Source organism: Dipodomys spectabilis, unplaced genomic scaffold, assembly GCF_019054845.1.
Source record: "Dipodomys spectabilis isolate Male_0828 unplaced genomic scaffold, ASM1905484v1 ptg000302l, whole genome shotgun sequence".
Taxonomy (NCBI): domain Eukaryota; kingdom Metazoa; phylum Chordata; class Mammalia; order Rodentia; family Heteromyidae; genus Dipodomys; species Dipodomys spectabilis.
Window position 1 is genome coordinate 2,124,798 of NW_024870979.1, and position 144,179 is coordinate 2,268,976.

A 144,179-nucleotide genomic window follows, 5' to 3' on the forward strand; every position below is an offset into this window, starting at 1 on the left:
TTTTTTTTAAGATATGACTCCTCATGTGTAAATCAATTGAAAAAATTGATGAATAATGATGAACTGTGTAATTATAGTTCAGAGAAGGAGATGAATGTCTCAAATATATAGCCATGTACAGAGCTCAGGAGAGGTGAAAAAAATAACGAGAGACTAGACTGTAATCCAATCTTAAGAATAGTAAATTCATTAAGGATACACATTACCGTAAGAAAGTTTGGGGGTAAAGAAAAGAGTAAGGGTCATCAGAAAGAATAAAAAACTCATTTTTTTAAGGCTCAATTTCCAACCTTAGTGAAAGAAAGGGAATCATTGAATACATTCCAAATGCTAGTTATTCCATAGCAAAACAAAACAAAACAACAAAAAAAAAAAAACTCAAGGAATTGTTAGCATACAGGGACTTTAGTCTGGCTTGTCAAAAAAAAAAGTGGGTAAATAAGATTATGTTCCTGACACAAAATAATTACTAAAACATTTAGGGAATTATTTCCAAGATTATGAAACAAGCCATTGAATCAAAGATGGAAATCTTCAATAAAATGAATATGATAAAAATTGTGAAAGAGGCCTGGATAGAAATATTGATTATGATAGCAACACATAGTTGCTTTTTTTTTACCTTCCTGAAATTGCATATTGTGAAAATTAAATATGTTTCCAAAGACAAATAGTCTGTGGCCAAGTAACAATAAGTAAAAAATCAATTTTAATATGAATTTAAATGTTTTACAGAGCCCCACTCTATTTTATGATTCACACATTTCACTTTAATGGAACAATTTTTTTTTCTAAAAAGTAACCCTGTAGTAAACAATATCAAGACACCTTCACAATTCTATAAATCCTTTCATTTGTATAAACATCAGATTTAAGAGATGAGCCGAGTATGCTTTTTTAGTCTCTGCATTATATTCCTTTAAAAAAATATGTGCCTGGCAGTCACTTCAGTTCTTCTGAGTTGTGTCTTGTGGTTCATTATGAGTACATGCTCTCCTTGGACTGGAGTGGGAGCATGCTGGGAAATAACTCACGCACCATTTGCTTTTCCCTTACACAGCATCTGGATATTGGTAGGAGTTCTCAGATCCCAGTACAGAAGGCTAGACCAAGTGAAAACAGTAGAGGAAGACATAAGATAATGATTTACATGGTACCTGCCACAGAGAAATCCTATAATAGTTACCTTTGTATCAGATCTTTCTCTGAGGAAGTCCTGCTAGTATCTACCGTCTTCTACAATCATGAGTGTTCTGAATAGAAGTTCTCTGTTACAAGCAACATACCAGCCACTGCCTATGGCTTCTCACTTTATCCATGGAGACAGAACAGATTTGTATAGTTTCCAGTACAATCCAAGGACAGAGTTCACATTGTAAAACACTATCCCCTGATGAAAAACGATGTGTTGTCTGTCCTTATGTCTTACAACTATGACTATTTATTTGTAAGTAGCCTAGTGTGCTTTGAAATATTAAATAAAACAACCTGTTGTACTTTTCTGATGATAAGTAATTTAAGATGAACTCTGAATTTTAATCTCCTCTGTAGCCAAGTATATAAATAAAAATCTGATTTATGATCCCACATTATGCAGATATAAAAGGTATTCAATTTGGTAATGTGCATCTAATCCAAATTGATTGTGTTCAGCCCCAGCATTCCAACCACTAAATTATCATTTATGTTTGCCTGTTAATAAAATCACAGATTCTCTCATTGTGTTTTTAATCTTTTGAGATGACTGTTGTCATCCTGGTACATCTCCAAATGATAACACTGGGCAAAGAACACGACTTCTTAATGGTAATGTTGCCAGCCTGCTTCTGATAGCACTTGAGAGCTTTGTCCGTTTATTACATTGGTGATGATGTATGGAACGGGAAGTAATGCCGTTAGATATTCAGGATTCCATTTGAAAGTAGCATGGAGGGAGGCACCTCAGGAAAAAAAAATGAAGATCTTCCAATATAACACTATCATCTAGAAGAATCACTATCAATTCATAAAGAATCCAAGGAAATTGCATTAGTAACAAAATGTTTGGTCTAATAGAGGTCAATCATTATAGTAGAGCTACACAAGGAATTGTCAACCAGTAGGAATGAGAACATGGGTGACTTGCTTTAATTGGATTAAGTTAAAAACTTAAGGAGCAAAAAGTACATCAGTGTGAAAGAAAAATCTGATGACATTTTGTAAAAATGAAATATTTAGAGCTATAGCTAAGTAGTAAAGTGCTTGCCTGGTGTGCATTACATCCTGAGTTCAATCCCTAGTGCTTAAAAAAAGGAAGAAAGTTAAGGGGGTGGGAAGGAGGAAGGAGGGAGGGAAGGAGGAAGGGAATGAGGAAGGGAAGGGAAGGGAAGAGAAAGGAAGGAAAGGGAAGGACTAAAATCCTAGAACAAGTACGAACTAATATATGATCTCAAAAGTGAGATTTATAATGGAAACAAAGTACATATTAGCAACAAAATAGTAAGGATCTGGAAGAATTTCAGAGAGAAAACAATTTTAATGCATCTATTTTTGAACTCAGAGAAACTCACCATGGAGTTATAGATATTCTCTGACTCTGGGCACATGTTTAGTGTTGCCCTGCTGAACAAAGCTCAAAATCTAGGGAATGAACCTAGAAAACACAAAAGAGAAGGAGAAACTGAACAGTGAACACGAACTGCATTGTTGTTGCAAATGGTAAATGCTATGATGTGCAACCAAAAATAGAGGATACAATGGCATGCATCTGGCAAAGATAGCATACATGTGTCCTGCAAAGATGGGTTCATAAAATTGAACCTGTGCCTCAGGTAAACACTAGATGCAGAGTCTGGTCTAGAGACCCTGGAGCTGGGGACAATTAGGCCAATGGCACTAACTCTTCCCTAAAACAATGAACACTGCTCTAGCTAACCAAGAATATTCTTGGTTCTCTAAGGAAAGCAATAGAGCTTGGAACAAATAGAATCTGTATTGTGAAACATGAGTTGAAACAATAAGATTAATAAGATTTAAAAGATGCATACATATGAATAAAAGAAGAGAATGAAAGATGGACATGTATAAAAGAGAAGAAAAATAGGAGGAACTCAGAAAAATAAATATATGTATAAGGGAGTCTTTGTTCAGTGAGAAATCCCTCCTCTCCTTAACAGATTACCTATGCAACAAAGGACTAAGAAAGAGAAGCAGTAACTTGTGTATTCACATGCCACATGAAAAATAGAGACAAAGCTTTCTTTGCTTTTCGGGATGCAGGCAAAAAGACAAAATATCCTGGTGATAAGAGAACTGGGCTACTGGGAAAACTGTTGGAAAATCCGTCTGTCCTCTCCCGGGGACAGAATGAATCAAGGCTGCAGTGCACAGCAGATCTAACAGGCCCTGGAGCAAGGGCAATCATATAATTTATCATCCACACCAAGGAACTCTGGAGCAGCGAAGGAGATGTCTAAAAATTATACATTCATAAGCCAACTATCTGCAGCAAACAGGAGCATAAGATAACCTGTCCCGCGAGGCCCCGCCTGCCCTGTGAATCCCTGGGGAGGGGCCCATGCCACAGGAAGTCAGCTTCTGAAGCTCAGCTGAGAGGCTGACGTGTGGGCTCCAAGTATTTCAGCAGTGACAAATCACCGTGCACACAAATCTTCCGCACAGAGATATCCAGGTCATCGTGAATGTGAAAGACAGAAAAAGGGACCACACGTTAGTGTCAGTCATCAGATCATCCTTGAAAGTTGGAATCCCACCCAACTTGCTTCAACATCAAGAAGTGCAAAGTGCAAAAAAGACAGGGTCTAGACCCTCTGTGGGTGGACGTGGACCATCCATGCCATATGCACAGGGAGAGGGCCATGGAGTGGGAGAGAAAGTGGGAGCCCAGGTACACAAACTGGGGCTCAGGTGAGGAAGGTGCATGATTCAGAACAGCCATCGAGGGAACGCCTGGGGAGGAAGCCAGAGGAGCTGCTCTGTGGACGGGAAGTCAGGATGGGACCGAGATCTCACGCAGGGATGAGAGGGGAGGGAGCTACAAGGGAATAGCTGGCATTGGTAATTCAAAGTGGAAATCCAACCCGCTGACGATTGCTTCTCTGAGAACAACACTCTGCCACAGGAGCACCAGCTGACAAGCTTCCTAAAAAAGTCCCAGTGGTAACAATGAGATGTACAAGACACTTTGTTGAAAACGAGCTTTACAACTTGGGTTGGAGGGAGGAGTTGGGGAGGTGGGAGGGAACGAATGGTAGGGGAAAAACAAAGGAGAGGTAACCATGCTCGGTAGGAAATGTACTCATGACCTTACTCATGTAACTGTAACCCCTCTGTACACTATTTTTACAATAAAAAACATTCAAAGAAAACAAAAAACTCCTAATGGCTGGCCCCCACCAATGCTGAGGAAACAGAAGCTCTGCAGGTGGAATCTGGACACTGCTGACTAGAAATATCCTAGGAACACTTAGGATATTTTTAGGTAGTTCTAGAAATGCTGGAGGAGGAAGACAGCAAGATTCAGGACACAAACCACTCCTTTGGGTTAAATGTAGGCCCGAGGAGGAGGCAGTTAATGCGGTGGAGGTCTAGAAGCCATGACAACCGGCTGATAGTCACTCGGCAGCTCAGGAGGCAATGCCCCCCATGATGGGAATCTGACCCCTCACAGCCCCCGAATTCTGCACATGCCATTCCCAAGAAAGACGCAAATGGAGCACTAGCCGTATCTGCCAGGCTCACCATCCAGATACTACCAGGAAGACACCTGTGGTCAGACAAAGCTGGGTGTGCACACCAACACCCTAGAGAACAGGAATCTGAGGGGTCAGAGGCCCAGGCTCCCGTATGGTCTTTGGGAAGTCTAAGGGAGCAGGAAGGAGTGCATTGGGGGGAGGGGTGCATACAGTCAGGGGTTGGGTGTCATATATAATTGGGTAGGTAAATGATTTTTACTTAGGAAGGAGGAAGAATGGAGCTAGTTTTACATTTGAGAAGTGAGCAGCAAACACCCACTTGAGTTCTAAAGGGGTTGGGAGGTGGTCATTTAGGTGGTTCGTTCTGATCTCTGTTCAGGTGTGATAGCTGAAGGTCTTGTTTTTGTTTTGTTTGCCTCGCTCCATGGTGTTCATCTGGTTGTGGTGTGAAGGAAATGGTTTAGTCCAGGGCTGTGATGAGTTAGCTGTACCTGCCCAGCCACCAGCGGATTGCATGAAGGCTATTTTTTACTTCCTTATCAGTGACTTCGCGGCATGCATCCTGTGATCCTTCCAAGGACAGAGGAGAGTGAGACGCCTCAAGACAGTAAAGGATCTTCCCTGAGCTTTTCCTGGCCTGGTTAAATGTAAGAATGCCCACAGGCTTATGAAAGAGGAAGTTTTTGCGCAGAGGGACCTTCAAGCTCTTCTAGTGCAATCGACTTGTTTTTAAAATGAGGACATTGTATTTTCGTGGGGTTTTTGCGCCCACTAGCTAGAGCAATTGGCTATCCTTGGGGTCCGAGAATGCCAATACTCAGTTCCAAAGTGAGTGACACAAACGCATCATTTATTTATTTACTTATTTGTTTTTTCTGGCCACAACCCTGGTAGAATACTGATCTTAGAACCCCTGAAAGTCACCCTGTGGAGGCAGCCAGCCTGGGCTTTAGGCCCGTACAAGTGAAGTAAAACCGAAAGATACAAAATGAAAAAAATGCCAAGTACTTTCACACCATACAAGAGCCAACCATACTCAGCATGAATCCCTTGAATATTTGGTGACATAACAAGAGAAATTACATTTTGTTTTGGTTCCTGTTGGTTTAAGCTGGTTTGGGTTGTGTTGCTAGGTCAAAGGAAGCCGCCAAATAAAAGAGAAACAAATTTGAAATGAAAGGGTAGGGTGGACATTTTCAAGAGTGAGCTTGTCTTCTCTTCTCGATAAAGACTTAGCAGTTCGTATTTAGCGCTGGTCTCACTGCAAAGGTACATTTATTAAAGGTCTTTAGGAAAGGGACATAAAAATACATCTTTGACTATACATTGACTGTCTTAAAGGCAAAAAGGTTATCTTAAGTATAACTGTTCTCTGATAGTTGGGGAAAATAAACGGAATCCAGTTCCCCTGGGGTATGTTCATAAGGCAAGCTGTATCTCTTAAAGGAAAAACGCTTCCATTTTGAACCTGTTAGAGAAGGAAAGGCTTTTATACTCCTGGGGCAGAAGGACAGGGTGTCTGCCCTCCAGGAGGAGTGACATCTGCCTTCTCTAGACTGATCATGAGAGTGGAAATGAAGTACAAGTGACATCGGCACTGGCTCCTTGTAGAGGCTTCGCTCCTCGGTGGTGCCCTGCTGGCTGAACGGCCACCTAAGTGTCCGCGGCTGCTCCTGGGATTTCCCGTCTTCTTTATTCACTTCTTGTTTTACTAGGGTATCTGGAGCCTCAGCCACAGAACCACCTTGGACTGGCTCCCATCTAGACTTTGATCATGACTTCTAGGTGATGCCTCTGTCCATCCGAGACAAGGACATCCTGAGGGCCAGAAATAAAAGGCCTCCATTTGCCTGACCACAAAACTACATGGCTGCACCTGTCTGTGCTCTGCCTAGGTCTAGGTCGGTCTGAAAGTTGGTCTTCTCTCAGCATCTCAGATGAGAAGAGACAGATCTCCTGCCGCCTAAGGGTTTATTTTATTCAAATCTTCTCAACTCTTCTCACAAAGAAGGGAGTATCTGACTGGCTGCCTATTCTGCTTTCACTCCTCATAAACACTAGGACAGGAAAGAGGGCAAGGTTTAGCATTTGTTTCAACCTATGCCATAATTTCCTCTCTAATCCCCCATAATCCCTAATGGTGGACTTCTTCTTACAGTAAAGGAAGTGTTCTAGTTTGGGTCTTCTCATTGACTAAATGATTTACACGATCAAATCATTTTCTCAAGGCCATTGCCCTCCTGGGAAAAATTACTGCCTTGCCACATAATCTCATTTTCATTGGCTTTTCTTTCTGCCTTTCAGCTTCCACAGATCCCAGAATCACTTTGGGCAGACGGGAGCTGAAGCCCATCGGGGTCCAGGTCTCACTCCTGCTGAAACACAAAACGTAAGTGCACTAAACATTTAAAACTCCACCATGGCTCTGCCACAGAGCTGCTCCTGTAGAGGTGTTTTCACATAAGTATTCTCCCATGTTTTGGGAAATGGCAGACAATCCCACAAGATATTCATGAGAAGGTGAGTCTTAGAAAGGACAAGAAATTTGAACAAGGCCACACTGTCAGAAACAGAGCCAAATAGGAATTTGAGTTGATTTGAACCAATGTCTACACTAATAGTCATCATCTATGACTCAAGATTGGGAGAGAAATGGATATGTTTTATGAATCAGATTTACAGTTTGCAATAAGAACATGTCCAAGATTTAACTCAAATAAGATAAAATATAACAGGCACACGGATACAGTGAGAATTTAGGTTTAAAAGAAATAAGCAAGTTGTATATGAATCAGATAAACAATTCCAGTGTGTTTAGTAAACTGTAAATGTGGTATAAACTATCAACCTGACATGGGTGCCAAAGTAAATAAATAAGGATTAGGGGAAAAATAATCATGTGAGAGTGTCTCTTAGGTTTTTTAGTTGTTGTTTTGAAGGCGTTGTACAAACAGGTGACAATTCCGTAAGTCAGGTAATGAGTACAGACATTTCTTCAGCAATTGCACTTCCGTCATTCTTACTGTTCCCCCCCTGCCATCACTACCAGCAAGTTACACAGTTCATTTTTTACATACAGCATATTGAATACAACAACGGCATCTGCTTGCCCTTCTTTACTCCATTTCTGTCCCTCCTCCTTTTTCTCCCTGCCCCCAAAAAGAAAAATCAAAACTAGACAATCATGTTTGCGTGTCTTAAAATTTTGATAAACAGCATTTTAGATAGTCAGAGCAGTTACACCTTTGGATTTCCCCCTTACATACACCCTCCTTTATTCAGTTTGTGTGTGTATAAATGTATAGAGTCTCACACATACTATCATGTCTAGTTGTATCTAGAACTAGCTTCTATCTATGATAGAAAACATGTACCATTTGTCTTTCTGAGCCTGGCTACCTCATTTAGCATGATTAGTCCTAGGTTCATCCATTTCCCTGCAAATGACATAGTATTATTCTTTCTAATGGTTGTGTAAAATTCTGTTGTGAATAGGTACCACAGTTTAATGATCCACTCATCTATTGTATGGCATCTGGACTTTCCCATAACTTGGCTATTGTGAATAGTGCAGCAATGAACATAGATATGCAAGTATCTTTACCATATCCTGACTTGTAATGTTCTGGGTAGATGCCCAAGGGTGATATAGTTGGACTGTAGGGAAGTCCTGTGTTTCGTTTTTTGAGGATTCTCCAGACTGCCTTCCGGAGTAGGTGTACTCATTTACATCCCCACCAGCAGTGCATTAGAGCCCCTTTTCTCCCACATCCCCACCAGCATGTGTTACTGTTCGAATTCTTGATGTCGCTGAGATTTTTAAAGGGAACTAGCTATTTGGGGAATGCAAAATTTGATTCTCCATAAACCAAAAACCTGATTGATTCGATTCAGGACTCCAGGACTCTCCTCCTATTAAAGGAATGACCTATAAGCCTGTAAACCAACCTACGAAAATATACTCAACACCACATACGAAATGGATACCTTGGGAAGCAATGAGGGTCTCGGGTGGAACTAGACTAGCCAGAGGCTGGAAATATCTGTATTCATAAACCACCCACAGATGACTAAGATTAGCTCAGCCAGTCCAGTGGTAATCACCTGGCCTGAGGGGCTTTCCATGTGCCCCTCCGGATCCATTCTCTTTCCTTTATCTTTCTCTCCCAGGGCCTGAGTGGACCATCAAACAGGGACCTGGATCCCCATGTTCTCTGGGGGTTCACACAGGCTGAACTTGCAGATGAGCTGACTGGGAGGGAAGAGACTGAGGTCAGACTTTATCCCCCACCTTCCCACCTCTGTCTTCTTTCCTCATTGGAAGCCAGCTACAACCTCCATAGCTCATGTAACCTTCTAAATTCTTTCCCCAGAAAAGAGTCCAGTTGCTTCTCCCCATCTTCATACTTCAGGCCTTAGGGTAAAACTAGAAACAGCACTAGTACCTACTTTGGGGTTTTGCCCACCCATAGCTTTAAATATAATCTTTTTGTTCAGATCCCCAGTTGCTCACTATGAGTATCTACTTGTCTCCTTCTGAAATCCCTACCTTTTCCATTCATGATTTAAGGAGGGCCCTAACTTTGGAAAAAACCCATGCATTACATTGGCAGAACTTAAACACTTGATGTTAACAAGGTTTTGGCAAGATCCTAGTCTAGTAGAATGCTTGCAAACTAGTGGTAGGAGTGTAAGTTGATGCACTATCTCAGAAAATAATTGGTTACTTCCTAGGAAAGCCAAAAGTTCATACCTTAGGTTCCAATAAACCCACTTTCAGGGATAAGCAAGAATGTGCATCCTAGCCATGCCGTAAGAGAAACAAATCCTGGAAACAAATATCCATGGGCAGAAGAGTGAATTAATAAACCATGGGCTGTTCACAAGATGAAGTGCTTTCTAGCAATGAAAAATAAACAAATGCATGAAAGCCACAGACACACACATAGTTGAAGTTCAAAACACGATGTTGAACAAGAAAAGCAATTTTCAAAACATCTGCAATATGATTCTGTTTTATAAAGTCAAAAGGCGTGCAAAAACAGATGAGATCTTATTTAAAGGCTACATATATATGTGGTAAATCTATAAAGACAAGCAAGGGAGTGATAAATTTTAAAAATGCAGGAACTGTTTACTTCCAGTGTGTGATGTATTATGAACCATATAGCCAAGAACCTTATTGAGGCTGGGAAATTCTCTCTTAAGCTGGGAGGCAGTTGAATTATGGCTTACTTTCTATACTTCGCCTGTTTTAAATGTTCTTTTGTATATATTCAAATTTGTAACAAAAATATCAAAGGAAAAATGTTTGAGCCTACCTTAAAAATGTACATAGGATCGTTTTTTAGCAGATTATAAGGAAACTATATTATTGTAGTAATTTTATACTATTTCCTAACAAATGTCCACCCACTTTGTGGCTTACAACATGCACCTGCATTCACATTTTCTATGGCATCTGAGCACCTCCAAGTTTGTTGATTTCAACTCAAACTTCACTGGTCTCTATCTACTGTTTTCTATTTCTGCTTACCTGCTTCATTGTACCTGTCACTGTTGCAATTACTTACTTTTCTGTTTGTTATTATCATTTTCCCCTCCCCTGCACAGACTAAAAGGTGGTAAAGCTCTTATAGGTGGTACCAGGAAATGGTTATGGCCACAGAACAAACCAGCAGGAACTTGGGACATGTTTGGGACAGTTAGGAGCCACACAGCCAGTTTCTGAGTTGGAGATAAAGATCAAGGTGTCAAGTGCTAGCAGATCCAACTTCCTCTACCCAATTCTTACCCTGCCATCATGACTTTTTGTTTTAGTCCTGAGACTTGAAGTCGGGGCCTACACAGTTTCTATGAGCTTTTGTGCTCAAAGCCAGCATTCTTCCACTTGAACCAAAGTATGACGCTGGCTTGTTGGTGGTTAATTGAGATGAGAGTCTCTCAGACTTTCCTACGTGGGCTGGTTTTGAGCAGCAATCCTCAGATCTCAGCTTCCTGTATATCTGAGATTATAGGCATGAGCCACTGGCACTGGCATCTGTGACTCCTCCCTACCATGCCACTGGACTCCACATCATACTTACAGCGCAAGGTGCTGTATCACCTGGGCCACACAGCCTACCCCACACCAGATTCTTCACTTTTCATTTGTTTTTCAGATAGGGCCTCCTTCTTTTGTCTGAGCTAACTCAAACCTCAAATGCTCCTCGTGTCTATCTCTTAAATATCTGGGATTACAGGCATATGTCACCACATTTGGCCCCATCAAGACTTTCCGGGTGACGTGGCCACAACTGTGAGGAGGGCCTCCAACCTACGTCAGACTTCCATGCAAGGAGTCAACTTCCGTAATGTTATGTCACTTTGCAGAACTGAGCTCAGACTGAATTTCCAGTATGCCATGCCCTAGATCTTCAGAAAGCCTTCAGATGTAAGTCTAGGACATTTGTGCAAGAAAAGAAATGTGGGGAGAATTTGGGAAGGCAGGAAGGAGGGGGGAAAGAAAGGAAGGAGGAAGGAAAAAAAGAGGACAGAAATAAAGAAAAGGGAGAGAGAAGAGGGCAAGGGAAGAAGGGAGGGAGATGAGGTGGGGTGGAGAGAAGAGGGCAAGGGAAGAAGGGAGGGAGGGACAAGAAGAAGTTATCACTAAGTCACTTACATTCAAGGAGGTGCTCGTGCTTATAGAGGGGCTGCTCAGTCACCATGTGCACGCTGATCTACCAGCCACGCTCCTCCCTTGCTGTGGAGCCATTGGACCTGAAGCCTAGCACTACTATTGCCTAGACATGTGGCCTTGGGAAAGTCACACCCCTTTCCAGTTCTCCTAGCTGGTAAAATAAAGATAATAACGGGTTTTTTTCATATGTTATTATCTTTAAGTAGTTGTACAGAGGAGCTGCCATTTAACAAAGAAGTTTAGGAATATATCTTATTCCATTTCACACCTTCCAACATTCTCACCCATTCCTTCCCTACCCATCCCTTTCTTCACACTTCTTAATTTTGTAGGGTACTCATTGAATTCTTGATTACATTTCCCCTCTCTTCTCTGAAATTGTCTACCCCTCTCCCCCTCACCCCACCTCCAACCCTTTCAATTAGCGATCATAACATTTGTCTTGCCAACTTAGCATGGTCATTGTGACTTTATTGCAAAATTCTGCAAATGCTTTACAAACTGTAAATTAATATGCAAATGGGAAGTATTATTATGTTTCACTTCCTCAGGCTTTACTTTGAGATAAACCTACCAGACAAGAAAGTTACAAAATCACATTAGTGAGTAAATAAAGGAATGGGGAGGGAAGAAGAGCTACATAAACAGTGAGTCAATTTTATTTCTAGGTAGAAAGATATGCATGGTATAATCAAAACTACATCATATTGTTTACTAATAATGGAATATAGGTTTTTTATTATCTAGAGTATTAATGGAGAGTTTATACATATTTCCCCACAGGCCTTGTGCTCTTATTACTGGATAGGTGGTAGAGGTTGGAGCAATGAAGTGTAGAATACTGGCCTAAATAAGCCCAATGGAAGGGTAAGGAAGGAAAATCAAGACCATACCAATGGGATTGTTGTATTTCTCCTCAGATTATCAGGTTTAGAGTCATACCCTGGGAAGAGCAGAGAAAACTTTTCCAGTTTAAAAACATTTATATAAAAAGGGTAATTGTGCCAGCAAATGTCATCAAGGCCCACCGGAGAGTGTCCAAGAAATAATGTTAGTTCTTAATATTAGACTGTCTGACACTTGTGAAATCACTCTTTCCATTCACAAATCCCCCTCTGTATCTCTTATGTGCCCAGTCTACTGGCGTAGTCGTAGACTACGTTCTATGTTCTAAATGAACATCCTCAGTTGGGAGATGATGAACATGAAGAGAAGTAACCACATATATGTAGTAATTAGGGCCCCCTATTCAAGATCTTATTCCATACATATTTATTCTGTACTCGTGGATGAACATATTAGCCTCAAATCACGCACATCAACAGGCATCATGAGTCTACACACACCAAGCTTCATTGTTCATGGGAGGAATCACTGCTTAAGCCTGGGCCTGAGCAGATACTCCTGGAAGACAAGCAGTTTCTCTTTCTATAGCATGGCCATATGCACACATATTTGGTGGGTTTCCAGTAAGTGGGCCTCTTCATGTTCTGTCTCTCTAAGGTTTTTGATCAAGTACTAGAGTACTGAATTTTTCAACAAAAAGACCTCTGTTGTATGTTTGTTGTTGTTGTTGTTTGGGGGGCATTTTTACACATTTTTATAAGCATCTATCTAGTTGTATGACAGGTTTTATTTGGACATATCCATATTTCTTTACCATGTACCCTGATCAGATTCACCCCTTACATTGGTCTTCCTCCTGTCTTTTTAAAATAATTTTATTGGGTTTTGATGCTTCTATTTTCATATATGTGCCCAGTGTGTTGGACTTTGACAATACCAGTCCTCTTTTACCCTTTCTTTTCTCCCTCCCTTCTCTTACTACCCCCTTAGAGGACCTATTTTACATTCTGGGTCATTCATTTTTTTAGGTGTTTAGAAGTTATTCAAAGAGACCTCACTGTGATATTCCACACATGCATCTATTATATTTATCAGATTAACTCCTTGATTAACTTTTTCCCTTCCTCCCTAACCTTGTCATTCAATTTTTCAGTTACTTTCATCATGGCCATCTTGATACATTGATGTACTATATTTCAATATCATTTGCCTTCTGATATTCATTCTTTTCTCTCCCCCATATCACTAATCCCCTCATACAGTCTCACAATTATAAACATATTCTTTCTGCATATGTACATGTGATTCTGAATGTATGTATGTATATGCATGTGTGTATATATACATATGTGTATGTTTGTATACATAGCATAAAACCCTTGTCCTTCTAACCCTGACTTATTTCACTTCGCACGATAATCTTTAGTTCTGTCCACTTTCCTGCAAGTGACATGATTGACCTTTCTTTGTGCAGAATGAAATTCTACTCTTCTATTATGTATATGTGACACATTTCTTCAATCCGCTATCAGTTGTGGGGCCCTGAACTGTTTCCCTAGCATGGCTATTGTGAATAATGCTTCAGTGAACATGGACGTGTAGATAACTCTCTCTAGTTTGTCCTGTCTTACACTCCTTTAGATAGCTTTCTTTTCAGTTTTCTGAGGAACCTCCACACTGATTTCCACAGTTTTGTACTATTTGCGTTCCTATCACTGGTGTCTAGGGGTTCTTTTGTTCTCTGCTATCTTGCCAGCATTTGTTACTGTTTGCATTTTTGAAAATAGCCATTCTGAGAAAGAAATCAGAAAAATAATTTCATTCACAATAGCCTCAACATTAAAAAAAAGTAATCCCTAAGTGTAAACTTAATGAAGGAGGTGAAAAATCTCCTCAATGAAAACTGTGTAGCCTTGAAAGACTAATTGGAGAAGACACCAGAAGATGGAAAGGCCTTCCTATGTACATGGATCAGCATAATTAATATCAAGAAAATGACCATACTGCCTAAAGCAATCAATAGATTCAATTCAAACCCTGCCAAAATCCTAAGGTCCTGAACAACCAAAGCAATCTTGAGGAAAAACCCCACAATGCTGGTGGTATCATGATATCAGACTTCAAAATATACTATAGGGCCATCGTAACAAAATACCTTCTTTTTATGTACCTGCTGCATAGAATGTCCCACAAAGGCTAGGAGTTAAATTGATCCCCAGCTTGATTCTCTTGAGAGGTCATGAAATACTTAAAAGATGGAATGCACTCAGAGGTCTATATGTCATGGAAGTGTGACCTTGAAGTAGACAGTGGGATCTCAGCCCTTTTGTTCTTCCTCCTCTTCCTCTTCCTCCTCTTATTCTTCATCTTCTTATATCCTTTTGATGGTACTGAGTTTTGAACTCAGGGACCTACATAATTTACTTGGGGATCTTGCATTTTAAATCACCCTGACTCTGCAACCAAAGAGAGCAAATTCAGTGGTTTTGAGCTTGAAATGTGGGAGATCAGTTCTTTCCATTTCTGAATGGAAACAATAAGAGCAATAAACAGGATGAGAATACTGAGATCTTCACACTACCACATTCAGTTTATTTGATGGTAAAGTGGAGTCTTCATTCATGATATAAACTCAACTCGAGAATTAGGTCACATAGGAATAAGAACACTGAAGTCCCATCGATACAACTCCTTGTTGCCACTCGTTAGTCTAAGCTGACACTGACATCTGCACTCGCCAAGGCTTGGATGACCTTGAGTTCAGGGATGCTGCTTCCCCTGGGGCATGTCTTCATTACAATACTTCCCCAATATCCAAAAATAGCTCTGCATCTTTTCTGGAATCAGAGGTCACATATTCTTCTGGCCATCCACTCAAGCCCAGTTTTCTACCTGTGAAACTTTTCCAGCTCTCAGCTCATTTGCAGACGCAAGGTAGGTGAGAGGTCAGAGATGAGCTCATTAAGCCTTTCCACGTTCAGATGAACTCTTCTCTCTTTCCTGGGACTACCTTTGATACTTCAGCTTTTAGGTGCCCATAGGGAAGTTGCCTTCCAGAATCCTATTACTGAATTTTTTTAAATCAAAAAGGAGATATGTGTGTGTGTGTGTGTGTGTGTGTGTGTGTGTGTGTGTGTGTGTGTGTGTGTGTGTGTGTGTGTGTGTGTGTGTTAATTTCTACCTAGGGAGAAGAAGCCATCAAGTTGCTTGGAAATTTTATTGATGTCGAGTTATTGTAGCAATAACTTTAAAATACAATAGCCTTTATTAACATTTTTGTTATATTTACAGAGTTATCTGAGTAGTAATAAAAGAGTATCTTAAACTTTAGAGTTTAATAAGTGACTCCACTTCTTCCAGTAGACAGAATATGTACAGCCAACTAGGTGTTTTCATTGGTCATGGGCTTCGTCACTGGATGGAGTAAAGCCTGCCAAAGGGCACTTTTATGGACCTGTGGGGTGGGGTGGGCCAGGGAGGGAGTGAAGCCCCATGCAACTAAAGGGAAAGTCCTACTACCTTCCTACACATTCAGCCTTGAACTGAAGAACTGCTGTCATTCGGGGAGAAATATGAATAGTTCTGGGTTTGAAAAAAATCACAAAACTGGGTCTGTGTAGCACATGATGACAGACTCCTTCAGTAATTGCTTGGACTGTAGAAAACATACAAATTATCCAACCAAATTATCAGGACTTCAGATTAACCAATCCATTTTACACACCATAGCCTCAAATACTCAAGAATAAACCTAAGGGGGGGCTGGGAAGGTGGCTCAGAGGTAGAGCGCTTGCCTTGCATGCATGAGGCCCTGGGTTCGATTCCTCAGCACCACATAAGAAAAAAGCCAGAAGTGGTGCTGTGGCTCAAGTGGTAGAGCGCTAGCCTTGAGCTGAAGAGCTGAGGGACAGCACCCAGGCCCAGAGTTCAGGCCCCACGACCGGACCCCCCCCCCCAAAAAAAGAATAAACCTAAGGGTACAGCAGAGAATCCTTAACATCTTTGGCTTTAATCTATACCGTTCTCAAACTGAGTGAAAGCCTAACTTGCTGAATTGAGAAAATACCTGTGTGCCTTTTTGTCTTAATAACTATTCATTGAATCAATGAAACCTCAGTGCTAGCTCACAGTTTGTGTTTGTGGCCATGGAAATTTAAACATATGGGCTCAGGGACCACACTATATTAACACTTTGATAGACTCTAATTCATCTAATGGGTTAGGAAACCCATTAATATGACTAGGAATGTTCTGGGTAGGAAATCTTTAGGCTGCTAAGAAGAGAAAATCTGTATAAGAATACTACATAACTGGGTGCCAGTAGCTCTTACCTGAAATCGTAGCTTCTTGGGAGGCTGAGATCCAGAGGATTATAGTTCGAGGACAGAATGAGCAGAATGGCTTGCAAGACTCCCGCTTCTCAACTCACATCTGTACTCAGTGGCTCCTGTTGGTCATCCTTAGCAATGTGAGAAGCTGGGATTGGGAGAATGATAGCTCCAGGCCAGCTGGGGCAGAAGAGTTCACAAGACTCCATTTCTATGGAGAAAAGCTGGCTACAATGGTACACACGTTATTCCAACATCTCTAGGAAGCCTGAAAGTGGGTGTATCATGGTCCAAGTGCTTATCTCAGCAGGAAGGGAGAAGTTGTCTTAAAAAAAAACCAACTAGAGAAGTATGGCTTCATGGTAGAGCATCAGCCTAGCAAGTGCCAGACTTTGAGTACAAACTCGACTACTACTAAAATCATCACCATCAAGACCTACAAATGTTTAAGATGAATATGAAATGTCCTCCAGCTTACCTGGTCTTTCACGTGATTCCCTACAATAACACATTCTTGGTTTCGAACACTACAAGGGTAAAGTGCAGACGCTGCACAAAGCTATATACCATGTGGTTTTCATTCTATCTTGGTAGAAAACTCCACCATGCTTGATATTCCATTCCTCCTAGCCTGTCGGTACCGGGGCCACCTTCTTAATGCTATATGGAAGGTTATTTTATTTTATTTATTTTTTATTGTAAAAATACCATACAGAGGGGTTACAATTACATGGGCAAGGTAATGAGTACATTTCTTATCAAGCATTGTTGCCTCCTCCTTTGTTTCCCCTTCCCACCCCTTCCCATCTCCCCCCCCCCCAACCAAAGTTGTAAAGTTCACTTTTCGACATAATGACTTGTGCATCTCATTGTTGCAATGGGTCCACCTGTATCCCTATTTAAACCGTTTGTTTTTGGAAGGTTATTTTAAAGTCTACACAGTAGTATAAACTCTCATACTAAGTTTCACGACTTATGATTTAGAGTAAGCAAAATTACCCTTGCTTCTGTTTCAGGTCTCCTTTCCCCCTGGATTGTCAGGCAGATGATGGCTGGAAAGGGAAATCAGCCTTCTGTTGTCAATTATTTACTATGAAACACTTACCACCCATGTCAGGAAAAGGTTTATGTTCTCCACGTAAATCTCTGTAATTTTTCATGCCACCTATCATAAAATATTAGGCCAATTATTTTACCTTCATAAAGTGGCTCATTTCCCATATTTCTTTAGTGCTTGGAACTGGTATGGGTAGTTCCTTTAGTTCCTTTAACTCAAGGCTCAATTTGTTTCTATAAGTTATATAAAAACTGGCAAAGGTAAGGCAAAATCTCAGCATGAGGGGGTCATCAGATTCTTCTCCTTTCCATCTGTATGGCTCAACTTGTCTGTGTCTGGTCTTCGGCATCCTTGGTAGGTTTCCTATATTTGGGGGCCTATTTTTGTGAATAGGAAGCAGCTCTAGCACCCGGGTTCCTTGAAACACCAATGTAGGCTTGTGACGCGGTGTGTAAATCATGTCCACCTGGGCAGGTGCACAGTACAGACTGCTGAGGACACTGCTGCCTGTGGACACACATCACAGGGCAGACACAGCCCTTCCACACCTTTGCTTTGCTTTGACATACATGGGATAGTAGGGCTAATGAGGGCCGATTCCAACAGCACTAAAATGAGATAAAAACCGCATCCTCTCACCGGTGTGGTCTGTGCACAAGTGGGCTGTATTTTATTCTCTAGAATTCAAAGCTTTGTTTTAAATTCTGCACATCACAGCCATACTAAATATCCCCTTAGACAAGACACGGAGCTGCTGAGTAAGACCCCTGCAAATCAGCAATGCTTTTTCATAATACCAACATCCATAATTTATATCTGCATACAATTAGCCTGTTTACATTTATACATTCTCTGCTTCATTTTATGTGAAATATTCCACAGGATACTTGGTAATGCATTCAGAATAACCTTTTTAAAAATAAAGACTCCAGGACCAAACTGTTTATAAAATCCAATACCTAATAAATACTTTATATGAATAAAAAAGTGTTTTATTCATCAGAAACCGTCTATGTGTGCTTGAACTAGCCTCCCTTGCCTCCCAGGCCAATGGCCTAGGATTATATGGATCTTTATTTTTAAAATGTATTCAGGAAAAAAATTACTACTGTGTTTCCTGGTGGTTATTCACACAAAAACATCACATCCTTCCTTTCACCCATCATTAGATCACCGTAAGGATAATTTTTATGACTATACTGATTGACCTTGGCTGAGTCAACCCCTTTTATTAACATGATAAAGAAAGAAGAAATTCACTGGGGCATGCAGAAATTTAGGGTATGCATGAAATGAAAATTCTGAATTTCCTCAGTATATTTAGCTCAGTCAGTAAGTAGATTTCACTACTGGGGATGCATGCAATGGAGAGAGAGAGAGAAAAAGAGAGAGAGAGAAGAGAGAGAGAGGAGAGAAAGAGAGAGAAAAGAGGGAGAGAGAGTGTGTTATAAATATGCATAAGCAAGGCAGTTTGCCAGCAGTGATCTGGATGCGAGAGGGCTTCCACGTTGGCATCCCAGGTGCGCAACAATGAGCAAATCCTTCCCACCTTCCTTCTCACCAGTGAGTTCTTCTCTCCCAATGACACAGACCTGGGATGAGAACCCACATGAAGAGAGGCTGGAACTTTCAGCTGTAGCTCCTACATAATTCTGGGATGGCGTTAGATGCTAACAGAGAGAAGCTTGCTCTGAATCTTGCGTGAGCCCTAAGATCCTGGAAGATAGGAAAGGTGCCAAGGACCCTTCATCCTTTGTGATCTGGAAAAGGGCTTACTGCCAACAACTGGACTTACGAGATTTACTGGCATCTGTTTCCTTGATTCCTAGAACAAGACCACCAAATTCCAGATTTCCTGTTTCTTACTCATGAATGTCTTGGACTACTTACCCTATGAATTGCTTGAAATACACTTTGGTCCAGGTCCTGTCCTTCTCAAGTGGACTTTGGCCAAGGCCAAGCCTGTGCCCTCACACGCCTCTTTCTGAGATTACACGAATTTAATTAAAACACACACCTATCGACTGTCTGATCAAGCCACTATTTCAACTCATGTCCCCTTACTAGCTTTGTATTGTCCTCAATAATCTCTCTCTGCCTGACTTTTATCTTGAGGCAGGATCTCACCGTGTATACCAGGTTGGCCTCCAACCTCCATACCTCCTGCCTCAGCCTCACAGTGTTGGAAACTTGAGAATGTGTGCACCACCACTGCTGGCTTCTTTGCCTGCGTCTTGATGCTGGCACTTCCAACTGTCAGTGGATGGCTGAGTCTCTCCTCTGTCACGGTAGAACCCCTGTCTGTTCAAGGAGCGTTCGACTTGCAATGATCCTCTTGAATGTGTATCTCCTGACGTGTTATTTTTTTTCTTTTTCTTTGGCAAGTCCTTACCTGAATTTCAACTGGGGAGAAACCAAAAAGAAAGAGCTTTCATGAGGTAGCATTGGGCTACACACAGAGACCTGCTCTTGGTGTGAATGACAGCTCTGAGAACTATTTTTTAAAGATGAGTGAGAAATCCTTATTGTGAGTTTCTTAATGGATGAAGCCGGTCAATCCATCTCAAACCTCAGTGCTACCTTCTACCCACAGAGAAGCTGTTCACACATAGCGCAGAACTCAGGCTGCGATCCTTTGCCCTTCTACATAGCGCAGGACATCAGCCATCTAGAGTTGGCCTCCATTTCGTAAGCATCAGGGAGCAGGTGTCAGGTAAGTCTTGAATCTCTTCTTGGTGTCATGTGCTCTTTCCCCAAACAGTGGCCTGCCACTAGATCTGGCTTAGCAATATGGGTTGAAATAGAGACAAATGTCCTCTCCTGAGGTCAGCCTCCATCTGGTAGCATCTCCCGTAGGCCCTGGCCCAGAAATCACAGCAACATCACCTGCTTGGTTTTGAGCATCCCAGTCTGCCTCCATTCATGCTACAAAGAACCAGTTTGTCACACTGGTTTCTGTCTCCACACAAAGCCTGAGTTCCTCAAGGGCCCTGGGACAAATTTGTTGTTAACAGAATAAAAAAGGTTTCCCCCCAAGCCCTCATCCCTGCCTCCCTCTGGCTTTCTCAGTCACACTGGTAATTGAAGATTGCACAGATGACATACTATGCTAAGCAAGCCTAAATTATCTGGGAACATTTTAGTCCTTGTACATCTAAATAAAAACATAAAATGTATTTTTTTAAAAAAGCGATAGTGCACAAAAATCTTTAGTTGGTTGCAGCTATTCACAAAACTGCGAAGAAAAATAGCCTCTCTAACAAAATCATCCTTAGAGTATCTGTGAGTCTTGAGAACATACTATCATAAAAATGTATGTGTTTATACAACATAGAAGTCTTAACTAGCTCTATCTCTGGGTATCTTCAGTAATTAGCGTGCGCAATCATTTAGTTATTCAATCAAGTAATTACTATGAAGGTATGTACAAATGCCAAGCACTGAACTAGCATTTGGAACAGTGAACAGGGCAGACCAAACACCTGCCCTCATAGAGTTTGAGCCAGGGAGTATTTAAAGTGAGTTTCAAAGATGAATCAACAATTTGATATGCGCATAGATTATCATCTGAGTTGCATCTGTCCATGCAAGAAGCGCTAGTTATTAACATAATGGGCTAGAAAATACAATTAGTCAGCAGGCTTCTAGCCTGAGCTCTTGAGACTTTTCCTTCCTTGTCACTAAATCCACGCTTCTATAAGTTTTCTTTCTTTAATTTAAAATCAAGAGCTCTCCTCTCTTCAAGTTAGGGAAGAGAAACCGATGCCAACATTGAGTATCAGAAAGGCAACTGGATAGGCATGCCCCATAGGGCAGGAAGGCATAGAAATGTGCTGCTTTGGCATGTGGTGATGCCAATGTACTATAGAAAGGCAATTTCCATTTCTTGACCAATGGGGGAGAGTTTTCCATCCAGATATTGGAAAACTCACCTTGAGGGTGTCAATGAAGTACAAGACCCTGCAAAAATAAATAAATATATTTTCCTTTGGGAGAAAATGAGTGAAAAGGAGAGGGGTACATTTGTTTTTCCTAAGGAATGTGTGTACATGAAGAAATCAAATTATTTGCTATGCCACCCAAAGATGGGCTTTTTCTTTTGACTATTGTTTGTTTGCGTGTGCTGGTTTGTGTTTATCCTTGTAAGATGTAAGGCAGCTGCCTTTCGTTCTCATGCCTTCCAACATGCACACACGTTATTTGTTTGGGGATTGGTAATTACAGCTACAGCATTCCGGGCTACAGTATAGAATGCTGTCGTCACTTTTAGTCCTGTCCCATGGTGCTCCACACCTGATGATACACAGCTCTGTCAGCTATGACGGTCACATAAAGAGCATCCAGCCCCCTCATTCCCACCCATGTCACGGAATTGAAGGAGAAGGCACTGAGTATCATCACATCTAATTGTTCTCTGGATTCTTAGCCCTACTTCTGAGTTTGTGGATTTTTGAGACTGCCACTCATTTATTATACATGCAAATTCATTATATAAGATTTTATCACTTTTTAATATTTATTATGAAGGTGATGAACAGGGGGGCTACAGTTACATAAGGTAATGAACATAGTTCATTTTGAACAGAAAACAAAATAGTTGCACACTACTTTAAGGGGCCTTCAAATCCTTCCTTGGGCCAAAGGTTCAGAAATAAAGAAGCCTAGGTCGTTTCTTAACAGACAAAAACAGAAGCATAGATAGATGGCAGAAAAGAAATTCTGCCAATATAACCCAGCCATGGGCTCCATGATTTAAATGGTTCTGTCATCTATACTACTCCTCTCAGATGGGAGCATGATCCCACTCTCTTCATGGGAAGAATAGAGATGAGTTTTTAATCACAAGGCAGAAAATGCAGATTCCCAGATAAAAAATTGATAGATAGATGGATGGATGGAGGGATGGATAGATAGATAGACAGATGATAGATGGACAGACAGACAGATGATGGACAAATAGATGTTAGGTAGGTAGGTAGGTAGGTAGATAGATAGATAGATAGATAGATAGATAGATAGATAGATAGATAGATAGATACATAGATACATAGATACATAGATACATAGATACATAGATACATAGATAGACAGACAGACAGACAGACAGACAGACAGACAGACGGACAGATGGACAGATGGACAGATGGGGAACAGATACATGATAGATAGATGTTAGACAGATGGACAAGGAGATTGATTGATTTTTCTGTCTTCTACAGCTACTTTTCCCCCTTCCTCGTGGCACTGTAATCACAATATGAAATTTTTTTACTCTGCATTTCTTTTCTGCTTACAAGCTGTTTCTTTCCACCAGAATGTAAGTTCTTCGTGGACAGGCAACTTTTCTCTTCTTCACTGTTGTGCCCAGGCGTGTTTATAGACAATCTGTAACTACCCTTCACCATCAGGGAGGAGTGAGAACCAAAAGAACTTGTGGACAAATTGTTCACAGGGAACAAGGTCTTCCAACACCCAACAGAAACTCTTCCTTCAATTCATACAGAATATGACCAGAAAAGCTAATGTAAAGACCCAACTTGTGGACATAAAAGCTCACTTCATGTCGAAACAAATCATGGAATGCCTGAAGTTTGTGTTTTCTCCTTCCTGGGCAACATGGTGTTTTGTGCATAATCAATGGTGTTTTATGCATAATCAGGTTGATGTGCCTTACCCGCCCAGAGTCATGCATCTTACTCACTTTTATTAGCACTCTATCTTCCTCTTTGTTCTACTCTAAATTGTGTTTTAATGATTTGATGGCAAATGTGGTTTTTCTGTGAGTTGCTCAGGACTGCCTCTGGTCTGTATCAGAGCTTTCTTTTGTCTTCTTTGTGAGAATCAGGATGCAAAAGGCCAAAGCCACTCTGAGGAGAGAAATATTAATAGAGTTGCTAATGTAAGATATTTAATAATGAAACAGTGGATATTTTGATATTTACTATATAAACAGTATATCTTCTTCTAAGATGCCTTTTCTTTTTTTGTGCCAGTCCAAGGGCCTGGGCACTGTCCTTGAGAATTTCTGCTCAAGAATAGCACTCTACTACTTGAATTACAGCTCTACTTTCAGTATTTTTGTAGTAGTTTTGTTTTGTTTTGGGTGGTTAATTGGAGAGAAGAGTCTCAGGGACTTTCCTGCCCAGCCTGGCTTTCAACTGTGATCTTCAGGTCTCAGCCTCTTGAGTAGCTAGGATTATAGGCATGAGCCACCTATGCCCAGCTAAGATGTCTGTTCTTATTCCTATAGATAGATAATTCCCAGTGTAGCACATTGGTCTGAAAATACTATGTTTAATAAGCGTTTACATTTATTTGCAGAAACATAAGAAAATTGACACCATAACAACTAGGACTGTTGCACAATATAAGGTTGTTTTTTTTTTCAAATTCCACTTGCATTTCCAACTAAAACTAACCCATGCTTACTTTGCAAATGTAAGAAGCCAATATTAAAGGGTTATTTTTGAGATGAGATGAAACCATGATTCTAACAGATATTTAATTAGCCTACTAATTAAAGGAAACAGAAAGATGCCATAATCACTGCAAAGAAGTCCAAAAAGCACAAATACGTGAAGTAAAGGAAAACTAAAATGAGTTATGAATGGACACAAAATGAGTTCTGACCACAGAAAGGAGGCTCAGGAAGGAGATTGGCTGAATGAATGAATTTGCATGTCTTGCAATGACTAAAGCTTTTGTATACCTCTCAGGTATATAGTTTACAGAGTTGTACAATAACTCCAGAGCAATAATCAGAGAGAAGAAAGGTACATTCTAAATAATGCATGATTGTCCACTAAAGATTCCTTTGGTGATCATTTTTGCTTATTCCACAATTTTTTTTATAAGAAAGAAGAGTCAGAGGAAAGCGTGAAAGAGGGAAGGAAGGCAAAGAAGAAAGAAAATTTAAAAAATAAAGTAAAATTGGAGTGAAAATGGAGTCTTCAGACACTCACTACACAAATTAAATCCTGGGGAATATTTTTTCTTGCAAAAATAAATCTAACTAGATTTGGGCATCATTGCCCCATGTAGAAAATCCCACACACTTCTTTATTTCAATTAACAATGTTGTCTAAGAGTGTTTTCTCTTGCCAGACACTCTTTCACTGCATAATATTTTCAGTCAAGCGAATCTTAATAGTTGCCTTCCTTAAACAGCATTGTCTGACCCTCCACAGAGCTTTGCTATGTATGACAGACATTTTTTCTTATTATCCTTAAGTAGTTGTACAAATGGGTTTCAACTTATTATGTCAGTCTGTGTGTGTAGTGGGTCTTGATTAGTGTCACTCCTTTGGACATCTTTCTCCCCTTCTCTCCCAACCTCATCTATCCCTTCAGTTGTTTGCATAATACAAGTGCACCATGTTAATTAATGTAGCATTACTGAACTGTGTGTGTGTGTGTGTGTGTGTGTGTGTGTGTGTGCGTGCGCGCACGTGCATGCATGCATATGTGGAAGAGCTGTCAGTCCTGGAGGTAGGTCTCAGGGCCTGGACACTTTCCCTGAGCTTCTTTTGCTCAAAGCTAGTGCTCTACCACTTGAGCCAGAGCTACCCTTTGGCTTTTGGGGAAGTGAGTAGTTTATTGGAGATAAGAGTCTCATGGACTTTCCTTCCTGGACTGGCTTCCGATCATGATCCTCAGATCTCAGCCTCCTGAGAAGGTAGGACTATAAGCGTGAGTCACTGGCACCTGGCCAATTACTGAATTTTTTTAAATTTTTCTTTATAAATACTGCCTAAGAAAAACATTAGGCCAAACACCTTTATCCATATCTAGCACTTGCCTCAGTAATTGCTAGAAATGGGGCTACTGGGTCAATTCTAGATGTATTTTAATATTCTCTATCAGATGTTACTATGATGCTCTGCAGGTATGCTGTACCCATGTAAAATCCTACTGGTTCTATAAAATTATGCTCATTTTCTTACATTTTTAACCATCACAGAGCATTAATGTTGTTCTTAAACTTAGCTAATTTGATTATCTAAAATTGGTATTTTCTTCCTATTTTAAACCAGTAATTTTCAAACTACTGAGATATTTGTTTGTTTGTGTATCTGCAATACTGGGGTCTGAACTTACTGGTTGTCAGCAAAGTACTTTACCTCTTGAGTCACACTGCCAGCCCATTTTGCATTAGGGTTTATTGTTGTTGTTGTTGTCTGTTTGTTTTGAAATTTTTCCCAGGCTGGCTTAGACCATGATCTTCCTATATTTTCTTCCCCCTATAACTTGGATGACAGACACATACTACCATACCCAGATTTTTCTATTGAGATGAGGGTCACTAAATGCTGCTGCTGTGCTCTCCTTTCCTCCTCCTCCTCCTCCTCCTCCTCCTCCTCCTCCTCCTCCTCCTCCTCCTCCTCCTCCTCCTCCTCCTCCTCCTCCTCCTCCTCCTCCTCCTCCTCCTCCTCCTCCTCCTCTTCTTCTTCTTCTTCTTCTTCTTCTTCCTCTTCTTCCTCTTCTTCCTCTTCTTCCTCTTCTTCCTCTTCTCCTTCTCCTTCTCCTTCTTCCTTCTCCTTCCTTCTTCTTCTTCTTCTTATTATTATTATTACATATTAGGTAAAATTAACATGTCATGAAACTTCATCAGAATGTGAAGGCAATAAGAAAACAATTTTTACATAGTTAGAAATAGTTAAGAACTATTCACAACAATATGCTCAGATGTTTCATTCCAAAAAGATAGGACCAAGCTGGGAAGGTGGCTCAGTGGTAGAGCACTTGCCTTGCATGCATGAGGCCCTGGGTTCAATTCCTCAGCACCACATAAATAAAAAGAAAAAAGCTTGAAGTGGGCTGTGGCTCAAGTGGTAGAGTGCTTGCCTTGAGCTGAAGAGCTGAGGGACAGCGCCCAGGTCCAGAGTTCAGGCCCCACAACCAGAAAAAAATATATAGGACCAAAGGTATGTATGGTGGTTCATACTTGTAAGTCCAGCTATTCATGAGCTCAAGATAGGAGAGTCATGATCCAAGACCCGCCAGGACAAAAGTAGTCTAAAACCCTAGCTGACAAAAAAAAAAAAAAAGACCATAAACAAAATACCATTAAAAATCAATGAGAAAATGTGGCCAAAGTAGGCATGAAGTGCTTAAATGAAACCGTAATACCTCCCCCCATTCACACACATACATACATGCACACATTTTTGCACACACACAAAGATAGGACCAGCCTCCAAGTATCATCTGATATGTGCATACAACAGAAGTGTGAGTTACAGAAGCATGCAAGAAAAAACAAAAACATCTAAGGTACTCTTGAAAATGTCTAAATTATCAAATTGAAATATAACATAAGGATTATATTGGTATGACATTTGTTAATAATGAAACTATAGCACTTATGATTTGGTGAGATAAAAAGTGGGTGTGTACTGAAATATGCATAAAGAGAGCGGTCTGTGGCTTCCTCTTGCCTGGGTCTACTCGAGTGTGCTGCGTGCTGTATTTGGGCTGTGATGGGGTTGGACGTCTTTTTCCTTTCTCACTCATGGACTGGGTGATTACATAACTCCTTAGTAGTATTACCTAACTCCTCCATTTTATTTACAAGTGTAAACTGGGAGATGGAGGCTCCAGTTTTGTGCCTGAAAGAAAAACACTGACATCTACTCCAGTTACCTTTGACATCCTTCAATAGTATCCACTACGATGATGAAAAGGAATGATTTGAAAAAAATGTTATCTTGTTTGAAAAAAAACAAAATAAAATGTTAAAAAAGAGTCAATCCAAAAGAAACAGAGGTTTGGGTTTAAGAAAACTGACTTTATTTGTATTACTTGTCCAGCAGTCTGGATTTCCTTCCATTCTATTGAGCCAGGACCCCAGTAAGAGACAAACCTTTATGAGCTGTTACTTGGCCTCTGTTCTGACAGGAGAGGAAGGGAGAGAACTGGATGTGTTGGGGAGAAAGTATGTCAGATCAAGGCTCCCCAAGCCACCCAGAATTCATTTTGCTGGTCTGGTGTTTATTGGTGACATTACACAATGCACTTCACTAGTTATGGGCATCTTCTTTTTCTCTGTAAAATATAACACATAGCTCTTATTAAAAGACCCCCATAAGAAATATACAAGACTTGATTCATTTGATACACCAATGAGTTCAGAGTAGAGCAAAGTCCTCCTGAGCTTGTTGGAGACACAGTAATTTCTCTGTTAAAACAAGAATGAAGTATAGGCCTACACATGTTCTTAATTTGAAAACAAAAGGCCTAATATTTAAGAATTGATTGCTGCTGGGTGCTGGTGGCTCCTGCCTGTAATCCTACCTACTCAGAAAGCTGAGATCTGAGGATCAAGGTTCAAAGCCAGCCTGGGCAGGAAATTCCATAAGACTTATCTCCAATTAACTACCAGAAAACCAGAACTGGCACTGTGGCTCATGTGGTAGAGCACTTGCCTTGACCTGAAGAGCTCAGGTACAGCGGCTAGGCCCAGAGTTCAAGTCCCACAACTGACCAAAAAAAAAAAAAAAAGAATTGATTGAAACTGACTACTTTGACTTGAAATGAAAATTATATGTTTGTTTCAAAAGGTGATATTAGAATCTAAATAAATCTAAAATGAAGAGAAACAGAAAAACATATCAACGGCTGTTGAAAGGGTAAATCTCTCTCACTGTACCAATATCATTAATTTTATGTTAATAGAGTTTGTGAGCTCAAGTGTCTACTGTTCCCTGTGCTTTGTAGAATTTTGAATGAAAGGATTTGCTCTGGCCTATGGCCCCTAATTGGATATTGTCTAATTATTAATATTCATTTTTCCAGAGAGATTGGTTTCATAGAATTTAAAAAGTTGATGAGTCGGCTAGGGCTTCTATTCCCCTCTGGTTCGTGAGCATGAAGGAATATATAATTCAAACACAACCCCTATAAACAACCCCAATATTATTATTATAAAACAAAATTCAAGATTCCCCTCCCATTTCCTGCCTTTCTTAACTTCCAGTAAAACAGGAATAATGAATTTAGAAAATCTCGTGAATCCTCTTAACAATTTTTTTTTACTTACTGTGGATTCCGTAGATTTATTCTATCAATAAATCGATGCTAAAGTTCTTTAATATTAAACTTTGAGTAGGAAGAAAGAGTTATGTTTTCTCCTCTTGACGAGAAAGACAAGCCTATTGAAGACAAATTATCTTTCATAACCCAAATATAGATGGCCTGTCCTCAGCCTTTAAAGAAGAGATACTGAAAAATAAAAATAAAAACAGCTCTGAGGAAATTCACTGCACATTTCTTGGAATGGGTAGCCTAAGTAGAAACCTTCATAAATGAGCTGAGAAAAATCATTCCTGAATGATGGACAAAATGTGAGCAAGAATCATAGCTGGGAAAGGCAAACGTGTGTGCTTGTCCCTATACAACTGTATATCTCATTGTCCACAATCAAGCACATGAAAGGAGAGCAAAGAAAGATGTCTCTCATGACAGAAATACCGTGCTTTCTTCTTATTTCCACATGGCTTAAGGAAAAGTGTGTGGATTTCCTGTATCAGTCACTTAGAGAACGCAGAAGCTCACATCATAAATTCTAGCCCATAAGATGAAAAGATGGTAAGTCTTTACAACTTTCTTTTGCGATTGGTTTTAAAATGTTTTTTAGACATGGCTTTCAAAAGCTAGAAATAATCTTATCATAGTGAGAAGTTGACTTTAGGCCGGTTCCTAGGGAAATATATTGATGAGACTTTGTATTAATATACATGGTAAAGATTGACTTTCCCTAGGAAGGGCTTTAATTTCTGCACATTATCACTTCCCTCTAGGAGCCTCCTAGGTGTCAAGTCCCGGTGGATCTGTGTTCCTTCTTCCGTTGTGAGCCTAGAAGTAGGACTGTTAACAAGTGACAGGACTGGAGCTCAGCCTCATCTTCTAACACGAGGATCTGACGTTTGTCCAAAGACCTTAGAGAGCCATTGGGAGACTTTCAAGAACATGTTGAGTTTGTAAGATAAGAAGATAGAGATTAGGGAGGTACCAGTCAATGCACGAGGCAATGGAGTCTAAAGTCTGCCTGACTCCAATCCCAAGTCCCCCCCACATCTACCTCAGAACCCTCTTTCCCAAAGCCCACTTTCACTGCATATTACAGACACCAGTCACCCCATCACCCCTCTCCTCTTTCTCACCCGACAGCTGTGATGTCTCCTGCTCTGTGTTAAGATCTGACTGCATCCAGGAGACAAGACCAGCAGGTTAGAAAATCCAGCTTAATTGAAATTGTGAACCTTGTCAGATTCTACTAACAGAGCTAAGCAGAAATGCTAGCCTCCCTTCACCCAGCAAAATAAACCAGGGTTAAATAATTAAGCTAAAATGGATTTTTGCAAAACTGCAATAGAGAGGAAGGAGAAGAAAATATTTATTGAAATACTGCTCAGCAGAGAAACAAGAACCGGCATCTCGCTTTCATGAGCATCCAACGAGCAGCAGGCATAAAATCATGCAGTTCAATCGTGGAATTCCAATACTTTAAATCATGCATACATACATACAAACAAGATGTTTAAAAAATAAATGTAACCTTATTTCAAATCGTCAATGCTTCCCTCCAGAATAAATTTAGAAATTTAGTCCTTACAACCTCGACACAGTTTCTGTAAAAGTATAAGCAATTTGAGTCTCAATTGTCAGATACTAAATATATAAACTATATTTTAAATGTCTATATTTTAAACATTAAAGGGTTTCTGACTCCCACAAATCAAATAAATGTGAAATTACAGCTCAAAAGAGGCTATTTTCAGCCCATTGGTCATGCTTGTGTTAGTGTGGCCATATTTAAATTTCTCATAGATCCACTTTATGAAATGAAGGTTTAAAAAATATGCAGAAAACATGAAATTATCTGCAACAACCTGGCCAATTGAGCATACAAACTAAGTTTTGCCCAATTTTCAATTAGGTTTAAAAAAAAAACTTTTGGGGCTGGGAAGGTGGCTCAGTGGTAGAGTGCTTGCCTTGCATGCATAAGGCCCTGGGTTCGATTCCTCAGCACCACATAAACAGAAAAAGCCAAAAGTGGCACTGTGGCTCAAGTAGTAGAGTGCTAGCCTTGAGCTGAAGAGCTGAGGGATAGTGCCCATGCCCAAAGTTCAAGCCCTATGAACAACAAGCAAGCAAGCAAGCAAGCAGGCAGGCAGGCAGGCAGGCAGGCAGGTAGGCAAGAAGGAAAGAAAGAGCGAGCGAGCAAAAAAAAAAAAAAACAATTTTGCCAGTGTTAGGGTTTGAACTCAGGCCCTCAGCTTGCTTGGCTGGTTAACTCATAATTTTGCTGGTGCCCTACCACTTGAGCCACATCTTCAACCAGCTTTTTGCTGGTTATTTTGAAGATGGAGTTTCATAGAGTTTTCAGACCAGGCTAGTTTAGGATTTCAGCTTACTGAGTAGCTAGAATTGCAGGCACGAGCCACTGTGTCTCTGTGTTTTATACAAACTTTTATTCTTGTCCCAGGCTACCAGAGGATTTTTGCTCTAAGTTTTTGGTACTAATGTAGCTGCACACAGCAGGATAAGCAACTGGTGGTTAAGAACGGAATGATGATTAACAGTTAAAGATGAAGTTCAAACCGATTATAACTCTCTTAACAATAATTAATTGAAATAGCTTAAAGAGACATTAACATAGAAAAGGAAATGGATTTGGGAGCATGTATTAAAAATATAGATTATTGACTCAGCAAACCATAATGGCTTTTTCATTATCGTCAGGGACTTTTGTATGAAAACACTTTTTAAAATGAGTATTATTGACCTGATAGACCACAATAGTTCCAAAGAGGGCATTAGTGTCCATCTTCAAGCAAGTATTTATATTGTTTAAAACCATCATTGGCTTTTGTGCATAAAATCTCCTTCAACTCTCATGCAGAGGTCAAGTGTGGAAAATGGTCCAGTTATATCTATTTTCAGAAGAGTCAAACTCTTCCTCATTTCCCCAAAGTAATAAAAATATATCTGCTTTGATGGATTTATTTCTCATTAAATTGTATTGAATGCATTGTTTCTTTTGACTTAAGGTTTTTTTTAAAGTGTAATTGAATAACATAAAGTAGGTCTTGGTAAGGAAATTCAATCGATGTCTGAATTAACATGGAGAGTGATTCGTGTCCATCTCATCCTAGCATATTTCCTTAGCTGTCTCTGGTGCCTGCCTGCCCACCACTACTCTGCATGTGGTCTCTATGCTTTCTCAGTCTTGGTCTTCTCAACTAATCTCTGTTGTTTGTAAATAGCCAGTCAATACTATTCTGCTACCACAGTGTAAAACAGATTGAGATAAGCGAGATAAAGGGAATTTGCAGGATTTGTGCTCACTGGTGGTATAGTCCCTTGAAAACACAGACATCTAAATTCTCATTTTATAAATCTTTGGATCCATCCACTCACCATCACATACATGCATGTAGAAAATAAAAGAATTCAAACAGTTACAATCAAACAGACCAAAATTCTTACTATTTTGGCAGCATAAGGAACATTTCTGTATTTGTATTAAATGGTATCTGAATACTTGGCGCCCATGTTGTAAGGGTTTTGATGGTAACTTTAAGAAAGCAACTTGAAAGCTGAGAATTTATTCCTTTAGTGGAAAATCTGGGTTTTGGTCTTTTTTTTTTTTTTACTTCTAAATCAACAAGCTTTTAAAAAACCAACAGAGAAGGTAATTTCTGAGAAATCTCACTGAACTTTCTGAGCTATATGCAAAAAAGGAACAAAAAAGCATCTGACAGATCTATTTGGGTCTCAGAAGGTATAACAGCAACTCTTTGCTCATCTGAAATGTTAAAAGTCCAAAATGCCAGAACTCTCTTCCCTGGTGAATAAGTATATGCAGATTCACAGATTTTCAGCTTTCTCCTAATAAAACTGTTGGAGAATTGGAAACAAGTTTCTTACTTGTTTGGAATTAATTGTTCACACTAGATTAAGGCTAATTTGCATGAATTTCTTTTTATTTTGGGCAAATGTAGTTATTGTTTATTTCTTTAAAAAATAATATTTCCCTATGATGAAAATAGGCAAACAATTCAATCAGAAATTTTAATTTTTAAAACAATCAAAATCTTCATTAAATCATCTCTCTAGAACTGAGAAAAACAGTTTAATGTTTGCTGTCAAGGCAGCAGAATGTGGATTTTGATTGGACATAGCGGAGACTGTTCTGTTTCAAGATCTCATTAAAAGCCACCTGCTGCCTTAATAATGATAGCATAATTAAAATGCAAGTCCCAGATTTGGTATAACTTAGACATTTGTGGACCGAAAGAGAAAGCTGATTAAAACTATCTAAATTGAGACTAAGGTTGCAATTTGCAGAAAGACTGTCCTGAATGAGTTTGACAAGTACAGTGGGAAAATGCCAATGATACTTTTGATTTGGAAAGGAAATAAGTCCAGTTACCCCCAGCCCATGAGACCCAAACCCAGGTGTCACCAGCCAAACAGACTTCTTCCCGTAATGTGACAAGAGACCATCTTTCATTTCATTTTAGACTAAACCAACTAATGATTTTCTAAAAATGATTTTTGGGGAGGGAAGAACTGAGCTGGCTGTATTCCAAGATAATCATTTCAATAACAAAGATAGGGAGTGGTGGCATAGGAATAAATTAGGAGCTAAGTAGGGGAATCATGGGAGAACTTGCTGTCCCAAATGAACAATTACACTCAAACTTCAGTGAAGCCAACATCCCTTCTATATTAAAGTGTCGGACCTTATAAATAACACAGGAGCAATAATCAATGGATTACCAAATCAGCTAATGAAATATTTATTAAGTGGAAAGCACTGCTTTCAATGCTGTGAGTAGTGTGGAGATCATTCTTTCCCTTCTATCTTAGTGGCTAATTTCCTTTCCAGGTGATGTCTGCAGCAGCTCAGCACCATAGCTTGGTGGCCTCTCGGACCTCGTTCTGGGCTGGTTAATTCGGCTCCTCTGCGCGCCCTCTGGGATATGTGCACCCTGATCACTTTCCCTCCCAGGCAGGCATAGCAGTCTTCTCCTTCCCCACGCCCTTCCGCTTACACTGTCTGTATGGTCTTTGTGAATTTGAACCCATTGTCCTCCTCTGGGCATCTAGAGACTCCATCCAGCTTAGAAAATCCTGGGTGCTCTGTGCACCTTTCCTAAGTCCACCCAGAGTCTTCCCACTGTACTAATATGGCAACTAGCATTTATTGAGGGCTAAACACTGACCTCAGTGCTTTGCCCATGTTCATCCATTTACTTCTTGCAACAGACCTATCATGTCAGAGATCCTTTTTTTAGGGAGGAGGTAACTAAGGTTTTAAAGAGGGTGATTTGCCCAAGGCCACCTGGAGAGGCTCCCCTCAAGCTCTTTCTGGTCATTACCAAGCTACAAAAATCTCACACCATGGCCAAAGATGCCCTAGGAATAGGGAACTGGTTTGTTCATGCTCTGTCTTCCATACTACTACTTTAGGAGGGCCATGGCTATAAACGAAGCTACTAGGAGATTGTAATAAGGAGAACTGCAGTCCAAGGCCAGCCCAGGCAGAAAAGTTTTCAAGTCTCTATTTCAAAAATAACCAGCCCAAAACAAAACTGGATGTATAGCTCAAGCAGTAGAGCTCTGATCTTGCAAGCAAAAGGCCCTGAGTTCAAACCCCAATTCCACCACAGAACAAAATGAAAATCTTCTTTAGGGCAGAGGTCATATTACAGCTTTGTGTCTGAGAAATTATAATGTAATATAAATTCATAATATGCACTTAATAAATATTTCTTGGAACAACAGAAAACGAGGTCCCTCAGCCTCAAGCAAAAGAGAGAATGTACATCAATGAAAACTGAGAGTGACAGTGCTATTTCTTTTCTTTCTTTTTTTTTGTCGGTCGTGGGGCTTGAACTCTGGGCCTGGGCGCTGTCCCTCAGCTCTTCAGCTCAACACTAGCGCTCTACCACTTGAGCCACAGCACCACTTCCAGCTTTTTCTGCTTATGTGGTGCTGAGAAATCGAATCCATGCATACAAGGCAAGCACTCTACCACTGAGCCACCTTCCCAGCCCTAACAGTGTTATTTCTAATTTTCAGTCTAGCCTTCCTTTCCTCTTGTATGACATTCTTATACATTTGTTAACAAGCTATGATCCAAACCACATCCGAGGAGGGCAGAGGCCAAATTGACTCACCTTTTGTATTCCTGGAAGCTAGCTGCACTTGGCTTTGATCATCTCTAGTCATTTTTTAGGTGACTGATGGCAAGTGGGAATGGGTTGGAGTAGGGGTGGTCTTTGCCGTTTCCATCACTGTCAGAAGTGAAACTCGAGGCAAGTAACAGATATACACCTCTTGTCTTCTACTGGGGCTGGGAAAATTGATCTCTGAAATGCTTTGACTACAGGCAAAAGGAGCTGTATTTCATAAGCTCAGCCTTGCAAATACCCTTTCACTCCAAGTAGGTAACTGTTTTCGATGGGCAACTAGGTAGAAAAAAAAAAAAAAAACCCTAATCTTTATTTTATGACCCTCCTCTATCAGATACAGTGCAAGCTGGGAAAGCAGTTTTGTTTATGCTTGCAATCACTTACTCGTCTGGATTACTTCTTTCTCTCATACATATTTCTGTAATTTCATGCATCTTCTCTTTATTCTCTCATTCTTTAATAGGAAGATCCCTAGAGACACCCCTGGCATGCAGCAGGTATTTAATACATTCCAGAAACTTTGGAAACAAGTATATCTCCCCTCAAGGTTCTCCCTTGGAGAGTAGTCTGATACTCAGCATTAGCTGAAGGGTAGGGCTGGAGAGAGGCCCATTTTCCTGCTGTTGGGCTGAGCACCAGTAAATTGTGCCTGTCATCGTAGATACTCAGGAGGCTGAGATCTGAGGATTGTGGTTCAAAGCCAGCCTGGGCAGGAAGGTCCAGGAGACTCTTATCTCCAGTTATCCACCAGAAAACTGAAAGTGATATTGTGGTTCAAACTAGTAGAGCCCTAGCCTTCAGCAAAAGATCTCAGAGACAGCTCTCAGGCCCCAAATTCAAGCCCCAGGACTAACCCTTCCCCCAAAAAAGCTGATATTAGAAGAAAAAACTAGAGTGTTGATAACAAATTTGTCCCTTGAAGAAACTTGTACAAATTCACAGGCTTGTATCTTGGCATTCATTCTCAGCTGATTCTAGAAGGAGCTAGAGCCACGTTTAATTAGTACCCATCACAAGTTAAACCCTAGTGTTGAGTGCCAGGTTCCAAACAAGAGGACCCTATCTTGGAATCACAGCTGGTACTGGAGTCCAGCAAATCAGGTACCATCGTTGAGTACAAATTTAACAGCATACCAACAAGTTTTCTCACATTGAAGTTAGTAATAATTTAGTGTGATAGTTTCAAAAAAATTAATTCAAAACTCAGTGCTAAGCAAAACATCAACATTTTAGATTAGAGATAGAATCAGTCATTTGGCTGGGCCAAGCCATATTGGAGCCTGAGGGGGGAAAAACCTGTAAGATCCTGTCTTCTTTTAAAATGTGACTATTTAGCTCATCCTGAAAGATTGTGGCAATCATTTTGATTTCTTAAAAAAATTCTACATTAGAATATAATTTCTGCCAGGCATGGTGGCTCATACCTGTCATCCCAGCCACTTGAATGGGAAGATGGCAAAGTCAGGGCCAGTGGGGTCAACTTAGCAGTAGATGTACATAGAGCTTATGAAAATGAGCTGTATTCGTAGAGGCTCCCTGGGAATTGGTCCCAGAGCTCAGAGCATCATCAGGATTCAGGAGGAACATGAAGACTTGGACCAGCCCCAGGACTGGGGTGTTAGAGCAGACTAGGCCAGGCATGTCCATGGACAGAAGATGCCGAGGAGAGGGGAAGGTCAGCCTGAGGGTATCCCAGAGTGAAACAGAGCAGCAAGGAGGCCTCCGGGGTCGATGGGGCCATACTGGAAGGCAAAGCGACCTCCTACCTGGCTACATCATACCATGGCTCAGACGGCTCTTCCGCTCATGTCTCCGCATGCCTGGCTCTCTCACTGCTATGCTGTCGTATAGGAGCTCTGGTCTAGAACTCGTCGGGATGTGTTTTCCTGACAAATGGCTCCATCAGGCGGCCTGGCCACATGCTCTTCCTTTCCACAGGAGGATTTACAAACATGTCAATCCAGAACTGTGATTCCAGAAGTGTGCTTGCTGTAGCAAACCCAAGGATAGCTGGAATTCAATGTATCTACCACAGGACTCTTCTCAGACTTCCCATGCTAAGGACATGTGTCCCAGAGACAATGGCAAATTCGTTCTTTAAATCTAGCTATTGAATGAGGGGTGCGTATGTGTGACTGGTGCCTGGTTTAAAGGTAAAAGAAAATAAGTAGGGAACTTTTAGTGGTGGAGATGGAAGTTACACTAACAGGACAAGATGATCCTAAGTGACAGTATTCTATAGATAAGGGCTCTGGGCTGGAATAATGGCTAAGACAATCAGTGACAGTGCTCAAATTATATTTCTAGAATTCAGCGTTACTTGTTCACGGCCTGTAATGTAACCATGTGTTCCCTTCTTCTTCTATTGAACACTCCCTGGCCCCAGAAATAGCCGTTATGGTGCTCGTGGCATTCCTCCCGCAGAAGGACCTTCTCTGTTCCCCACCGAGGCAATCTCATCCATCTCTGACACAGACCTTGGGCCTTCCACTGAGGCCCTTTCTGCCGCGCCGCCCCCCAACCGTGCTGCAGAACTGATGGAGTGCACTAGAGCATGATTTCACTTCCTTTTTCATTTCAGGAGCTTAACAGTTCCCCATCATCAGAATCAAGACTTCTTGGTTCTATGATGGTGCGAAAGTAAGGCTTATGCTGTAGGAATGGTCCTTGGAATTTTAGATTTCAAATGTTTGGGGAGGCTTGCGTCACTGAGTAGCAGTGCCAAGCAGCAGCAGCAACCCATCTCAGAATTTACAAGGGAATAATCAAGACTCTACAGTGCACTATCATCCATCATCCCTAGGTATCCTCAAGGGCCAGCTCCAGAATGCGCCATCTACCAAATGGGAAGGTCACTTACCCCTCATATAAACAGGTCTAATACGTGCATATAGCCTGCACCCCTCCCCTGACTGATGCCTTAAATCTCCCCTTGATCCCTTATAGTAATAACACTATGTACATTGTAAAGTTACATACAATGTGAAATGTTATGTGAGCGATTAGCATACTACTTGGGGGAATAAAAAGATAAATCATGGAATCAGCACATGCCAGGCACAATACTATATATTATACAATATATAATGTGAGTGTACATGTATGTGAACGTGTCTCCCTAGGGATTGAATCCAGAATTTAATTATTTACTTACCAAATACTTTTGTGGTATCTGAGTTTGCTTGGCTCCATGGACACAGAGTCCTTCCCAGTGGCGTGGACTGTGTTATCAGAAGGTCAGGGTAGTTCATCAGCCTTGGTCTTTGTGGCTGTCAAGAGACCGACTGGGGCAGCACTAGCAGTGGCGGGCGTGGAAGGGATCAGATAGCTTCTTAAGAGACAAATATGGCAGAGAAAGGATCACTGGGCTGCCTGGGAGCTGTGACTTACTGTACCTCCCAGCATGGGGACAGAGAGAGGGAGGGATGGGGAATGATAGTACTACAGAGCTGCGAGCCAGGCAAAAGATGTAAATTTAAAATTCATCCTGGGGTTTCTTCTAAGTAGATTGCTTTTGTGCTATTGTGAAGTTAAAAAAAATCAGGACTGGGAAGGTGGCTCAGTAGTAAAGTGCTTGCCTAGCATGCATAAGGCCCTGGATTCAATTCCTCAGCACCACATAAGCAGAAAAAGCCAGAAGTGGCACTGTGGCTTAAGTGGTAGAATGCTAGCCTTGAGCTGAAGAGCTGAGGGATAGTGCCCAGGCCCAGAGTTCACGCCCCATGACCAAAAAGTAATAATAATTAAAAAAAATCAGAAGTCAGCTGAGCACTGACCCTAACTTTTCTAAAAGTTTTGTATTTAAATCTAACCTATAGGTTTTGGCAAAGAAAATTTAAAATCTTCATACAGTTACACAGTTAAAAGGATCAGAAGGGATTAAATTAATTAGAATGGTTTTTATTTTTTCTTTCTTTCTTTTCTTTTTATCCTAACAAGGCAAGCTAATTTTCTAGTAACTATTTTCAGAACATGGAGTAGAAAAACGGATTGGTTTGGAGTCCTTCAGTGAGTCAGATAACTCTTCATAAATAGTGTCACTGTCACAGACAGGTACAAGAGTGGTTCATTAAAAAATTGTGTTGATACATGTATCGTAAAATGTATTTCCATCCATCTCCCTCAGATTATGAGAAAGCTGCCAATGGCCAAACAGGTCATTACAAGAGTCAAGACTTTTGAGATAACACATCTTGGGTCTTGTCTTTCTTCCTCCCAGATGTGGGAGGAAGGGCAGAATGTGAGTCTTCATGTGAGATTTTCAGCCACACTGCTTTATTCCAATCTTAGCATTGTTTAAAACACCTAAGATTTTTTTTTCTTTCTCTTTTTTGGCCATGAAAATGGATGGACTGGAGCAGAAAGACCATGCATATGATTAGCATAATAACAGGAAACCTACACAAAGCCTTGGCTTATCCTGACTTCTCTGACCTTCAGCACTTTAGCTAGAGCTAGAAATGACTCCAGCTTTTTAGCCTTAGTATGCAAAGGTGGGTGGAGATGGCATAATTTCCCGAAATCATTGCCCTCAGAGAGTGACAAGGTGTAAATTTCCAAAATGTTTGAAATTTCTGTCCACTAGCCGAGTTTCCCTGCATAGGGTAGGGCTCTAGTTAAGGATTTATCTCAGGCTCTGAGCCGCGGGCCAATGAACACTGGTGCTGTGAAGGTGAAAGGCACACAGTCTCCAAAGCTAAAGAGCCATCCATGTCAATTTGCAGCCAGCTAAGTGGCATCAGCGGTGGGAGAGCTATTTACACTCCCTTCCTGCCCGGAGAATTACGGTGCTGTAACCGGGAGGGGAGCGAGGGGAATTGAAGGGGCTGCTCAGAAATATAATGGTCATTTATAGCTAAAGTACCCCCATAACAGTAGGCCCTTTGCTCTCATCCGCAGAATGTCCAAGGAATTGGCAATGAGAGCACACACAGCATGCAGGCCCCTGGAGAGCCCTGCCGCATGCAAGGGCCGAGGGCATTTGCTTGGCTTGTCTGTAGCAACAAAGCCCAAAGATCTTCCTGAATCCTGTCCTCCTTCCACAGCCAGAGAGAGCTCCCTCAACTGGATCCTCCTCATCTTACAAGCAGAACGAGTGAAGGAGGGAAAACCTAGATGGAAATAATTAGCCCACATTCATTGTGCAATTTGAAGAGAGTACTGTATTTTGCAGCCATGTAAATTATAGCATTTCATTATCAAGATAATCATTTGTTTTTGTGACAAGAAATCACACCATTAAGCGTTGCATCTGCATTGCTTTTTTTTTTTTTTAAATAGGCTTTGGAAATTTTATACATGTCATCTAGGATTCCTGCTAAACACTGAGACCTGTTCCCATCCTCCCTAAATGTTCCCTGGCAGTAAGAATTAACTCTTTCCTCAGGGGGGCAGGGAACCCTGTTGCACAGTTTCTCCCACGTTCTCAAAATAATCCCACCCAAGGAAGATCCTGCTAAGTTATCGGAAAGGGCACCTCTGGGCCTTCTATGCAATTGTGCCCAGGCTTTACCCCCAATAGAGGCTGTTCAAACTGGAAAAGGCATTAATAGGGTGACCCTCCCATTAATTTGGTATCTCTGGGAGAAAGCTACTTTTCCCATTTGTCCTCTGAGTCCCAGGTTATCTTTTCCTCCCCTACAATCCCATGATAATTGCCTTATATTCTTCTAGAATTTGCATTCTCCTTTCTTGGATTATAACTCTGGGTCTGCATGTTTTACATGCAGACAAGAACAATATATTTTAAGAAGTCTCAGTGACTTCAGTTTCTTTTTTTTTTTTTTTTTTTTTTAATTTAATTTAATTTTATTTGTGAACATACTGTATAGAGGAGTTACAGTTACATGGGCAGGATAATGTGTACATTTCTTACCAAGCATTGCAGCCTCCTCCTTTGTTTATCCTTCACATCCCTTCCCAGCCTCCCCCCTCCCCCCCTAATCCCAATCCTTCTCCTTCCTCCCTCCCCCCAGCCCCCCCCCCCCCACCAACATTGTAAAGTTCGTTTTGGACATGACAACTTGTACTTCTCATTGTTGCAACAGGTCCACCTGTATCCTTAAACAACTGGTTTTTCCCCATCTCCTCCACAAGTTATACTGACATCAAATATAGTGAAAGCAAGGGTTATACTGTGGGGGAGGGACATACAAAGCAACAAAGAGATAATCTTATAAATGTGTTAGAAACACATGCATGAAAGAAAAAAACATTAAAATACACATCTAAGGGTTCATTTTCCTGACATCACATTATCTGACCTTTTCCGCTTGACTCATACATATACTAGATATTACAAATAAGGGAAACCATGGGACCTACGTTTCTTTGGGCCTGGCTTACTTCACTTAATATAATTTTTTCCAAGTTTTTCCATTTCCTAACAAATGGGGCAATGTCATTCTTTCTGATGGAGGCATAGAATTCCATTGTGTATATATACCACATTTTCTTGATCCATTCATCTACTGAGGGGCATCTGGGTTGGTTCCATATCTTAGCTATGGTAAATAATGCTGCAATAAACATAGTTGTGCTGGTAGCTTTAGTGTGGTCTTGTTTGTAAACATTAGGGTAAATGCCCAAAAGTGGGATTGCTGGGTCATAGGGGAGCTCTATGTGGAGTCTTTTGAGGAACCTCCATACTGCTTTCCAAAGTGGTTGAACAAGTTTACATTCCCACCAACAATGAATTAAGGTTCCTTTCTGTCCACATCCCCTCCAGCATCTGTTGTTGTTAGAGTTCTTGATTTTTGCCGTTCTCACTGGAGTGAGGTGATATCTCAATGTTGTTTTGATTTGCATTTCTTTTATGGCTAGTGACTTCAGTTTCATTGCTGTCATGCCCTGGCCGTCTGACCCATGACATGTTACAGAATTCCCTTGTCTCAATTTCCTTACCTGTAAACTGGCCACACTCAGGCTTAGCATGTAACACCGAATGAGTCAATATATATAAAGGACTTGGCAAAGAAACTGCCCTAGAAAGGCAAGATTTTGATTTTACTTTTCTTAAAACATAATGGGATTTTACTGAGTAGAGAATCAAGCAACCAATGGCAGGCTTATTTTTTTTCTGTATGATGGAATCTTTCCTGAAAATGATCTTAAAGAGAGTGCTCAGGAAACGTTTGTTCTAAGGGACTGAAATAATAATGAGATTTTAATCAGATACAAATGGCACTTGTGTAAAGTCTGGAGCATAGGTTGCAAGTAAAATTGAGTGGTTGTGGAATATAATATTGAAAATCACTTACAGCTATTGTATGACTGAAAGTAAGGATATTAATTCTTTCTGATTTGATGAACTCATTAATTAACAAAGGAAGATACTGGACAGTGAATTAATGAAATACAATATGACCTTGGCAAAAAAAATTGATTGTTCAATTGATCAAAGCAGTTCTTCATTGGTCACACTCAGAAAAAAAATCACTCAATTGTTGAACTTTCAGTGGTCAAGTGACACTTGAAAGATCAATGCATTTATTAGCTTGAGTGACACCTCTTGATGGACAGTGTCAAGCAAAGAGGATCTTCTCTTCAGCCTAAATAATTCTATTAGGACGTACTGGGATGCCAGAGGGGATCTTGGCTAGAAAAAAGTAAGGCTTGATCCTGTGGTGGCTTCTGCCTGTAATCCTAGCTACTTAGGAGCCTCGGATCCTAAGTATCTTAGCGACTAAAATCCTAAAGGATCAGGATTTGAAGTCAGCCTGGGCTGGGCACAAAAGTCTGAGAGACTCCATCTCTGAAATAACCTGTGATAAACCTAACCAGTTGTAGCACTGAAGTGGTAGAGCATTAGCTAGCTGAGCAAGTAAGCTGAGCAGATATGAAGCTCTGAATTCAAATCCCTGGTAACAGGCAAAAGGAAAAGTGAGGCCTGGTGCAGTCTTATGCAGAATCATTATTTCTTAGATCAAGAAGAAAGCATGACTTGACTAATCTAGGATTACACGGGAGTCTCACAACCAATAGTAGCTCGAGGGCTGGAGGACAGGCGTATTTTGTGATCAAAGAGCAAAAAGCAAAATCCAGAATTCTAAATATACTTTGAGTTGTGTGCCGGCACCTTTCAGGCAGTTGATCTTGCAAATTAAAACTTTCACACGGCCAAGTTAAATGTTTCTGATATCAGGGTTTACACTGGATTTTGAACCGTTTTAACTGATATTCTACCCTGGGCTTATTGTTGATGAGCCAAGTATCAGGGTCCTGAAGAGAGTCGTTATTGCCTGTGGAGAGATCTGCAATGTTCATGGATGTCTGTGCTTGCTTCATTTTCAGAATTTTAGCCTGAAAGGAGTTTTAGTGTCTCACTGATTGGAGGAAGTGCCTTTCAGCTGAAGAAGAGAAGGAAGAAAGGGGCTGTGGCTTAGAAATAGCAAGGCTGGGAGGTGGGCACCGGATTTTAGAGCCGATGTTCAGATCCATAAATCAGGTGTTTGTAAAGGCCCCTATGTGGAAAAATAAATAAGGTCGCTTTCGGGAATATTCAGAAGCCAAAGTCTGCTTGATGAAGATAAAAATAAAGAAAACAAAGCAATAGTAACTGATTCTTTCCATCTCCTTGGAAGACTGAGGGATGTCTTGCAGCACGGATTCCACAGGACACAAAGTCTCAGTGATGCAATACAGTAACAACTGACATTCTTAAAGGAACACAAAGCCTGGATTCCTGCTAAGCATTTCATCTGGAACAAATGTGTCATCCTCAAAGCCTACAATGTATTCCCACTTACACATGGAGCGATGCGGTCTCAGAGAGGTTATTTGCCCAAGGTCACACAGCATCCAAGTAACAAAGCACAGATGCAAGCATAGATGAAATAGCTATACATCATTATTTTGTTGACAAATATATAACATATACTTAGTATTAAGTTTACATTTAGTTACGAAATAGAAAGGAGGTCCCTTATTCATGGCCTAGGGTTTTACTCAGTGAAAGAGAAAGGATTTTGTTGTGCTCAGAAAGAGAGAGAGATAGAGACAGAGACAGAGAGACAGAGAGGCAGAGAGAGAGGGAGAGAGGGAGAGAGAGAGAGAGACCTTTATATCTGAAGCTGTTTCCGTGAAGTGTTATCAATTGTAGGGACAAAACATTTTGGAAAAGCAGCTTGGGTCTGTGTAGCTTGAAGCATGATAATTTATTCAGTTGTATCAAAACATGGAATAATAATACTAGTGCCAACTCTAGTATTAAAATCACACTCAAAGTATGGGGCGGGGGAATGGAAGGCAATTTAAGGGTTGTTTAAATTGAATTTAACCCCAGTCTTACGGTGCTTAACAAACTCTGAAAGTCATCAAGCACAGGACTTTCATCTTAATCATGCACCCTTGTGTCTAAAAATACTTGCTGATGGTTCTTAGCACGGTTAGTAGAGCCTCTTGAAAAACTACTAAGAACTCTTGTTAAGAATTCATGTGCCTTGATCCATGCTTACTCCTTTAATAAGTGAGAGTCCTGTTTATCAGAACTGGTCTTCGGAGGGTGTACATGCTGTCCCTCTTCCTATTAAGGCTCTGAAATTATGAATATGCTCTTCTTCTGTGTTTAAAAAGCAGACAAGCAAACGTTTTCAACACAGCTAAAGTGATCACCCTTTCCACATTTTCTGCAGATAACAATACCTTCATAATTAAAGTACTATTATTACTATTTAATTGTCTGGCTCATTGTTTAATGAATAGGAACTAGTTAATTATGGTGATGTGGAAAGACAAAGGACAGTTTTCCATGGGGGATGCAGAAGCTCTCAATTTTATAATGTGGGCTGCAAATTGCTTTATTTATACTTCTGAACATCAGAACCTAGATTCACACATCCTTGTCAAATTATGAATCTCTTTCAACATGATTTGAAAATGTGTTTAAGTAGGAATTTTTCCCCTCAATTTTGCATATTTTAACAATATCACATTTACCTCTGAATAGGCAAGGAGGGACCTTTCTGGATCCGTTCATCAGACAAGGGTCAGAGCCTCCTTTTCAGCACTCCCTGGCAGGGACAGCTCCCAGGCAGATGAGGTCAAGGACTCCTCAAGTTCATCTCCTGGCCCATTCGCCTGAGGTTTAAACTTCGGTAGACCTTTGGAGGAGTCTGGACCCAGTTGCACAATTAATTCTTCTTGCTTCCCCTGCAGCCTATGGTGCTGAGGTATATTTCTATGTGTTTCAGCTGTGGGTTCCAGAATGTTCCAGAGTATGAAGTACTTTCACATTCATCATGGCCATTTGATCCTTCCAGCCTGTGAAATACGGTGATTGGGCATTCTGAGTACCCTGTAGATTAGGAACCACAGAGGTTGTGTGGCCTCCATTGGTCTTAAGCCTAAGGAATAGTACAGAGGCCTCTGCAAGCCTTCTAGAAAGATGGGTAATTACCTAAAGCAGTTATCGACACTACACTAATCATGTGAACATTTTGCCAAAGCAACAAAGCAGGGAACAGAGGTCCTGGGGAGACTATTCTGTGAAGCTTGTGATCGTCATGTGGAGAGGTGTTGCAAGTCACTTTGTGCAGTGATATTCAAAACTTTGAGGAAATTCAGAGGCATGCCTCCATGCCTCAGATGGAGATTCAGCCCCAAATAGATGCATCTATGCTGAATCATTGAATCTCTCCTTTAACTTTGTGTGTGTGTGTGTGTGTGTGTGTGTGTGTGTGTGTGTGTGTGTGTTCAGAAACACAAGGCTACATCAAGAGAAGTGATTACTGGGAGACCAAGAGGTTCTTCTAAAAACCATACAGTGAACAAAATACATCTTTTTTTAAATTATACAGGGAAAAATAAATCCTATAGGGTGGCATTATACTTCTCAACTATTTCCCTTATGTAATACATTAACCATGTTACAATAAATGCAAAAGCCAAGCCTGGCACTCAGGGCTCATGCCCATAGCCAAGGCTGCCATCTCTGCCAGCACACACCTTCTACTGTTCCCAAGGCCCACTCGCCAGATGTATCACAATCTCCTCCATGAGTTAAATGCCAGGAAGGGTGGAAAGAGGGCTTGGAGAAAATCCAATAGTGTAGCAAAGGCTTATTAAAACTGGTGTTTCTTTAATGAGAATCTCAGACATTGTTAATGTCACTAATGCGAATTTCTTCATTTACCAGCTACATCTCAGAGAAAACTTCTAAAATCTGAGCTTGCTAGTATTGATCTCCACAGGTTTTTCATCTGACATTTTTCTAGGAACCTATCCATACTTGTGCTTAATATTGATTTTAGCATGTTTCTTTGCTGTTTAAAAGTTTGGCATTGTGTTTTATGTGTAACCATGAGATTAAACTAGAGTTGAATGTTAATTGTGCTCTAACCCTGCCAGATACTCTGTCTAGAAAATATATTTCTGTCTTATCCCAACCACACAGCAAGAATTCAGAGTTGATGTTTCTAAGAATCCTTCAATCTGAGAAGAATTGAAAACTATTGTTCTGATGGCCAATTATAACACTGCATGAAAGCTAATTTCCATGGCATTATTATAACTTTTATTACATTCTAGAGCTCATTGTAGCCTACATACAATTTAGGCAAATAAAATGGGTGACCCTATTAAAGATATACTAAGCTGATGAAGGTGATTGGGCATTAATTGATTTTAAAATATATGTTCCCTAAAACCTAATGTTTCTCATTATAGCCACTCCCAGAACCAAATCATAACCTCCATGACCAGATGAGTTCATCTCTGTAGGAATATTGACTCTATCAACTGAAGATTTCAAAACAAAGGTTGTGTTCACACTCTCCAGTTACTGCAATAGAAGTACATTCATTTGTTTGACTAGTCTGAAAGTTTTAACAGCCAACAACCCATATGAACACCATGGGAGTCACAGAGTCAATTCAGAGAGCAGGTGGGATTAGGAACACAGCAAGCTACTGGAGGAGATCCCAACCCTTAGGCAAAGAAGCTGAGGAAGGCAGACAAGATTGAGGAGAACCAATAACAGCACTCTGCAAGGATAAGCAACTAAGAGAAAGGAGGGGAAAGGCCACCTACAAAGTAGAGCGTGAGAAGAAAAGAGAGTATATTTTCATCTACTAAAATTGGGATGCGAAGCAATGTTGTAAAAGAAGCAGAAGCCCCTCTCTCAATGTTGGGGATTCTCAATGGTAGGCAATTCCCAATGATAGGCTTTGCTAGTGGAATCCTGGCTGGAATTCCACACCTGCTCAGGACAAGCGGTACGAGGTAGGCCTGAATGTTTGGTAGTGTGTGAAGTGTGCAGTTGGTGGAGTGACATCATAGGCTGCCAGAACAGAAAGGCAAAAATGTTATTCAGAATCTTTCAATTCTTGCATCAGTTCATCTGAGTCCAAGGAACAAAGTCAGGACTAATGAGAGCCACATAATTGGAATAAGAGGCATGTAACCTAATTTTAGGTGAAGTGTTATGAATATGTATGATCCAAGTATTGTTCTTGTGACGTTGAGGAAATAGTTGGTAGATGAGCGTTAGATGCCTAGGAATTAGGGCTTGATTAGAAGCAACAGCAGTCTATAGAACAGAAGATCAAAGTTAGCAAGACACGAGAAGGTGATGTGAAGTAAGGCAGATGATGTGTGCAAGATTTGGCAGAGAGACTATCAGGCCATGGACCAACTTTTACTAAATGCCTGACTTACTTGAATAGCGTATATGATAGTGGAGGATATTAGCCATAAATACATAACATGATCCCCTATTGTGGGACTTTCCAGTTTAGCTACAAGGAATTTCCTTACAACAAGTAACAATCCTCTAGACTGGAGAAGGACATTGCTAATGGTCTGAATAACAAAAAGTACTTGTGCCAGGAGAGGAAAGAGAATATAGTAGAGTTTAGAATGAGGAGAATTCCTTGGAGCTGTATGTTTTGACATTATTCTTCTCTTAGGGCACAGACTAATATTGGAATGGAAAGAAGGAAGAATAAAAGAAGATATAGATGGAAATTATTTTTTTCAATAACATTGTAACAATTGTTATAGTTGTTTGTTTTTCTAAAGGATATTTGCAATCCAAGTGCTTGTTGTAAAATAATGGAATATGGTACCACTAGGGTTTTTGTTGCTGTTGTTGTTTTCGATTGTCCTGTTAGAACTCAGGGTCTTATGCTCATGCAATCCAGTGCTCTATCACCTGAGTCAGATTTTTATTATTTTGGTAGATTTTTATTATTATACCTCCAGGAAATTTTAGAGAGAGGGCCAAACAATCTTTCCCTTCTGGTCTAGCTTCAAATCTGATCCTCCAGTTCTCACTCTCATGAGTTGTTAGGACTATACAGGCCTGGGTCACCACCATAACTTGAGTTTTGATATGAGCCCAACAGTCACCTCCCCCATTTCCTGAGCATTACCAGGTTGCTCCACTGAACTCCACAAACACATAAGCCAGTTGGTGCCAGTGAGGGAGTTGGACCCTTGGAGCTTAAGAAGTAGCTAAGATGGGAGGAGTGGGGGATGAAGGAATAGCAGGAGAAAAACAAAGGAGGGGGTAACAATGCTCGACGAGAAATGGACTCATTACCTCACTCATGTAACTGTCACCCTTCTATATAGCATCTTTACAATAAAATAAATTTTTTAAAAAAAGAAGTAATTAAGATGGCCAGGATGGCCCCAGGTACCTTCTAAAAACTCAGACTGGTGGGGAAAACACACACCCAAGGTAAATCTTAAATAATTCTCATGAGTAAAGGTCCAATGTAAACTATATGACACACATGAAATTCAAAGACCCATAAGCAATGATCAAAAGAAACAATAGCAGATTCAAACATAAAAGACACAGATGGTGAACTTACCTGATACATTGCGAGCAACGCGTATATAGTACATTATTGAAAGCGAAAGACAACTTACAATATGACAAAATAAAACGAGAGTATAAGTTAAACCACTGAAATTTGAAAAATAACCATTATGCTTTAGAAATTTAAAAATAACAAAATATTAATGATTACATACTAACGTAGAAACAGTAAGATATGCACAAAAATGTAACATAAAAAGAAAGTGATATAATAAAATTATATAAACATAGAGATTGAGCTTTTAAAAATATAAATTAATTTATAAACTCTAGTCAAAGCGATAATTAAGGAACTGAAAGTTAGATCTGAAGGAAATACTGAGACACAACCTAGAGATATCCAAGAATAAAAAGAATAGGAAAGAAAACCTGAAAGTCTTTTAAAAATGAGATAGTCTAAAATATGTTGCCAACAATTGCAGAAAATAAACATAGAAATGAAAGGAGGGAAACAATAGGTAGAAGAGAATATCGTATTATTCAAGAGACAGCAAGATACAACTACATAGTATCATGCCTCTAATCCTAGCTACTCAGGAGGCTGAGATCTGAGGATCGCAGTTCAAAGCCAGCCTGGGCAGGAAAGTCCATGAGACTTTTATCTCCGATTAACTACCAGAAAACCGAAAGTGATGCTATGGCTCAAATGGTAGAGTGCTAGCCTTGAGCTGAAGAGCTCAGGGACAGCACCCAGGTCCAGAGTTCAAGTCTCACGACAGACCAACAAACAAACAAATAAGACAAAACTACATAGTATACATTAAAAAAAATCGCTCAACTTGGGTGGAAGGTGGCTTAGTGGTAGAGTGCTTGCCTTGCATGCATGAGGCCCTGGGTTCAATTCCTCAGCACCACATAAGCAGAAAAAGCCAGAAGTGGTGCTGTGGCTCAAGTGGTAGAGCACTAGCTTTGAGCTGAAGAGTTGAGGGACAGCGCCCAGAGTTCCAAAACCCACAACCAACAAAACAAACAAACAAAAAAATAGCTCAACTTAACTACACACAAGTGAAACAATAAAATGGAAGACAAAATGGTATCAACACACCTGATACTGAATCCCACATGGGCATCAGTGGCTCAAGTCTGTAATTCTAGATACTCAGGAGGCTGAAATCTGAGGATTGCAGTTCAAAGCCAACCCAGGCAGGAAAGCCTGTGAGACACTTATTTCTAACTAACTGCCAAAAGAAACCCTCTGAAAATGGAGCTGTGGTTCAAGTGGTAAAGGGCTAACCTTGAACAAAAATGCCCAAGGATAGCATCCAAGCCCTGAGTTCAAGCACCAATAATAATAGTAACAACAAAACAACAACAATAATAATGGGAACCATCATCTATGTTGGATTTTTTTCTTTTTCTATGGTCATATGGCTCTAGTCTTTCTGTTTAAACTAAGTGTATGTAAATTATTTTTAATATTTGCTTAATATTACTGTATCTTACTCATTTTACCATCAGTATTTCTATTCTCAGTAAAATAACTGGTTGAATGTGATTAACAGAATTGTTAGAGGGCTTATGTATACTCAAAAATATATTTAGAGAGACAAAGCTAAAATGTAATGGATTAAACATATTACATACAAACATGGAAAAAAAATGAAGAAACCAGAGACATAGGAAGAATCTTTTTCAGAAAGTAAAACTACATGAACTAAAAACATATCATATATAAAGGCAATCAACAATTAAAAGTGGGATATTTTTAAAGAAAAGACTTAAACTTTGCTTAGCAAGTTCCAACAAGAAAAGGAAAAAATTAGACAATACTATAAATAAGGAGATGAATTAGTATCCTGTATAAAGTGTAAAATATAAATATAAATACAGCACTTATTTTAAAGACAATAACAGTAATGGCAATGGTAGTTAATACCCATTGATTATTTGATATGTTTTAGGCTTGTTTTATATTCAATACTTGTTATGCCATTTAATTGTCACAACGGGTTTGTGATTTAGGCCTTTTATTATGCTCAACTTTTAAAAGCAGATTTATATCAATATTTTGTAAAACTGAAAAAATTATTAAATTCCTTGAAAAATATAGTTTATTAAAACTGTCAGAAGAAATAAAAGTATAAAAGTTATGTTACCAATTTGAATGTTTAGTTAAAATCATATCACAATAATATTATAATAAAAATTACAATACAATCAAAAAAGAATTCCATTTTAAAATAAATTCTTCCATTTTCTAAAAAAAAAAAAAGTAGATGGGCATGAGTCACTTATGACTGACCTAGCTACTCAGGAGGCTGAGATTTGAGGATCACAGTTCGAAGCCAGCCAAGACAGACAAATCCAAGTGATTCATCTGTAATTAACCAGTAAAAACCCAGAAGTGGAGCTGTGGCTCAAGCAGTTGAACACTAATCTTGAGGGGAAAAAAAGCTAAATAAAAGTACAAGGCCTGAAATTCAAGCCTCAGTAAGAAAGGAAAGTAGAAAACTTTCTAAATATTATAGTGACAAATACAACTGCAAGAGATCTAAGCAAAATACAACTAAACTAAACTTACCCAAAAGCAAAAGCTACTGTCACCTAGTGAAACTGAATTTATCACAGGAATGAAGGGTTAAGACTAGCAAATCTTTATGTAATAGATCACAGTAGTAGTTTAGAGATTTGAAAACACATGTAGTCATTTAGGAAAAAAATACAATCCTCACTTTATCAACAGATGAGTCACTAATAACTTTTAATAAAAAATAAATGTGTGTATATAACACGTGAGTTTCCACTCACAAACATGCTAGGTAGCTTGCAACCATCTTTTTTTTTTACTCCTTTCAACCCTGAAAGCTATTCACGATGATGCTCTGTATTGCATAATCCAGATGTACTGCTTTCACAAATTTAAGCCCAAGGCCATATTACCATTGTACCATTCCTGCCCAAGAATAGAAGATAACAGAAGCCCCTTGGTGGAAGCAATTTGCATTAGTTACACAGTGTCTAATATTGTGACCAGCACCAAGGCATTTTTCGCTAGTTATTGCTTCAAGTTAAAACTGTTTTAGTAGAGGCAGTTGGGGCTCACATCTATAATCCTAGCTACTCAGGAAGTTAAAATCCAGAAGATCACCATTCTAAGCCAGCCTAAGCAGAAACATCCTGAGACTCCATCTCCAATTAACCACCAGAAAGTCAGACTGGAGGTGTGGTTCAAATTGTAGCACACCAGTCATTAGCAAGAGAAAACCAAGCAAAAATGAGACCCGGTGTTCAATCCTCAGGACCAGCACACAAACCCTAGTTCAATTATGAGGAAAAGTTGGATGTGTATATTTTTAACTTGTGTAGACTACCATACATTCAAAAGACAGTAAATTTTTATAGCACTTGTTATATATTTGAAGTATGTCTACATACTAGATTATTGATTTCCTTTAACAAAAAAAAGGAGCACTTTGAATTATGCACATGTGTTCATGTGGAATTTATTCCCTTTATACTTGTATCATCTTATAATCTTTTGGTCCATAAAGCAAATTCTTTCATATGCAAAAGATAGAATTAAGAATTATTCTACATCAATTATTACTTCAGTAAGTATGCACTAGTATAAATTGCAGAGAATAAGTAAGAAACTAACATCTACAAACAGTTTAGAGTTCAGGATCTTGAGGGATTTAGCAAGACTTGAACTTTTAAACTTTGAAGCAAACCCCAAAGGACAACCAGTAGCAGTGGCCATTCTGTAGTTTTAGAAGTACAGCTTACACAGCTATTTGCATATCTGATCATGTTCTTAGGATCTATGGGAACCTTGACATTAAAAACAATATTTCCAGTATTCTGAATCTCAGCTGTTCTTTTATAAGAGCTAACCAAAAGCCTTTCTGGAATTGGTTCTTTTTGTGTGCACGTGTACTTGTGAAGTGTGTATTTGTGTGTGTTCTTGTAGGGTTTGTGTGCTTGTGTGTGTGTGTGTGTGTGTGTGTGCGCGCGCGTGCACCTGCTTCTTCAAGTGGGAGGCCATCTTAATGCATCTATTTCGCTTCTGTCTGTCGAATGCTTTTATGCTTTTCTTGCTTCTGAGATGTTACCAGGCTTTTAAGATTTTACTTAGGTGATGTGAAGAATAAAGAAAAGTTCTGTATGCCCTTTCCTGGCTGGCTCGTAATGTGCAACACAAAATATCACTTAGGATTTAAGAGCCCATAAAATAGAAAGCTTGCTTAACTCGTGATGCTGGTGCCAGCACATCCCAGCACCTCAGCGGTCCTGGGATTTTATGGGTGTTGGCATGTGCAGCGTGAGCCACATACATTTGTTCTGTGATGGGAAACCCGGGTCAGAAACAGCACAGGCTTTTCTTAGCTAGTTCTATTTTCTTGGTCTTTGAAAATATTCCTAGGAATCCTCATTCAAAAAACCCAAATGCTTACAAACTCAGAATCATTCAGAAGTTAGCAATGGGCAACACCACATATACATTTTCTTTCACAGAAGGGAACAGAAATGAACCCAATACATTTTCATAGGAGTCAGAAACATCAGATGGAATGACATTTCTTTTTCAAAACTGGCATGGGCAGACTAGAGCAAGTAGGACCTTAGGTGTGATGTGATAACATATTGCAAGGTTTTATTTGCTGGAAGAGCCATGGAAAAGAAAAGGGTAAGGGAAAGGAAAGGAAAGGGAAAGGAAGGGAAGGGAAGTGTAGACAGCAAGTAGGAAAAGAAATAGTAGGATACCAGAGAGGGAAAGATGCCTAAAAAAAAATCAGAGTATGGGGGACAGTAAGATGGAGGAGAATTGAGTTTTCTTTCTCCCCATTATACCCTACCTACAGAAGTTTCTAAGCCCCTTCTAGTCTAAGAGTTTCTCACTCTATTTAATTTCATGTTTAGTTCCTCCCTGAAGCACATGTTTCTCCAATCCCTTGGATTTCTGAATATTTAATGAAGTATTCTTTGCCTAAAGTTGTTTGGCCTTGAACCATCTCAGGCTCGGATGATCTTCTATCTTATCATCTGTTTGTCTACTCACTGAATTCTTGTGTCCTCTAGAATTTTTATGTCCTGCCCTGGAATTAAGTGGCTGGGGGAAATGAGGAAATACTACACCATCTAGATTTCAGAATGATGAATTGTTTAACTCACCATGGTCTGTTGTTAAGATCAAAAGTTTTTATCACATCAAGTCATTGATAGGTTTGAAAATTGAATAGCTTACTTTCATAAGTTTTATATTTAATAAATCCATGACTAAAATTAGCAGTTCTAGCCATGCAATATTAATACATGCAGCCTTTAAAGATAATAATAAATAAAACACTAAAAACTCATTTTCATTCTTAAACATTTTAATGAAAGGAACAGGCATGCCCTAGTTTTTATTAAATAGATAACAGAATACTTATAGAGAGAGCATTAGGTTTGGGGTGGTGAGTTCTTTTTTTCTGGACAGTGAATTCCTTTAGGGTGTGGCATGGCCCTGTGTGAATGATGATGGTGGTTAGGTGTCTGGCCTAGGTGCTTAATAAGCTTCAAAGTTGTCTTTAGGAATGATGTATCCTCACTTGCAAGGCATTTTCAGCTTCTTTGTCTTAAGAAAAGGGAAGTGCAGAGGGAAGTTTGCTCAGTTCCTGGATCATCTTTCAACAGGAATAGCTACCTTGTGACTGGAATCAGTAACTGAAGGAAAAAGCCTGAGTGATATTTAAGTGGCTTCCGTGGTTCTGCGGGAGCATTCCAAGAGCAAGTGTGTGAAGGCCATGTCATGAGTGTCTGTTTGCCGCCTGGGCTAGTCAGTGTCTTGTAACATCACATTCCCACTCATCCAAGCCACGTTCCGTGCAAGCATGTGGCTGTCAGGACACCTGAGCAGGCAGGCCTGCTGGGACAGTGGCAAGGGTTGGTGGTGGATGGACACAAGCATATGGTAAGATGAAGTTGGAAACTTCCCGCAATGCTGGGGTCTTGAGGACCACATGGCCAGTGTTTGTTAGAAATGGGCTGAGTGGCATAATGCCTGGCTAGCAAGCATGATTTCCTGAGTTCAAACCCTGGTAATACAGGAAGGAAGGAAGGAAGGAAGGAAGGAAGGAAGGAAGGAAGGAAGGAAGGAAGGAAGGAAGGAAGGAAGAAAGGAAGGAAGGAAGGAAAGGAGGGAGGGAGGGAGGGAGGGAGGGAGGGAGGGAGGGAGGGAGGGAGGGAGGAAGAGAGGGAGGGAGGGAGGGAGGAAGGGGCAAGTTCTACACTGGAGAGCTGAGGTTGAGCACAGGAGGACAAATCTTCCTTGTTTGTCCTCTGAACCACAGAACAGGAGGATTTCCTGTCTCCTGTATTTTCCTGTGCATTTCCTCAGCTCACATGGTGCTTGTTAGGCCACTTTCAGAATACAGTGGACCATTGCTCCAACTAGGCTAAAGATTTGACTGAAAGTGTACTGAAATGGTCACTATTCTTCCCCATACCCAAATTATAGGAAGCTTTACAACTAAATTTACAATTTTTTTTACAGAGTGATATATTTTTCCTTGAGGAAATATGTCTGGACCCGACCAAAAAAAAATCTAGGTCAAGTCTGCATCATGATGTTACTACACCAAGAATAGATGGATCGCTAAGTGAGTGGGTAACTTACTTGGAGCAAAGCTATCAATCAATATTAAGAAAGACTGCAGAGAGGATGGGGGGAATCACTTAAAAAGTTTTCTAATGTGATTGTACAAATTAGCCTGAAAATAAAATCTACACATCAGAGGCACATTATGTCTACATAAGAGAAAGTTAAGTTCGGATTCTTTTTAGTATCTGTAGCATATTAGTAGCTGAGTTAGATTATTAGCAAGATTGTGCCAATGAAAGTAACATCCATAATCTTTTGACAATGAGCCCAAAACATAAGCAAAAAAAGAAAACAATAAAAGCCTCGGAGGACTCATCAGGCAGATTTCTCTTAAAAAGTCAGAGGAAAGGACACTTTTATTGCATTTCAAACCTTTGTTTCATGCTTCCTGGAGCTGTTATGTACAAGTTATTTTCTGGGTGGGTGCCTTGCCGAGGAGAATACACATGCATTGTCACCTGATAATGTTGGACTTCATTACCAAGTTTCCTGTGCTGAGACAACATTATAAATCAGAAAAACTAAAATGGACCTGTTACAAACACAGGTTGGCTGAATTTGTGGCACAGTGACATAGAACAAAGATCACTAGATCAGTCAAACAGTTGCATCCTAAGTGGTTGAATTATGCTCTTTCAGAATATGCTATTGTGCTCTTAGGTTGTTAATAATCAGCCACTTTTATGATGACAAAGACCAGCAAGAAAGAGAAAGAAAACAGTTCATTACAATGTCAATATCATTCTCTTTAAGTATCTGTTACATCTAACCTAGAAGGATACAGTAAACACATCAGACTTGACATCCAAATATGTTGTCAATACATTTTTGCTCACTCAGGGAGAGGGTAATGTTTTGTGGTGATCCATTTATTTTTATTTGATTTATGCAATATTTTCATTGGCTTGCAGAGAATCCCAAATCAAAACTGTCCAGAGAGAATGTCTATTACTTCTGCAGCCTAAAAATTGGGGTTGTGAGATATGAAGAATCAAGGCAGAGCCTGCTGTTCTGTATGGCTTATTTTCTTACTCTGCTCATTTGCGATGTCTAATTAGCAGCTACGCTATTTCTCATTGCTGTTAGCTCCTCAATCAAGGATTTCTGCTGAAGGAACCCTGCTGCTGGTGCTAGAATTAAAAAAAACAACTCAGATTCATGCAATCAGCCCTACGAACACCACCCCTTCATCACCGAGCAAAAAGAATGATATTCCCTTCCTCTTCTGTAGGCATTACTTAGTCCTGTTACTTTCCCCCTTAATGTCAGATCTTAGTCATTTTTAGGTCAGGGTGGGCACAGAGGAATGGACAAAAGGAAGAAGTTGAAAGCCTAGGGTCAAGTGAATTTCCAATAAAATCTGGAGAGACAGGAAAATATTCATTTTGTTGTCAAGTATATCTATTATCTGTAAAAATGTAACACATAGTCTAAACGAATCACTCCAAAGAGCAAAATCATATTTGTTAGATATCTAATTGGTCATTGAGGTAGTACATTTTTACATCACGTCAAAGCAATTCAGAAGAAGAAGAAGTTAGTCCTTCCCAGTGTGCCAAGCATCTCCTTTAGCATAAAGGATGGAGGAGAGTGCAGATATCACACCCTATGTCTGGGAGATTGTGGCAGAGACAGAGAAGGAGCAGACAATAACCAGGTGCCAGGAGCTCATGCGTGTAACCCTAGCTGCTCAGGAGAATGAGATGTGAGGACTGTGATTTGAAACCAGTACAGGCAGTCTATGAGATTCGTATAATCAAAAAGAACCAAAAGTGGAGCTGTGGCTCCAAGTGGTAGAGTGTGAGCTTTGAGCAAAAATGCTCAGGGACAGGGCCTAGGCCCTGAGTTCAAGACCAGAGTACACAGACACAACACATAAAGATATGGACAATAAATGAGTGCAATATGAAAGTCACAGGTGTTCTGTGAGACACAGAATTGGGTAGCCAATTCTAATAGAATTAGCATCTAGACTACATGTTCCATGATGAAGAAGACTACCACAGAACTTCAGAGTGGTGGACTGAAGACTTCTGACGATACATTCCTCATTTAAAGCATAACATCTGTAAAGATACTCTGAGGTATCACTTTCCAAACTGCTGGACACTAACCCAGGGCTTGAAGTAATCTGGGAATAATATTCAGGAAAACCATCCAAACCTCAGTAAGAAGGACGAGCATATCACTGTCCTCTTCTCTCTATCTGGAGTGGTCTTGGGAACTAACAGCTCATAACCATAGGGGCCATGAGAGCCAGCAGCTGTAGCCATTGGGCAGGTTCAGAAGAGATTTGGAGTTCTGCTTTGTCTGCAGGTGATTGTTTCCATTTGATAATTTCTGAAAAGTTTCTTCTCGGGGCATGTCTATATGACACATGACTAAGAGCTTATCCTAAGAGCACTTGTAAAGAAAGACTAAGTCAGGCCCAAAGACACATTTTCTCTCATAGGTGGAAGTTAGAATTAATTTATAAGTGTATAAGTAAATATGTTGGATGGTATGCAAGTGTATACAACTATATTGACCGAACAGTACAATCAAGGGAGAACTCAAATAGCATTATTCCTTAGAAAGGCAAAGTCAACATTCAACAGAAAACACCTGGAGTGGGTACTTGAAGGGACTGGCAAGGGGCCAAGGAGCAAGGCATAGAAGAATGAAGAGATGAAGTGGAGAGAATGCAGTCAAGGAGTCAGTGTATATTCCTACAAAATTAAGAAGAGTGAGGGAAGGGGGTTGGGAGGAGTGATTGAGAATGTTGGCAACTATTGGGAAATGAAATATTCAGAGCTTCTGAAAAGATAGAAAGCTAGAAATTCATTCAAATCTGTGCCTAGTTCAAGAGGGTCCATGAAGGCTCTGATTGTGTTTCTCTGATTGACCATGCGACTCAGTGCAAACAGGAAGCAAAAACTAGGGCAGAATTGGCACAAGCGCATGCACACGCACACACACAGCTTCTCTGCAACGTTGGGGCCAGGTTTACTGATTCCACTGTGACCACTGACCACTATGCTAATGATGAAGAGATATCAGTAGCTGCAAATGACAAGAAGATACAGAAGCACTTCAGGAAATTCGTTAGCCAAAACTCTCATAAAACAAATACACAAACCAACAAAGGCTCAGAGAAGATGAGACTTGTATGCTGATTATATTATACTCCTTAGACTACTCAATTTTCAACAACAACAAAAAATTCGCCAGGGGCCGGTGGCTCACGCCTGTAATCCTAGCTACTCAGGAGCCTGAGATCTGAGGATCACGATTCAAAGCCAGCCTGTGCAGGAAAGTCTGTGGAACTCTTATCTCCAATAAACCACCAGAAAACTGGAAGTGTCGCTGTAGCTCAAGTGGTAGAGCACTATCCTTGAGCTGAAGAGTACAGGGGCAGCGGTCAGGCCCAGAGTTCAAACCCCACAACCGACAAAAAAAAAAAAAAAAAATTCATGAGAGGTGTGAAGAAATAGGAAAGCATGGTATAAAAATGGACAAAAAGGCCCTCAATAAAAAGTTTCTTGAAGGATGTCCAGATATTGGACTTACTAAAGAAAGATTTTTAAACCATTTATTAAAAATGTGTATAGGAAGCTGGATGAGGACAAGTTGGCAGACTAGAAATACCCACCACATTCCTGCATCTCTATGAATCTGAAATCAGACCTCAGGAACATGGCTATAAAATGAAAGAAAAGTAGGCAATTTAGAGAGGCAAAGGATACCCATTAAAGGATACACAGAAACTTTAAAAATCAGATCTTGATCAATAAAAGAAACTAAGCAAAACCTTCACTCAAGTGGATCCCAGAGTCCCTCACTGCATGTAGTGCCAGTCATGGAAATGAGGAAATTGCCCAATAGAACCTAACCTGCTCCATCTCTGCATCTATCATGTGCTTGTGTGGCAGGAGATATCCAGGTGTCCATCAACACTTTACAAATAAAGCTCCGGTCTGGTACACTAAGGAGAAGATGACAAACTTACTGGAAATGACTCAGAGCTAACCAGCATTTAAGTCCCCTGCTCAGGGCAAAGCACTGGCAAAAGATAAACCATACAAGTGGATGAGTTGAGTACATCTGACCTTTTTCCTCCCTGGATCCATTGTGGCCCCACAGAATCAGAAATAGACACAGCACATACTGGAAATGAAAGATTGGAAGCCTTTTGTTTGGATAAGCAGGGGCTACCTGTAGCACTGGGCCACCCATGCAAGGCAAGGAACAGACCGAGAGTGAGCCAAAGAAGCAGGCATATTTAGTGATGTAACCCCTGACTGACTAGCCACTCGTGGAGAAGGAGGAGCCATTCCTTCCCAGTCACTGCCAAGTATGCTTTGAGCTGTGTCATCACCATCAGAATCCAGGATACACTGAAAACATTATATGTTAATTGGTTTCCTTCCTGGGATGCAAGGATAGTTCACCATATGCCAATTGATAAACATTAATAGAGCACATACAAAGAAGAAAAGACAAAAATCATATAATCATCTCAACCGACTTGGTACACACCTTTGACATGATCCTATATTCATTCATGATAAACAAGCCCTAGGACTAAAGCTAGGAATAGAAGGAACATGCTTCAACATAAAAGGGGAAACACTGAAAGCATTTCCTCTAAAGTGAGGAGGGTGACGGGAGCGCCTGCTCTCTCAGCTCTTATTGAAACATTGCTTGCGCTCTTAGCCCAAGCAATAAGGCAAGAGAAGGGAAAAAATGGGATGCAAAGAGAAAGTGAGAAATCAAACTATTACTGTGTGCAAACGGCATGATCTTCTAAACAAAGACTCTGTAAAGACTGCCCAAAACTCTGATAGTCACTTTTAGCAAGGTAGCATACAAAACCAGCATCTCCTAATACAACAGCAACAGACTGGGAGCAAAACCAGGAAAACAGTTCCACTCATGGTAGCTTCAAAAAATAAAAAGTACTGGAGAATAAACACAACTAGAGAAATACAAGACCCATGCAATAAAAAGTACAGAACACAATGAAAAAAAAATGAAGGCCCCCACCCCAGATGAGCGATCCCCTATGTTCTTGGATCTGTAGAATTAACATTACGAAAATGGCTGCATGACTGATTGCAATCTATAGGCTGCTAACTTCATTCTTAATCGAAATAAAAATATCAATTCTAAAATTCTTCCAGAAGCTTTAAAGACCCAAATAGCTAATGCCATCCTGAGCAAAAAGGAGGACAAAATACAGTAGGAGGTCTCATAAATCTGACTACAGAACCATCATAACCAAAACAGCATGGCATGGCCATATACATGGAGGAGAACTGAGCCCTCAAAACACGAAGTTATTGGAAAGGTAATGTGAACTTCCGACAGAAAGCTAAGGATTCTATACGCCCATAGCATCGTGCCTGGGAGCTCTTTACTTTGAACCAATTGTCTTCTCAGCCAAACTTTCATAGGACTCCAATTCTGCCAGTAATGAACAGGGCTGACGTTCTAGCAAGTGGCAAATTTGCTGAGAGCATTGGATAGGCAGGGCCTCTGTATTCTTCAGCAAAATTTGGTGGGGTGTGATTGAAAACTCCAAGCTTAAGAAAGAGATGCAGTCTGAGACAATGGTCTCGCTTCCTTGTGGCATTGAAATGGGAATGCTGGACGGGTCGTGTTTGGTTCTTACCTCCAGAGACTTTTAGGCTGCTTAACAGGAATTTCCAGGTGGAGTCTCAAGTCCTTTCCTCTCGGTCATGTACCAGAATTGGGATGGGTTTTTGCTGTGCATTTGATGAAATGGTTGGGAGATGGAAAAGGGCCAGGCTGAGATGGGCTTTGAATTTCCACCCATTGGAATGTGGGTACCTTGATGGAAGCAAGCAGAGAACAGCACCTGTGAGAATTCCCTGGTGCAGACATCTCCTGATAATGGGCAGAGTCCTGTGGCTGGTTCTGTATGTCTGCCCACCCTCGACTCGTTGCTTGAAAAGGAGGAAATGTGGGGATCTCATTCTTCATCATCTCCTGGCTTCTGTTTCCGAGAAATGATTTAAACAAAAAAGAATTTAATTTTAAAAAAAAACACTCTCTTTCAGATCCTCTATCTCCATCAGTCTTTAAAGTCTGCAAGAATATGCTCTGAAATAATATGCATTTTAAAAAAAAATAGAAGGCTGGAAAACAGCAGAGAAATTCACAGTCGCAAGCCAAAGGAGCTAATTAATAAGCTCCTTCCTTCTCCTTTTCTGCCTTCCCTTCCCACAGAGCAGTTCGAAATACTTGACGTTGAGTTGGGTCTTTATTTATTTATTTTTATTTTAAATGATCGCCTCTGTACCCCACAGCCCAATCCCTGAGATAGATTGGCCGGGTACACGAACAGCTGGTGTGCTCCGGGGATCCCGTAGCTTTTATTCTAGATGGGACTCGCCGTAAGAAACTGAATTTAGAAAGCATTTTGGAGGGAACTAAAAATGCAGCCGCTGAATCAAACCCAAAGAAGGGGCTTTTAAGTGTGTTTTTACTTACTAGAATTTAATGCATCAAAAAGTGATGTTGAGTCTAAATGCAGGGGGGTGGAAGGGGGAGACAAAAGGGAAAGAATGAGCTTCACAAAAATAAAAATCTCCTGAAGGCATTTATAGTTTTCTTCCAGAATAAAGTAAGTTCCAGGAGATAAATAATTTCACATGAAGTAAATGTACTGTGGGTTCAAAGACTACACACAACAAGTCCCATTCCTTATCTCCTCACCCCACAGTGGCGTGTGTGTGTTTAACCTCCTAGAAGCAGGGTCCTACAAAGTTTCATGTGGTAGAGGAAACCTGAACTTCAAGAGATTAAAATAACTCATGTGTTGTGCACATGGCTCAGTCACCTTCTACCAGAGAACACACAGCCACACCAACGCCTTTGGGATGATCTCATTCCCTGCCTTTCCTACCCAATGCAGACACTTTTCCACCCTGCCCACTTCCACAATGGATGAGTCCATAAAGGTTAAGAGGAAGTCAATCAAGAAAGGATGGCACATTAGGAAATATTTGCGTTCTTCCTGTGTGGGAGAACAGGTGAACGAGAAATCTCCTACCTTGCTATTCAAAAGCGAGGGAGCATTGACATCTGGGAGTTGATTGGAAATGTGTTCTCTCCCAGGTCCTGCATCCAGTGCAGAGCCTGGTGCCATCTGCATTGAAGAGGATTTACAGGGATCACTTGAGAAGCACTGGTCAGTCACAGCGGCTTTCCTCAAGGAGCACACAGGCTCAGTGAGAGGAAAAACTCAAGTGGCGCAGGAGGCCATATTCAGCAAGGGCTAGAGGATGATGAGGTCTTAAATGGCTTTGGGATTCAGAGGAGAGCTCCCAGTCAAGGAGGAGGCACAGCAAATGCCGATACAGGGGAGTCCTTGCACGGAAGCATGACACAGAAAGAGGAAGCATGGAGAGAGAAGACGAGATGAGGGGAGGGGAGGAAGGAGAGGGAGGGGAGGAAGGGAAAAGGAGAGAAAGGAGGATGATAAGAAGCAAGGTAGTAGGCACCATACCTGGACCATCGTGTGGGTAGCATAGTAGACTTGGAAAGGCAGACTGTTTGTTCTGGGTGAAAAGGTAGAAGAGGAAATAAGAGCAAGTAAATAAATCAATTGTCCCTCTGAAGAGGTGCTATCCCCCACAACCTCAGTCTTCATCTGAGACAGAAACAGAAGTCATCTGCTGACTTGTTTTGCTAGGATCTGCAATTTGATCGTTTCCTATAAGTACCAGGGGCTGAGTGGGCAGTGTATCACAGACATATTATAAAAATGGAATTTTTAATCAGCCCACATCAGCCTCTTTTCTAGAAATAATGTTATGCCTCATACTTGCCAAGAGAGAATAAACAAACTGCTTATTCAGCAGTATGAAATATAGAATCTTTTGAATATTTCATGGCAAGACTTCAGGTATAAAATTTCAGGAGTTGAAATCTGTAGAGTAATAAGTAACTGAAAAAAATAAAGGAAAGAAAATTATCAGCAAAACAAAAAAAATGCAAAAGGTGGCTCAACTTCTGAACTAACCAGATTATGGAAAGAGAATATAGGATTGTTTATTATGGCACAAGGATATACAGAGAGAGAGAGAGAGAGAGAGAGAAAGAAAGAAAGGGAGAGAGAGAGAGAGAGAAAGAGAGAGAGAGAGAGAGACCTTGTATTTCTATTTCCAGATAAAGTATCAGATAAAGTAGATGTGTTTAACACAGAGAATCAAATATGACTTGCTACTATTGCAGGACACCAGTGATTTTAATATATCCTATTAGAGATGGCATTTAGGGAAAAGAAGTTTGAAGTAATTTACTACGGTTATTTACTAAGGGTTATTTTTTATTCACTTATTTAGTCATCTAAAGTGTTTACTCCACAGAATAAAACAATGTTCTCTCTAGAAACTTCTCCAACCTCAATCTAAAATAGATTTTAAGAAGTTCTTAATCTCATAGTACTAGCAGAGCACCAAGCCCAAAGGAAAGCCTGGAGCCAGAAGTATTCACAATAAAAGAAGTTATTTATCCAATAGAACTAGATTAAGGAAATCAGCTATCTGTATTTCTCCCCCACAAAACCATGTAGTTCACAAAAGAAAAACTATGCAAACACCCAGGACCTGTGCTTTTATACACAGATAGTTATATTGTGTGAGTAAGTTATATGCACTATTTTTTTTAACAAAAATCATCTTCAAGTAGCTGTGCAGCAGGTCGATTTGTGAGCACGCTGCATCATGGCCAATGTCAGCCCTTATCTTCATTTGGAGAATTAAATGTGACATTAAAAGTTGACATCTGTCGGTGCCAAAAGATTCTAGATATGGACTACCTTAATCCAGGCTTGGGGCATAGCTCCAGTGGCAGACTACTTGCTTAGCACACAAAAGGTCTTGGAACCTGTCCCCTAGCTCAAACTCCTTCCTGTATGATCACGTGAGAAGAGGCAAGAATGGGGGCTCTCCTGAGCCTCATTTATGAGGGGACCGATCATGAGGTACCTGGTCATCTCCCAAAGCCCCACCTCCTGATGCGATCACCTTGAGGGTCACGGTGTCGGCGTGTGGATTTGTGGGGGAAGTGAAAATCCAGGACACAGCAACAATGCAGTGTCAGATTCTTGATGCCTTCTCCCCAACTTCAAAAAAATAAATGTATTAGAGTCTAGAGAGGAGGAAATGAGTTATACAACTTACAGTAGCTGTCTGCAGGAAATATGTCTTTTATTATACAGACAGATGTGACATACTATAAACAAAGGCATTTGGTTTTGTTTGAACATGGGAGTTCATATTTTACCATGTCGCATCAGTATAATGACACATAAAGTTATAAATGTCATTCCAATAGCATTATTTTAAGAAAACCTTGATATCCCAGTACCCAGACATCTCCCACCAATTAGTCTACATGTAAAGAAAGAAAGAAAAATGTCAGGAGACAGCCTTGGAAGACTCAGGATGGGCATGGGGGTCAAAGTTTGCTCCTGTCAATAGGGAGGTATAGGGGCTGGGAGGGTGGCTCAGTGGTAGAGTGCTTGTCTCCCATGCATGAGCCCTGGGTTTGATTCCTCAGCACCACCTAAAAAGAAAAAAGCCGGAAGTGAGTGCTGTGGCTCAAGAGGTAGAGTGCTAGCCTTAAGCTGAAGAGCTGAGGGACAGCGCCCAGGCCCAGAGTTCAAACCCCATGATGGACCAAAAAAAAAAAAAAAAAAAGGGAGATGTACCATTTTGGAGAATGTCTTCCCCAATCTCCTTTTCTAATGTGTCAAATTGGATTGATACTGGAAACTTCCTCTTAATGTGAAGGTGAAAATGAAATAGAATAATGAATGCTTAGTCAGTCCCTGGCAGTGTTGACAAGATCTGTTGACTTTAGTCATATATATTATGCTTTAAAAGATGGAGGTGAGAAAGTGCACACAAAGCCTAGGACCAGAGATGTTGAAAAACCTCTGATCAAAGAGTAGTTAAGCCTGTCATGAACTGTGGTGATGGGAGAGAAAAGAGCTCTCACCTGTACTGTCCCTCAGCTCTTCAGCTCAAGGCTAATCGTCTACCACTTGAGCCACAGCACCACTTCTGGTTTTCTGGTGGTTTATTGGAGATAAGAGACTCACAGACTTTCCTGCCTGGGCTGGCTTTGAACCGCTATCCTCAGATCTCAGCCTCCTGAGTAGCCAGGATTATAAGCGTGAGCCACGGGTGCCTGGCTCTAGCTGCTCTTTTTGAGCCAGATTTCCAAAAGAAAAATACCTGCACTGATGACCATACTATATTTCCCTTACACTGATGATTATACTGGTACTTGTGAACAGAGCTATATATCCAGCAAGTAAAATACGGAATATTTATACACTTATCTTCAGGAGGTATTAGGATTAGACAATTGCTTCACTCATGACTTTTAAAGGCAATAGAAAGAAGGTGGGATATCTCCTGTCAGTGAGCCTTCATTGATTTAAGTCCTCTTTGCAAATCCGTTGGTAGCCATATTACTATGTTCTTCAGCTATTTCCAGAAATATACACAGAAAAGGGGGATCCAGGAGAGGAGTTGATGATGAGCTCGTGGTGTGACCACACCCTAAATAGAAATTCAGAGGAATGAGGGATAGATAGGCTGAGATGCATTGGCATGGTGTCTAGACACTGGACATTAGTCACAATGATTAAAAAAAAAAAAAAAAGGAGCAAGCAAAAGAGCTTTCAATGTCATTAGTGACATGGAACAATTCAGTCAACATCCCCCAAATTGATAGCATAAGATAAAAATTGCTTCAACAAAGGAGTCACATGGGACTAACTGAACCAATGCTTCAGCCAGCTAACCTTTGGCACCACTTGCTGATGTCATCCTATCGACTTCACTCCTGTGTCGGAGCTGCAGATGGATCCTGTGGCTGCCTGGGATTTGCTAGGACTGTAGCAGCAATTCCCGAGGCCTCCTGGGTAGGTCAGCCCAGTTCAGTGGGTTTGACCTGAGACAATCCTGGGAGCAAGGCCCCTTTCTCTGTCCGCCTGTGTCACACAGAAGCCTGTTATTGTCTGGTTGGCCTTGCCTCCCAGGCCATGGCACTGTTCCCCTAAGAAGATGCAAACTTGGATTTGTTCTGCTTGAGAATTCCGCTGTGCAGAAGAGAGTCAATTGTGATAGGAGAATTAGCATTATTATGGCACAAATTGTGGTGGGACTTCTAGAGCTTATATTCAAATTAGAGATAGTAAATAGAAAGACTGATCCTCAGAAAAACAGAAATAGTGATATTCAGTAAGTTTCAGAACTGTCCCGGATTTGGAACTGAGGAAACAGACAAAACTCTTAAAACCAGGGAGAGAAAAGACAACAGAAAAAAAGGTTTTTTTTAAAAAAATTGCTCAGAATCAAAATCCTATCTTAGAATCGTAGTTCTTTCTGAGGAATATAGAAAACTGAAGTATACCAGAAAGTCAAATGGAGTTAAAAGTAACATTTTGGTAGTTAAATAACTCGTTAGCAAAGAATTAAAAGAACTTTTTATACTCCAGGCAAAAAATCAAATAATCCCAAATTTACAGGCATAATGAGGAAAAAAAATAGAAGGTACAGAACTACTTGTCTTAGTCTATTTTCTGTTACTGTTACAAAGCACCACAGTCTGGGTCATTTCTAAAGAAAAGAACTTTTTTCCTCATAATTCTGGAGGCTGGAATGTCCAAGATCACAGGCCTGTCTGTGGCCAGGGCCTCCTGGCTGTTTCAGAATAGGGTGGAAGGCATTACATGGAGAGAGGAAAGAAGAGAGAGACAGAGAGAAAATAATGCACATTATTTAAAACAAACAGAAAGAAATAGACAGAGAAGCCATGAACATGCCAGAGAGAGCTTTTGTAACAAAACCTCACCCTCTACAGCTAACTCCATCCCACAACACTGGCATATGTGCACCTAGGGGACTAGCGTCCTCAAGAACTAGTGACCCCTTAAAATTCCCACCTCTGAATTAAACCACAGTGGCAAGTAAGTTTCCAAGGGGCCTTCAAACCACAGCAGCCCCCTCCAAATCCAGCCACTGAATACATTCTGAGTAAGGTTATTTTTTGTGCAGGAGTTTTCTAAAATTAAGCGTGCTTCAATCATGTCTACATTGCTACATCTTAGCAACAGGGGAGAAGAAATTTGAAGACTCAAGAACGTTATACTCAATCAAGATGTGGATGCTTGTCTATGTTTGTATGTACCAACAATGGAAATACATTTTGGATATACATGGCTCAGAAAATATGCTAATCAGTTACCCCACCATAAAAAGAAATTGAAGATGTTTTCCATCTGGCTACAATTCAACATACAAATATGGGAATGTTATATATAAAAACTGCAGGAAGAGTTGATAACCAGTTATATATAGATTTATGTCTAGGAAATTATAGCAGTACTATTTATGCTCCCATTGAAAAAAGAAGAGAGATATCCACAGCCTCAAGATTGCTTTTCATTTGTTCAGCCAAAACAATTGGATGTAGGATGCAAGACAATGCTCACCAGAAAAGAGTAAAAAGAGTTATCATTATTTGTATATTATTTTTTATCTAGAAACCACAAGATCATCAACTGCAAACCACTGGAACCAACACAAAATAATTCAGTTGGACTGCTGATTATGAAACAAATACATTTTAAAAATTACTAATTGTCTCAGCACGCTGATGGCTCACACCTGTAATCCTAGCTACTCAGGAGGCTAAGCTCTGAGGATCATGGTTCAAAGCCAGCCCGGGCAGGAAAGTCCGTGAAACTCCTATCTCCAATAAACCACCAGAAAACTGGAAGTGTTACTGTGGCTCAAGTGGTAGAGTGCTAGCCTGTGCTGAAGAGCTGAGGGACAGTGCTCAGGCTCAGAATTCAAGCCCTATGACCAACATTAAAAATAAAACAAAAATACTAATTGTCCTATGATATAGCAAGAGCATGTTAGAAATAGAATAGAAGAAGCCACTGTAATAAGAAGTAGCCTCATTACTGGCAGGCATTAAACGATATTTGGATAAAAAGTAAAATGATCGATATTCTTTTCTTCCATAGCTGAAAGTTTTAACTCTACTCAAATAAATTTATAGACTTGTGCACTTCTTGTGGGATTCTAATGGAATTTGGGGGCAGAATGTAGTGCTGATGTTCACCTGAAAAAAAAATGTAAGCGGTAGCTGCAGAAACTTGGTGAAATAAACAGAAAACAAGGTAGATCTTGCTTTAATATTTATAAAATGTGCATAACATAAAGCAATGATAATCAAAACAGGACAAGAGCAGAGTGGTGTATTAACAGTGAAACCAGCAGCAAGATGGGAAGGGTAATGTAACCCAGGAAGACCATATAAATAAATCATTCTGGAACAATCAATTAAGGGAAAGTCACAGTACATGAACTAAGCTAAAATGAACCTGAGAAAGTACATTTACAATAAACCCACAGGACATTGCCGAGTCAGTTATCTGATCTTGTTCAGAAGAAAATAGGGGAAATAAGACATGGAGAAAATTCAGGACATTTTGCTAGAGAAAATTGAAAACTTTTCTATCTCAAAATACATGACAGGAGTTTACTTTCAGCAAATAGCTAACCATGTGTGCTGACATTTTGCTCCGAATTCAGATCCTCACCTTGGTGATCAGAGCCTAGACAGACTAAGGCCTGTGCCCGTGCTTGTGGGTGACTCCTACTCATCGAGGATGCCAGTGTCCTGGGAAGCCTTGATCCCTGGTCCCTCTGCCTTGTCCTATCCAGGGTGGCTGGAAGGATGCAGGGAGGAGCTTCTGGAGAGCGGGGGACGATCTGGCTCTTGATCTGAGGTCGACATGTTAAGAACTTAGAAATTGTGTGATTTTATGAGCCAGTAATTCACACACACACACACACACACACACAGGAATTTTAAAAGTGACTTTTTGAAAGCAAGACTTTGATATTATAAAGTAGATAACTGGAATAAGAAGAATAATTCCTTAGGGAGAAGCAGGCCCTGGGGTCCCATACAGATTACCCATGTCTGGGGGGCCAGGGCCTGGGCCTGAGCATGGGTTTTAAAAGGTCACATTAGCATAGGGGACAAGAAGCTAAGTGTGGGGTCTACGTAGACCATGAAATCTGGATCTGATTCTCTATAAGTCTAGCCTCCTCTGAAGGCAAAATCTTCAGTGGAAGGACCCTGGAAAAGTCAACCCACAGAAAACCCCATTTTCATCATGGACTCCGGGTATAAGAAGGAAAAAGGATCAGGTGTCCCTGAAGAATAGCTAACTATAAGCTTATGTCTGACTCTAGAATTTACACTGTTTCTGTGGCCTGAAAATTCCAAATCAAATCTTTTTTTATTATTTTATTTTTTTCCGTCATGGGGCCTGAACTCTGGGCCTGGGCACTGCCCCTCAGCTCTTCAGCTCAAGGCTAGCACTTGCTCTACCACTTGAGCCACAGCACCACTTCCGGCTTTTTCTGCTTATGTGATGCTGAGGAATGGAGCCCAGGGCCTCATGCATGTGAGGCAAGCACTCTACCACTGAGCCACCTTCTCAGCCCCAAATCTTTATTTTAAGGTGGTCTTCAGGCCACCTCACGAGGGAAGTGTAAATGCTTTTTATACTGCAACAGTCTTGAAATTCAGGTTTTGTTGTTGTTTTTTTAAATACTATACACAAAGCCCAAGCACCATCATCTTACAACAACAATAACAAAACTTTTTTTCTTTTCTTTTGCTCTTTCTTTTTTTGTTGTTGTTGTTTTTTTTGTTTGGTTGGTTCTGAGGCTTGAACTTGGGGCCTGAACACTGTCCTGAGCTCTTTTGCTCAAGGCGAGCCCTCTACCACTTTGAGCCACAGCACCACTTCCAGTTTTCAAATAGTTGATTGGAGGTAAGAGTCTCACGGACGTCTCTGTGATCCTCACAGCTCAGCCTCCTGAGTAGCTAGGATGACAGGCGTGAGCCACCAGCACCCAGCTTACAAAACTTTTTTTTTTAAAGATCAAACACATCGGGGGCTGGGAAGGTGACTCAGTGGTAGAGCACTTGCCTTGCATGCATGAGGCCCTGGGTTCAATTCCTCAGGATCACATAAGCAAAAAGAAAAAAGCCAAAGTGGCACTGTGGATCAAGTGGTAGAGCACTAGCCTTGAGCTGAAGAGCTGAGGGACAGTGCCCAGGCCCAGAGTTCAGGCCCCACGACCGGACCCAAAAAAAAAAAAGATCAAACACATCACCATGATTAATTGATAGCAAGAAAGTATGCTACTGAAGTAGATCCATAAAGGCAGCAGATATTGGTATGTCCAGAACCAAAATGTGCGTAAAGAAATAGAAGAACTGGACGGCATAGCCAGGGAAGATGAGCAGGCCGGGGCTCAGGAAATATCCCAACGAAGGCGGCTTCAGAAGCAAAGGTTTTCTCTGAGACTCTCCTGCTCCCCATCTCTTGTTTCCCCCACCCCCCAGGTACACTATGCAAATTAGAACCCTTCCCTAAGCCAGCCACAAAGTAAAAACTATTACCATTCCTCCTTCCTTTCCTTGTCCACCTTTCTGTTCAAGAGGCAGCCTAAAGAAGTCTTCTGAGCTAATTCATTTGATTATAGGTCTGAAGTCCTGCCTTTCAGAAAGGATCCCGCCCCATGCCTAGAGGAGAGGGTCCAAGACAAATCTGGAGTAGTCAGGACTTGCTATGTTTCCCCAGTCTGTGTCCATTAACTCAGATCTTTCTTTTCCAGTACCTTCCTTTATTTTTGATAGACTCCAGTTTGAACTCAGTAAGTAGGCTGGTGCTCCACCTCTGAGCCACAGGCAGCCTCTTTTGTTTCTGTTTTTAATTTTATTTTATTGTAAAGATGCTGTACAGAGGGGTTACAGTTACATGAGTAAGGTAATAAGTACTTTTCTTGTTGAGCATTGTTACTATGCTAGTTATTTGGGCCATAACTAGGCACATGCCTAGATTATGATTCTTTTATTTTTCACTTTCTACCATGGCTGAAATAATGGATGCACAGCACACACACACACACACACACACACACACACACACACACACACACACACACACACACACACACACACACACACACACACCTGCTTTCTTCTATTGAGATGGAGTTTCATGGACATTTCTTTCTGCACTGGCCAAGAACCCCAAACATCTACACTTTCAGCTTCACGTGTACCTAGAGCAATAGACATGTGCTACCATGTGCACCTGTTGGTTTAAAGGAGTCTCCAGAGTTTTGCTGCCTGAGCAGGTGTCAAACCATGATCCTCTCAAACTCAGACTCCCACATAGCTAAGTGTGAGCCACTGGTGCCTGTCTTTTTTTTCCCCATTGAACTTAAGCCTAAAAATGGATAGTTCACCCAGAGTGTTTTGGTCTTCTTTCTAAAAGCTCCATGACACGTGAAACTGTGATCTCATAAATTTGTTACATTTTTCTCTTATTAGGCTAGTCCTTTGTTGTAAGGATGTCAACCATATTCTTTTAGCACAAGAATTAAAATCCCTAGAGAACCATCTCTCCTTTACCAGGGAGATAATATAAAGAAACAAACAGAACATCTACAGATAATAAATATTATGATTGAAGTGAGCAACTTGAATAGATTAGCACATTAGACTCTATTTCTTTTTTAATATGGTATTGGGGCTTGAAATCAGGGCTTCATACTCTTGCTTAGCTACTTTGCTCATGACTGGTGCACTATTGCTTAGGTCACAAGCTCCACTTCTGGCTTCTTCCAGTTCAAGTGGTGATAAGAGTCTCTTGGATTTATCTGCCCCAGTTGGCTTCAAATCGTGACCCTCATATCTCTGGTTCCTGAGTAGGATTACACGTGTGAGCTACCAGTGTCCAGGTTAGACTATTGATAAGAGAATAAATGTGTTAGGAGATAAGGGGGTAGCTAGAAAGCAGCACAAAGTGTTAAAAAGTGGAGAGGAGGACACCAAAGCAAGGATAAAACAGGGAATCCCAAAACACATTAGTCTTTCCAAAAGAAAAGAAACAGCAAAAAATTAATAATAATGAGAGGGCAAAGTTTAAAGATACAGTGGCTAAGAATATTCCAACATTGCTGGAAGACGATTGTCAAATTCAGAAATCCCAGTGACACAAACAAAATGAATCAAAGGGAAGATACCCCGAAAATGTTTTCATGAAACTATAAAACTCCAAAGACAATGGAAGAAATATGATGCCATTATTCATGTCAAAAGAAATGCAAATTACAACTACCTGGAGATACTAGTTTTCATGCATCAGATTAGAAAAATTCAGCATTTTACAAAATATGGTTGGAGAGGCTGGAGGAAGACAGGCCTTCGCATATCTTGTTGTTGAGGATATAAAATAATATAAAGCTTGTGGGAGAGAATTCGACCACATTAAGCAAAAATAGTCATCCAACAGTTCTAGTGCAAGAGAAAGTCCTCAAAGGTACAGTTACAAAAATGTTAAAAGCATGAACAGCTTTTTTTTTGTTTTGTTTTTTTGGTTGGTTGTGGGGCTTGAACTCTGGGTCTGGGCGCTGTCCCTGCATTCTTCAGCTCAAGGCAAGCATTCGCTTGAGCCACAGTGCTACTTCCAGTTTTCTGAGTGGTTTATTGGACAAAAGAGTTTCACAGACTTTCCTGCCCAGGCTGGCTTTGAACCATGATCCTCAGATCTCAGCCTCCTGAGTAGCTAAGATCACAGGCATGAACCACTGGTGCCTGGCTATGAAGAGCAATTTTAAACGCTGTTGTAGTGTGATTTCTGTGATACCACATTCAGAAAAAAAAGTATAATGTGCAGGAGAAACAGATATAGTCTAATTTATCTAAAAATATGAGGAAATTTAAAAAGAAAGATAAAATATGTATAGGGCCAGAACAAAGTTAGCTTTCTCTGAATATTCTTTGTTTTGGAGATTTGACCTTGGACCTCTGCGTATATTTTAAATAATTATAAAACAAAAATTAAATTTGAAGGCAATTCTGAAATTCTGAAGCATTACTCATAGGTACTATGATTTCCTGTGAAAATGTTCCAATATAGGCTATAAAATAGAATGAATAAGAAAATTTAAGTTTGCCAGCTATTAGATCAAGAGACAAAAGCAACAAATAGAAAAGCATTTTCAAATGATGATAAAATTCATAATAGCAAGAAAATAGTGAAAGCTATCTTAGAATACATCTCACCAAAAGATGTACAAGTGATTTGTAATATTGAAAAGGGAAATTTATTACAAGATCTTAAAGAAAACATAAACGGAAAACACAATGCTGATGTATAGGAAGGGCTATTATTACTCTTGTTACTATTACTGAATACAGCTGCCAACAGGGATACAAAGAGGCCAGAAGCAATCTCACTTTCTTTTTATTTCTCTGAATAAAAAACACAGAGCATGGAACACCTAACGGAGTCCACCAGGATGGTTCAAGTTGGCAGCACAGTTTATAAGAGCACAACAATGTCAACATTCCAAATGTTTGCCATAGAAATTGAAGACACACACACACAAACACACATACACAAGTGAATGGCCTATAACATCATGCATAAGCATGGACAAACCTTTTCTAAGAAAATAAAAATACAGTTTCTTTGAAAATAAGCCACAATCTAGCTGGGAAGGTAGACTCGGTGGTAGAGTGCTTGTCTTGCATGCATGAGGCCCTGAGTTCGATTCCTCAGCACCACATAAGCATAAAAAAAGCTGGAAGTGTTGCTGTGGCTCAAGTGGTAATGTGCTAGACTTGAGCTGAAGAGCTGAGGGACAGCACCCAGGCCCAGAGTTCAGCCCCCACAACCAACCAGAAAAAGAAAAAAGAAAAGAAAAGAAGCCACACTGCATACTATACAGTGTCTACCATCTACTGCCTACAGTGTCTTGTGTCTACCACGTGCCATTTAGGATGTAGACATTTTTAGGCTATGGGAAAGCAAGGCACCAATTTATACTAAATCAATATAATGGTTACCTTTGGGTTAAGGGGGTAGGGGATTGGGATAAAATGGTAAGAAAGGAACATAAAAGAACTTTAAGGTATTTGTAACTTTCTGTTTCTTAGCTACTTTGGAATCATGAGTATTTGTTGTATTATATTTTTACTTCATATATAGTTATATTCATGTGTATATATGCTAATGATAAGTGTAAACTGCACAATAAAAATAATATTGCCAGGTGTCAGTGGCTCACATTTGTAATCCTGTCTACTCACAGGTTGAGATATGAGCATTTGGTTCAAAGCCAGCCTGGGCAGGAAAGTCAGTGAGACTTATCTCCAATTGACCATCAAAAAGCTTGAAGTATAGAAGTAGTGCTGTGGCTCAAGCGGTAGAGCATTAGCCTTGAGCACAAAGAGACTCAGGGACATCACCCAGACCCCGAGTTCAAGCCCCATGACCGAAAAACAAAACAAAAAGCTTGAAGTGGAGCTGTGGCTCAACTGGTAGAGCCCTAACTTTGTGCACAAAAGATCAGAGGTAATAGTCAGGCCCTGAGTTCAAGCCCTAAGACAGACAGATATACAGACAGACAGACAGACAGACAGACAGACACACACACACAAACACACACACACACACACACACAGTGTGTATAACAAATTGCTAATATCTATGCTTCATTTAGCCACACAAATCATTTTTACAAACTTTACATTGGCCTAAGAATGCAGCAAACTGTTTCTTTTAAATGAAAACTATAACCAACCATGAGATATCATTTCTCATCTATAAAAGTAAAGTTTTGTTCTTAATGAAAAATAATGCATAAGTTTCTCTTACAATTCAATAAATTGGTACATACTTCCCAAAACAATGCATTCCTACAGTTATATTCATGAACTTTTAGAATTGTATTCCTATGTACAAGGATTTTTATTATAGCATCATTTATGATACATAATATAATGCTCTTATACAACATTTAAAGAATAGAATATTGAAAACAATCTAAAAGTCAAGCAATGTGGAAAGGTTTAAATAAATTATGATATGGTGAAGTGATGAATATTGAATAACATATAAAAGCCATGACTATAGAATAAAGCCATGGGAAAGTCTGATAATATTGTAAATTTTAAAACTCAGATTTGGGCTGGGAAGGTGGCTCAGTGGTAGAGTGCTTGCCTTGCAGGCATGTGGCCCTGGGTTCAATTCTTCAGCACCACATAAGCAGAAAAAAAAAAGCCGTAAGTGGTGCTGTGGCTCAAGTGTTAGAGTGCTAGCCTTGAGCTGAAGAGGTGAGGGCCAGCACCCAGACCCAGAATTCAGGCCCCACAACTGACAAAAAAAATTAAAAATTAAAAAAACTGATTCCAAACTATTTAAAAATAAAGTAAACTTTAAAATATCTCTCCAATAATTAAATGCGTTTGTGTATAAGTATTAAATATACATTGAAAAGATGGTAAAGGAGCTATTCTAGAATATTGACAATAAAAAGCTTTGGGTGATTGTATCTTAGATAATTTTATTATGTCTTCTCATTATCCCTGTAGTTTCCTTACTTCTGTGTGAATATGTACTATGGGTTTCTCTTTTTCTACAAGAATTTGAGATTTAAAAGTTTAGGAAGTACTATATATGCAAAGAGCTTTGTAGAATGAGGAAGGATTGGAAATATGTCAGACTCTCCCACAAAGACCATGGCTGATTGTAAGGGATAAAACTCATAGTCGAAAACAAGCGCAGCTACAAGTTAGACCTGCCACATGCTGAGAACAGGTACTTGTGGGTCTTCTGGGAAGAGGGAGAAGGCAAGTACTCACCTGGCTGAAGGAGGCGGAAGCGAAGAGATTGCAGGTCTTGCTTTATAGACCTTTAGGCATAAAGCTTTTATCAGTGGACATGCATATCACTTAACACCCTTTGCTGTGTGCCTCTGTGTGTGTGTGTGTGTGTGTGTGTGTTGTGTGTGTTGCACACAAGAGCAAGGTTTTATTAAAAAACGGAATCAAGTTTCCTGGAAAAAGTAAGCAATTCCAAAAGTTATTCGTGCTTTCATTGTAAATGAGCCTCATTGCATGTGTCTAAATTACTTAATTCTTCATTCAGATATCAGTGTTATTTTTATTGATAGCCACAAGGAATGTATGTCTTTTCCTTTCATGGGGAGAAATGCATGTTCTAGTTCAACAGCAGCAGGAGATGGTTACTTAACGTTTAAAATATTATGTGCACTATTTTTACATGGTAACTATAAAAATCCTATATTCATTAAATGTGCTAAGCGCTTCTTTGGTGACTGAGAAAGCTGACATATTTTCACGATTTATGTGGTAGGGGAAAACAACTTGAAGGTGACAAATATCCTCAGGTTAAAAATAGAATGCCCCCTCTGACTGATGAGAGGAGTCACATTTGTTTTTATGAATGTGTTGGACTAATAAATACATGGAAGACAACCCTGCAGTAATGTTTGTTACACACACAAATGATAACATACATCAGTATATTGATTATCTGCTATAAGGTTGGTCCACAGCCAATTTTCTTTGAATGAACACTTATTGATCAGCTGTATTGAGCAAAATTGTCCTAGGCTCTGGGGGAGGGAGGGAGGGGCTTGGGGCTGGGGCTTTTAGTGTGGGTTGAGTTTCTAAGAGGAGGATTGGTTATAGAAGTTCTTCAGGATTAGGGCTGGGGACACATCAAGGAAGGAGTGGCATGTTTCAGCCGAAGTCTCAGCCTGGTCGATTCAGCTTTATCCATCAGAGGAGCTCTGGAGTGTCAAGTTCTAAGTGAATGAGAGGCAAGGTGACAAACTGGCAAAGAGAGAAGAGGGAGAAAGGGAGGAGGAGGAGAGGGAGGAAGAAGGAGAGAGAGAAGAGGAGGGAAAGGGTCGGAGGGGAAGGGGAAGTGGGAAGGATCCAGGAGAGAAAGAAGAAAGAAGGAGAGGAAGAGAAGAGAAAGAGAGGGAGAGGGGGAGAGAGATTTAAATGCAGGCTTCCTCCTCAGATTGACTATAGTTCATGAAAGGGAGAAAGAACTGAATCAAGGCTGGAGGGTGATGAGTTGACCCCGGCTTGGACAGAGACCACGGTGTGCCTCTGGCCCCTCTACTCCCTGAAATTTGTCCTTGACAAGTCTTGAAGGACAACTGCAAGAAGTGAGATTTGACTACCAGAGAAGATAGTGCATCCCTGTCATTATTTAGTAAGCTGTAAAATTCTAGAAAACAAGCAATGCGAACTATGATGCCAGACAGAAATCTAAGTCAGGAGTTCACTAGGGCACGTGTTCTAGTTTTGTGGGATCTAGAAAAGGGACATTTGGGGGCAGAAGCTGATTAAACAACATTTTGAGAGCCAACCAGAAAAGCAGTGAATTCTGGTCAAGTGAAGATTATCAGAACAAAACCAGGAGATGTGAAGCCCATTGCTGACCTCCCTTCCCACATCCTCTCTCTATGGTGGGATGTGTGTTGGGGCAGCGCCTTCAATGAAGCTCTGAAGTTCAGAGCCATTCCATTGGGTAGCAGCCCCCAGTAAGGTAGGACATGCCCCTATCAGAACATAAATCCGGCCACCGGACTCCAGCCTCTGCTTCTTAGATCTTGTCATACTCTTTCATTTATAGGAATTACTTGTAAATTCATCATCTGGTAGCCTATGAATGATACTTCCTAGCCTCAAACTCCAGAGACAAAGACCACAGTAAATATAAAGAAGAGCAATTCTCATTTTTCTATGTGCTGTTGGAAGGTGAATAATTAACTTGATTGGCCTCTTCCATTGTTGACCATTTGTCTGAGCCTGCATCTTCCTTAACATATTGATCATGGGTATTCTTGGCTTTTATCATCCTCTGCTCAAATCATAGCATTACTTGAGCTTGTCATTTATGTGCTCATCAACCATTTGTCTGGAGTTTACAAGAACCCTGATGGGTTACTATAGGTTATGCATCCTGGCTGTGTCTCTGCGTGCTATGTGCTTCCTGGATCTAGATAAAAGAGAAATAGCTCCCTTTTTCCATTTGTAATGCATACATACACCCGCCAGGGCACGGGAAGGATGGAAGGGCAAATTCAGAGAATTATTTGTTATTAATGACCTCCTCTACCCCCAACATATATGTGCTCTTTGTTTTCTCTTTGTTATCTTATTCTATTAGCAAAATAACCCAATAAGTTAAGTTTATTGTCTGCATTTGCAAACCAGGGGCAGTGGGTAACAATGAGATCTGAACATTTAGAAAACATTGGGTACCATAGTATGTGTGGCCAGCACCAGGATCAGAGCAATTAGGGAAATAAATCTTGACCTCTGAGAAGTAAAATGTATCTAGAAGGGCTCTCTCTCTCTCTCTCTCTCTCTCTCTCTCTCTCTCTCTCTCTCTCTCTCTCTCTCTCTCTCTCTTTCCCTCTCTCTCTCTCTTTCTCATATACACAGAGTCATGTGTTGCCTAACAACAGAGTCATGTCCTGAGAAATGTGTAATGAGGTGACTCCATTGTTGGGTAAACATCATACACAGCCCAGTGCATTTGGTATGGATCAATCAACAGACATGGCCTCTGATTCAACCACGAGATTCAGTAAACACAGGATGTGCGAGGCTGCTTCTGGCATAACACACATGCCATATTTTTTTTTAAAAAAATGCACATCATATTTTGGAAGTTTAATATGCAGAAGGAGCACATTTTAAAATAATGATAAAAAATATAGTGTATACATCGCCCATTAATACAGTCATTTCTACCACGTTCTGTGCACTGCCCATAAATGTACTGCTATGCTTGTATAGGACAGCAACATAGCAGGCTTGTTTACATCAACACCGCACAGGTGCGCATGAGCGTCACAGACACAGCGCAGCATTCACAGGACACAAGGTCACTCAGCCAGAGGACATTTTCAGCTCTATTACAATTCTACAGGTTCACTATCATACACACAGTCTGGGGTTGATGAAAATATCTGTGATCTAGTGCTGTCTGTTAGGGTGGAAAGTCTGTGTCTACCCTAACTTCTAGGATTCAATAAAGAAGCTCAGAAAAAATATTAATAATATTTTTGTTTTTAGAAATGAATATAGAATGTGCATTTGTATATGAGTTTTCATGCTATGTGTCCTTATGTGTGTAAACTCTTGTTCCGTGTCTTCTGAAGAACTCTGGCTAACACATCCGTCTTGCCATCCTGCATCCTCCAGTGTGAATACCTTGCTGTCCATTAACACTGGCTTAGCTTCCTTTCAGCTTCGTCAATGAGTCACAGAATTTAGGGCATGAGGAGAATGAATGTTATCCGATGGGCTAGCTTCCTTCCTTCAGTGCATACAACCTAGTCTTTGGACTCTTGGACCAATGCTCTTGTATTGATTTTCCTTGTTCAATTATCTCTAGCCAGATTCTTGTTGTTCTTCAGACTGCTGATAGTGCTGAATTCACAGTAGTTTTTCTAATAACTCATCATGTGGGAGCCTGCCAGCACTGGCCTTTGGATTGGAATGGGTAATCTTCTTATCATTGACTTGGGCATCTATGTACTACTAATGTTTCTACTGAAAAGTATGTCATACCATTCAGAGAAATGCAGATGACACTTCAAGCTTTCTCTTAGCCCTTTGAGGTATGCTATTGGAGAGAAACTACTGCTGTGTGACTGGTTTCTTGCTCTCCAATAACTCTACATTTAGTTTGAAATCATAAACATCCTCCCACTTTTACATTTTCAGGGAGTGGCATTTTCTGGCTACTCTTTGAGTTGGATTGTTGGGGAAGAAAGTCTGGAAGCTTCTTCAAGCTTCACAGAGACACCATGAAGGTTGAATATGCTGCCCCTGACTAGTGACACATCAATAGTCATACCATCTTTAATTCAACAACTTTATTTTCTAAATGTCGATGTTAGACTCAATCAAAGTTAGTGTGGCCTTTGTGCCTATTTACTCCTATGGTTATGGAGTTGTCTCACCCCTGTGGAAACCAGAATGATGAGTTCCTGATCATAGTTCAAAAAATCCATGGCATGTTTATTTGACAGGGACTAGAAATGATCTGGCCTAGGTCCAGGATGGCCTGGTTATTATGCTGAGTCTGTGTCTAATCCCAAACAAAACTGTGCAAGCTAGCCGAGCCCACGGTAATCTGCTTGTCACGTGGCCTTATCCATTCCCAGTGATTACGAACAAGTATTTTCTTCCCTTTCTTTTGTAAAATGTTCATTCACCAGCAAAAGTAGGTTCAGTGGCTGATGATATTCATGGGGAGTTAGAGCTCTTGCTGTTTACTTACTTGCTCAGGCCTTCTATGAGGATGCCAAGCAGTCTCTGTGAGTGGAATAAAAGCTGGATTTGAGACTCTAGCCTTTGGTCGGGTGCCATCAAATAAGTTGTATCTGAGAGATAGGTAACATGGGTACTATCCTGCCAGCCACTGACAATCATTTTCATGTGGATAAAGATCAGTTTCCTAAAGAAGCAGAGGAAAATCAGCCTCGGTTTATAGTCAGCTTTCCCTGGTTTCAAACCACCTTATGCCTTGTCTTTGTTTTAGAATAATATAGTCTCCTAATGTGTTCAGTGCCACTGAATCTAGACTCAGCTCTCAATAGAAATAGACACTTCCCTGGAAAATACCACCCTATGCTAAGTGGACATTTATGAGCTATTAATCATGGGTCCAATTACTTTTGTATAACATTTACCACGTATTTCTGCATAAAAAGTGTAATATAACTTCATTGTACCCTCAAGAGAGCTTGCAATCAAAATCTCATTCCACCACCTAGCCTTGGCCCCATTCCTATAAGAGGGGATAAGAGATTGATTGAATGTGTTCCCAGAAGCCATCTTTGAGATAGCATCTGACACAAGACAGAACTTCCAAACACAGAGTCCCCTAGTCCTCAGCTAGCATGGGCTGGCACTGCCCCTCCAGTTCGTCTGTGTTTAATGGAGAGTTAACCTGAATTCACAATTTCTTCTCCACCTCCTACAAACAGAGCACTGGGACAAACCTGAGAGCTTTAGAGGTCAAGGATTCCCAATACAAGAGGGACTCATTAGAGCTGAATGAAAAATGTTGGCTTGCGTTTGCATCTCCACTCAGGTCTGATCCTAATCTATATGTTTCACAGTTGGTGAACACAGACTGCTCGAGCCTCATTTTTCCCATTATAGGCAAAATCACGTTCTTACCAGGCACATGTATGTTGTCGGTGGGGGGAACAGAGACACGGAGATGCATTTAGTGGGAAAATCCGAAGAAGCTTGTCACAGAGCTGCCTGGAGACACTGCGTAGTGTGTTCCCTGGCCCTGGGGAGAGACCTGGTCTCATGGGCTGGTCCCAATGAGGTTTTAAGATGATGTGATAGTGAGCAAGGAGACAAGGAAATCATCCCCATTAATGAATAAACCATATTAAAACAAGGATTTTAGGAAGTGGAAGTCTGGCTCAAGCCTTGAGCAAAAAAGCCAAGCAGACAGCACAGAGCCCTGAGGTTAAGCCCCAGTAACAGCACAAAAATAAAAACATGATTATGAGAGATAAGATAGATACATAGATATATAAGTATATAATTTGGAAAATAAATATAAATAATGTATCTCTTCCCAAAGTAATGTCTAGGGTAGTACTTAGTACAACAGCACTATGTTTTGAAATCCAAAAGTGATGCAGAAATGATATAATAAATAGGAATCAGCAGTGCTCAAAGTCAGTTTCTCTGTTAACTGTTCCGAGAAGTCCCATTCCCCTCACACTTCATTGTGTTCTAGAAATGAAATGCAAATATGCATACCATTTCATTTTAGATCGTGCAACTGTTCCTGTTTTATTTGGAATAAAATGGATAGATACCATTTGGGTGTACTTTTTCTCATTTTTTTGGTATACTATACAATACCTAAGAGTCTTATTCTGAGTATAAATGGACAGGTATCGTTCCTCATGCATCCCAAAGTCTTTTAATTCTGTCTCTAAGAACATTATATTCTCATGGATAAAAAGAGAGTTTGCCTTCTTTTACATTATTTATTTGAAAATAACCATAGAATTTCTGATGAGAACATCACAATATTTTTGCTTATGACTGTGCAGGGTTATATGAAAAAATAATGATAGGATGCAAACTTTCAGCCCAATGTCATTACAAAGCCCCATCTGAAAGCTTTGAAAGGTAACCCTCTCCCAGATTAGTAGGATATTCTTTTGTGTTAAGGGAGTTAACAGAAAAGGTAGAGAATGCTACCACTCATATTTTTCTCAGGGGCACAAAATCTCCATGACAAGGAGTCCCAACAAACCTTAGTTACCATATAAGTCATCAAAACAGTAATTCAGATGAAGCTGGGGCACAGGGTTGTAGCATCCAGGCATAGAATTTGCTGTCACGGGCACAATAGCCAAGGTCTCTGGGGCGGGACAATCTTACTGTGCCCTTGGAGATCTCTAGAATGTTAACAAGATCACTATTGTCCTCTTTTCAATGAATGTTCTGGTCCTTTGTGTTTGAGGACCAGCAAATCCCATGACACTTTGTGCAGGTTTCTGAGTGTGTGTGTGTGTGTGTGTGTGTGTGTGTGTATGTGTGTGTGTTCATTCACTATTGACATTATTTAGACAAGCAACCACACTTACTTGCACACACTGTTGCCATACACTGAAATTTTAGTAGAGTAACACCTCGAGGAATAGACTGTAAGTTTTTAAATAAATTCAATTTAAAAATCAGAAGAACCACAAAATGGTGACGCAAGGGCACAGGTTGAACCAATACAACAGCAATACTCACAAGACAATATGTTGGGAATGAACTTTACAACTTGGGGGAAGCATTGTGGGAGGGGAGTGGGAGAGAAACAAGGGAGGGGGTAACAATATTCAACAAGACATGTACTCACCACCTTATTATGTAACTGAAACCACTCTATCACCTTGACAATATTTTTTTTAATCAGAAGAACCAAGCTGGGCACCATTGGTTCATGCCTGTAATCATAGCTAGGGGCTGAGATCTGAGGACTGTGGTTCAAAACCAGGCCTAGCAGGAAAGTCTGTGAGATTCTTATCTCCAGTTAACCAACAGAGAGCCAGAAGTGGAGCTGTGGCTCAAGTGGTTGAGCATTAGCTTTGAGCAGAAGCTCAGGGACAGTGCCCAGGCCTTGAGTTCAAGCCCCAGAACTAGCAAAAAATAAAAGAAAGAGAAAGACTGATATGAACGTACATGGGTATGAAGTCTGTGTGTTTTAGTCATGTGTATCAGTTTAGATTGTTGGCTATTAGATTCTCTTCATTTCATAGTTGGTTGTACATCAGCTACTTAAGGCACTTTTAGTCTGTCATGTTGTGGATATGCTGTGGTAGAAAGCTATGGCATCAAAGAGAATATCAATAAAGCCTGAGTCAACAGTATAAAATATAGAGCTTTTACTTTAAGTTGAGAAGAAAGGGAATAAGAACAAATTTGTAAATTCCTTTGAACTGTCGGTTCCTCTGAGAGGCAATGAAATATGTTACTTACAAACCATCCAAGTTCTCTCCCCTTTCCCAACTCCCCCTCCCAAATGATTTTCTGTAGGAGCTCAGTACTTCCTGCTGGAATTCAGCTTCCAGAGCGGTGAAGGTCAGGGTCCAATGTATACTATACATTCACATCAATCTCTGTCCATCTTAGAAAATTAGAGCTATTCCTAGTGGTGTCTGGTATAGATGTCCTCGCATGGTTTAACCAGTGTTCCTAAATTACGTATTGATGTTGCTCTAAATATTCAAACCAGCAAGCTTCAGACAAAGTGATAAATACCCAACGTCCTTCCCAATCCCTATGAGCTATTTTTAGCTCTCTGATTAAGAGCCAGTCACATGGAACCCAATGTCTAGGGCCCACTCTGTCTCTCCTTCTCTTGTTGGCCACACACACACACACACACACACACACACACACACACTGCCACACTCTGTCTCTCCTCTTGTTGGCCACACACACACACACACACACACACACACTGCCACAACTCTGTCACTACCTAACATTAGAATGCTTCATTGAGTGGTGGTGCATTTTTTCCTTTCCCAGAACCCTTTGCTCTTCCTTTCCTGGCATACTTTGCTCTTCATTTCTGCCATTTCTAGATCACAGTCACCATGACAGGAATATGAAAACACTTAGGCAAAATGTGGCAAAAAGGCTTTCTAGAAAAAGCTATGGACTTTCTAGAAAAATCAGAAAACTTGAGCTAAAAGAAAAATATAAGAAGAATAAGCATTGTAAAAGTTATCAGCTATTCTGATTAACCTATAAGTTCATTCAATAAAAACCATGAAAATATTCACAAATATTAATACACTAACCCTAAAATTCTTATGAAAGTGGAAAAATGAAGGAATATTTTGATGCCTAGAAGAGAAAAAGTGAGGATTTGTGTTACTCAGCAGTATGCCCTACTACAAATCTGTAATGATGAAAATAGGGAGAAATTAGTGCAGAGATAGATAAACACTCCATTGGTATAGGAAGAACAGTGTGGAGACCGATCTACAAACACAATCGTGGTATATGTCAGAGGTAATTTGACAACTCAGTAGATAAAATATCAATGTATTCAATAAAAGCCAGTGAGAAATTGGTTGTAAACACAAAAAACAAAGTTGATCATCCTTCTACAACATACATTATAATTCAAGAAGGATTAAAGATCTAAGTATTCGTTTTGTTTTTTAATTAAAATATACTTCAATAATAAGTCTTAAAATTACATTTAAGGTAACATAATATTAGAGTAAGAAATGATTTCTTAAGTAAGATGTGAAAATAAAGCTAGTGAAAATTAGGATTTCACTGAAACTAAAATTTTGGATTTGTGAAAGGTAATTAACAAAATCATTTATGAGGAATGATATTGGTACATTATGTAACTAGCACCTAGAGAAACTATAAAGTATACCTGAAGGAGACCTTGCAGCACATTCCTGTATCCCAGGCCTGGGAGGATTAGGAATTCCAGACTGAACTCGGAGCAAGCCTCTGTCTCAAAAGAGCAAACAATACACACCACCACCAACAACAAATACAACCTGCTGAGGGTGTAGCTCAATGGGTTAGATGTTTGTTAAACATGTGCAAGGCCCTAGATTTAATTCCCAGTACAATAAAATTCAACTGCAGCAGCAACAGGAAAAAAAAAACCTGCAAAGGATCAAGGGAATATTAGGAAATGATGTTGCAAATCAATTCACAAAGCAAAAGTCCCAGGGGTAAAAATATAAAACATACTACCAAGATTTAGATCACAGCACCAGAAGTAAAGAAAGACAATGAGAATTTCTGGTAAGAATGCAAAATTATGAATATACTTGAAGAAAGTTTAATAATATTCAGTTCCATTTATTCTACTGACAGAAAATTCTACTTGTAAATGACTGTCTTGAAGAATGTTTATGTTGGTAATTTTTAAAAAAAAACATACAAGCTAGTTTGAGTCAGGGGTATGGAAGCTAACGCCTATGATTCTACATACTCAGAAGGCTGAGATCTGGAGGATCACAGCTGGAGGCCAACCAGGCAGGAAAGTCTAAGGGACTCTTTTTTCCATTAATCAGCAAAAATCTGGACTGGGGGTATAGCTCAAGTGGTAGAGTGCCAGCTGTGGTTCAAGCAAGCCTCAGTACTGGCAAAAAAAAATCCCATAAAAAAACATACAAACAGGCCGGGCGCTGGTGGCTCACGCCTGTAATCCTAGCTACTCAGGAGGCTGAGATCTGAGGATCGCGGTTCAAAGCCAGCCCGGGCAGGAGAGACCGTGAGACTCCTATCTCCAATAAACCACCAGAAAAACCGGAAGTGGCACTGTAGCTCAAGTGGGAGAGCGCTCGCCTTGAGCTGAAGAGCTGAGGGACAGTGCCCAGGCCCAGAGTTCAAGCCCCACGACCGACAAAAAAACAAACAAACATAGAAACAGTGGTTTACTCTACTATACAACATTTAAATGAACCAAATATATTACTGAACATTATGTAATAAATCTAAAAATGTTCATATTAAATTAGCATAAGCAAAATGATGTTACATGCAAAGTTTTGAAGTTTAATACACAAAACAATAGTACATTTATTAAAACACGTGGAGTGACACGAGAAAACTGGCGATCAGAGCTAGGGTTAGTTTAATGGCTTTGTTTCCTTAAGAGGAAGTGAAATGAAGAAACTTACTCGAATTTTACACTTAATTTTAGATCAGTACTTCGGGTTTCTTATAAGCATAAAGGTAATTGTTTATAGCATTTTTCTAGACTGGATAAATGTTTCAAAAATTGAAATTCACATAACAAAAAGAATAACACTAAACAAGACTCTTATTAACTTACAAATGAGTGACCATGAAAGTCTTACTGATCAGAATCCATGGGATATTGACTAAACTGTATTCAGAGGAAAATGCCTCCTTAATGCAGATTAAATTGCCTTAAAATTAATCTGATGGTAAATGAAATAAACATTCAACTCAAGATGACAGAAAATGACAAATAACAAATTCAAAGAAATTAAATAATAATATAGCAGATGATAATTATGTCAGAAGAGAAACAATGACAGTCTTTACCCATAAAACTAAATGTTTTATTTTAGAACTTGAGAGAATAATGTAGTTAGCCCATCTCTAGAAAATTTAGGCAGATGACTATGGTCCTGAATTAAAAAAAAAAAAGCAGAAAAGAAAACATCAAAAAAACATGGAATAAGAGAGGAGATAGTAACAAAGAACTTTTTTTTCCAGTTTAAGATTCAATAAACACCTTCATATAAGTAATATTGGGTCAAGAAGAAGCCAGCCGGGTGCTGGTGGCTCACACCTGTAATCCTAGCTACTCAGGAGGCTGAGATCTGAGAATCGCAGTTCAAAGCCAGCCCGGGCAGGAGAGACCATGAGACTCCTATCTCCAATAAACCACCAAAAAACCGGAAGTGGCGCTGTAGCTCAAGTGGTAGAGCGCTCGCCTTGAGCTGAAGAGCGGAGGGACAGCACTCAGGCCCAGAGTTCAAGCCCCACGACCGACAAAAAAAAAAAAGAAGAAGCCAATCCCCGTATTCCAAAACATAAAAGTATGAAATACCATTACACTATTCTCCACATTCTATAGAATTTATGCTATAACCCTATAGCCAAACTTGGCAAAATTTGTGAGCACACACACACATACATAAAGCCAATCTCATGGAGGAATACATAAACCAAATATAAGCAAAACACATTCAGCTAGATATTAAACTCATGTTACACTACAGCCAGTCCATTTTTACCCACGACCCACGCAGAGAGATATTTGCCTATTTTTTTTTCCAGATCCCTGTCTTCCCCTTCCCGCTTGCTCTGCGAGGAAGGGATCTCCATCTGAAAACTGCCCCCTGCTCCCCAGTGTACTGAGTTTCCAGTGAAGTTTAGCTAGTAGAAAGCTACCAGGAAACTAGAGGGCGGCTGCAGGAACTCCATGGCTGTTTCCCCAAACCTCCCAGAGGACACGTTCCCCCTCAAAGGTCACAGCTCCTGCAGGCCTGGTCTCTGGTGGCTTTAGTTTCCGTGGGCTCTTGATGGCCCTTCCTGCTTCTCTCTGCAGCTGGGAGACAGTGGTAACTCCTGCTCTTGCAGCTTCTGGACTACTTAGTTTAGCATCCCAGCCAATCCTGTTTAGCTCTTCCCCTATGTTTGTCTCCAGTTCCCAGGTTAAGCATCCACTTTGGAACTCTCAGTGATGGTATCCATTTTCCTGACTCTGCCCTGACTAATACAAAGAGATCAAGTCATCTCTCTGGTCATTTATTGTGCTTGCTTGATGAATACAAGGGCCAGATACAGTCATCTTAGGCACCTAACTAAAGTGAACATTTGCTGATGCTAAAATAAAAATAAAGACTGCTCTCCAGAACTAAGTCCAAAGAAGGATAAAACTACAAATATTTTGAGTTTACCCTCTAGTGCAAATGTCCACTCCGAGAGCCCTGAGTGAGAAAATTCATCCTCACAAGCTCATGGTAGCCCCTATGATCCAACAGGTATTGGTTTACATAGGTAGAGAAGAAGAAAGAATGTAATTCGGGCTGATGTGTAGCTCAGTGGCACAGTGCTTGCCGGTAAGTGCAGAGTCCTGGGTTCAGTCCCAAGTACCAAAAAAGTATAGTTGGATTTATATTTCCTTACTAAGACTGAAATGCATAAACATCTTGACCTGTGTAGTAAGGCTCTTGGGTACAGAGACTATCTGGACTATATTTTTCATTTTCCTGTTGATTGAGCGTTTTTTAATGTGTGTTGTTATGTAAGTGAAAAATACAGTTTCCCTGTTGGTTGTCTTCTAACTTTCCTTATGTTTTCATGAAGATTTATCCATCTTTTCTAAATGTAGAAACAAATCTATTTTCAAGGAATTGTTCCATATTTTCCTCTAGGACTTTAAAACATTTTGAAAAATTTTGAGAACTTTCTATTTTCCATTCACTTATATCATTTATTTAGAATGTACCTGAGCAAGAAGTAAGGAGTATGGATTCAATGTCAGGCTTTTTCTGACGACCATTTTCAGGCCTCCACTCCCAATACCAGATGATCTCTGTCCCTACTCACTCATTCACAATGTCACTCTGTCTGGATCCTTATGCCTCCTCTGTATTGATATCTATCTGAAGAGTTTTCTTTTCTATGTTTTGTATTCTGTGTTAATTACTGAGACATTGTCATTGATTTTGCTTTTTGTCTTGTTTTGTATTGTCAGTCATAGGACTTGAACTCAGAGCCTGGATGCTGTCCCTGGGTTTTTTTCATTCAAGGCTAGTGCTCTACCACTTTGAGCCACAGCACCACTTCTGGTTTTCTGGTGGTTAACTGGAGAAAAGAGTCTCAAGGACTTTCCTGCCCAGGCTGGCTTTGAACTGTGATCCTTGGATCTCAGCCTTCTGAATAGCTAGGATTATAGGTGTGAGCCACCAGTGCCCAGCTATTATCATTGGTTTTTATGAATTTATATAGCTACTCAAGAATTGCATAAAATGTTACTGTGGAAAAAATTTGTCAGGGTGATGCTGCCTTTGTAACTAGTGTATACAGAAGATTCTTTTCCTTTAAAGGCCAAGCACTGTTCACACAGTAGTCTCTTTGTCTTTTATACATACAGACACATACATGTGCATAAATTTACATGTATTAATACATGTGTGTGTCATGTATGTGTCCTATTTCCACACATGTACACATATTTTTCAATTTTTGAAATAGGTTTTAATTATTTAAGTATCTGTTCCACTCCATGGTTCTTGTCTTTTTCAGACTCTAATTATATATGTATTGTATCTTTTTTGCTTTATACTATATTTGGAATTTTCCTTACATCTAAATAAATTTGGAATTTCCTATTTTATTTTGATTGTTCCTGGATTTAGCCTCCAGACTCCTGTCTCTACCAGTAGCATATTTATTCTGTTGGACAACTCATTTTTCCAAGTTACATTTCTGTCTCAACTGGTCATTTTTTTTTTAATTTTGGTGCTGAAGATAGGCATTAGATCCGTGCACATGCTCAACTAGTGGCCAAAGTTCCAGCCCACTACTAGGTATATTTATTATTTTTCCCTAAATGGTACCAAAATCGTATATCAGTTCTATTTTTGTTTATCTCTTCTTTGAGTTCTTACATTTCTGCTTGATGGGGCTTCTCTGGCCCCTTCATTAAGGATTTTAACCTCTGAAATGGCAGTATTTCCTCCTAAGTTCTCATGGAGTTTAGTTGCCTGCTTCTGTGCATTGCCTTTGGATCCATTCAGTAAGAATTTGTTTTTGATCATTGTGGCCCCATCTTAAGCTAGTGCTTTTGCAGCTCAACCTTCTCACCATCATTTTTAAATTTCTCCTCCACACAGTTTCTGTCTCATCTCCTTGTGGTTCTTTTCAAGTTATGAAGCTTTGGTTGTATGCATGTGGTGATTCTGGGTTCATGGCGCCATGTTTCCCTTCGTGTAGGGGAAACTCCTAGTTCCTGAGATGTTTTTAGTTCTTTCCTCATGTCACCTTCCTCTCCACTTTTTCCAAAGCAACTTGAGAAAGCACATTACTCCTGTCATTTCTCTACGAATAATAATTTCTCTGCTGATAAGCCCAGCAAGTTTTAATTATTTTTAAAAAGTTATTATGTAGGGTATAGAATAGTATAATATCTGAGTAACATTTTGGGCAAAAGTAGAGTTTGCGTAATTTGCTTCTTTTTTGGCAGCCATGGGATTTTTAATTTAGAGCATCTCACTTGCTAGGCTGGCATTCTATCCTTTGAGGCACTCCTCCGGCCCATTTTGCATTGGTTCTTTTCAAGACAGGGTCTTCATTTATGCCTGGGTCAGCCTGGATTGTGATCTTCCTGTTTTTACTTCCCTTTGTCACTGGGATGGCAAGCTCATGCCATGGTATCATCACTGACTGAGAGAGAATTTCCCCGGCTCTTATGCAATGCCCCCAATCTCTACCCCCAAGTAGCTAAGATAATAGGATTGAACCAACACTTAGCACCAGAATTTTATCATTACTGCTATTATTCATCTTTTATTTTTGTTCAGTATCCATGATGGGAAGAGAGGAATTAGCTCTCAAGCTACCATGTCCATCAGGACTTAAGATCTAGACCACATAGTTTGTATCCAAGCTCTACTATTTACTAGCTCTACAGTCTGTAGCACATCACTAATCTCTCTGTTCCTAGGTCCTTATTTATACAACAATGATAACAATGCTATCTATTCCTTAAGATTTCTGAAGGATACTAACTTCAGGTAACACAATCTCTAGAAGTAGCCTAAACAGAAATGGATTTCATGGGCCAGAATCTTCCCACTCTTATACTAATGATGTATAATCATATATTTGGCATTGACTTATGGGAGGGGATTGTTATTCTCTTCCCTGATTTTGGCCTTGGCTTCTAGGCTTGTGTTTGTGAATAAAACAAGAGTGATATGACAGAAGCTAAGACCTGAAATGTGATCATGTGGTTAGGTTTTCTCTAAGGGGCTTTTTTCCCAGAGCCACAGACACAAGGTAGGCAATACTCCTGATGCCTGCGTCTTCTGGTAGAGCCGCCCAAGCCAAGCAGAGCACAGCATTGCCCAACCATCTTCAAGAGCTTTAGGCTCAGAAGAGTTTCCCAGCCAACTGAAAGAAAGGCCTTAGCCACAAGGGTCACATGTGAAATACCAGAATGTGATGTAGACGACTCAATTCCAATTGCTAAATCTTATGTCTCTTATGATAGAATTTGAAGATCTATAATCCATTAAAAGAATATTCATGTTTCACAAGTCAGAGTATGATGAATTTGGAGTAATTTGGAAACTACTGTCGATTAGTCCTGATTTATATTTAGAAATAAAAATGAATCTACTTTCATAATTCTGTAGACTAAAAAATGAATCATAAACATGAATCAAAGGAAATCTAAGATAAAATATGATAGCTAAGGATGAAATCACCCAAAAAGTAGCTCTGAGTTCTTCATTCATCTACCAAAAGCATAAAACAAATGGGGTTAGTAAAATTATCATATTTGATAATATGAAATAAAAAAATTACTTGGAATTGCCTGCTGATCAATGCCTAATTTGTCAACTATTCCTTTTTGTTGTTCATTAGAAGATTAGAAAACTATACAAGAAACACATCTGCATTCTACAGTGATTCATTAAAACTAATTAAGTGAGCTGCCAAGTATCAGTAACTCCTGCCTGCAATACTAGCTACTCAGAAGGCTGAGATCTGAGGTTCATGGTTTCAAAATCAGCCTGGATAGAAAGGTTAATGAGACGCTTACTTCTAATTAACCAGCAAAAAGCCAGAGGTAGAGCTGTGGCTTAAGTGGTAGAGCATCTATCTTGATCAAAAAAAAAAACTAAGGAACAGTTCCCAGGCCTTGAGTTCAAGTCCCAGTATTTGGAGAAAGGAAAGAAGGAAGGAAGGAAGGAAGGAAGGAAGGAAAGAAGGAAGGAAGGAAGGAAAGAAGGAAGGAAGGAAGGGAGGGAGGGAGGAAAGAAGGGAGGGAGGGAGGGAGGGAGGGAGGGAGGGAGGCTAAATTAGTACATAAAAAATCTATAATGGAATTATAGATTTTGTGCAATAGATTACCAAATTTTATGGGTCACATAGCTTAAAAAATTGCAGTTTTTTTCTTTTAAAACCATCAAGTAGATGATAAATGTGAAATTTTAGAATTTAAAAATCAGAAGTATTATACTTGAAGAGAAGCTATTCTCTTCAGTGACCTGGCCCTCTGTATCTATAACAGGTAGATCACTCATGGTAAGATCCATCATGACCATCCCAGTGAACCATGCAGAGGCAGGCAGGCACAGGTTATTATAAGGTGTATTAAAGGGGCCATATCTCCCCCGGGAGAGGGAGCAATATGGCATCTGCCCCTATCCAGGTGGTAGCTCTGGGGGTAGTGATGAGGTCCGTTTGCAGGTAGGTCTGGGAGGAAAGAGGGGGTGGCCAGCTATATGACAGGAACTCCAGGGCAGAGAGGAGCTTAGATGTGGGGGACTGGAGGTGGGGATAATGCTAACAGCTCAAGGCTGGTCTTCTACCACTTAGCCACACCTCCATATAATCACTTGGAGATAAGAATCTCACCGACTTTTCTTCCCAGGTTGGCTTTGAACCATCATCCCCTAATCTCAGCCTTCTGAGTAGCTAGGATTATAGGCATAAGCCACCAGTACCCAGCTAGAACTTTTTTTGTTATTATTCTAGAAAAATATCAAACTAGAAGGCATATTTAAAATTGTAGAGAGATTGTTACAGTATGAAAGCAGAATACTTATGCTGTACTTTGTTTTAAAAGAGCAAAGTGATCTTCCGTAGTCACAGCCTCCACAGAGTGGAGCTGCCTGGGTGAGATTTTTCTTCCAGTAGCAAATGTCTCCTACGTGTTAGAAGCTGAATTAGGATCAGATCCCGGCTCCCATAGTGATACCCACTGCATCGGGTGGGGCAAGCTTCACATCTACAACCAAGGCAGGTTCAAAACAATGTGGCCAGTAGTGTGCACTTCCTATAAAAAGCAGACGCCCTCTTCCTCTGCCCGTCAGCTCTCAGGGCTACACAAAAGGTCATGTTTGCTGCTGTTTTCTGTTGTCCTTACCCACTGACATTTTAAAAAGTCTGAATGCGCCGAGCCTGGGGACCCTTTTGTAATGGGGGCTTTATAAATGGAAAGGATTGCTGGTATACAACCTCTATTTGACTTTTGACTATCACCTCTGATTCCAAGTAGAACAAGTTCTGCTGCCTCTGCAGAGCCGTCAGTCGCCCCACAGTTCCTTGGGGAGTCTGTATTCCATCTGGCAAGACCACCATTGTAATTTGTCAAAGTAAGAAGAACGGTGCCCCCCAAAGCTTGTTCAGGAGGAAGCAGTATTGTGTGCACATTCAAAAGCCTTCAGTAAATGAACGATCAGCTGGACACAGATAATGGTTTGGGGTAAACATGAGCTTCTGCTGGTTTAGCCCAGGAGGATCCATTAGAATAGAAAGAGGATGGGAATTTTGCTCTGCAAGGGATGTGTTCTCCCTGTCTGGCCTTCATGCAGATGCCAGAGCCTGTCTTTAACTTGGGATAGAAATCTGCACAGAGAAAGCAGGAGCCAAAGAACCTGATCTGCATCCTTAATTTGAACCTTTCCATCATCATAACCACTCGAAGGAGCAACCAAAAAAAAGCAACACAATATGCTTCAGGATATGCTGCTCAGCGCATTTCCACAGTGAACCCAGTAAGTGGATGTTTTTCCAGCAAATTGTTGATCCTATTTTGGATCCTATTTGGATCATTTTGGAAATAAGATGCATAACTCAAGAACATGAAGTGTGAGATGTCTTGGCTACAAACCCCTGTACCGTACACCAACATCACTACACTGTGCATATCAGTTGCTGATAAGCCCAATAAGTCCTGGCTCTGTCATGTGCCAACATTCTGAGTTTGGGCAAGAATTTTCTTTTTTCTTTTTTAATTCTGCTGGTCATGGGACTTCAACTCGGGGCCCGGGATTGTCCCTGAGCCTCTTTGTGTACAAGGCTAGCTCTCGAACATTTGAGCAGCCACAGTGCCACTTCCAGCTTTTTCTGAGTAGCTTCTTGGAGAGATAAGAGTCTCATGGACTTTTCTGCCCAGGCTGACTTCAAACCAAACTTTCTTGGTAAGGCAATAATTTTCAAAGACTATGCCTCCATACACATAAAATACTCTGTTTCCTAGAATGGTAAAAGACACCCGTGTTCAGCGCTTAAACATTTTGACTTAAATTGCTCTCAATACATGTTAATGCCTATTAGGTTTATTGATACTCCCTAAAGAATTAGAAATATCATGCAGTAAAGCAGATACATATATTAGATTATATTACATATATAATAAAAGAACACAAATAGTATAAGACAAGAGAAAGAAATTAGTATATCAGAATGTTGCAAGATAGTTTTGTCATCCGTAGGCAAAGCAAAGCAGTAAAAGGAATTCATGCTGCTGATCCGGTGCTGGGAGAGGATTCTCCCTCAGCCCAGTCCTGCTCTGACTCACCTGCCCTGCCTTCTGACTCCTCCCACACCAACCCAGCAGCTAAGACACTCTCTATATATCAGAGGATACCGTCATCCCCCAAGATCAAAATGATAGCCTCTGATGCCATGATGTTTTCTTAGAACATTTTAAACACTCACTAGTGTACAAATCAAAACATGTTCACCCTTGTCCCCTACCTATAGGCAAAGAAAGCGAAACAGGAATTCTTTCAGGAAAATAACAAATGTAGTTTTCATAGTAACACTGAGGACGAAAGCTAACTACAGGGGATGCTTCCTGTCTAGGCAACTGCTCTGAACTCAGGCCTTAGAGTCTAATCTTCATTTATTAGCAGCCCTACCTCTGGCTTGTTCTGTCCTGTTACTCAATGGAGGAAACCTGGGTCCTGAGTTGCCGATTACATTGCCGCTGTCCTCCAAGTCTACAAACAGCCATGAGTACCTGTGGGTCCCCTCCCTGTGTGTGCTCATTAGGTCAGAGGGATTCAAAATGCCAAGAGAAGGATCACAGAAATCTGACTAAAAAACTCCTGTGATTTCCTTCAAGGTTGCACATGACCTTAGAACAGTGAAAAGTTAAATATCACAGAATGTCCATTTGTATAATTGCATACAACTCAGGAAACTGACATCTTAAGGTCATGGTTGGAAGCCAGCTGGGACAGGAAAAGTCCACACCAATCCAAACATATAATGCCTTGTACTTCAGCACTGAAGTATCAGTAGACAACAAGAGGTGTTTAGCACCAGTGTAATCTTGATTCACCACTACATGCAGTTCATCGTTGGCCCACACATACACTGCCCCAAAGTAGATGCATCCACCTGCAGGAGAAGTCCTCCCTTATGACCTCCTTTAACCTTAATAATCTCCTTTACAGGGCAGAGTTCATGTGGAAAGTTTGAGCTTCCGTGCATGAAATCAGAGGGGATATAATTCAGTCAATAAAATTCCCCTAACCCAATATAAATAATTACCTCATTGTGTCGGGTCCCTTTTTCTGACAAAAAAGACTCTGAGATCCCCTAGCTCAGTCCTTAGGAGACGGTTGGGGGGAGCCGGGATGTAGCTCAGTGGCAAAGCGCTTGCCTAGCAAGTGCAACATCCTGGGTTCGATCCCCAGTACCCAAAAAAGAAAAGACAAAAAAAATACAGTTAAAAAAATAAAACAGACAGTTGGGGGATCTACAGCCAGTCGTCTCTGATTTAAACTCCTATCAGTATTAGATAGCACCCAAACTAGAATTCCTGGTTTACAGAATCCTTGATAGGGGAAATCTAGGAGCACTGGAAGTGAACACTTTCTGTCAAGTTATCATGTAGAATGTAAATCCTAAGCTCCAGAAAGAGGTACAAGTGTTAGAGCAAGGTGCAACAGTACAGTCAAAACAGATCAAATAAAAATGATGTGAAGAGATTCCCAAGACTCTAGGCACTACTCTGGGTAGCCAGAACTCTGCACACCTCTCCTCATGGGAGCAGCTTGGAGTCCCAGGCCCAGAGAGGCTAATGAATGACCAGTGCTCTTACTGTGTGAGAAAGCTCTAGAACAAAGAGGCAGGTCTTTGGAATGCACCTGAAAACATCATGGGAAAAGAATACAGCCATTTGAAGTAGGAGAAGCCTTTTTCCACCTCTACCTGAAAGCACACCTGCATTTAGGGAATGAACACTGGGAATAAATGCACGTGCCCTGTATAGAATTGGTGCAGAACAAATGCTGAACTGTGTCAAATGTAAATAAAGCCTTCAAATGGTAACAACTGGCAGTTATAACAAAGCACACTTATTTTGGCAAAACAAAATTTCCCTGGCATCCATTCCACGTGGGTAGTGTAACATTTAGTTCTCATCAAATGAGAAGAGCTGAAGAGGGGGACCAATTCCTAATATCAAAACTTTAACCAATCACTTATTTCCCATCCTTCCACGTTCCCTCTTGCTATTTTAATAGTTTGCTAATTGCGTAATTATGAAAAGAATGAAATCTCTCAGAATTGCTGGACATTCTTTCTTCCTCATGCTTTCCCTCTCCCCTCAAGTTTTCTGTATGCATGCTTAATGATCCTCTCTTTTCTACGGCATGAGTGGAGGACTTTTTTATTAGTACCCCACTTAAAATTTGTCAGTGCCATCCACGGAAGTTAAAACTGCCTCCTTTGGTGATTAATCAAATTTTTTTCTAAATGGGATTAATTCGGGTGTAAGTATGAAGAAGACTGTCAGGGTGCCTGTCCTTCTTGTCTGTCCCCAGGTCTTGTTTTTTTTTTTTTTTTCTTTTTCTCCCCTTGCTGAATTGAAAATGAAGCTGAGCTATAATCTTGCTTGGCAGATACTGGATCCTTTCTTTGATAAACATCTAAAATGCTAATGAATGTGGGCTACAGCCTTGAAAGAGCATGCATGAGAATTGACAAGAATCTAGAGGGTAAAAAGAAGAAGGACTTTTTGACTTAAAAGAACTCTTTTTGTTCACATTCAGTATTGTCTCCTGGAGAGAAAAAAAATGCTCCACTGTAAAACAGAACAAAATTCTGCTACATCAAAATGCGGAAGCATGAAAAACTGATGAGCTTTCAGATTGTCCTCTTTTGCATGCAAATCCTATCAGAGGTTCTCATTAGCATAAATGCATGAGCAACTCTAAATGCTTTTAATTTCCAATCTCAGCCAGCAGAGGAGTAATTTGTCACTGTCAGGGTGAAAAATCTAAAAAAGAAAAAAGAGAAAGAGAGAGAGAGAGAGGGAAGGACTCCATACTAAATTGGAATCATATAAATTTTTGATTTGCTAATTGACCGATGTTGCAGTTCAATCAGCTGCCTTGAAGGTGTAAATAATTCAATGTACAGTCAGATATAAAAGCGTAATGGGTTTCTACCAAAGGCAAATTAGTATTCAATGTGGCAGGACACACCTGATCATGTCCTTTTCAGAGGTACTCTGTTTAGTCAAATTATAAGTCAAGCTTATTACAAGTTATATAGTGCATAGAAACATATAAAACACCACTTCTCCGATTCAGCCTGGGTTTTGCATATAGGAGGCATCAGGACCAAGTGGGAAGAATTCAGCAATGTTTAACTCTGTGTGGCCCAACAGATTCCAACCCAGCTTCATGAACTTCCTTCACGTGGTCCTGCCACCCTGCAGAGAAAGAAGAGCAAGTGCCGAGATAAAAATCTTATTCCTACTCCTGCTAACTTTCCATGGTGCCTTTCCCTTAATCAACGACTCCAAATGCCATATGCAAAGATGTACTTATTGCAGGTATATCTCCTTGGGGCAGGCTTGATAGGGATGTTTTGAAAGCTACTTCCTGTGGTTTATTTTATTTTATCAGGTAATACTATAATATTAATATCTTTACCTTGGCACATTTGAATTTATAGCATGCAAACATTAGTTTTTAAGTATTTCAGAGAATATTGGCTGGCTGGGAGGGGCGGGACCAATGCAGTGGCACAGTGTATACTTCGCTTCACACACAAAGGCCTGGCTGAGAGTCCTCACTTTTTGGTCTGTTTAATTCCAAGTCAAATAGGAGAAATGTAAATGAAGTTTCAGCTTACTGGGTTATCAAGTAACTGGGTTTTTTTTTTTCTTCTATTAATTTGTTCTTTTTAGTAATAATCTTGAGCAGGTAAATCAAGGAGATAATGCTTGCTAAGAACCATGCTCAAACATTTCCATGGCCCTAGTATGAAGACCCCACTGACAACTGCAGTAGAAATTAACTTTAGGAGAACTGAGAACTTACAGAAGGTCTCGTGTTCAAGGGAACCTCTTTGCAGTACTTTTCAGCCAGAGGGGCCTGGCTCCTGTACACATTTCATGGTCTGCACAGTACAAATGACTGGAATATGAGACTTGTACATCAGACCACGTGTGCCTAGATAGAATTCACAGGAACGTGTCGAAACCCAATCCAGCCATTAGCAGATCGTACTCATGCTCGATTCTGACTCACATGCTGTTTCTGAACAAATTATTCTTAACAATCCTAAACATTCTAGAGTTGTTTTGGGGGTTCTACCACCAAAAACTCACTATCACATAAGGCCTGTGCTCCATGTGCTAAAGAGCTGTTTGTTTCTTCAAGAATCATTACACTGATTGTCCTTTTACCGCTTGTCATTTTTGTTGTCAGAGTACCAGAGGTTGAACTCGGGCCTCATGCTTCCTAGCAGGCAATCTTCCGCTTGAGCCACACCTCCAGCCCTTTTAGCTTTGCAGTTTTGTTTTTTTTTTTTGGATAGCATCTCATGTTTACCCTGGGCTGACCTTGGACTGCAGTCTTCCTGCACATACCACTTTCCTCATCACTGACATAGCAGGCCCTGGTGGTGTGCTGACTCTTAGTAACCTTTTGCCCAGGCTGGAATCAAACCACTATCCTTCCAATCTTTGTCTCCTGTGTTTCTAGGATTATCCACATGCACCACTATACTGGGTCTTGTTTTGCATTCTATTCTCTGTCATTGGCACTAGGAACTACCAAAATAAATAAATAAATAAAACAATATAAAAGAAACGAAATAAAATAAAACAAGACAAAAAGCATACAAATCCTCAGCTTTTGAATGATTCAGACAATGGGAGACGGGAATAGGTGGATAAGGCCCCACTTCGGCGTCTCAGTTGAGGATGGTCCTGAGGTGTTCTCTACACCATTTTTCTGAGGATTTCTGTGGGGATGAAGCCTGCAGTGACCCTACAACCCCACCCCCACCCCCCAGCATCTTTTACGGCTCTTTCCTTCCCTTTCTCACTTTTCCACAACCACACAGCACATTATTGGCTCATCTCTTGAATTCTGTTAAACCCAAGTCTCTTTTTTTCTCGCCAAAATCTGCTTTTGATGAAACTCAGATAATACAACTTCTAAAAGTCTCTGTGCTTTCCTTTCAAAAACCTCATTATCTTGTAAAAGACCATCTTTTTAAAGCAGGAACTGAAGGAATATAACCTAACTTCCTCCCCCTAAGACCCTTCCCTTAAAGTCTCTCAAAAGCTTCGTGCTAGGACCTGGCCTTTAACACATCATCCTTTGGAGGATGCTTAACCAGACTGTAGCTTCTAGATTTGAGAAGCATGGTTAAAAATAACTAAGTCAACTGGGTGCTGGTGGCTCACACCTATAATCCTAGCTACTCAGAAGGCTGAGATCTGAGGATCACGGTTCAAAGCCAGCCAAGGCTGAAAAGTCCCTGTGACACTCTTACTATCCAACTAACCACTCCAAAACTGGAAGTGGCACTGTAGCTCAAAGTGGTAAAGTGCTAGCCTTGAACAAAAGAGCTCAAAGATAGTACCCAGTCCCTGAGTTCAAGCCCCAAGACCAACAATAAAAATAAAAATAAATAGTGAAGTCATAGCTTAAGCTATTCATACTTTTAAAAAAAAATTCCTTCTTGGTTTCTCTCTTTTTAACCAATGATGATTCTACCAATGATATTAAGCCAATAAAGAATGACTTGATGGCTGACGACTGAAAAATGTGAATGAGGCCAGGCAGCTGGGACATTACCAGGACATCTGCTTTAGAGGTCACATGACAGTTTGGCACAAAGGAGATAAAGACTATAGTGCGCCAACACCCCAAACAGCTGATGGAAGCCTGAAACCATCATGACCAATCCACTGCACCTGTCAAATATTCCCCATGTCAGTAGAAGGAAGCTGTTTCTTATCTTCACATTCTAACAGATTCAACAAACAGACTGGATACCGAAATTGGTAGATAAAACCTATCAATATGTGTACTCACTTGTTTTTATTAAAAACCACTATAAACTTGGGGGCTCTGTTTCCAAAGACAGAGACTCTAACATTAGTTCAGCAAACCCCTCTGTGAGTGAATAATTCAGCCAGAAAGCTACATTAAGCACCCATGAAAACTGGAGGAAAGATGCGTAGGCCAACTATCTTCCACCTGCATTTACGCGCCAATCAGCATTCCCCCCTTTGGATAACTAAGCAGTTGCTTCACATCTTCTTGGCTTCTTTTCAACAATAGTTATAACTCCTTTCCCTCCCACAACATACAACAATACTTTCTGACTAAAATAATAGAAATAATATAAATGTTATAATGAGTATAGTTTTAAGTACATCATTAGGAACTATTTGAGTGAACCAAAGAGTGTTGTGTAATAAGAGAATTTCAACTTTATTGTATTAGATTGCACCAAATTAGGAATATTCCAAAAAGCACTGTTTTACAACAGCCCATTAGAATTGTACTCATTAAAAATATTTTCCTTAATATGGAAGTGAAATTTATTTTTCAAGATGAAGAAAAGAGAGCTGCCAACGCAGAAGCATTCTTTCAGGGATGCCCCTTTGTAATTGCTCCAGTTTTAATTTATAGCGTGCATTTATTATTTCCACTGTTTTGTTTTCTGATGAAAGTTTTGTGCTGTGCAGACATTCAGGGCAATGAGGCACGTCTAGCATTACTTTTTGCTGTGCTGTGTTATCATCCAATCGCGTTTCATTTATGCTAAGCTATTGTTTTAGATGATTCTTACTTTTTCTACAATGCTAGGACTCACTCTTGCAGAAATGTATGCAAGTAGTTTTTATTTTCTGAAAAAAATGGAAGAAGAAATCAAATTATGCTGTTCTTGCAAAAAAAAAATCTTTAGCTTTTGCTAACAGCAAAGTGGTTGGAGTTGGGGTTTTTTTTTGCCATGTTATTGTATATGATTGCCAGTTTTCTGCTAAGTATGGTCTTGCTGTCATGGGTTAAACACGATAGCCCACCATTGATGCCAAAAGGCCGGTGACTCTGATAACTCTGCAAGATGACCTCTACTGACTTCTTAAAAGGATCTTTTCAAGGAAACCGCATCTATGGCTTTCTCAGAAATGCCCAGATACAAGCCTACCTCGGGCAGATTTAATTGTTCCATTAATTAGATGATCCTCTCAATCACGACTTAATTATAGAATCATGCAACAATAAGTTTGAAAGAGACCTTGTAAGATCAAGAGAGTCAGCACCCACGTCTTCTGCAGGGACCATATATAAACAGTTCTAGACCCTCATTGAACTACAGTTCTTTTCAAATCTTAGCGGGATGTATCTACAACCATCTTTTGTGACCTAGTCCAGGAATGAAGACTACTTGCTCTGAGAAAAATCCTTCCAGTCTGTCTGTTAGTTGTCATTTTCAGAGTAGCTAGAAATCACAGCTGGTTCTCACCATCTATGGTAAAACCTCGAAGAATTCCTTTCCCCCAGCAACTATTTCTTGTCCAGGGCAAACATATCCACTGCCTCTCACTTAGAAACAGCAGACTTCTTTTACTAACTTTTTAGTTGCCATTGGGTACTCTAAATTTTCTTAAAGTCCTCCATGTTTTCCTTTATTTCTGGAACTTGTACTTGCAAAGTATCAAAACATGGTGATGAAGAAAAAAAGAAGAAGAACCTCTGGCAAAGTCCATCGATGTCAAACCTTGCAGCAGGCTTAAGTTGCTCTCCTGGCCCGCAATGCCCACCTCCACCAGCAGGGATGGTTGGCTCCAGCCACCAGTTCTGTGTCTGATGATCATGTAGCCCATTCCATAAGTACTTGTGCTGTATCATTTCAGCACCAAATGTATATTGGACTCTGATGGATTTATGAGGTCACAAAACAAGCAATATGTCTGGAGGGCTTAAGTACAGTTTAAAAAAACTAGGCTGACACTCCATTGCTGCCGTGGATGGAGATCACGTAATGGTAACAGTCATAAAGCTTATGTATTTGTACTTTTATTTACATCAGTAACGATAATATTCTTGTTAAATTCCAAAAGCATCCTATTACATGGCAAGTATCCCCGCAGATCCCCGAGTCATGCCCAGAAATTGTCAAATAAAAATGTGTCTGGTGCACTGAAGGAGAAGCAACAAGTGCAGTGTGTCTGGAGGGTAGGAATACACAAGGCAGATCACAGAACATGGAGTAGAAAGACAACCAGGAAGTATGGGTCCATACACAACAAAATGAGGACTCCACACAAGCTGAGAAGCCCTGGAGGGACATAGGCAAAGAGTGGCAAAATGGGACTTAACTAACCCACATGTAGCTGCTTTTGGAACATCAAATAAATGAGCAAAAGTAGGAGCAAAGAGATGAATTAGGAATTTAACCATAATACATAGGTAAGAGATGATATTGACCAGGAGGAAAACATAAGACACCGAGGCTGCCGACACAGTACCAGAGTTTTTGGTATACTATGAGTGTAAAGCAGGCAGGAGTTTCTGATGGACTAGAAGAAAGGTAAGAGAGAATGAAGGCAAAGAGGATTCTGAATTGGGAGGACTGATAGAATGAGACACATTAATTTATCATCTTGAAAATAGCTGAGACTAGGAATGAAAAGATGTAGTAGGAAAATGAACGCTTTTTTCTGTATTTTATATTTAAAATTCCATTAGAAAGTCAGTTTAGTAGACCAGTAAATGTGTAAGTCTAGGACTCGGCACAAAATGGGGAATTGAATACCACAAGACTGAATGAAGTCATGAACAAAGACAATGTAACTAGAGTTGAGGTTCAAGAAGTTCCCCGCTCAGAAGGCGGGAGGGGAACAAGGAAACTCACAAGAACAACCAATTCGTTAGGAGGAAAACAAAAGCATTAGAATGTGTTTCAGTGAAAAGTGACTGGTCACCTCCATCAGATAATACCACTAATGGGCTTATTAGTTCCCGAAGAATAACCACAGGATTTACTAGCACGGAAGTCACAGATGATCTGAATTTAACGCAATCAAGTTTAGTAGTGATTCGGTGGGTCTGAACCCCTGGTTAAAGAGGGCTTAAGAGAGGAGGAAAGAAGAGAAGTCCGGAAGATGAAGTAAATAGCTCTGTCAGATCTAAGGACAGTGAAATGAGAAATGACAGGTTGGATGATAGGAGAGCCGGTGAAAGGCAGTAAGGATGCAGGTTTGGTTTTGCTTTGGTTTTTGGTTTTGTTTTGGTGGTGCGAGTGGTGGAACTGAAGGCTTCACCCTTGCTAAGCAGAAGATCTACTACTTGAGCCGGAAATTCAGCTCCTGTTTACATTGGTTATTTCTGAGGTAGAGTTCAAGCCAAAGAACTGGTTGTGAACTGGACACAGATTTGAAAGCCTGAGGTTCCTTGGTGGGAAGTGCTGGTGGGAAGTAGAAGAAAGGTAAGGCAGGCAGCCTGACCCCTCAGAAGAACAGACAGGCCAGTTGTATATGAGTATGAACTACGTGGTTTAGGTCAGAGGCCAGCATAATCAGGATATAACAGGACCACACCATATTCTGTCTCTTGCCCTGTGAGCAGATTGCTTGGATCTGACTGCTTTCTATACTCCTAAAGGCCCAGCGTCAGCTGGAAGGAAGGCAGATTCCTTGGGTATTTTTCACGTACACAGGTGCACTTGCAAAGCACCTTTGGTAAGCATCTAAACATAAGCCAGTGGTGCTCAGACTCAGCTGAGAGAAGCCTAGATAGCAATAATAAGAAAACAACAATTCAAGAACAAACCAAATATTTAAATTTAGAAAAAGAAACATAAGCTATCCCTTCGATAAGAACAGAGGAGAGAGGAGCGAGGGTACCCATGGGTGTCTGATGGAGACCTCCAGAGAAGAATCCTCACTATGAAGACCCAGCATAAAACAGACTTATCCAACCCAACAGATGTGCAAATCTCGATGTGACTCCTTCAAGAGTTTATAACTCCTCTATAACAGAATTTACAAATGTTGAAATGCTTAAAATGCTAGAAAAAGAATTCAGAAGTCTAGCTTAAAATTGACATATGACTTCAAAGAGGAATCAAATAAAGAAATGAATGAAATAAGGAAGTCAATTCAAGACTAGGATGAGAGGGAGAAGAGCAGGGAGAGAGAGAGGGAGGAGAGGGGGGAAAGGGAGGGAAAGTGGGAGAGAGGGAGGGGAGAGAGAGAGAGAGAGAGAGAGAGAGAGCTGACTAGGTTTTCCATATTGCCTCCTTCTTATACACTTGATCACCATCTCTTTTCTAAAATCAATTCCCTTCCCAATGGAATTCTCTTGGTTGTTATATAACTGTTCATTTTCTGTTTCACTGTAATTTTCAGATGAGATGTCCACACTGGCTATTCCCACCTTCTACCCCAAGGATTAGCCATCAAACATCATGGCCACTGGACTCTCAAGAGTCATCAGAATGGCCCGTTGTTCGCCATAGCTTTCCCTCTTTACCCCTCTGCAGCATTTTATGCTGGAACTCTGGTTTTAGTTCAGACATTTCTCTCTCCTATCCTGGTATTAAATTTTGTTTCTCTCCACAGATCTCCTGATAAATCTTTCTCATTATCTTCCATGATATATCTTTATCTCAGTCTATTATCATAGAAACTTTCTATCTTTCTCAGTCTCTAGCCCCATGCTTCCCAAAATCTGGTTCTGTTACTCAAATTCTTCATTAATAACTCCTGTCTACACACACACACCTCTATCTAAGCATTCTACCAACTCCCACAAGTGATTTGCCAACAGTCAAACCAGGTTGAATGTTTGCCTGCAATGCTTTTGTTTAAGCTTAAAGTTGCCATTGGAGGTTTTATCCTCCAATCCAGAACGCTAGACTTGATACTGTTCTTCGGCAGCCATTCTCCTCACCATCATTCTTCCTTTCCAAGCTTAGGCACTTCAGACAGCTCCTTGTTTTATTTACTGATTTATGCAACAGAAGATTGTGTGGTGTTTACCATGTACTACATAGGCCAAGCATTGAAGATAGAATGTAGACACACCAAGGGTGATCTTTGTTCTTGCTTCTTTTATTATTTGGCTATAATCTGGTATGAGTTTTTAAATTAATAGATCATATTTTGTGTGGTGATGATTGAGTGAATGATTAAGGACTGACCTGATCCACAAGGCCAGAAAAGACATTTCTTGGAGAAGATGATTGAAGTAAAAGTAGATTGTGAGGCAGATGCTGAGGAAAAATAGAGTTGAAGTAGACCATGTGGCTGGCTTCCCACAGTCCCAGAAATCTTAGTCATGATTCAAAGAAACAACTAGCATTTAAGAAATAAGTATTATAGAAACAGTGTCTGTGTGCATGTGTTTACATGTGTGCATGCATGTGCATGTGTGTGCATGTATGCATGTATATATACTATATATGACTTGATTTTACATATTGGTTCCATTTCTCTAGAGAAGCTTAATAAATTCAGTTATAAAGATTTTAAATAAAATTTCAAATGCAGTTTCTCCTATTGTTTTTTTTATGTTCGCTCCTCATGGAAGGAATGAGAAATGTGAACTGAGAACTAGCTAACACTGATTACATTTTTAAGGCATTTTTGTCTCGCTTTGGGAAAACGTCTAGTCACATTCCTGAAGATAGAACAGAAAAACTGTAAGAAAATACCAAGGCCAGGAACTATTATGGGTAAATCATTTTATAAGAAACAAGGAGTTCTGTTGATTTTTGCTTTGGGGTGTAGAGGGATGGTGGAGTAGGGAGAGGTGTCTCGGGGAAAGGAAGTGGACAGAGCCACTGATGATGTGGAGGAAGGACGGCAGGCTGGGCAACACAAGAGAAGAAAGGAGAAAGGACTGGTGTCAACCTTGAACAGATTTCAAAAACTGGATAGCCCAGGCTTGTTCCTGAGAGTCATGTGATCCTGTGGCAGCCCTCCTCAGCACAGAAAGTTACTATAGGTGGCCTGTATGTCAGAGTCTTTATAGATGGCCACATGCTCCCCCACAAGTTATGATCCTGGCTATTTCAAGACTTAGGCAGAACATATTGATTAGTTTAAGCCAATCATGGTACTCACATTTCCTGATGGATTTAGGTGTGGTCATGGACCCAAATGGTGTCTGCAGAAGAAGTGGTCCATGCCCCTTATGAAATGTCTACTGGACCCTGTGTGGTGGGGTAAGCCTCTAACCCCAGCTACTCAGGTGGTAGGGGTAGGAAGATCATGGTTGGAAGCTGGCCCAGACAAACGCAAGAGAGTGTACCTGAAAAGAACGTAAAAAGGCAAAAATGAAACTGGAAGTGTGATTCAACTGTGAGGCCCTGAGTTCAATCTCCATACTGTCAAAGAAAGAAAAATGGAAAGAGGAGGAGAATGGAAGGGAAGGAAGAGAAGGCGAAAAGAGGGGAGGGATGCAGAGGTAGGATAAAAGCAGGGAGAGGGGAGAGGAGAGATAGAGGAGAGACAGAAGAGAGGCAGAGGGGGAGGGGGACGGGCAAGGAAGGGGGAAGAGAGGTTTGATATGAGCTGCTCCTTTTCTTGTCCAAATATCATTGGCCCTTGACAGACAAAACTTGGAGACTTCACCAACCACAGTGACCATTCCTTCACACTCTGATATAACAAAACATTTTCTTTCTGGGTTTGATTTTTATAAACATAGTTTCCCGTCATTAGAAGCCCTGGGCAATAGAACTGAAAGAGAGCTACTTGTCAGTGATCTAATGAAAGGAATGTAAGAAAACTGGTGAAAATAAACTTGCTTAATGTGTTCTAGACTAAAAATTTTATGATGCATAAAACATTTTCCAGCAATCATATCGTGTGATATTTCAGAACATAATTTGTTAATCAACTTAAATATCTATTAGCTAATAAAACTGCAAGATAGTGATTATATGTCTTAATGTCCCTGAAAAGTAAATAATGAATAGTATAAAATATCATTTACATTGACCACTATAATATTCTGTGGATTGTTGGCTAATAACAAACAGTACTCTGGATAGAACATGAAATTTTTCCTAACCCATTTAACTCCTAAAATTGTGATAGAATTCTCCAAGTGTTTTTATTCAGTTTTTCTGTAGCCTTAAAAACATAATCCCATTTTCTTTACTAGGAGCAAAATGTTGTTCACATTCTATTAACAATGCATATTTTCAAACTAAAGTAGTTCTTGTGAGATTATAATCATCATAGAAATAACACTGGTTTTCTATGTAAGAAGCTAAGCCACCTGCTTGCAGTGTTTTATTTGAACCTCAGACCTTCCAGGTTTTCAGATGAGAACCCAAGACTTAGAGCAAAACAGATCTCCATATGTAAACTTGTGAGATGCTGAAATATTAATAATCCAATTTTTTAAGTCCCATAAGACCAACGCCTCTTCAGTTTTAGTCTCAAAATTGTTTGTAAAGAAATACTATGCGTTTTTTTTTCATTTATTTTAGAAAAAGAACTTAAAGTAACATAACCTGGTCTCCTTGTAAACATTTTTAATAATAACATAACAAATAATATGGATTTCCTTGTGAAATAAATATACAACAAAGATAGCTCAAAAGCATATATGACATCACAAATAAAAGATTAAAAACTACTGAACTGCAGGGTAAGTTTGATCTGTGTAGGTTTATAAGCATCAGTGCCTCTTCAATCCAGAAGTGATGTTGAAGTTTGATATTGGCTCACTGTAGTTCATTTAGAAATTGGGATCACTATTCACTTGAGATAGTTTTTTTCCCAACATTTTCTTTAAAATCACTGCAGACTCAACTGTGAATCTCAAACAATAAGAGGACATTTGTATTAAAGGAATAAAAATACCCCAAACTTAGCCGCTGTGTGAATTCTTAAGAAGATGTAACTATAGCCAGCTGTTTTAATGAATGTCAAACCTATTGTCTCCCACTGTTTTCTCTAATTATCAAAATGATTATAATAAATCTGAACTCTAAAGTAACATATTTACTGAAAAGGCCTGTGTGCCTTGTGTATGTGGGTCTGGAAGTATTTTGTTGATGAAGTTTAAATGTTTCACATGCAAGAAGGATCTCTGCCTTGCTACATAGTAAAATTTAACTTGGTACATTTGTTTCCCTTTGCGTTAACAGTGCAGAATCCAAGCCAGGAACCAGTGGCTCGAGCCTGTAATCCTAGCTACTCAGGAAGCTGAAAGCTGAGGATCACAGGTCAAAGCCAGCCTGGATAGGAAAGTCCATAATACTCTTCTCTCCAGTTAACTGCCAGAAAACCAGAAGTGGCGCTGTGGCTCAAAGTGGTAGAGTGCTAGCCTTAAGCAAAAGAGCTCAGGGACAGCATCCAGGCCCCAAGTTCAAACCCCGTGATGTACAGCAAAAAAAAAAAGTGTAGACATTTATAAGATTATCTCTTTGTTGCTTTGTATGTCCCTCCCCCACAGTATAACCCCTGCTTTCACTATATTTGATGTCAGTATAAATTGTGGAGGAGATGGGGAAAAACCAGTTGTTTAAGGATACAGGTGGACCTGTTGCAACAATGAGAAGTACAAGTTGTCATGTCCAAAACGAGCTTTACAATGTTGATGCAGGGGGGGGGGGGAAGGGGGGGAAGGGGGAGAAGGAGAAGGATTGGGATTAGCGGGGGAGGGGAGAGGCTGGGAAGGGATGTGAAGGGTAAACAAAGGAGGAGGCTGCAATGCTTGGTAAGAAATGTACGCATTATCCTGCCCACGTAACTGTAACTCCTCTGTACAGTATGTTCACAAATAAAATTAAATTAAATTTAAAAAAAAAAGTGTAGAATCCAGTTAAAACTAATGGGGCTCCCAATTCTTAGGCATCTGAGAGTTAGGAGAGTAGATAGGGAAAGTAATGAAAGAGTATCTTATAAAGATGAGGTTTTTTCCCTGTCATTTTCAGGAGGTAAAAAGATTTCTACTACTATGACACTAAAAGACAGAGAGTCACAACTGCCTGGCTCACTTTGTATGAGTAAAATCATACTCTTGTTACATTGAAAAAAGAAGACGAAAGAAGTTCTGTCAAATGTCATCCAAAGCCACCATAAGTGAAAAGAGAGCTGGATGGCAGCCTTTACCCACAATGCAGACGTGTCAGACAGACCAGACACATGGCAGCAGAAACCATGACTCATGTGCTGACACATGCCATGCCCGAATCTAGAAACAATGCCAGGCCAAATTAGGAACTCGGCAGAGGAAAGATTTTAAAAATAAAATTTTGTGAAGAGGTGGCACACTTCATGAGTACCAACCTAAAAGAATCCAGAGCGAAATTTAGATAGTGAGTTAGTGAAGGGAGCTGCTCACGCCCTAAGAGAAACAGAAGATGAAAAGGAAGAAAATCTTTTAAGTCTAAAAAATATGAAGAAAGACATAAATAAAAGGTGAGATAAACAGATTTGGATCGTATGTTATGAAAAGATGACATGCACAAAATGAGCGTTCCCAAAGACTAAATCTTAAGCTGCAATTGCAAATCAAGAAGAGTCTTCTGAAATAGAAGATGAGATTATTGATTAAGCAAACACCGTACATCTTTGAAGATTCCCGGAATAGACAAAAGCAAGATGTGATCTATTCAACTATAAGACATTTAAAAAAGAAAGAAAGAAAAAGTTCTTTGAGCATTCAGGCAAAGTCATATCACTTACAGGAAAAGAAGCTGACTCGTCACAGGATCTCTGGAGCTTCAGAAATAAGGCTAAATAGTTGTCATAGTGCCACACATAATGACTAAATGGCTGGTTCTAGGTGAAAGACACTTTTCCTACTAGAAAGAAGGAAGTTGTTCAGGGCCACAACATCCTCATAGAGAAGATAGAACCCAACCTGAATAAGCTCCTACAGGCTAAAAACGGGCAATTAGTGCAACAGTAACTACAATCCAGTGAAACACATTAAGTGTTTAAAGCCTCAAAATCCATAGTGATATATATTTTTTAAATCATTGTTTAGCTTCACAAACCTTTTATTTTTGGCTTGTGCTTCCAAGACAGATCTGTACTGCTGAACCAGTCCTTTTGTGCTGGTTATTGAGGGTCTTCTCACAAACTTTTCTGCCCAGGTTGGCCTTGAACTGCAACCTTCCAGATCTCAATCTCCAGAGTAACTAGAATTACAGGCATGGGCTACTGCCACTCAGCAACCTTTGCAACCTCTTTGTTTTGAGTTGGCAAACAGACTGAAATATTTCTACTGTGCTTCCTGTAACAACTAACCTGAAGCTAGTCATTTAGGATCACCAATCATCAGTAGCTGGTAACGTTCCAACAAAAGAAAGAACCAGCACTAGAGGAAAATACAGCACTGTTATGAATTAAGCTTGCCAAAATTTTCTTTAATTAAAGTAAAGCTGAGTCTGAGCTAACACTCAAATCTTACCACAGTTCACAGGAAATAAAAGAGACAGAAGTGTTTAATGTGAGTGCAATTGCCAAAATCCAAAATGTGAGAAACTTTCACACGTATCATGCAGGTTGGTTAATATAGAAATTTCAGTGGAGAGTAATAAGATAACCCGTGGACAAAGAAGATTTAGGTAATTGTCAAGAGATTACAACCTTGGATTTATTTGGATCCTAATTGTATAACTGCATTATATGTATGTATGCACACACTTATGTGAAAAAAATCTAAAATCTAAACACTTGTTATTTGATAGGAACAAATCATTACCTAATCAATATTTGCCTGTGATTGTTATTGTTGCAGTATATGATAAATACAAGGTCAACTATTTTATGTAGACATAAAAACTAAAATATGTGTATTAAATATTTTACTTGAAGTGATATGATGTCTGTAGAGATATAAACACCACTAGACAGTTCATGCCAATAACTGTTGGAGCTAGATGATGGATGTATTAATTCATTCAATATTCTGTCTGCGTCTGCATGTGTTTGAAATGTTTTCCCCCATTGAAACTATTTTTTAGAAAAATCAGAAAGCGTCAAGACTTTTTTCCCAAAAGGACAAAGTAAACAGTAGGAAAGAAGGGAGAACTCTATGAGGAAAAATATTTAAAACCCTAAGTACATATGAATTAATCTAGTTATGGGAAATTTAAATTGCTTATTTTCTTAAAGTTGGCTTATAATGAAATCTTGAGCCAATCATCTGTATGAATGGAATTAAAGCAATAGGGATCAAACCCGGGAACGAATTAGCATGGTGAGCTTGATGGGAACTCTATCCATCTTTTGAAGGACAGAGATGTCCCATTCCTACAAAACTTTCTGTAAATCAGGGAATAATATGATAGCCTTCTAAATCAATCCTTCTGCTACCATAAATACACTACCTAATAAGATATTAGGACTCCAATTAAGCCAAAAAAGACGGGTGTGGTCAGTGTTGTGAGGATGACGGGCACGGGCTGCCACACCGGCGATTGCTTGACACTTCGATGTGAGATCACAGTCAGCTAGTATGTAGCAGTACTCCTGAACAAACAAGCAAATTCTAAAAGCATAAATATGAAGGAGAAAGATAAGCTAAAAACAGCATGATAATCGCCTCCCATCCCCACTCAAAAAAATGAACTGGCAAACAATTACAATAAAGAGTTCAGAAATGGAAAATGAAAACATCTCCGTGGTCAAATCAACATCTCCTGACAAAAGGGTATATTGGAATGACAGAGGAGGGGCAATGACCTTCAACAGGTTGGAAGGATTGGGTCATGCATCTCTCACCAGTCCAAAGAACAGCGTTTCATTCTTCAAAATAAAGCCCTCATTGGGTGAATGGAAAGTCAGAAATCCAAAAAGAGAGGGGGGAATGAATTTGAGTCACTTTGTTCTCACAGTGAAAACCCTCTTTTACCAATCAGCATGTGCTGTTTCTTTCCAGTGTCTTTCCCTCCTCTGATCTCTTCTTTCTAAATGTTTTTTAAATTGGCCTTAAATAAATGTTTGTTGGGTTTAATTTAGCGGAATTTTTCCCCCTTGCTTTTAGTGCTCCCAACAGCCCGATTATCCCAGCCTGGTAGAAACTAAGAAGGTTATTTAGTCAGATTTTTAGCATTTTTGTTCTTTGGATGTTTTTTTTTCTCCCCCAGAAACAACCTCATCTATAACTAATTAAATGCTAAGCCAACTCTAGAATCTCGATCTAGTGCTCTTTATAGAGCCAAATTGCCTGGGAAATCATTCGAAAAGGTAGAGAGAAAGCGTAATATGGCAGAAAAGAGCAATAAAGTTGATCACTTTGGGGCAACTTGGGCAAAGCAAGATTATGAGAAGGGCGTTAAGATGGTCACTGAGCAAACAGGAAGTCTGAGGACATGGGCTTGAAAACAAGGAGGATGGAGGAGTGTGGGGCACCAGAAAGAGACCCCCACTAAGGGTATTTCCACGCCCAGGAGGGACCAGTGTTTGCTCAGGAATCTGCCCTAACCAGGTGTGAGCCACTTGGCCACAGGCTGGCTCCGGAGAGCGCACAGACCTAATCCTTGGCTTAGAAGAGATGCTGTCTCATTAAGGGACCTGCCCCAAGGTGTCCCACAAGGGATACTGGATAGAGACAAAACAAGACACCTATGTGACAGATTTTTTGGTGAAAGAATTAGGGAATGTATTGTTGTAAGGTGAATCATCCCAGAAGCCACATTTTGGAAGATGGAATATTAGAGTCTTTATTACAACACTACAGTCTCCAGGCCTTCCATTGTAATAAAGGCCTGCAGTCCCTAAATACTCCTAACACGGTTAGGAAACAGGCCAGAGAGGAAAGAAAGAACAAAAACAATACCAACAAACCAATTCAGCTCCGATGAAGAGCTGAATCTGGACGCCATGGTGACCTGAGGCAAGCCAGGAGACAAGAGACAGGACATGATCACGGAGACACACATAGCATGGTGTAATGGCTCCTGTGCTAGGCTGGGCCTAAATAGGGTCAGTGCAGGGGGCAGGACCACAGGAAATTCCCAGTCCCAGGCACTGGACTGACAGGTTCAGTAACCTATCAGTTGAGTGCCCACCCCTGCCTCCAGGGATCTGGGCACGCCCATCACCTGGGAGGCAGATGATGGGCAGGGGAATTTCCCTCCCCAGCATGAAGACTAGATGCCAGACCCCACCATCCACCATGTCTCCAATATGGCGCCAGGCCAGACCTGATCTCCTTACTTCCGTATGTAAAAGTGCTTTAAAAAAATGATAACAAGAGAACTTTTTTTAAAAACCAAGTCCATTCAATACCTTGTCTGAAAAGGTAAAATTTTCAAGCAAGCTAATTTTAAAAAAAGTTTTTCTGTGAAGAAAGAAAACTGACTACTCAGATCACACCACGTGTCCACCACCATCACCGGCTGGAACTGTGCCACCGCCTGTCAAGTTGAGGACCTGCTGTCCCCAGATTGCTGCTCATCACCGTGGTGGTCAGGTGTGGGTGGGAAAGATAGGTGGACTTTTTTTCCTGGTTACAACCAGGACTAAAATCTAAATTCAGGCCTGTTTAATCTATTCAGATCTAAAGTACACGGAAACCTCACCGCCCAAGGGCTTATTGTAAATAGTGCATTGCAAGTGAGAGTCTATCTGTTATAATTTACTGAATTTTCTCTAAGTGGTGTTGAAAATTAACTTGCATTTGAGGTACACCTCTCACATAAAACAGAGCCCAGAACTAAACCCTTAAAAGGGTAGGAAAGGGAGGGAGGATAATATTGAGGAACAGAACCCACAATTTTTATAGCCACCAAGGAAAGAAATGTGACTGAATGGGAGAAAGGGGGAGAAAGAAAACCAGACAGAGAGAAAATTCAGAGTCATAAAAATGTCCTGAGAAATTGAACATAATGACAGATAATTCACCAAACAAAATGAGCAAAGGGATTACTATAACTCTGAGAATCTCCAATAAAATAGAATATGAAGATAAAGTGCTTGGGAATAATAAAAAATATGCATATAAGTGGATCTAGCAAGGTGGTCTAACCTTTAGATAATAGGAGTTATAGAAAAAAGGAAAACACATTTATCCAAGTAATTTAAGAAAGTCTCCTAGAACCTAAACCCATGAAAATACAGATTTGAGGGAGACACAGTATGACCAAAAATAGATAAATAAATAAAAATGGAAAAGTTCTGTTACCAGGGTATTTAACCATGAAATATCAAGACATCAAGAATTTAGAGTATTCTACCAACTTTAAGAAAGTTAAAAGGTATCTGCAAAGGAATAGAAATTAAAATAGCAGAACAATACTAGAAGCTAGAAGATAATAGAAAATAACTTACAAATTGTAAAGGGGAGGGGACACTTGTTCCCAAAATATTTCTATACCGAATCAACTCAGATATCAAATATTAATGCTGTTGGCACATTTTCAAAAGGTTTGCAAAGAGGAAAATGTACTTCAAATTTAGGCCAAATTTTATTCCCTGAGGAAATCGGTTACAGCAAAGCTACAGGGCACTGATTATTGTATTGATCGTTGTGAATTGCAGGATTGTTGCTAAAAGGGCCATGTCTCCTATGAAATGAGTTAAAATTTCAGCAAGAGAAAAGAAAGAGTCAAACAACTTTTTATTCTGTGTATCAGTATAGTATTGCTGCTGTAACAAATTGCTGTACATGTGGCAGCTTATTGTCCCTAAGTTAAGGAGTTCCACATTCAAGACTGATTTCTCTACCATGGTATTGGGAGGCTCCAAATCAAGATATTGAAAGTCTAGACGCTTAGAGGAGGGCTCTGGGAACTATTTACTTCCAAACTACTCCAGATGGTGGGCAGAATGAAGTTCCTTGGGGCTGTAGGACAGAAGTTTCTATTTTCTAGGTTGCTACCAGCTGGAGTCTTAACCCTGAGAGAGCTCTCTTCAGCCTTGCATATATCCCTCTTTGCCAGAGAGAAAGAGCAAATAGACTTATAGTCTCTGTTTTCCTCTTCTGTCGTACCTGTCTCCTTCCTGCTCTCTTCTGTCTTCCTATCTTACTTTGAAAGTCCCAGATGATTACACTGGATAATTCATGTTACTGTACCTGAAGGTTACTGATTAGTAGCCTTAATAATATCACATAGTTGTGTTTGGTTGAATATCTGGGAGACTGTAATCTTAGGATATGGGGGAAGATTGGGGAGGATCTTTACAGTTCTATTCACTGCAATATATTTTAGGCAATGACTAGGAATTCTGAAAATGGGAGTAATGGAAACCATTACATTGCCACAAAAATATAACAAGTAAGTAATTCAGAATGATTGTTTCATGAATCATAATCAGAAATGACCCAAAATTGTTCACAGTTTCCAAAGCTCCCCATGAGACCAATATCATAATGTCTACAGCTGCATCAGTAGTTGGGAAAATCAGTGATGGAAAAGATTAAACTATGTGTGTGTGTGTGTGTGTGTGTGTGTGTGTGTGTGTGTGTATACATATATATACACACATATGTATAACATTTTTTCATGTACAGTACTCCAGAAGGATTTTGGATGAATGTATTTAGTCATAGTTCACACGTAATTCTTGGCTATCAGATTATCTCTAATTTCTCTTTCCATTAAGTTTATGACAGGAGTTTTACTTATGGGTTTGAGTATATTTGAAGTCATCATAACATAAATTCACCCATATTTTCATTCTAGTCCTAAATAGCACTTAGCACATAGCATAAACTCTACACAAGTAACTTGTTTTTTCCCCACATAACATCCTCAACATAGTCACAAGCCCACAGGTTGGTCCCTACGTTAGCAAATATTTATTGTAGGCCCCCTGGACAAGCATTGCTAATTCCTTGAGATGTTATAGTCTGGACAGATAAATTGTTCATTCTAAAAAAACATTTAGCATGGATTTTATAGACCTGTCCTAATTAAATGGCTCGGATATATTATATCTAAGCCAAATAATGTACCGTAAACCAGTCAAATGTCTAAATAAGGCATTTGAGAAAGATATAATCTAAGAAATGTATATTTCATTTTCTAAATTATAAAGCAGAATTTTGAAGCATAATTTGCAAAAACTATGTTTATTCCAGTTGCAACATGTTAAATATTGGTTTTAGTCTTAATTCCTTAAAGAGGAGAATCCAGTGACTACACTTGGATATCCTTATTCACTTTCTTATAATGTAAAATATGTGGTAGAATATAAACATGAATATTTTAAACACCAAATTAATAGTCTCCTAGAACTTTATATAGTTCTCCTAGAATAAAGAATAACTCAGTATAAAACAACGTCCTTCTAAAAGGAATACTAGCTAAAACTAATTACTCTGTAACAATAAATAAATAAAGTTTTTGTTTCAGTTCGGAAAAAAATTAATATTTTGGGAGGCAGGAAAACAGGTGATCAACTTAAGTATTGTCTTCAAATTAATATAATATTGAAATGAGACCTGTTATGATGGGTGGTAAAACAAAAGCAATGTGAGAAGTTTCTCTGGGTAAGCAAGTCCAGAACCGACTAGGGGGCAGCTGGATATGAGCAGAGCTACGATGAGGCTGTGGTTTTGTACATTAAGAGCTTTGGAGAAGAGCCGGAGAGCCAGAGGAGGGAAACACCACTGTTGATTTATGGCCCTATGAGAGTGGACCAGGGGCCGGAGTCAGTCTGATGGAAAACTCTGTAGGTTATTATTAGGAGATTGTATTTGATTCAGTAGACTGTGGGACTCTCTGGCAGCACTGGGGAGAACAGACGGATGTCATCAAGGCCAAGAGGCCTGAAATGGAGCTTTTATCACGCAGTGCAAAATGACTTTAAAAAACTGGACTAGGAAAGCAAGCAAGGACACAAAGAGAATAAGCTAGCAACAGTTTGCCAGTGGTCAAGAGATTATGCTAGGTGAGGGTGGCCACGCTGGTGATGGTTGTGAGTGTGCACTTGGATAGGTGGAGACAGAATTAGAAGTCAGTGTTTTGTTTTGTTGTTTTAAATCATGATTACCCCTATAGTTTCAAGGATGCTTATTTTATAACATGTTCAATCACTCTCTAACTCCGTGATAAACTCCAGGTTTTTGTTCCATATGTCTAAGCTATAAAGGAATGCATTCTTCCTGTGTACAACCTACATTTCCATATTTAAAAGTGTTTCCATGTATAATCCATATTTTTCCAATCTAATCCACAGAGAACCCGGTAAATCTTCTCAAAGTCAGTGACTGCTAAACAGAGTCTGAAGGCTAGGCAAGATTTAACACCTCTTAGTGAAATGACATAATCAGATCTGAGTTTTAGAATAATTCTCCAGGATGTGCAGTAATCAAAATAAGACCTTGATTGACATCTCAGTGATTTATTTAATGCAATTAAGAAAAAAAAGATTATTAACTACAATTAAGAAAAATAATTTTAAAAGGAAACAAAGAGTGGAGGTGATTTAAACTGCTGCAGCAGCAGTGGGAAAATGGAGAAGAGACTCAAAATTACAGCATGACAATTGAGTGGAAATGGGCTATATCCAGAAGAATCTCTAAGTGTCTTAATTTGATTTGTGAGGTCAGCCTTATTGGAGGGAGAGTTTGTGGAATAAAATAATAAGTGTGCACACTCAATTTGGGTTCAGACACCTCCTAGGTCCACCTTGGAATTCCTCACTGAAGATATCTCCAGAGTGGTGCTTTCAAGAGCCATATTTTGAAGCTGTAGACTACAAAATTCACCCCCAAAGCAAAAGTTCCAACTGAGCATGATGGCTCATACCTGTATTCTCAAAGCTCAGGATGCAGAGGCAGGAGGGACCTAGACTTTGAGGCCAGTGTGGGCTGTATAGTGAATTCAAAGCTAGCCTTGTCATTCTGAAAGCTAAGGCCCGGGTACGCCTTTACTATGCAATTCAAGGTATCGTTTAGCTAGATGATCAAGAGTATTGCTGAAAATTAACATTCCATGGAAGGTTCTTTGCGTCTGCCAGAAAACTGAACATCTTTGTCCAAGACAAATGTCTAGGCCACTTTAGCTCTTCCATGCCTTGTGGTCCTGAGTTCAGGAGTCACATCCTAACAAGGAATTTTCCTTTTTAACATCTGCACATGACACACTGGGAGGCCTGTGGTGTACCTGGAACACCTTTGATCACTGCTGCTGTTGAAGGCAAATACGAACGAATCTCTTCCTAGCTGAGGGTCAATTTACTGTTCTCTTCATAGAGCATCTCAGATATGGATAATGTCTCCACAAAAATTGTGCCCAAGAAGAAGCTGCCTTGCTCTTCTGACAACCTGTTTGAACAGAAGAAAAGTACCCTAGACAAGTGGCAATGCATGCCATCTAGCAGGCACAGAGTCTAATTCCAGGTGAAACAAGTGTAGGCCTCAATGGTTTTTCTAATTAAATCAATAGGTTTTGGTAATGCTGGGATTTGAACTCAGGGTATCATGCTGAACAAGCAGGTGCTCTACCACTTGAGCCATATCTCCAGCCCTTTTTGGCTTTAGTTGCCAGGTGGGGTTTCATCCTTTTGCCCAAGGCCAGCCTGGGACTTTAACCTCCCATCTATAGCCTCCCACTTAGCTGGCATCATAGGCATATAGCACTACTCCCCGCTTAGTGACTGAGATGGGGTCTTTCAGACTCTTCTCTAGACTGGTCTTAAATATTGATCCTCCTTATCTCTGCCTCCTGAGCAGCTGGGTTTACTACAAGTGTGGACCCCTAGATCGATATTCTGAACAGCCAACCTATGGCCCCTTGAAAAACCATTCTCTATAGTAGCCAGACTATTCTAATTTCTGGCACAAATTATGCCCCTTTTTATTTGTTTATAAATCTTCCCTGCTGACCTTTTTGTTAATCTTTTATGTGGTTTAATTAGGTTTGCATCAACTCATTTTTTGAGAAAGGTGAAGTGCCACAAATTAATGAATAAATAGATACATAAATAGATTATAAATCGAGGCTTGCTGATGCCCCTGGCAATAACAAAATGCAAATCATGTTTAGAACTTAAAGAAAACAGTGAAAGATATGGATTAGCAGCCAGATTTCCATCCATTCTCAGTAAGGCACTTACTTATTTCTGTTTATACAAAAAAAAATCTCCAACTAAAATTAATCCTAATCAAGAATGTTATTCTTACAGTTCATCAAGCCAGATTTTTCTCTGTATTCAAAAACACTTCCAGGCCTAGTGAATCTGTAATTTCAAAAAAGAAGAAGAAAAGGAGGAGGAGGAGGAGGAGGAGGAGGAGGAGGAGGAGGAGGAGGAGGAGGAGGAGGAGGAGGAGATGGAGGAGGGGGAGGGGGAGGAGGAGGTGGGGGAGGAGGGGGAGGAGAGGGAGGGGGAGGAGGAGGAAGAGGAGGAGGGAAGAAACAATGGCAGAAACAGGACAGGAAGTCAGTTCATCGGCTCTCCCCCTCCACCCATCAGTGAACACAATCATGGATTCGCTTGTTCAAAATCATCCTTCTTAACTAGGTTATATGTCTTGACCTTATCTCATTTCACCTACATAATATGAAACACTACCACTTTGGATTACCACTATTGGTCAGTGCTTCTTTTATGTAATATTACTGAGAGCCATTCATCCCACAAGTATTTGTTGAAACCTACTCTATTGACAACAGAGTACCCCAAAAGAAAGGAAAATAAATCCAGACACATTTAAGAAATGTGTGACCCGCCATTCACAATGAATAAAACCCAGGACTTACATTGCTTTGCTCTTCTTTGCTGACGTTCATGGCAAGTTATTTTCACAAAGGAAAAAGGCTATGGTAGGGAAAAGAAGAGACAGGTGCCTGAGAAGCGTGCTTGGTCAGGTCTGATTGTCTTTCCCTGATTAGAAATGGGCTAGTTATCAATTTATTGCCTCTGAACTTCCATTTTCCCCCTGCGGTGTGTAGAAATGAGGGTTAACTCCTCATTTCTCCTTCATGGAGAGCCTGGTATTGAATAAGACCCCAGAGAGACATTGCCCCCTGCACGGAAGGGGCTGGCTGTGCTGGGTCTGTGCTGGGTTGCTTCGCTGACAGGTTTTGTGGTTCCTACAGGTATGTTGCAGGCATGCAAAGCCTGCACACTCTTGGCCGCCTGCCACAGCAGCTCTCCAGCCTCTCTGCTGGCTTGTTCAGCAGCCCAGCCTGTCCGACTCTCCCCAGAGTAGAACCCCATCCATTGAGACAGCTCCATAGAAGCTGGTTTCCTGGTTTGCCCTTGACTAGACCAACTCAATCTTGAGGAATCTAGAACTTCTCTGCCATCCAGTGGCTGCAGACAGACCTTTTCAATCTGGTCTGAATTGCAACTGAGGAAAGCAACATGCCTGAGTTTGCATTTTGGTTATGTTTTGGTTTGGAGTGCTTTTATTGACTGGGAATTGAACTCAGGCCTCATGCTTGCCCAGCAATCGCTTGAGTTTGACCTTTCGTAGGACCTGTCCTTCAGTCCTAGGGCACCCTTTCGAGTTCTCTGCACTTTTATTCTCCTATCATAACTTCATAATTTTATATTCAGTTTAAACTCTTTACTGTAATTTCTGACTCTCAGCTGGGCTTAGATCAATACAAGGGACTTTCAATATGAGACACTAGGAAAGTGGACAATAGGATAGAAAATATAATAAAAGATATCAATAAAGTGTTTCACAAAGCCAGGCACCAGTGACTCATACCTGTACTTCTAGCTACTCAGGAGGATGAGATCTGAGGATCATGCTTTGAAGCCAGCCCAGGCAGGAAAGTCTGTGAGACTCTGCTCTCCACTAATCTACCAAAACAAAGCTTGAAGTGGAATTGTAGCTCAAGTGATAGTACACTATCCTTGTGCAAAAGAAGCTAAGGAACAGTGCTCAGGCCCTGAGTTCAAGCCCCAGGACTGGCACGCGCACACGTGCACACACACACACACACACACACACACACAAACACGCACGCACCACACAGACAAGTAATAACAAGTTTCACAAACTGTAACAGCTTCCACGGAGCTAAGCTCAACCTCAGAAAATGAATCTCCTCTTTCTTCTCCTCATCTACCCTACCCTCACCCAACTGGCACCTCATTTTAGGGCCTCAAAGTAGAGGTATAGGAGGGAGTTTGCATTGGAATCTAGCTCCATTTTTATGCCATGTTTTAGTTGCAAATCTTTACAACTTTCAAATAACCAATTCAGAAATAAAATGTTGGAAATAGAGGACAGTATTAATGTGGATATACCTTAAACAGTTACCATATTTTGAAAAACTGGATTTAAATACGAAATTCTTTTTTTTAAAAAAATCAAAAGGAAGGTGAGTGGACAAGACAATATGGACCAGTAGAGGAGCACAGACTCCTAAGTCATGTCAAAAGAGTCCACTTCAATGAGCACACTTACCGCCGGCCATTGTGAACACCTGGGAACCTCAGTTATAAGAGTGGGGAAAATCACATCTCACGCTTTCCTGTGCAAATGACATCTTGATGTGCGTCTGAAATACATCCCTCGCGCTACTCCATAGCCATTGTTTGCTCCTCTCTCCCTCCCTTTCTCTTTTATTTTTGTATCTCTCTCTCTCTGAAATTTCTTGCTTCCAACTAGAGCAGTGTGTTTCTTTTCCTGAGCTCTACTGAAACACAGAGTATGCTGGAGGCATTATTGCTACTCTATTACAAGTTTGCCCTCCTTGAAATTCTCTCTTGGAGAGTAGCATGTGGAAAGAGTTCCATCCTTTGATGTGGCCAGCGCTCACCCATGGAGGAAGGACAACGCAAGAAGTCCTTTTCATACACGGGGAGTGTCTACCAAGGCATTATTTCAAGGCTCTGATTTCAGCATTCTGCTTGTTTTCTCTCATTGTCTTGAGTTTAATGCCATTTCTCTTGCATATGGGAGAGTGTGACCTTCATAGGTGAGAAAGAAGGTGCAGTCTTGCCTGGAGGAAATCTGCTTGTGGCAGAGCTGATTCTTTCTTTGCGTGTGAGAGAAAGGCTGGGAGAAGTTACAGGGAAGTGGCAGTGAAAAACATGTCAGAAATGCTCATCGGGAAATGCTCAGAGGCCTGGCTCCAAGCCAATTAGACTGGAACAAAGATATAGATAACCTAGTTAAGCTAAAGAATCTTTAATTAAGCTACTAGAAAGCCCAGGGTTTTAAAGTTCAAAGGATATGTAGACTTTTATCAAATGATTGTCAGAGAAGGTGACAGGAGGAAGAATTCACAGGAGTGACAGGCATAAATAAAATTCTGAATGAAACCTGCACATAATTAAAGCCAAAAAATAGAATAATAAAGTTTGGTGTAAAGTCCTCTTTGTTTGTATATTGGCTTATCTCTTAACATAGGGGACAATTCCGTCAGTAATTCCCCTTTAAAAGTGCACACAGAATTCATTGATTGAGAATTACATTTGGGTTGGAGAAGTTATAAATAATAACCGTTGTGAATGATAATAGCCCATACTTGATTTGAATTCTTTTGAGAAATCTGCATCCTTTGGAATACCAAGTAAGACTCCAGCTCTGATGCCATCTGAGCCGTGTGTGGGTGGGGAAATCATACTTCAATTTGACTTGGCAGAGCTTGGTAACCTTCTTGCAACTTTTTTACTTTCTTCAGCACAGGAATGGCGCTGGCAATGATGTAACCACCACCTATACTTCTTTGCTCGCCTAAACCTGCCATGGCTGATTCTCTTCATCCTCTCTTACGTTCTCCTCCAGCTCCTGATCTATGTCAGTGACACCCTCTGCCCCATCGTACGTTCCTGCCTCCAGTCCCCTCATGGGGCCATCTCGCTCACTACGGATCTACTTAATGTAACTTCCTGCCCATGTTCCATACTGGCTAGCTATGACCCAGAGTATCGACCATGGTCTCTTCGATGTGTGTCTGAGGACCTGCATCGCAGAGTCCAGACTGTCTTCTCAGCCGCAGCTCCAGCTACTCTTTCAGATGCTTCTATGGTTCGTGTTGAATTATTCCACCATGGGTGCTCCTGCATCACTGACGATTCCCAGCCTCTTCCTTGCCTGGGAAAACCATATAACCTTGCTTCCAGGCAATCTAGCAGTTGGCACTGGGTCAAATTAATATTAAGCTGGAGCAAAGTCTGGATAAGAGCTCATCCACATAACCATGTGGTAGTTAAGCAGACCTTGCTCCCAGGAAGCCACTTAGGGACCATCTGTTGCTACATGAGCACAGCCCTGAGAAGCTGACTTCTCTACCCAACCCACTTCTCATGGCATTGCTCACAACTACAATCGTTACTCTCCCTGGGAGGAGTTCTAATAGATACAATTTCACTATCTTTTAATTGTCAAATGATGTTTTAGCACCCCATGTACCACGGCACCCTTGAACGCTGCCCATCTGATCAGCCCTCTTATCTACAATGACAAATTCCCATGCATCTCTCCAGATTCAATTAACACATCACCTCTGTGAGGATTCCTCTAGGTTGCCCTAATTCTCTAGCAGAATTAATTAATTTAATAGAAAAGTTTTGAAGGCACATGCTTTATGCCAATGCTTAGGATCTCTACTGTGCTTTTCAAATACCTTCTCATTTTGACTTTCCAGTGGCCTTTATTATAGCAATCATCTAATCATGTATTAGATACATGTACATGTTGGTTTTCCTCCTGAGTCTGAACTCACTAAAGGTAAAATCATAAATGTATCTTCAAGAACTTGTTCTGGGGGCTGGGAAGGTGGCTCAGTGGTAGAGCGCTTGCCTTGCATGCCTGAGGCCCTGGGTTCGATTCCTCAGCACCACATAAGCAAAAAAGAAAAAAGTCAGAAGTGGCACTGTGGCTCAATTTGGTAGAGCACTAGCCTTGAGCTGAAGAGCTGAGGGACAGTGCCCAGGCCCAGAGTTCAGGCCCTACAACCGGACCCAAAAAAAAAAAAAAAAGAACTTGTTCTGTCTCAGTATTATGTGTTCTCAGATCTGTGGCTCAAGTGGTCCAAAGCCTGCTTAGCAAACTCCAGTGCCAAAAACCTAACAAATAAAGCAACATACATGTTCTCTAAACATTGGATCATGAGTTATTCAGTTATTGTAAGTAAAGCCTGGGTTTAAATCTCTAGGTAAAAATCCAGAAAGGCACTCTCTACATATACTAAAGAGATTGCCTATCATATGGAGTAACAGAGAAGAACAGAGCACTGGTAATTCATGTTCCCGAAATCAAAGCAAATGGTTAAATTATGCTTGTAAACGTTATATTCGATTGCTAAGTTGCATGAGCAGTAATCTTTTATAATGTAGTAAAGAAAATCCCATTAGCAAAAAAAATATTTTTGGTTCCATCAGTGTAGTTTTTATTTTAAAAAAAACACAAGTTGATTATCTGATAATACCTTCTAAAAGATTTATTCCAATACAAAGATAATTAAGACCAACTAGGGCGGTAAAAAGCCTTCAAATTCAAGATGCGAAGAAATGTCAGAAGGTGTGAAACAATTGTTTTAATTTTTCTCATTTGTAAATTTATTTTATGCCTTCAAGTGCAATATAAATTATTTACCAAATTTAGCTGCAATCACTTACAGGGACAAGGATAAGCAGATTCACACATAAACCTGTACAGCTGCTTTATTTGCACGTAAACTGTGCTAATGTCTAATTAGAAAGGTAACAGTGGAGGTAAATAATGCTTAATGCTGTTAAAAAAAGAAAAACCCACTCCTTCCTTTCTTCTGACTTAAGGAAGAGGTGAGAAGGGTAAAAGTACCAGTAGTAAAAAAAAGAATCAAACTATTCTTATTTGAAAACATTTGCAGAATCCATTGTTTCAAGCCTTGTACAATTATGGAGGACTTGCATCCAGATTCCAATTCTCTTTGTCAGTTATCACCATGTTGCTGCTATATGCTATGTACAATTTTATAATAGACCGTACACTCGCGATGGAAATCCTGACCCCACAGGAATGGATACTGTGCACCTTGGAGGGGTAGGATCATTTCTGTCCCTCTCTCTCAGCTGTTGTCCCACATTTCCTTTGGAACTTCAGTTCTGGCTTTATCCTCTATTATTCTTCAGGACAAGGGCAAAGACAAGTTGGTAGGTCATAGATCAAGTACTGTGGGGGGGGGGGGAGGGAAAGAGAGAAGCATTTTTAAGTGAGCTAGCTGAGCACTCCAGCCTATTGTTGTTTAGTTTTCCTGTCCTATCTCATTTCCACTGATACTTCCTCCATTTCCCAACCCAGGACAGTCAGCAAGTGCCAGTGCCTGAGCCTGCAGGTCCCTGCCCAGCCTCCCTTCACTGTTTGTGCGTGTTTCATAGGCATACAGATGCAGAGGGCTTAGAATAATGGAGAGCTGTCTCTGTGGTGTTGGAGGTAGATCTACCACGGGATAAAAATCCTTCCTGAACACCAAGCTGCCATGTACTTATGCTGCCCCTCCCCTCCAAAAGAAAAGAAAAGAAAAAAATAACCCTGCACAAAGGCCCTACCATCTCTCCATGAAACCTTGGGGATCTCTTGTGATAGCAAAAGCTACTCTGCTGTCTATGTTTTTTAAGTCTTTTACCTGTTCTAAGAAAGCCAATGCAGACGACAAGATGACAGAGTCCAGGCTGTGCTTGGCAATGCAGATTTCTAATCTCAGACAAAGGGACTGAGATGGGGCCTTCACCGCACATCACATATGCCTTGCACACCTGGACCTTGATGAAGATTCTATGTTAAATGAGCCAGTAAAAAATACTAAGAATAACTATTATTGTTATTCACTGTTGTCCTCGGACCTCCACTTGCCAAAGCCGTTCTGTGATGGCTTTGTGTGTCTATGTGTAGACACCTAAGCGCCCACTCCGTGCACCGTCGAGGGTAGTGATGTGGGACAAATCCCGCTGGGTGTTAAGCTCTCTCCTGGTGAATGTCGTTCTCCATATCACCTCAAGTTCAGCAAGCCACCTCTGTACGAGGGTGGCAGGCACTCTGTGGAGCTGGTGTTAAAAGCTAAGTCAATTTATAAGCGTGACCAGGCCTGCGTCTTTAGCTGTGCCTGTGGCTGTAGGCTAGACTGCATTTCAATCAGTTCGAGCTCAGCTGTCTGTTTTATTACACCCTGGCCAGTAACACTTTGGGGATTTTTTTAGTCCCTTCAATGATAAATGTATATCCAGCCATTGCTGTGGGAGCAGCTCACAGTGCAGGTCACCCAAGGACAACACACTGAGCAGGCACGTTCAGAAAAGATCACCCTAGGTGTCGGCAACTGCCTTCACCTTCAGTCTTTTCAGTCTTGGGGATGCCTGTAAAGTTGTTGGGTGTTGTTTTTTTTCCCCAAGTCGTATAAAAGAAACATACCATGTCTCTGAAGAAGAAATACCTAGAGTGTCTAAAACATTTTGAAGCAAGACCGTGGACCAATGTAACTCATCAGATGACAAAGACAAGCTCTTCACTCTGCTTCACGGGGAGGTTCCTGGGACGTACTATATTCCCATACAAATCGATGAAGTCTCTTCACAGATGCCACTTGGAGATTCTTATTTCAATTTGCTGAAAGAAATGACCCGATGTTCACTGAGACACGGAGAAATCCTCTACCATTGTGCTAGCAGAGTGGAGAGAAGAATGACAGAGGTGTCTGGTGTGCAGGCTCAGAACAGAGTCTGAAGTGGCCCTCACATATCTCCCCTCGGAGGCCCATGTGTATTGGGGGGACCCAAGCGACACTGGTGTATCCAAATAATCTCCTCTCTAATAACTCGGAAGGAGGAAATTTTCATCATCTCATCCATCAATGGAATGCTCTTTCTGCTGACCCTAGACCCAGCCCATCTGTGATTAAGCTCCAATTAATTTGTGCAAGAGGCAGATTTTATTTAACTGAAAGAAAGTCTGTGAAAAAAATGTTCATTGTTGGCCTTTACTTATGGCCCTCCCACTGCAGAATTTTTACCTTCAAATACATCATGTTACCAAATAGGAGCAGGGAGCTACAAAAAAATAAGCAAGGAAGTTAAAAGGACAAAGGAATGAGGAAATGGGGAATGAGAAGCACAAAATCTTGGGCCTCACCACTATATAGGAAACAGAACGGAGACCCACCAACCAGCTAGCCATCCAATTCTCACTATTCAACCCGAAGCCACGCTCAGTAAGAAAGATATCTGAAGAGAGTGTAAGGCGGCTGATTTAGGCATATCTACGCCATTTGCTCTCTTTCTCTATCATATTCTCTTCTAATAAATTCTTCTATCACCTTAAAAAATGCATCTGTTCTAACAAGGTTGTTAAGTGTAGGAATAACTTTGGTTTGCTTTTCTCAACTCTTAAGCCAATAACAGCAGGAGCTATTCACCTGAAAACCAGTGTCAGAGCATCAAAAGAGTAAAAGTTTTAACTGTCTAAAACCTTTTTTTTTTTTTTTGGAGTAGTAGGGTTTGAACTCAGGGCTGTGTGATTGCTAGGCAAGTATTCTATCTCTGGGATCATACTTCCAGCCCTCTCCCTTTTCCTCTCTGGTTATTTTTGAAATAGGGTCTTGGTTTTTGTTGTTTGTTGTTGTTGTTGTTGTTTTGTTTCATTTTTTTGCTCAAGCTCACTTGGACAGCAATCCCCCTGTTTATGCTTGAATAGGGACAGGTACACTCAACCGTGCTCAGTTATCGGTGAAGATGATAATTTGTGAATGAAGGAGGTTCCCACACATCCATCCCAGGGGACCAAGCAGAGGCAGGCAGGCACAGGAGAAAGATTATTATAAGGTTTATTAGAGGAGCCATGTTTCCCCCAAGAGGGAGCACGTGGCCTTCATCCCCATCCAGGTAGCAGGAGGGTCTGAGGGGTAGGAAGTGAAGTAGGTAGATGGGAGTCCAGGTGGGTCTGAGTGGAGAGAGGGAGGGGCCAGCTGTATGGAGGGAACTCCAGGATGGGAGGGGGGGCCAGGTCTGGGTGGAGCTGAGGATAATACTAACAGTGAACATTTTTTGCCTGGCTGGCCTTGAAATAAGATTCTCCTGATCTCTGCCTCCTGAGTAGCCAGGATTACAGGCATGAGCCACTAGCTCCCCTTTTGTTTTCTTCTTAAACTAGCTTGTGATGTGCATATATTTTTCCTGTTCTTCTAATTTGGGGAGAACATTTTCCATACAGCCATCTATTGGAAGATTGTTTGTGAGATCACCTAGTTCCATGGAAGCAGATTTGTCTTAATCAAACTTGGGTAAAGATCAGCCTCTTCAGAGAAGGAAGACATTTTAATTTCCTAATATAAAATTCCCAATTGAGAGGAAGGCCCTATTCGAATCAATATTCATTTATTGTTACATTTTTTCGAACAATAAACACTAAGAGGAGGCATTGGATGTTGACAGATCAGAGTTCAGAGTGAGTGTATGGATTTCTAGAAATGTTATAGATCTCTAGCTGTGTATTAGTGTTTCCCTTTCATGACTGTTTTTTGTTTTTATTTTTTTTTTCACTTTGGTTGGGAACCTGGCAGTAGTTTAAACAATCAGGAAAAAAAAAAACCTTTAGAGAATATTTTAGTGTGAAAAAGCAAGTGGTTCTATGACCGCTTCTCCTTTCTTGGGGCGTGGCAGTAACAGTCCTTTCTTTTGTTCTTTTGTTGTTGTTGTTTTGAGGTCTTATTTGTTTAATAGTTAAATGCTCCATAACATAGAGATTATAGTTCTTGCCCAGAGAAATGTGTGTATGTCATTTGCACATATAGCCATATTATTTTAAAATATCTTCTGTTGTAAATTCAGCTGAAAGAAAAAGGTGGAGCTACTGTCTTCAATGTATGATGGCAGCTCTGGAAATGCTTTACCACTCCATTTTGGAGGATAAGATACCCCTAAAATGATTATTTTTGGGGGTGGGAAATAAGGCATGCAGAGGCTAACTTATAGTAGACATGGGTTTATTGTCCTATTCGTTCCATTATTCTTTCCTTAGGAAATTACTCTCTTCCTTAGCTAGCTTTAGTCATGGGGGAAAATTAAAGATCTAACTAATTTGTTCCATCTATTAGCAATTAGTATACCACAACTGTCAAGGACATGAGCTTCACTGGTGCAGAGTTTTCAACGGGAATACTTACAGAGCTGGATCTGCTAGTACTTATGCTGTTCACAGAGCAGATGCAGGTCAGAGCCACGCAGAGTTTGCCTTCTGTTGAAGCTACTTGTAAACGCACCTCTAAAGGATTTCTGGTTTTGTTTTTTGCCTTTTCTTTATCTTCCCTTATCTGCCCTTAATCATCCTTGCCTGGGGCTTTTTTTTTTTTTTTTTTTTTTTGCTAGTCTTCTAAAAGGAACCAATTTTACTTCTGTGGGTACAGTTCCACTGAATTGCATCTATTTTATTAATTTTTAAACTTAACTTTATATTTTCTCTTTTCTATTTTCTTCCTCCCTCTCTCCCTTATTTCCTTCTTTCTTTCCTTCCTTCCTTCCTCCCTTCCTTCCTTCCTTCCTTCCTTCCTTCTTCCTTCCTTCCTTCCTTCCTTCCTTCCTTCCTTCCTTCCTTCCTTCTTTCCTTCCTGCCTGCCTGCCTGCCTGCCTGCCTTCCTTTCTTCTTTTATCTACCGGTGCTGGGATTTGAACTCAGGGCCTTGTGATCTCACTTTGCATTTTTGCTCAAGGTTGGAAATTGATCTGCACTCTCCTGGTTTTTTGGTGATGAACTGGAAATCAGAGTCTCACAGACTTCCCTGGCTGGCTTTGAACTGCGATTCTCAGATCTCAGCCTCCTAAGAAACAAGGATTACAAGCATGAGCCACCAGCACCAAGCTTCTTTGTTTTCTTTAGCTATTTTCTTGTTTCATTTTCTAACTTCTTGAGTGAGCTGATTAGTTCCATTAATGTTCATCCTATCCAATAGATACATTCGGAGATTGTCCATTTTCTTCTAAGAAATGGTTGGCCTAATTTCACAAGTTTTGGTGGCTAACATTTAAAAATTTTTGTTTTATGAGTTATTGGGAAGGACCTGCTTTATGATTTCGTCATTTTGATTTCTGACTTTGTTTTTTGGTCAGAGAACATAGTCCCTATGATGCTGATTTTTTGGTGTTTGAAGGTCCAGTTTTGGCACGGGGAGTGGGATGTCTCATCTGTTTCATATATTTGGCAGCACAGCCTCTAACTATAGTCCACCAGGTTCCACGTATAATCGGTGGACTGGCATGTCCCTCGTTTTTGTTTCAGTTCTACAGGTTCATTTAGTTTATGCCTTACCAACTAAGACATTCAAGATGCATATTAAAAGATCTCAGTATGATTCGATCGCATTTTCACTTTATAGAATTTGAAGCTTGCTCTGCACAAGTGTAAAATTGCTATGTTTTACACAAGAGTTAGTTTTCTTACCCCAGGATAACCATCATTATTTTTAATAATGTTCCTGTCTTATAGTTATATATTTTGTTGTAGTTATATTCTGTGTTGGTACTAATATTGCTACTCTACTTTTCTTCTCATTAGTGTTTTCCTTTTAACTATGTTATACCTTTCTTTATTCTCTGTCCTTGTAATTATGTTTTAGAAGTAGTGCTTATAAATAACATATACGTGACTTGCTGTAAGAATGTGTGGGTTCCACATAATGTTTTGTCTATTCACCTTTAATTTGATCACTACTACAGTAAGAGATATAGGTGACAAAAGGAATGAATTTTGTGGCAATGTAAAGCAGCATAATAAAAAAAACAATCAGGAGAAAAGAGAGGAAGGAGGTAAATGCAAACTAAATTTGGTGATGGTTCCTAAGACCCATCCAAACAGTCATGGGACACAGCTGCCATCATGGTAATAAGCCTAGGAAGGCTCAGATTTTTAGTATAATTTAAGACTAAAAGGAACAAGGAATCCCAAGGAAAATAGTCAAGTGCAGGTTAGGGTAAAGAAGGTACAATGTGAGCCTATAATACCTTGCTCTCCTAGAACATTTTTAAGATTAATAGAGACTGTTAAAAGGACGTGAGTCAACTTGGAGAGGTTCTTTAATGGCCTGAACCGTGTCAATAAGAACATTGAGAAGAATAATGACTGCAATCAGTTGACCCACTTGGCATCTATGATGCCCATGTGTTTATGATGACACTAAAAGTTTCAAAGAAGCAGATAACAAAATTTAAATCCATGTGTTACCATTCCTAAGACAATTTCTTGTTTCGAAATCATGTTAAATAGAAGGCTCTAAGCACATGTTTGGCCTTTCAAGCAAGAACTCTTTTTCAGAATAACCAAACAAACTCTATTAGTGAAGCTGAAAGAACTACTATTTTTAAAAGAATGTCTGATATTTTAGAAGAAATCTTAGAATGAGGCAATCATCATTTTATAATCTAGAATAAACTTTCAAATTCAGGAGAAGGTTGTCAGTTGTCAGTAACATCAAAGGGAATGAACAGATTTTGATATAGGAAGCACCACAGAAACACCAGGAAAATGTACCTTACAATACGGAAATGCTGTTCATTATCACCAGGTTTGCAAAACGCTCCATTTGCAGGAAGAAACTTAATGTGCTTTCTCACATGACAAAAATAAAATGCAAGACATTGTCAGAGATATAATCTATGCAGAAAATAATGCTTACTGTGAATTCATTGTTTCTTTATCTAGCCTTCAGTTATAGCAGATATTCAGAAAAAAGAGCACCAATACCCAGACTGTTGCAATAAACAAATCTGTGGCCTTCTTCAAAAAGTCAATACCAAGGAAAATGGGCTAATTGTGGACTGAAATAGAATAAAACACAACCAGACATCAAGGAAAATTTGCACATTGCATCCTATGTAAGGAATAAAAATCACCACAAGAACTCATCTTTATAAAGAAATTTTCCAATATATAATGAGGACTAAATGATGTGATAAAATTATTATCATATGTAATTTGGACAAGTAGAGAAATGCTCCCATTTTTAAGATGACATCTGAAAAAATCAAATTTAAAAAACTGTAACTGTAGCTGTGTAAATGAATGTAGTAAATCCATCATATCATTTTTCTGCGTTATCAATATTTTCTGTTATAGATATGACTCTTGATTCTTTCAGGGGAAAATAGTTTTCTATAAAGATATATAAGCACATATATTTAATTCCTTGGTATTTATTGTTCACACCTGAAAATTTAATTTGAACAATAAAATGAGTTAAATAAATATAATACAATTTAAAGTTAATCAGCTTCTCTGTGCTCTTCACAAATAATGAAAGACCATGGAGAAAGCATTAATTCAAATCCTAATTTGTGCATCTTACATATTATTGTGGCTCTATATTTTACTGCAGCCTTGAAATCAGGGCCAACTAATCCTTTATTGTTGCCCTCACCACCATCATCATTACCCTATTTAGATTCCCCAGTGTTAACATTTGCCAACTTAACCATTGTCATACTTTCTTTCTGAATTTGCCAGTCTTCTTGTCGTGCTCTGATACTTCTTTTAGTAAGTGGTAAGTCTGCCCGGTCTTTTTGTCTGAACATGTCTTTAACTCACACATAAGCCTGTTTAGCTGGGTATGGAAATCTAGTTGAAGGTTATTTCCCAAAACTCTTTGAAATCTTACTTCTTTATATCCTACTTGCTTGTATTATAGTGGCATAGCGTGAAGACAAGATAATTATTACTAATTTGTAGGCTTTTTGGTTTTGTTTGGTTTGGGGGTTCTGCTTTTGTTGTTGTTGTTGTTGATGAACTCATTTTTGTTTTCCTGCTAGGATTTCATCCTTGAGTCAGAAGGTTTGTATTTTTCATTAGTTCTGAGAAATATTGGAAGTAGGCTCTCCCCTTCCTAATGAATTGTTCCTTCTGCATTTCCTATTCACTATGCTAAACTTGCCATTCTGCCATGTGTTGCTTAATTCTCTTTGACATTTCCATCTTTTCATCTTTGAGGTGAACAGTGAACCATCCCTTCAAATATATTTATCCTTTACAAATCCTATATTCAACTGTCTACTAGAGTTTTTTATCTCAAAGACAATTTTTAATTTTATTAAAAGCTATGTTCCCTTCTCTAACAATTCTAGTATCTTGATACACACTATTCCTATTTATTTTATATTTCATGTTGTAATCCTATTAGCTCAAATTCCTAAGGTTGATATGCTTGGTTATTTTATATGATATCTTTTAAACTTATTTATTTGATTTTGAATTTTGAAATATTGTGTTATGAGTTCAGTATTTGCAAGATGGGACCTTTTTCCAAAGAAATCTCTTGCACCTGAATTATTATTTTTTTATTGTGAAAATACTGTACAGAGGGGTTACAATTACATGGGCAAGATAATGAGTACATTTCTTATGAAGCACTGTAGCCTCTTCCTTTGTTTCCCCTTCCCATCCCTTCCCATCCTCCCCCACCCCCCCCCCCCCCCGCCCGACCCAATCCTCCCCTCATTGTTGCAATGGGTCCACCTGTATCCCTATTTAAACAATTTGTTTTTCCCCTTCCCCTCCACAAATTATACCAACATCAAATACAGTGAAAGCAGGGGTTATACTGTGGGGGAGGGACATACAAAGCAACAAAGAAATAATCTTATAAATATGTTAGAAACAATCGCATGAAAGTAAAAAAACATTTGAATACATATCTTAGGGTTCATTTCCCTAACATCAACTTATCTGACCTTTTCTGCTTCACTCAGACATATACTAGATATTTGCATGTGAATTATTAAAGTATATCTTTAGTGATAATTATATTCCTCTTCTAGGAGCCTGAGGCTCTCTCTAGCCTTCAACCATTGCATGTTACTCTCTCAGCTTAGATTTTCCAGGCAATTTAGAGAATATGAATTTAGTTGCTAGACCAATGTGAGTTCGTGTTTGCACTTACCAATTCCCTGAATTAAAACTGAGACACACAACCCCTCTGTATAGTATCTTTACAATAAATATATATATTAAGAAAAAAAACTGAGACACGGTCATCTTTTCCATCTTCCCAATAACTCTTCTGGGGTTGCCCTTCATAAAGCTCTCAGCTCTACCTCTGTTCCCTGCTGAACCCCAGTTTCTCTTATCCCTCTGGGATTTTTGTGATAGTCAATGGTACAGTTGCAGCTCAAAGAGATGATTTTCATTTTCCTCTCCCTTTGGGCCTCCTCTACTGTATTCCCCTCTGGTTCAACTCTGTATTTTCAGAGAAATTTCATCCTATTTCATCCTGCACTTCTGCACATGGGTTTCAGAGTTATCAAGTCTGCCATATTGCCCAAAATGCAAGCCTCCTTTTTTTGGTTGTTGTTTTATTTTACTTTTAAACCTGTATGATAAATTTCCTCACTGTCCTTGAATATTTTTTACTCATATTCCAGCAGAAATAAAAATTAATTTATGCATACTACCATTGAATCTTCTTTCATGAACGTCTCTGAAGGTAAGTTATGGCCCTCAGGAGTTCCCGGTATACAAACCTTCAAAATCTGCTACTATCAATTCATTGACCTACATTTGGGCCATAAATCTATCCCTGAAAAGGGAAATTAAGCAAAGGAAGAACTTATTTGAAATGTTCCAAGCTTTTATATATTAATCTTTATTATTGTCAGACTTAATGTGTTTTATATTGCTGCATGTTTTATGCCTTGGGAATTGCTCTTTATTTACCCATTTCTTGGCCATCTTTTTCTGTGCCTGTATTTCATCCTACCCTCTGGAAGTGAAGCCTCCTCTTTCTTTTAAGTCAATAACCTAAGGGAGGTCTTTTCCTCTCCGGATTCCGTGAGTGTACCTGTGCCCCGACTACCTACCACAGCTTTAGCCACTCTTCCCAATCCATTGCTACTGGACTCACCACCTCAGATCTGGTATTTTTGTCTTTTACAGCACAGATTGTACCTCATGGCCATCACAATATGTTCAAATCCTCTGACTTCTTTCTATAGAATAGTATGTGCCTCTTCTGGTTTTACTTTATGGTCCCTATAAATTCTTTCTGGAGATAAATAGTCCCCTGATACTTGAGTTCTTGATGTCCTGGCTCTTTTCTCCTCTCTCTCTGGCTTGTTTGTATGCTGTGTGCATGGTTAGCACTTGCTAGGCTAAGCTTCCAGAATTCTAAATCAAAGTTTTCCATCAATTACAGCCTCCCATTCTCTCTCCCTCTCCCTCTCTCCCTTTCTCCCTTTCTCCCTCCCCCCCCCCCTTTCCTTTCAAATTCAGGCTTACTGCATGACCTAACACAATGGATTATTTCAAATTCCAAAATAAAATAAATAAAATGCTTTATGATTGCTATGTTTAGAAAGCTATTTCTAATTCCAGTGCATACCACCATTCTAGGGTCAACTGGAAAAATACAAAATACATGTAATCAGTCATCTCTTCTTCCCACCAGCCCTTAAATTAATACTCTTAAGTATTATTTCTTCTCATTTCCATTATGTGTGCAAAATACTTTATTATCTTTTGATTTTATCAGATAAGCAGAGAGTAGGATAAAAACAGATTCCAAAGTTGAACCAGAGAAGTAGTTGTGAGGGCCTTAGCAGGAGGAGATCCAGAAGATAAGTCGATTAATATGCATAAATTGCAATTAAATTTTTGACAGGCACCATGGTACCAAAGGCAGAGTTTTTCAAATCATCAAATGGGAGAAGAACAGAATGAGAGAAAGGAGAATGATTCACTGTGTGTGTACGTGTGTGTGTGTGTGTGTGTGTGTGTGTATGTAAGTAAACAAGCCCACCCTAGGTGACAAAAACATTTTCAGAAGTTGAAGGCACAGATAGTCTTATTTTGGTTGAGAAAACTTGAAGATTTGACATCCATTGTTGAACCTCTTTTTTAATCTGTGTATTTGACAGTGATAAAGAAGGATGTTGGGTAAATGTGGGGGGGGGGAGTTGTGTTTTTGTTTTTTATTTTGGGGTTTTTTTGTATGTGCCAGTTCTGGGGCTCAAACTCAGGGCCTGGGTGCTATCCCTGAGCTGCTTTGGCTCAAGGTTAGCACTCTACCACTTTGAGCCATGGTGCCACTTAGAGATTAGAGTCTCACAGACTTTCCTGCCCCTCCAGGCTTCAAACCTCCATTCTCAGATCTCAGCCTCCTGATTAGGTAGGATTAGAGGTGTGAGCCACCAACAAACAACCTGGGCTGTTGGGTAACTATCTTAAATGACTGCTGTGGCAATGAAGTTGATTATTATTTTTAAGAAAGCTCTTGTTATGGCATTCAGAGTTGTTCATAGTCCATTGGACAAAAAAATTCTTCATTGTTTTCTCAAGTAGGTCTTCTCCTGTGTGTTTTATTTCAAGGCCCCTGTGGAGGCTTCTGCCCACAGCACACTTACAAGACCTCTTGGAGGGCTGCCTGTGAACACTCTGTCCCCTTCTGCTGAGCTGGAGTGTGTCCCTACATGCCGAATCCACTAGATGGCAATAGTGTTCACATTTTTCCTTCCTCCCCCGCCCTCCCTCCCCCCCACCACCCTTTTTATTTTTAAAAGAAGTTAATTTTGTGACTGTCACTGCATTCTTTTCTTTTTCCTAAGACAACAGTAAAGATTTTTCCTTTCTTGAGATATTTCTTCATATGATTAACAATGATTAATTTGGTATCTCTGGGAAGACTAAAACTGACTGGAAATGACCTGCCTGTTTTTTTTAACATTTGTGTCTTGTAAGTTGATCCCCTCAATCCTCACACATGTATTTTCTGTCTTCTGCTATGAGATTCCACTCAAGAAGCTGCACTGGCCAACCCCATTGAAATGTACCTTTCAATATCTAAAATAAAATGCAAAACCCAGCTCTCCAATTGCATTAGCCACATCCACATTTCATGAACACACAATCCTCTCTGGCCAATGCCCAATCACCCAAAGAAGACACACAAATGTCACATGTCCACAGAAAGTTTTATTAGACAGCTCTAAATTATAATGATTCAAGGCCCTCAAAATGTATCAAGGGTCTGATGGAAGTGAAGTAATAGTTTCCCATTGTTGATGTCTTGACTGGAGAGAACAGCAGGGTTAAGTTAAAACGGACTCTCTCACACTCTTCTGATAGAGTATAATTTGGGAATAATGCAGCATCCTTTTTACTTTTGTTTTATTTTATTGTAAAGGTGATGTACAGAGTGGTTACAGTTACACAAGTAATGAAAACATTTCTGGTCAAAGAGTGTTACCCCCTCCCTCGACTTCTCCCACTTTCCCTCCCCCTGACCCCGACTCCTCTCTACCAAGTTGTAAAGTTCATTTCCAGCATAGTGTCTTGTGAGTATCACTGTGGCATTGGTTCCCCCTTTGTCCTTTGTCTCACCATTTTGTTATTCCCCTTCCCTTCCCCAAATCAGATAAACATATCTACAAGGCACGGGTACCAAAATCCAAAACAGTGACAGCAGGGGATAAACCAAAGGGAAAAACAAACATGAATGAAAAAAGAAATCACTTCATACAGTATATTAAAAAATAACTTTACATATATATATATGTTGTTATTGTAAAAATGCTGCACAGAGGCGTTAGTTACATGAGTAAGGAAAAAGAACCTTTTTGTTTCCATATCTTAGAGTTCATTTCGATTAGCATCATCTTCTAGGGTCATATGTGCATAGCTATCGAGCTATTGTGATCGTCTGCTGGGACTATCTTAGACATACACTAATCATTAGAAGGGAGGGAAACCATGGAGCCTATGTTTCTTTGGATCTGGCTTACTTCACTTAATATGATTTTTTTCCAAGTCTTTCCATTTCCTTACGAATGGGATAATGTCATTCTTTCTGAAGGAAGCATAGAATTCCATTGCGTATATATACCATTGTGTGTATATTCCATTGTGTACATTTATCTACTGAGGGACATCCTTTAAAATACATGCAGACCATGAGACAAACCACAAACCCAGGATGTTTAGGAAACATCTTATTTAATTTTTTTTATATTTTTAAACTCCATCAGCAAGATAGTGGCATTCAAATACAAAAAACAAGATAGTGCAGCTGGAAGGAACCTGGAAATTCTTGACTCAGCCTCCCTGGGTGACCCATTAGGACTCAAGTCCATTGAATGCAGCAAGCCTGTGTTCGGGAAACCAAAAACAAATTCTATTTGGGGTGATCTTGGTTGAACTTGTGTGATGAGTTTTCCAGGGTTCATTCCACTGAAGATGAAGGATTAGGAAAGGGTATGTGCCAGTTTACTTTCAGTTCTGCATTTCTCTCTTGTATCACAGTCAGTGTCAAGAATCAAAGGGATTTCAAAGTCACAAGATAAAAACAGTACATCTACCTTGAGTATTAATTTTACTCAAAGATTTGAGAAGGAAAAGTTAAGTCGTTGACTGGTAAGTGATTTAAAGTTATCTTTTCATCTCTAAAAAAATGCAGTCGTGTTATAGAGAAGATAAAACATGAAACTACAAAGAAATATTATGCCTGCAGAGGGCTGTTTGAGATACACTCCCGAACCCTTCAAGAGCTCTCATTCATTCTTCCTGCCTTTAGGGACAGTTTTTGTTGTGGTTTTTTTTTTTTTTTTTTTTGGTTTTGTTTTTTGCTTTTTGTTTTTTTTTTAACATTTGAGAAATACTTCAATAGGCAATAACAGCACAGGAGTGTAAAGTATTCCAATGACAGGTTTGGAAACTCAGCCATGGTTTGAGAAGTTCTATGTGTTCGGAAATTTTATTTCATTAAATCCATAACCAAATTAAAATTTGTTTATAATGAAATAGAAAATAAAGCTGTAGCCCAATACCAATGATCATGATGAGGAGGGTGTATTATAAGACTGCCCTAAGAAATTGCTAGGTTTCATATTTAAAATATATTTCTGGAAGTTAAGTTAAAAGAAAACAGAGTAATAACAATTTCCTTTTATAATAAATGAAGGATATAATTGTAAATGGAAAATAGACAAATATATCCAAACTCTGACAAATCATGAAACCAAATTTTGGTGTGTGTGTGTGTGTGTGTGTGTGTGTGTGTGTGTGTGTGTGTGTGTGTGTGTGTGTGTGTGTGTGTGTGTGCGCGCGTGCGTGTGTTTAACAAGGAACATTAGGACTATATAATAAGCATGAAGGTCAATAGCAATTTTTGAAGAGATAGAGAAGTACTCCTCCTAAGTTGACCCTAGAGGAAAGTAAAAATTCAGTTGCTGTATTGGAAACTTGTCAAACTCCTTGAACACTAAATAATGCCTTCCTACATGCAGTGTTTATACAGCATTTGAGTGACTTGACAGAAGGGAACGTGGCACTATAGAATAGGAAGAAATGAACATCTCCAGTCATCATTTCTTTAAAAATAAAAGTGACAAGTGCTTTGTTTTTTATTTGGCACACTGAGATGCCACCAATACCAAGATAAACTCATGGTGTAATGAAAGGAATGAGATTAGAAATGCCTTTAACTATTAGTTGCTTGAAACAAAGATATTACAGAAGAAAGCCTCTCCAAGATGGCTAACATTCCTGAAAAGAAACTATCAATAAGTATTATTTAGCCAAAATCCTGCTGTAAACTGAGATGGGAAATGATAGTTAATATCTATCTTAGATTTATGAAGTGGTGATAATTATTATTAAAAGTAGACCACTTCTTCTTTGATTTTTTATTATGTTAAAAACCATTAAATTTAAATATGGAATATTTAAATATTTTAAGTGTACAATTCGGTGATGTCAAGTAGATTTTTCTTTTTGTGCAACAGATCTCTAGAATGCTTTCATGCTTCAAATGAAACCAGAACGATTAAACTATGGCCCTCCTCTCTTCCTCTAGTCTTTTAAACCAGCCTTCTACTTTCCATTTCTTGCATTTGATTTTTTTCTATAAATCTTAAACTAATATAGAAAGTTTATTCTTTTGATTTTTTTTTTTTTTGGTCGGTCGTGGGGCTTGAACTCTGGGCTTGGGCGCTGTCCCTGCACTCTTCAGCTCAAGGCGAGTGCTCTACCATTTGAGCCACAGCGCCACTTCCTCTTGCATTTGATTTTATCCATGTAGCATGAGACAAGATTTGCTTCTTGTTTGAGTAATATCCCACTGTAGTAATTACCACTATGGAGTATACCACATTATCCATTCCTCAATCAGTGACCTCTAGGATTACTTTCACTTCTTGGCTAATGATGGTACAAGGAATTCAGATATGCAACTATCTCTTAGACACCCTGCTTTTGGTATTTGCTATGTCATATGGTAAGTCTATTTTTAATTTTTGGAAGAACATCCATACTGTTTTCCGTAATGGCAACATTATATACACTCCCACCCACAGAACATGGAGCTTCAATTTTTCTACATCCCTGCCCGCATTACAAAATGCAGCTTCAATGGTGGCCATTCTGTGGATAAGGGTCACTCCTATGAGGCTCTGTCAACTCCACCAGACAGGCCTTTTGAAAGAATAGTGCACAGCAAGCAATGCAAGATGGAGGTTGCTTGGATGATTTAAAATATGGGCTAGTAACTGAGTCCATTTGCATTTCACTAATTGAGCTGTGGGAATTAGTTGGACGGTGTTACCTCTGATGCTAATAGATGGAGTCTTCGAGATGGTACGAGATGGGGAATCTTTGTCAATGTGGCAGCAGTGTGTACTGTGAGAAGAGCATGGTTTTCCTGGTCCACCATCAAAGTGTAGGCCCACTTCTGATGGTGGCTTTTACATTTGTGAATTAGAGGTAGCAATATCTACCACTCTGTTCGTTGTGAGTGTGAGGATTAAATAAAAGTCTGTGTAAACAATGGAATTCTATGCCTCCATCAGAAAGAATGACATTGCCCCATTTGTTAGGAAATGGAAAAACTTGGAAAAAATTATATTAAGTGAAGTAAGCCAGGCCCAAAGAAACGTAGGTCCCATGGTTTCCCTTATTTGTAATATCTAGTATATGTATGAGTCAAGCGGAAAAGGTCAGATAATGTGATGTCAGGAAAATGAACCCTTAGATGTGTATTTTAATGTTTTTTTCTTTCATGCATGTGTTTCTAACACATTTATAAGATTATCTCTTTGTTGCTTTGTATGTCGCTCCCCCATAGTATAACCCTTGCTTTCACTATATTTGATGTCAGTATAACTTGTGGAGGAGATGGGGAAAAACCAGTTGTTTAAGGATACAGGTGGACCTGTTGCAACAATGAGAAGTACAAGTTGTCATGTCCAAAACGAACTTTACAATGTTGGTGGGGGGGGGGGGGGCTGGGGGGAGGGAGGAAGGAGAAGGATTGGGATTAGGGGGGGAGGGGGGAGGCTGGGAAGGGATGTGAAGGATAAACAAAGGAGGAGGCTGCAATGCTTGGTAAGAAATGTACACATTATCCTGCCCATGTAACTGTAACTCCTCTGTACAGTATGTTCACAAATAAAATAAAATTAAATTAAAAAAAAAAAAAAAAAAAAAGTCTGTGTAAAGAACGTGGTAGGTAATATGTTCTCAACAAATGTTAGCTTCTTTTCCCTTAATCCACAAATCCATTTCTCTCACAAGTTAATATAGTGAGAGATCAAGACTTGAATATTTAATACAAGTCAGATATAAAGTTTCAGAAGACATTCCTCAGACACTCTAATTTTAGGACATTTTTTTTAGAGTCATCTATATTAGGCGTTCAACTTGAAGCTCCCCTGCCCAAAGAGGAGTCTTCAAATTAAAACAAGATTTCAGTAATGCTTCCTGAATCGCCTCAGTCTTCAGTTTTAACATCAGATGTTAAATCAAAAATGCTGTGTGAACTATTTTGGAGTCTTAAGTATCTACACCTGGGAATCTACAGCGACGAATCAAGGTGGACTAACACAATGATCTTAGCTATTCACTGGTCCATTCTATCTAAGAACTGCCATCTACTTTCAGCAGAGCTGCCAAAAGATCGCCTAAAACAAGCTAAGTCATACCACATCTCTGATCAAATCCTTCCAATGGCTTCCTGCTAGAATATTCTACTACAGGATACAGGTTTCTCTTGTTCACTGCTATAAAAGCAGAGTATAGGACAGTACCCAGCAGAGAACAGGCCCTTAATAACTAGGTAGTGGGAAAGCACACAAATGAGCAAAGAAGAAACACAAGTAAAAGATTTGAAATAACTTCTATAATATTCCTAGGTTCTGCCCAAATGCTGTCTTACACATTTTTCTAGGTCTTGCTTAACTTCTCACCAAGGTGTCTAATGAAGCCAGGAGACCACTCAATCCTTGATGATGAAAATTTTCACTTCTTCCTGGACACTTGGATCTTAAATCAGTGCATGTTTCTCACTCGAAAGGCTGCTGGACTTGTATACTGTAAACTTTGCTGAACTCCTTCCCTAGAGGAAAGATATTACTCTAGGTCAGCCTCCAAATTGATGTACAAATTTGGGCATCCATGTTGAGAGGTGAGCAAGCCCAAGATATAATTAATACTTCATACTCCATCTGTACTGCTTCTCCAAGAGCTGGAGACCAGCAAGGGTGTGTTAAATAATTAAGTCTCAGTAATAACTTGCTCTTTCTAATGCAGATACAGTTATTTCAAGACTCATCCTGGGGGTTACACTTACTTGTATGGATGTGTAGTTTTGAATTTGATCAATAATGTCTCTCTTTGGATATCATTGCAAGGATAACGTCCTACAAGGAAACAATTTTCCCAAACCAGGTAATCTAGCAATACAATTATTTCTGTTCTTGACAATCAGGTTTTCTAAAACTACTTTATCAACTAAAGGTTTTCTCAAGCATATAATACTTAACTAGCTCTCTGTTTGCTTACAAAACTAAACATTTACCTGTCTTCCGACTCTGAGAGAGGAGAGAGAAGGAGAGAGAGAAAGAAGGGAACATCTGACAGGCAAAAAGACAGAGAAAAGAAGAGAGACGGAGAGAGACTGAGCACACAAACTCAGAATTGGCTTATGAAATAGATTTAGTAGTCAGAAATTTGAAATAAATTCACACAGATAACATTCAGGTAATTTCAAATGTTGTAATTGATAGTAACAGGTACCATTGAACTCTTGGTGCATGTATTGGAATGATTCAGTGTCTTTTCTTTGGATTTCTTGTCAAATTAGTCTCTATAAAAACAAGTAAGAAAATGGGAAAGATTTTTTGATATAAAGATCAACAAGTGAAACGGAAAGAAATGGAGCCTTGAAAGTACACGTATCTCAGCTGAAGGTATAGTTAAGAATGCACATTTTCCTGCATCAGGCCTGGATTGGGGTTGGAATTGAACACCTGTAGCATCTGCACCTAGGGTGGGTGATGTGATTGCAGCTGGCCCACTACCCACACTTGAGCAACAGTGTTTTAAATGGAGCTGACACAGCAGGCCTGGTTCCAACAGGTTGAGACAGAAGTCTTCCACACAGTTCATGTGAAAGTGGTTGTAGAAAGTCCCCAAACCCTTCTTAGCTTATGGTTTGCTTACTAACATAGCCCATTGCATTATGAGCCAGAATCATGATTTTATTCCTGTGTTATAAGGCACCCTCCCACCAGCTCACAAGTGTGCATTGGTGGTGCGGAGTCAAAGAGCACAGGATGAGTTTTGCCTTAAGCCCTTTCCACAATTAGACAAAGAGCAAAGAGAAGAATACACAGAACTGCTGGGTAAATCTCAGTGCTCCCAGTGATCAGCTCCCAGTTCATGGGGACAGGATTTGTGCCTTCTGCCTGGAGCTCTAGGAAGAGCCAGCAAGTGGTCAGGCCCTGGGAAGACCTGCAGGAGCTCTCTGCACCAGGAGGCCCCTCCGCCTGGTGCTCTCTTGCCTTCCACCCAGGGCCCAGAAGCACACTGGGCCATGGTGA